Genomic DNA, 117,186 nt, shown 5'->3' on the forward strand with positions numbered 1-117,186 from the left:
TACCTTCCGAAATACCGAAGATCACCTGGGGGTTTGGAACCATCTGCACGCAGGAGCATCGACAAATAAGTTGCTGGTCGAAACGATCAAATACGGAAAATTTTGCATCAAACTGAAATTGCATCATTCTCAAAAATATCACTTTTTTGGAAAAAAAGTAAAGGGATCAGCAATGCACTCTGGGTGTCGTAATGAAGGACAATTCTAGGAAAATTTTCATTTCAAGCCATATCTCTTTAAAAGCTACCGCGTAGATGTACAACTCGAGGATCACCTCTTCATAGTCATGCGTGAGCAACCTCGTGCTAAACATGAAAATGACGTCGGCGCTCTGACGTCCGTCGGTCATTCGTTTCGGATTACTGCCCAAGGCGATACGTTGAACTTCTATATAACTCATTAGGTGAATCGTTAAGGTACTATAAAAAATTACATGATTGTATGAAAGGAAATTGTAAAAATGGCTTAAAAGGAGCGAATAACGATAAGCGAAGTCATTCGTACGTAACAGCTTGGCTGCAGACGGTGGCTCGTCTCACCTAGTTTAGTATGGAAAACATACTTTTTCACTAATAACTACTAAAAATATTGGTCGTGTTGCATAACTGAGAAGCAGGCTTTCTCACATTTTTTTTTTCAAAAGCAGTTAAATGACAGGTTAATAATGACACATAGTATATACCTCATTATCTACCTAGAAAGTTAATCCGCCACAACGTCGTCATCATTATCCCCATGGTGGTTTCGTATGGTTGCCATGGAAATTAATGACGAGTGAAACGACAATGTTGATGTTATGATTCAAGACGGTTTGCATTTTGTGTTTTGGATTTAATTTATGTTTAATCTAGGTATGTTCATAGAAACTTTGTATGAATCTAGTAGTGAAAAAACCGTATATACATCGCGCTTATAAAATATTTATGACCCTCACGTGTTAGATGTCTCAGCGTTGCGCGCTTCGAGATTTAAATCTAACCTTCGGGTAATAATAATGTTTTTTAGAGCCTTGGTGTCTAATGTACCTTCGTGGCATGAGGAAACTCCTGGAGAAAATTAACGAATTTGCCTCAGCTTTGTCCAATTTAAGTGATTTTAACGTTTAATCATGGGCCCATGAATCAAGAAGCTCATCATCTACTTATATGTGATGCATTTTTGATCAAATTCCACAATTATTGCAGAGTGAGTGAAACGAACATTCGACGTTTCTTCCATGAATTGCCCCACAAAAAATTCTACTTATTATTCTATAAATGTAATAAGCTCCAAATTTGAAGGAAAGTATTACCTATTATCCGGACCTTTTGATCACCAATAAAGCGATCAAAAAAATCCTGGATTGATTGTAGATCACGAAAATTTTGCACAATTTAGTCCATTAAGAATTTAGCAGCTATATCTAACCACTTGGAATTAATTCTTACGCTTATTATTGTTCTTTATGCGTATGGAAGTATGAAAAAAGTAAATTTATGATACCACTTAGTTATTATTCCACCTCTTATCGTCATTAATTAAAACTATTGATATACGCAATACGTAATTGCACAGCACTGTAATCGTTGCATTTTAATACATTAGTGAAGAATTAGTTATTAAGTCGACATATATAGAAATGCAATCTTGAGATTAGTTAGCAGATAAAATTTATATATGCCGAAAACCTTTGTGGAATTGTTCACGCAGTAGATTTTTCCGTATAGTAATCAGCTATAGAAGTACTTACATTCTTCAAAGTTCATTTAAGGAGGGCGATGCTCTTTCAACACTTCACGCATTATTATTATTTATCGCTATAAGTTTATACGTTTTTTCGATTGAGATATATGCATTGCGAGATGGAAGCAGTTTCATGCTTCTTTTTGTTGAGAAAGGGAGTGAAGTATTCAACCAGCGAGGCGAAAAACAATGTGAAGAAAAACTAGTAAGCACAGGCAAGAAAGGTTTTTTCCATTGACAAGAAAATGTACGTTTCAAAGACGCGAACAACTGCAAAGTGTCACCTTTAATGCCTAGCCGGTAAAATGGCACTTTCACTGCTTAGGCATGGAAAGTGACGCTTTAAAGTCCGTTTCGGGTCATTAATCACTTTTCCGCTCCGAATTTTTTTCGATAACTCCGATATCACAGAGCAGTAATTATCTTTTTAGGTAGTTCAAATCCAGCCGCATTTCGCATATAGTAAACGCGTGCATAAATCTGGAATAAGACAAAGCGCAACGTGTGTTCGTGCCAGTATCTTTTACCAGCAATTTAACATGACTTACGCTCTGTAAATGGTCCAGAGTCCAGAGTCTCGCCAGCCTGCGGCCTGGGAACTGCTCTAAATTGCTAAACAAAAATCGCGTCAAAAACAATAATTATTACTTAAATAAACAACATGGATAAAACGGACTAACACGATGTTCACGTGTTTATCCGCTTATCGCCATTCATTTGTTCCTGGCCATGGGCGACTGTGTCCGGTGGCGATTTTTGCCATAAAAACAGCTGAACTGGAAAATTAAATTTGGGAAAATGTTCGCACGCACATTAGTTTTTGTTTCTGTTTAGCGTTCGCCTAAAATGACGCCCCGGCACGGCTTATTCTCTCTCTAAATGTCTAATTGCTTTCAGGGGGTTTTGCGCTCAATTGACTCACTGTAGAACTATTAGTAAAATTAGCAATCGGTCCGGAGGGATGGACAGTCGCCATATTACGTTTAACGCTAAAAAGCTCTATGCAGACGGAAATAGCGAAACATCGAAAGAAAGCCCGGAAAATCGATCGCTCCAGACGGGAAACCTATGTTCCGGAGCATTTTCCTTCTTTTAATCCATACTTATTACTCTTTTGCTTTTCTCGTGCCGCGTTTTATTCTTTTCTACTCCTTGAGCCAATGATTAACGGTAATTGTGTTCGGAAAAACAGTATAGATAGAGCCATTTAGGAAAAGCTGCAGGAATACGCTCACGAATGGGGGAATTAGCTCGAGAATTATAGTTTTAATAGGAACAGCTCCAAACTTAAGACATTCATCTCGCAGCTATAGTTTTGAAAAATAAAATTAGTCTGACCCACGTATAGATTCGTCTAGCAGAAAGAAGACTGCGACAAGTGACTGTCGACTGACTTGCAGTGCTCAGACAATTGAAGGGCGCTCGGCCTGCCGCTATGAAGTATGTTCTAATGAGCAACGCTCCAGGCATACCATTCCAGATGGGCCTACTAAACTCGAGCCTGTTGGAGTAAAGAGTTCAATCATTTTTCGCACCACTGCCAAGATGGTTTTAATAGAAAAGTGCGGAAAACCGATCCTCGACATGCGAAGTTCCCGCGGTGGGGGGCTTGACGGCCGAGGTTCTCTCGGTTGGACCTCGGTGGCCTGGGTTCCTTCGGTGAATTTTCAACGGTTGGTTGTGCCTGCCAATAATGGGTAATGGGCCCCATATAAACGTTAAGTGGATCATTAATACGGCAGATCTCGGAAAGGAAGCATTTGCGGTAAATTTTATAAAACCTAGTATCTCCCTCATCACCTACAATTTGTTAAAATTTCTGTGTTGGACAATATATCGCCCTGTATTGCTCTGGCCTTTTCCTTATCTAACAAGCCTCTCTCAAGCTACAACGACTAATGGCAATCACAATAAAAACAATAATATTGCTGGCATCGAATTCCGGGACCCCCTGGCCGGATACGCAGATCACTCCAGTTGATTTGTTTTCGAGTTTTTCAGCAGCGACGAGCCTCTCTAGAAGCTCCTCTCGCGAAAGCTCTTTACCATCCGATTCAACATTTTGATATCTCAAGTATCGTTGCGAATATCCTTTGACATTTACGCTTTCCGGAAAATAATATAACACTTATAAATATCTGAGAAACGTATACCTCAAATCCCATAGCCGGCAATAAATAACTTTTGAAAAACGCATTTGTCGGATCCGCTTGAATTATTTTTGAGGGGCTTTCGAAAGGGGGGTACAGTAAATAACCCCCTGCGCATTAGCGGCGACACGCAATATTTCGTCCTCCAGTTTTCTCCCACCCTTTTCTAAGGGCAATTTTTGGCAAAAAATTTAACAGTGGCGTAACCACCCCTTCGAGAGGGTTGAACGTCGAAGTCTCAAGGACGCGCCGTCAATCCACGCTTGCTATTCTTCTAATTTGGGTTAGATTAGGGAAATCACTTGCGGACCTTTTTCTTACAATTTGCAAAAACAAAGTAATATAGACGTGTGTGATGGCGCCTCTGGTATTTTCCGTCATCGGGAAATGAAATATGTCCCTACTTAAGGTGATAGCTTTTCCTAAAATCGCGAACGCGCGAAACGCGGTGTCTCCGACGAAAACCTAAATAAATTATAAGCTTGTATGTGTTAGTATTTTTATTTTCGTTTTGTGGCAACTGCGAATTTATCTATCTAGTTTCAAAATTTATAGGGTTGGCCCAAAAGGTTTCTTCTTCCTTAATGGTAGGACATTAGAGACTTTTCGCTAGCTTTTCCCCCGAACGAACCCCTAAATTTCATCACTTTTCAGTTTCTTACTATCTTAACATCTTGACTAACATTCACTGGAAAGTTTTTTTCCCTCAGGGCCAATTTTATAGGTGAAGCTTAAACTCAAGGCATTTGACATCTTAAGTTAAACACCGGAGCAGTCCTCTCTCATTGGCTGATTTCTCAATTTAACTTTCAGATTTGGTTTACGTAAATCCATAAAATTCGCCGTTGGATTTAGCCATTAGTTAAGATGGTCAATTCGCAATAGTTTGAACAATTTATGTATAATTCAGGGGTGTGCAAGGCTTGTCCACTGCAATTACTTGGTCAGTGTCATCATTTGACACTTGTCATATCATATATGTCATATGACACTTGTCATATGATACCTGTCATATGATAGCTGTCATATGACATCTGTGACATGACACGTATCATATAACCCCAAAGCGTAAACCGAACCAAGGCGTACGCCTGAGCTTTTGTAGGTTTAAGTTCCCTTTCCTGGCGGTGTCAACGGCACATAATTCGCAGGCGCGTCTCACAGCGTACGTGAGGCAATATTCCCAACGTACGAAGTTGTAAGAAGTACATATTAGGTATCATCCAATGGACAGCAATCTTGAGTCTTTCTTTACGTCTAAGATTCACTCATTCTCTGAGCTCCTTTCGTTTCCTGACAATTCCCTTGTCTGTCTTGTTACTCGGTTATGTTATTGAGACATGACCCGCGGAAGTTGTGCCTTATCAATGTTTAAACTGCAACTCCAAGTACCTAATCATTAGATCGTTACGTGCCCTTCGAAAGCTCTACGCCAAATGACCCAAAAGAAACAAATCATTTATCACAAAGACAGCTTCATGCACGTTGAATAATGTGGCGAGGTACGTTCCGAAATTAGAAATCTTTGATTAGCTGGAAGATTATTAGCGGCGACCGGCAAGAGGATCGAACACGGTGATTCACTGAGAAGCAGGTGTAACTCCGACTTATTGAATCAGTTTTCGCATTCGACCCGTTAAGCCTTTCCAGGCCCCAACCACGCGTTCGGTTTCCTTAAACGACAATAAAAAATTGAATTCCGAAAAGAAAGGCCACGAATATACGAAATCGCATTAAAAAGACACCGGTTTAAAATTCTGAGAGTGCCATCTGTTGAGACTGCAGGGAAGACAAAAACTCTTCTTATTGGCGGGCAAAATAGCTCTCAGGTGTCGCAATGTGTGTGTGCCCGGCAAAATGGGATGGCTTTATTAACTTTAGAGATAGATTGGTTCTATGTTTATTCTTGGATCTGTTAGACTAGGTTCAATTTTGACACTGCGAGTAAATGTAGCGATTTGGCACCTCCCACGGTACACCGTGTATCATGTTTCTTTATCCAATTTAACTGCTGTCTCATGTGAATTTCATAGTGAGTTGCACTGGTTAGAGTTAATTGAATTTGAAGTCGCTGCTAAATGCCTAATGGGAACAGAAAAGTCCTATTCAATTATGCTTCATAAAATTAAACTCAAAACTCGTGTAGTCTTTGATCGATCAGAACGGTTGGGATGTGTCTGGTTCCTGTGGGGGCGACTTAAAGGATATACTCCAAAGAAAAAGTTTGACCTGGCACGACTACTTGGGACTTCACGGAAGACATCCACGTTTGATTTCTTCAAGAATTCGCACGTTTCCCTTTTTGCCTTTAATGTAAACGAAACCACCCGGACTGATTAGTTTGGTGAAACAGTGCCATCAAGTGCAACCCTGTGATTAAACTCCGCGCAGCACTTCACTCCTCATTGTTCCAAACTCTTTTCCTGCTTCGTTACATAGAGGATAATCACTTCCGCCTACAGAATAGAAGTGACCTCGACTACCTGGCCATTCTACAGAACTCGAGCGGTATGGCTTTAACGCCGATAACTTAATGGGAAGTAAGTAAGTAATAATTAATTTCCTAAAACCCCACAAGAAGCAAGAATTCAAAACCAAACACCGACCTCCGTGAAACGTTAATCTACCCCACAAACATCCCCGTGTAGTTTCGCCTTAAAACGCTTCGACTGGTGTACGAAACAAACATCCATTGTTCCAAAATAGATTTATAGGCCAATTTAGTTTTAGTTTATGCATGAAGTCAGCTACAGGTAATCAAGTACGGGGGGAATCGAAGACGGGGGTGTTACTTAGTCTTGTATATTAAGGGAAATTAGGAGTATTAGTTTTGGGTTTGTGAGGATTATTCAGTCTAGAGGATGTCAACATTATACAGGGTGTCGCTAAATGTGTTGCGCAAGACGCTGCATTTCGTTTCTGAGGTTGATCCGTGATAATTTAATCTGACTTAATTGCCTTGATCCAAAACTTGGCCGTTCCGAAGGCGCGGCAACTCAAGGGTTTTTTTCTGAATCTGAAATAATTTTATATAATTTAAAAAGAGAACTGCATGGTCCTGTACCTTTGAACAAACAAGGAATTTCCTTATACAACATTTTCAAAATTGCAAATGTCGGCAATAAAATGGCTCTGGATTTTGCGAAAGGAGGCGCTGTAACTTCATTGATGTAAGAACGTAGAGCGCATCGTGACGCTTTTCAGAGCCATTTTTTAAAGGAATTACGAATTCGAGAACTAGAATTCCCTTTTGGAAATTTTCAGAAAAAAATTCGAAATTTCGATCGTTTCCTGCGAGGTGGAGAGATGTGGGCACTATATCGATTCCGTATATCTCAGTTCACTTCTTAAAACCTGGAAAAGCAATTCTGATGCTTAAACAAGAAGCCCTATATTTATATATACGGGGTGATTCAAATTGTACGACAGGGGGTATTGTGACCAAAACTCAAAGCTTTCTAAAAGTTTTACGTTTGGGCTTTATGAAGGTCCATTACGGTTACTTTTTAAAATTATTTTCATATTACACAGGGTGTGCCGAAAGCCATAAAATTATGTTTCTTTTGAAGAAACCTCCTGTATATTATTGCATTTTTGGATTCTTCGATCAAAGCAAATGTCCATGGCAATAAGGTTTAGAAGATTTTTCAAATAATTTGAGTTATATCAAAATTTAACGTAATTATCATGTTTGAAAAGCCATATTTTTACCTTGCCAGGAAATGTAATTTTTACTTACCTATCGAATAGTGTTAGGGTGTTCCTGGCCGAGTCTTCGCGTTTTTACAGAACACTGTAAATGATTATTCTTTACGCCACTTGGTATTTTTTAATTAAAAGTTCTAAATCACATATCAACTATAACGTAAAACAAAAGCGAAATATTTATAACAGATATTCGAAATGTCGTTCATTTCCAGACATTTACAAATTCTTTTTGTAGAACTACTGCAACTCTGGACAACATTTGCGGGGTAACCGTTCCAAACGCGTCTCTTATGCGTATTTTCACATCGCGTGGAGTTGTCCGGGGCGCATTGTAGACAATTCCTTTTATGCATCCCCACATAAAGAAACCTAGCGGAGTTAAGTCTGGAGATCCGGGGGGCCAATTTTGAAATCCAGTTCATTCAATCCGCCTCTTTTGAAAGTTGCTTTTTGAAAATTGCCGATGATAATGAGCCGTCCGATTGGCCCCACATGGCGGTTCTGGTAACTAAAGGGGCTTCCTCAAATAATGCTGAGAGTTGGTAAAAAAGGAAATCTAGAGAGCCCCTACGATTTAGATGTCTTGCAAAAATACGGTCCATTTAAATATAGGCCCGGCATTCCACCTCACGCATTAAAAGGACACTTATTCTGACTCCTTACAACTCTGCATTCTTGCGGATTTGAATCAGAGCCGTAACGAAAGTTGCGTCCATTCCCGAGACCTTCGTTATAAAAAATATATTCATCGCTAAATCGTTGAAAGAGTTTTCATTTTCTGCAACTTTATCGAACACCCGCATGCTGAATACTCCATCGTCTCGAGGATCTGCGGCGTGAAGACCGTTTAGAGACGCCCTGTATACTTTTAAAAAATTACATGATTATGGTAAAAATCCCAAATTCCCAATGCGAGCGAAATCCGCAATAAAGGGGAGCGGGAATGGATTATTAATCGAATTTGACGGTTAAATACGTATTTTCAAATGCCTCCGGAACAGTATCATTTTAGTATCTTCCATGACATATCGATACTAAGTGGAGTGCATAACGCAGAAACAAATTTCTTCGGACATAATACGGCAATTAGCGGCATGTTGTGATCGTGAATCTAAATATATACCGAGTGTTATAAATGAGTGCGGAGGTGCAACTCGGTGTTATTGTCTCGGTGTCGATGCCAAGAATGCGCGCCCAGACAGGAATATATTGTGGGTGCAGTTGAGACCCCGGTTTTGTGCCAATGCATTTGTCGAGCTAGTTGATTTACTGAAAATTCATACTCCTTTATTTCCTATTTGTTTAAAGTGCGTTGACATTCACTGAAATATGGAGCCACGATTGTACGCAGCGGAAGTACTGCTGACTCGTCAACTGCGGAACCAAGCGAAGCTTCTCCTCGATAAGAGACAAATTCGTGAAAGTGTTGTTCTGGCCCACCGTGATGAGATTAATTCAGGCCATTTTCCTCTGTTTTGACAAGGTTAATTTAGCCCAACCTGAACTAACCCGAATCACCGAGCGCATAAGAGAGCGCTCCTCTCCAGAAAGTCATGTCAATTTTTGTGCCCGACCGTAATTTCAGCCGGAACCGAAATAAAATGAAAACTGAGTTAGTTTCGGTTATTCCTTCTGCTACTTATATTAGTCCAGAGCAAATTTAGTGAGGACCACGAATTGGCCTTGACACTTAAGGAGATCCAGTTGGAAAACGTTGTAGCAAGTTTTACTTTCCACCCCATTCATACCAAACCAGCGCCATCCTTGACCCCAAAACAGCGCGAGCAACCCTCTAACACAAAACAAAAGAAAGTCACCTTTAAAACAAAACTTTCCTTACACCCTTATACGGGCCCCACATTAGGTAAAACCACTTATTCTTAACTTGCGGCCGTTTCGGAGTTCCTTTTGGCTTTTCCTGCCACGACACCGAATCGCCCTTCCTTGTCTCGCATTTCGGCTTTATGGCAGCAAACAAGGACGGAATCCGTCCGCGTCGGGGGGAGATTCCATGGAAATACGGGGTAGTTGTCGGCAATTGTTTTGGCCACAAACGGGCTGTTGGAAAGTGGCAAGTACTGATTGTTGGAAAGGAGTTGTCGGCTGAAAATTTGAGAAGTTTCATTTTATTGTAAGTTAGATGCGGAGGGAGGCCGGAAGTTTCTCTGGTTGAATGGTGTGTGGATTTACAGATTATGTATTATTTTTAAGGGTGGATTTGCGTGTGGTTTCTCGGTCTAGGTCTCGTAATTACATCACGTCATCCCATTCCTTCTGCTATAGAATGCAAATAAATCCTCGGTGTATCGGAAAACAGAGCCGACTGGAGCAGGAATTTGGTCCTGTCGCAGGCCGAGACCGATTTAGTGCCGGTGTTTATTTATCGCGGTCGGTGTTAATGATCAGCCATGGCCGCACCAGGATTCGATTCCGGCAGGATAATGGCAGGAAGGGGTCGCACCGACCGATAATAATTTATTTCTTTCAATAATCAAACGGCAATAATGAATTCGGAACTCTTGCAGCAAAGATAATGTTTTCTCCGATTTGTTTATGAAGATCAAACACGTCATTATGTCCCTTTAAATAGGAGCCCCGGAGAAAGGTGTAGACAGATTTTTTACATAGTTTCTCGACCAGGTAAAAACTTAACAAAGGACATTCGAGAATGGGACACCTGAGAGGCCTTGAGTCGTCTCATCTGCGGTCTGAGCAAACAATTTGAGGGATTATTAGACAAATCGGCTTCCGATTTTGGATCCCCACGTCAGATTAATCAATAAAGTGTATCGTTGTTTTTTCCGTTAGCGCCGCAAAAGGCAAATATATGGCCCGAATTTGAATACATGAATTGAAGAATTTTAATTAGGATTTCGTCTAGTTAAACTGGCAACACATATTCTGGGCATAATATTTTCATGTTGGCCCGCATAGTCCGAATGCATTCGTTAATTTTGAAATAGAAATTACAGAAGAATTTCCATCTTGCTGCAAAGATGCAAATTGTTCCCGGGCAGGCCCCGTGCCCACTCATTAGATCGGACGTCACTAATTACGACCGGCCACCGAGCAGGAATTTACATTTCTGTTTCTGTTGTTTAATCTAAGCCGGGACAGAAAAAGGATATTCGTCCCCTCCTCCCCCCCCCCCCTTCTCTTTCCACCCCGGTTCTGCTGCTGCTAATTTTTCGAGTGGGGAACCCCCACCCTCACGTTTGCAGTACATGGGTCCGTCCTGGGCTATTTTATGTTTAAACCTCATAATTAATGTTCTCAAAATCTGCAAGATCCACGTGCACTTCTGCAGGGGTGCTAGGTAATACCGGTGGGGAACTTAAGAATCTTCGGGTGAACCAAACGAAAGTAGCTGACTTTCGTCAGTTCGAATTTAACTCTATGCCTCTTTGCAGAAAGTGCTATCGACAACTCCTATTAATTATTTTTCTGCTAAGGTATTTCACCTATCTACTCACGAAAGCTGACTCACACCTCTTCACATAAGTTGTAGACGGGAACTCGCGTTAATTATTCTCCTGCTTTTGCCCTTTCGGCAAGCCCATCGATCGAATTTATTAAGACTCCTTTACGGACTTGACTGGACTGTGCCAAATATTAGTTAAATTACTTCCTCATTTTCGTTTCTTATTGTTTCTTATACGAGCAAAACCATCTTCCCGCAGTCATAAAACTTTACCACTCTAAAACAATTAAAATGCGCAGCGCTAAAACCTAAAACGCCGAAAACAGTTAAACATTGGGGAGGATCGGAAATCGAAAAAATCGGTTGATTTGTGATCTGAAAGGGGTGTAACTGAACGAAGAGAACTGGGGTGTTATTGCCGAACTAACGATGATGGTAACTGCTTGTCTATCGCATTTTTCGCTCCCAGGAAGTAAAACATCTGAGAAACTTGCTATCAGGCTCAAACTCACAGAAAAGACAAAATGTTTGCTATCAGGATGAACGATTTTCGAATGCTCTTCCCTTTATTTATCGAGCTTCCCGAATAGCGTTCCAATATTTCGAAGGGAGGTCCTACCCCTTTATGTTAAGAGAGAGCAGCAGAAAGTTTATGTCTTTTGATATTTTATACCATACCATCTTCGCTGCTGTATTCTGATGTTCGATATTAGGATTAAGGGGTTGGTTTATTAGGGTCTTTAGTTTTGTGGCGGCGCATCGAGCATCAGCCGTCCTCCAATTAAATCATAAACTTTCACAGATTTTCTTTAAGGACACAGCGAACATATGCAAGAGTGTTTTTACTTTGTGTAGTGACATTTTCGTGGCGCAAGAAATGCCGTGCGAGCGTGATAAAATGTGTATTCTCTCACGCTGCATTAGCAGTAAACGGGAAATAGCCCGCGCAAATATACAAGTTGTTAAATAATATATAATATCTCTTGAATCTATTGTTCCTAATACAAAAAAAATTGAACAGGCAAAAAGTTATTAAAAAATACGAGGGATTAAATGAAGTTAATGAATAAAATCTAAAAATGTCTTAAAAAAGAGTGTAAACGAAAAAAGTAACGCCCACTAAAGTATTGTAAATAACTGTTGTTTTTTGTTTTATTTTTTTCATTTCAGTTTTCGGTAGTGCTAAAATTATTGTTACTACCAATTTTACGTTAATAATTTTGATCAATTACTGGGAAATTAACAAAAATCGAAAAAAAAAGAAACTTCAACATCCTATAAATCAAAATGGAAACAGTTTGCGCCATGACTTTACACGAAGTTTTCACCTTTAAATAAACTCACTATTCGCCCATTTTATTTTTTGCCTTTCATTAAGAAATGCCCTGTACATACCTCACGACCAGCTCTAACCCGAAAGAACCTGAATTTCCCTAAACTAACGGCAATAGTAACTACTCGTCATAGTTTTCCCTTCAAAAAATTGAAAAATATCGTGAGGAAGTGTTTTTTTATTTCCCACCATCATACAGTTTTCACACTTTTTCCAATGGAGCATCGAAAAGTGCTAATTAAGGAAGCCTACACTAAAACGAAACAAAGAAATCCCCCACCATGGATGACCACGTGATCGAAATAGGCTACACACATACATCAGAATATAAAGTAGGGCGTTATCTCCCTCGATATCTGGTCGGTGTTAATTCCCGTCAGTTGCGGTCGCGGACTCCAATTTTTACCATTTGGAGATTTCGTGTAAGATAATCTAACGGACATCTATAAATATGGCGACCAATACCAGGGGGTCGTTGTAAAATTAATTAGATGGAATTGTGTTGGTCAGCGCGTCGTTGCCACATCTTCATTGACTGCTAGAGATTTCGTTGACGATTACAGAAATGGTGCTGATTGACTAATCTGTACCCCAGGCCAACGTGGCAACAGTGCTATTAAACTGGACCCGTGACAACCCGCTAAATTCGGACATATCGATACCTCGCGTGTCCAGACTTGATAAACGAAAAATATTGGCCCTCGGAGTCTTGCTTTTATGTGTTTGCACTCGTTTGACTTTTCAATGGCTTGGGGGGAGGACGTTGTATGTATCACTTTTCCAATAAAAATATTGTTACTTGTTGGATTGTGTCGTGATGTATATTTTTCCACGGTCTTCGTGGAGAATAAAATGAAAAAAATTACGTCCTTGGGAGGAAACGATCAATTTCACTCCTTTCTCGGAGGGAGTAAATTTGCTACTTTAGTCTTCGAAGCTAAAAATTAACTAATTTTTTATATGAGGGTTTACACACGCATGTTTTATAGCGTTCACAAGAAGCAGATGCAATGAAATAACACACCTATGCAGCTTTCTTAGGGTCGGCTTTTTACAGCGATTTGCATATGAAGTGTCATTTGGGGACTTTTGGGTTGATCTGATTGTGATTTACGATATAACAGATGTGCCTGGAGTGGGTATTAAGATTGTACACGTATGGTTTTGAAATTCTTTGTATTAAGTCGTAGGTTCCTTATCGGTTCAGAAAATGAGAACGACCCTATTTAAACAATGCTCGAATTAAATGGTGGCTTGAAGCGCATTGGAAAATGAGAATAATGAGTAAGTTCAGCGGACTTGAGAATAGTTATTGAGGATTAAGAAAGTCAAGAGGTTAATTGTTTGCTGTTAAACTTTAAATATAACATTTCAAATTCAACACGTGATAATCTCAACAGTGCAGCAGATGCTCTCGAGCGTGATAGAATGTCTGTTCTATCACGCTCCATTAGTAAAATTTTGGCGTTAAAATGTAAATTGCAATGGCTTCCTCTGACGAAATTATTTCAGGCGGATTTGACAGTTAACTTGCGGATGTTCAGCCATGGGCAAAGAATAATATTGGACTCGCAAGTAATGAGCATCATCCCCTCAGAAGAATTGCGCCACATGCATCGGTGGTGATGCAAACTTCTTATTAGGGCAAAGGGTGATTGTTATTGTGCATTCTATTTCCATTTAATATCCCTTGCGTAAATTGTTGCATAGAGAAATTTTCCAGTATGTACTGAAAGGAGACATGTCAATGACAGATTCGGAGCTTTGTTGTCTTGATAGCATGGAAATGACGAAGTAATAGTTATCAGTTTTATGTTTGGAATGGGTACATTGCGACATCGCATTAGAGAAATATAATGTTTCTCTTACGCTATTACGATAATCAATTAAATCGACTGTAAAACTTTTCACCGAATCCACTCATTTCAGCACACTGTTTCGGATAAAATGTGTTGCAATTACTTTTGATCACGTTAAATATCCCTTATCCGCGTAGCATTGAACTAACCAGGTAACACTCAATCCCATTGCTAAATAATTACAGCACCACTGTATTCTCATACCAATCGACACACATATTCTACAAACTTAGGTTATGGAATCATAGAATTTGATGTTTTTTTTCTTGGCTTAAGATCGTTTTTAATTTCGTTATACGCACAATAATTAGCGAAATAAAGGAAATTAGTCCTGTATAGACTTTGAAATTTTTACCTTTCTTATTGGCATGTGACAACGGGATATAGATAGAGCGAACAATGAAGACGTCAGTGCTACCGAGATTCGTTTAAAACGTGAACAGCAAATACTTCGAACAAGTAATTTCAATTTCACACAGTTTTCCCGCTGCGTTAAGGCGATGATTAATATAATAACAATTTAAAGGGTACTCAATCTTGGTCGGCACTCTCTGTAGGGAGGAAATGAGTATTGAAAAGAAAATTTCTGCGGTAGAATTTGTGGTGTTGGAAGTGTAGCTCTATGTAAAGGTGAAAGAAGGGCCTATTGAGGAAACACTGCGTCTGAGGAGACAATTGAGGCGGTCCTAGCAGGAGTGTTCAGGACTGCAATGATTTTGAACTCGGTTTCACTTGAGCTTGTGCTGATTAAAACAAAATCTGACGCTCGTTTCATTATGCGATTTCTGATCAGGAAATGAACAGATTTCTTAACGCATTATATAAATGCTTATAAAACTCGGGATTTCCCTAGTCGCTTAGCCCGCGATCATAAAAAAGACATCAACCCACAATATGAACAGAACACAATAACATCACTTTCTTATTAATAACGACATAATTGCCTTCAATTGTTTTTCCTCGCGCATTGCAGATCGACAAAATCATAAACAATAAATGTTGCTCAAAAGAATTGCCGCTAAACAATTGAAACTGCTAATTGCTGCCCTGCCTGCTTATTTCAAATCGGTTTATCTCTTTTTAATGCGCCGCTGTTACCACACATCCTTTCAAACAGGGGAGTCCCCAAAAACATTTTTTTAATCCACTATTTTCGTTACCTATAGCGGAATATTTCCTGGATACGGTCCTGCTCCCAAAATTCACTCGTCAAAGACGACTTTTACGTAATTTTTTGAATTATATATTTAATAATAATCGTTATTGTCGGTGTGTCGGTGTTCGCTATTGTTTACAAGAAACGTGGGTATTCTCAAGTATACAAACGGTCATTAAGTGATTTTCGTATTTTGCAACCGAAAAATTAGGACTAAATCGTGTTCGTCTCAAATCAACTAAATATCACGATTAATAATAATTAACTGAAAAATCGTTTCGAAAGAGGCGATCAGCCGTTGAGACTTGCCTACCTAATTCCCACCAAACAGGCTAGGGCCTCAATTTTTTTCTCATGAGGAGCTTCAATCAATCCATAGCACATTGACTATCAAAACCCCCATAATTAAAATCCTGACATTGAGGGGCCCAAATTAAAATACCTTGCTCTCACATATCAGCCCTCCTCCTGTCTTTCAGTTTCATTATGTTGTATTTCGCACTATGCCTCCGCACTGACCCGATCTAGGTCCGGGCAGAATAATTTTCCAAACCCTTATTAGCGTGGCGTATTGTCAGAAATTTAATCAGATGCAAGGGCATGCAAATAACCGGTTCTAGGTAGTAGAGCTGATTGGATAGGTCTTATTTTCTTCATAGATTTATTTTAATAAATTCGTGCTTGATGTTCTTAAAAGGTATTGATCGGGGTGTAATTTATGTCAAAACTTTAGAGCGCTGATTATAGATCTTATTGTGTTAGTTACGAGAGACTTCTTTGCTACCTGCCTCTTCGGTCTTCCACGGGGAGCTACCGGAAACATGCAAATCTACCCTTAAGGCTCTTTTGCATACCATACCACGAAGTGCATCTGAAGGACATTAAACTCTTTAAATATATCATCGAAGCATTGTGCTTGGGGTATTTGCATACCGAAAATATGTGAGAGCTAACTTCGATCGGATCGGAAATTTAAATAATGTATTTGCTTAAGGTATTACTCGAATGGAAAAGACGGGTGGAGTGATATTATTTGACTAAAAGGGGTATAGAACTATGGACGGTTGTGATTTATTATATGGATGGGTTTGTGGAGTCATTTCCATATCTAATCCTTGTGAGACTGATCGGGTTATGGGAAATTTCTGGTTGGGTTTATTGCTCCTCTTTGATATGCAATGATGATGCGCGGTCTTATTTCCGGACCTCTGGGGGAATTGACAAATTACTTCTCATTTTCGAACATTTAAGACCACTTCACAATCCTGATAAGTTTTATTTTGTCATTGATATTTTGTCTCCCATTTATTCAATCTCTTACACTCGGTATCTTTGTTATTATGTTTCAGTTCTCATTACAACCTACGCAGGAGGGTTAAAAACATCTAATGATATCACTGTCTCAACAGTTGCCCGTCCTTTAAGATTTTTCATACATGTGACCGGATTTTAACTTGAAGCTGACTTTTTTTAAGCATGGGGTAAATTAGAGTTGGCCACAGTGCTACGCATCTAATTTAACCGCCCTCGTAGCTTTTCAAAAAACGGTTACTCGGCATGCACTCATTGTTCAACCAATCTCAATTACTTATGGAAAGGAAACATTTTTCCCTTATGCAAATAATGGACAATGACGTCGGCCGAATTTGCCAAACGACTGAGGAACTAAATTAAATTAGATGCGAGTTAAATTTTTGAGTGCGAGGCTGAATGAGTGAGGTCACAAGGTCAATTATTTATCAAATTCGTTTACTGCCACTGCCTATTATTTTGAGAAAAAAACACTTCTTTTCCATGGTAAATGGAGATTTTTATACGCCGAATTAGCATACATATGCTTGGCTCATTTTACCAAACTGCATAACGAAAAGTATACAGGGTCATCCAAAACCAACAAAGGATACAGATGGCACAGAGATAGGGAAGGAAGCTCGAAGATCTTATTAAATCGGATCGTTTCCCTCGGCCATTAATAAGATCGCATCACGCAAGCTCGGTATTTGTCGATCTAGTGCCTATTGCTGTTAATTTTCGTGAAATCCATGAAAATTTTGGAATTTCGAAAAATAATTCAAAAAGGTTCACTTGAAACACTAAAGAGGCATGATGTGTATGTACGTACATGGTGGCTTCACCGTTACACCTGACCAAACTTACGGTTAGGGCAACGTGCTTCCTCCCTTTTAAAAACGTACTAAAAGGCATTTATTTTATCTTTATCTGAGCGTACGAATGCAACTGCTCGAATCGAAGGGCCCCTTATTTTTCATTATTGATTACACCCCTCGAACGGAAGTCGAAGACGTTAAGAATACGGAATTATAGAAATTGTTTTCTGTTAATGGACACATTCAAATGCACCTTAGCCCTTTTTAATCGCTACAAATATATAGTGCGTCCAAGCTTAGTGAAATTTCGCAAACGGTAATTGGCACAGGCTGCGTTTAATGGAAGAAAAGTTGCGCATTCACCGGAGTAGTTTCACGGCACCGACAGTTCCATAAAATTATTTTTTGTTTTTCTGTTATTCAAACGAAGGAAAAAATCAAATTTATTTTTAACTTTTTTTCCGAATTATGTCAAGAGAGAGAGATAAAACCCAAGACCACTTTTCCATTTTAGTTTTTTACAAGCTTCAACACGAGAGTCTTGGTTCCATTCCATCGCATTTTGTTTGCCAAGAATCGTTATCATTTTTTCCCTAAATACGGCCTGGGCAAGCTTTTTGCCAAAGTTAGGGCAATTTTGTATTAAAAATTCTTGGATGTGTGCAGGTCATAATTCACGCGACGTTTTCGTTTCGATTGCTTTTTTATTATTTTCGTAAAAAATGTTTAAATAAATCTTAAACACCTGCGAAATGTTGCGGTTTTTCTGAGGTACGTAAAATGCGCCACTGAAACGAACCGAGATGTAAAACCCAAGATAGCGCGGTGGTTGTCTATACAACACACAGGAACAAATAGTTATGGCGATAGGCCCACCGAACTGCCGAACAGGTGCACACACACACTCCGATGGTTTGTCAGAGAAGTTCGCGTGTTTCATGTCCGTTCATTCGTTACCAGGTCTAATTTTCAATAAATGCCCTGCGTTAAAAACTCTTTCGAAACGCGTAAATCAGTTATAATAGAGCACAGCTCTGGCTGTAGATCTCCATGAGAGCGAACACATAAACGTACTTTTTAATGGCAAAATGAAGATTTCCCTGACCAATGAGGCAACCATATGAACCTGCGAACCATCAGTTAGCAGTGAGTTAATAGTTATTTTCCTACGAGCCTGTTTCACCCCACGCATTTGCAGATCGAATGCAGCGGCTGTTTGGAAAAAAGCAGCATTTGTAAAATTTATAATGAACTAAATTTAAAATCATTGTTATTTACTTCACGCTAATTGCAGTTGCAGTGACGCGAAACGAAGTTCGGTCAGCAATCGAGTGCGAGTATTTTCTGCGAGCGCATGTGCGTTAACTTTGTGCTGTTTTGCGAGTTCAATTAAATGTAAAATCTTTACACTCACCGGTGCAGCAAAAATTTTTTCCGCGCACACGTCAATGTCAACGTCAAAAAAGAACTCTGACACGAGCACATGCCACTTTTATTTGCGATTGACAAGTCCTGTGTGTCCCAAAACAGCAAAAAGTTATTAATTTCGAAAGTCCTTTAACAGGGTCGCGTGTTTGGCGCCGCGATCCTCGGTTCGTGCGCAATATTTCACGCTCGTGTGTTAAAAGTTACGTTTTTCGTTTCTTACAAAATAAACTATGGCAAGTGCGAAAAGTGGTGCTTTTTCGGATGCTGCCGAAAAAATAATGAAGCGAAGCGCAGTTTGGTCGATACTCAATCGAGTGCGGGATAGGCATTTGTTATACACTATTATTCCCTCGTCCGCATGCGTGATGAATTTATGTTGTCTTCTGTAAGTAAAATCAAAAGTTAACTTGGAGGACAAAACTTTAGTACTATATGTGGCATAAACAGTTTACGACTAAGTAACGTGAGGCGCATTGAATTGAGTACGCATTTGTGCGTAATTTACCTAGTGCTACCTACAAGTCCCTAAATCTACCACTTAACTGTGGATGTACATCATGTCATTATAATGATTTCTGAGGATCAGTAATCTTAACCCCCCCCCCCCTATTTTATTGGAAATCAATGATGCCACATATATAAAATTATACACATTTTTTTAAAAAGTTTTTTTAACTTCACCTAGCTCTATCGAGCGGTGCTAAAATATACCGGGTGAGTGAAATCGAATTTACATTCTTCAATCTCAGTTATTATTAGGAATATTTTGGAACATAAATATATTATAATATAACAAAGATTTTGTGTTCATAATACATTTAGTTTATAAGACCTTTGAAGCATGCGCGGCACATTGCCAAATACGATGAACAGCGAAGATCATTGGCACAACGAGTTTAAATGCTCTTTTTTTGTCAAAGTGTGTTGACATGCTTGAGTTGTAATTTCTATAGTTTCATGCACGCTGCGATATGCATAAAACGTTGATTACAGTGCGTGGGTAATAAACAATGTATTATATAGTTTAACCGTGGAAAGGTAAAAATATTCCAATTCTGAAAGTGAGTCGGATATAACCATCAGTGCTGCAACAGACTTAGTATATACCTATGAATAGGTAATCAAAGCTGAGAATATATTGTTGTTCTTATCGTATTACTTAGTAAGTCAAAAGGGGGGCGTGGTGTGAACAAGTTTTGACTTCTTCGACTAGTATTAATACACTAAATATGATGTAGTAATGAATAATTTAGCATGAAGAAATCTATATTCTAGGTATGGACTGCAAAATTTCAAGACATGAGAATTTATTGCCTTCCGAAATTGATTCGATATCCACATACATATATAGGCCAAAGTATTATACACACATACGTACAGTTTTATGCGTCGAAATATCATTCGAAGAACATATTGGTCACCGCTAGGTAAATACTGGTTAAACAATATAGGTTTACCACCTGTTAGTTGCGGGCAAGATAGATATTAAGCACTAAGGTTATAAGGTACGTCATTATAACCCTAACGTTAAGGCGAAGCTCGAAGCGCGCCACGTGAAGGGAACTAGGACATAATGGCAGTGTATACATACGCAATTCTTTCCTCTAGTAGATTTGATAAGGTTCCAATAATTTTCGCCAAATTAAACCTGAGTGAAATCCGAAACACAAAAAAGACATTTCAATTGACCTTCACTTCCGTGGCAAGCATACATAAAGCAGCAGTGGGGATAATGCTATTGTGGTCGACATCTTCTTTAGCCCTCTAGGTAAATAATAAGCTATATACGAGTCATTATTAACCTGTTATTCAACTGTCTTAGGAACAAGAGGTAGATACATAATCAACGTATTTTAGACCTATTTATTACCTGATAAGACTTTGCAATACCTATTGCTACTAACTGATTGTTTGTAGCTCACATTCGTGTCCGATGTGATATAATATCGCTTGTGACGTTTCCTGCGACAGACGTTGATCAGTGGGTATATCTGGTGTAAATACAATGCAAACCAAAGTAATCATAATTATTCTCAGTTGAATAAAAAAAAGAAATGAATAGAATCTATTCATCAAATTCATGAAAAACGAAGGAAATTGCGCCATAGCGAGAATAGAGGGATAGAGAACGGGCAGAAGCCGAACATTAATTCCTATTGAAGCATCTCCTCCAGTTTCATAGACTCGATAAAAAGGCAAAAAAATTATCGAAAAAAATAGGAATATGCGCACCTCACCCCACACACATCGCGAAGAAAAAAACACAATACATATAAAATAAGAGGGAAGGGGTAAAAGATATACGCGCACACTTCGATTTCTAGGAAAAAAGAAAATATATCCGAAGCAAAGCAATCCACTATTGGCCCAGCCGGCTCGAGACGGACCAAAAACCTTTCAATCCCGTCTTGCCGTGCATCAGACAAGGACCGACGTATGTTGCTCTGCCTCCAGATGGCAGCATCTACCAATAGAAGGGGCGGAGCGAGTCCAGCGCGAGAGAGAGCGCGAATAAGAGTGTGTAAAGTTGCACTGAGGAGTTGAGGATGTCATTCAGTACGGGGAAGTCTTTTCTCCGATGAACACGTGACTGTTTCGGAGTATACGCGCCCGAGGTGCAACAAATCGTGAGGTGCACGCGCGTGTCATCAATTACCGTTCCAACTCGAAACTTTCAAGTTGATGTGACTAATGATTAATGTGAATCGAGTGACTCTGATTGCGTCAAAGACTGTTGTTATTGGGCTTATCTGTGGGTTTTGTTGATGATGAGAGTACAAGAGACCAAGAAACATGAAAGAGACTTGAGACTTGTCCAGTGGATTTGTTGAGCGCTCGCCGTTCCTCAACTCATCCAAACTGGCTGAATTGGAGGAAAGACTGGTCTTGATGCAGCCTACCACGGCTGCCAATGTTCCTCCAAGCGGTGGAGAAATGGACCTTCAGACGATGCAAAGCATGGAGTGGCTGTTCAAGAAGGAGCGGATTTATTTGTTAGCGCAATTTTGGCAACAGGTTAGTGACTTTCAGGTTTTGCCCCGTTTCCTGCTTCCCCAATTTCGGTAACTAATATGAGGATGAAACTGCGGTTGAGTCTCCATTTGGAGGAAGGCCTGACGTATGAAAGAAAATAATCGGAGAAATGTTAAATTAAAAAAGTAATTTAGGGGCCGAATTAAAATTGGTATTATTAGCGACTTTTAGTTGCTCCGTTCCTCATTCTCCTTCAGTAACTTAACGTTACGAAGGGACATTCGTTAAGTCTTGGACAAAAATATAACACATGAATTAGTGTACTGACGTTAGAGAAAAGAATGGGAGAAATGTCGACTTAAATAAAAATTACTGGTTCAGTCCAAATTGGAGTTATGCCTGAAATTTTCAGAAATATAAACTTTTTGTCAAAAGTTTATTAACACTGATTGATTGATTTTACCCTTTACGACAACGTTATTGTCTTAGAAGATTAATAATTCTTAACTCCTGGCCAAGTTCCTAACCCCTCAGATGAGTGTAATTTACCCAGACGTAGGTAAATAGGTAACTTGCGCTCAATGAAAGGTTTCATGCTTCCTGGCTTACACCGACCAAAAGTGAAGTAATGTCAAATTTTAAAGGTTCAACCAATCTAATGATTTAGCCTCTCCGTCAAATAAAAATATTATTCCAATATCGAGTTCGCAAATTCTCAAGTAAAAGCTAAGGGATGGGTACCTACCAATAATATGGGCTTCGTTCTAGCGATTGTTTCAAGTTAGTTTATCTTGAACACCTAATGCAACATGGGACAACTTAGTAACAGTTACACGCTACACCTTGATAGCATTTGGCATGGTAATAAGTAAATTAAGGTTATTCAATATTATGATCTTTAAAAATAATATAACTTGCTTTATTTATTCACTAAGCTTCTTCTCAATTTGTTAGAGAAGTTGGACATTGTGTAAGTTCCAAAGTAAATCGCTGTAAGGCTTCTAACAATCCAAGTAATATATAATATAACAATTTTTTTTTAACAAGAGCCATGAAGGAGACTATAGTGCAATATATTTCGCTATTTATTTTTGAAATGTGCCGTAGGCAAAGTTACCCAACACGTATGGTAATTATTTATGAAGGTTATTCAGCTGATATTCCCCATGGGGTTGTGACAGGAACGTTCAATAAAAACGCAGACTTTAACCGAAAAGAAATTCACGTTGCCTTTGTCTACCTCAGGATGGAGTAGCAGGGGACTTCTAACATAGAATTTTGTCACTGAAAGTTCTGAAAAATACCACCTGAACCGTCTCCATAAATAATTACTTGCTAGCTATTATTGAGTATGGCTCATTTGAAAAAACTGGCAAAAAAAGTAGAAAAGTAAAAAAACGAATCCGCATGGAGTTTACACACTTTTTTCTATTTTCCACAATTGATTGCGTTTCAAAAACAAGAGAACTTCTATGAATTTTATATTTAAAAATTCTGTATGTTATAGGATTTTGTGAAAATAACTTTACGTCAGTCCGGAGTTTCTGGGATTTCAATTTGCTCAAATTATATCAAACATGTTTTAAGAAAACATTTATTTTGTCAATATTTCAGGAAATCTCTAGTACACCTCCGATCTCAATATATTCGACTCGATATGGTTGCAAATTAAAGGAAAGGTTTAGAGGTTGCACCCTGTATAGAAAACCATACGCGTCCCTATCATTTTTTGAACAAATCAAATATTTTTGTTTTGATTAAGTTACACTTTAGAATGTGTTCAAGACGCATCAGATTTCATTCAATCCGAGATGCTTTGCGTGGACATTGTATAAATATGGTTAGCATGTATCGGAATTGCAGAAAGTGCATCTATGATGTGAAAAATATAATAAACATGCAGAAAATGTGTAATAAAGTTCATATAAGTGAATATTTTGGCGCTCATTATGGAAATGCACGGTGAAAAATTTTTAATCGTTTATTTCCTTATAGCTGGTGTCCTGGGTGAAAAATTTTAATAAAATATTTAGCGTATGGATGGTCAATTTTATAATCTGTGTTTTTGAGTTTTTCAAATCATCGGAAAAATATACAGAGTGATGAAATTTCTGGTGTCGGGGATAGCATTGTACTACCCCAAAATTTTTCGTGAATTTAATCTACAGGATGATCTCCGGCGAGAGACAACCATTTTTTTTTGTTCGTTGCTCATGGGAATGCAACAAGGGCATCTCTAAAGTAGAGCTAATTAGAGTCAAAAAAGTAATATTTTCTTTGCGATTAAATAACGGCTATTTAATTTTATGGGTACGTGTAGTATGAGAAAGTAAATTGTCTCGTTTGTCATATCTAAAAAATCTAAATATGTAGTTTGCAGATGGTGCCCGATTGTTATTTGAAGGCGTCTAATAAGAGGGATTCTTAGGAATCAGTATTTAACAACACTTACTTAAGAAGAGTACGCTAATGTGGTTTAAATGTACAGCTTTTTTTTGGTTACGTTTAATGCGAGCATCATTTCTGAGATTGGCAAATTCCCATCGACAGAGCGATTGTCAGAGTTTACTGCCCATAAGGGGAAGACCCGCCATTTTTAATTATTAAAAGTGCGAATCATGAGGAAAACTTCGTAGGAAAACCACCAGCACACATAAGGTGGCAGGAAGTTCGTGAAAATCTTTCAGTGTACAGTATATGAAATGAAAATCGTGCTCAATAGAAAAAATGGCATTACTGTGAAGTATACGAGTCATAAGGTTTACATCGCACACGCCCATAGGACATGAAAAAGGTTAGTGACTTGAGTAAAGTTAATAAGAAAATTTCATGCATTATTTCCTCGTTACTTTCTTAGATAGCCCCCAAACGGCGTATAGATGCAAAAGAAATGCAAGAATTAAAAAAGTTTCTTAGCGGAATAAGAATTTGAAATCTAAAGAAATAGTCGGTTGGTGTGGTGCCACAAAATGATTGGGATGATAATAAGGTTCCTCAAAAAATGATCACTTCTCATATTCGCGGCATGATTTGGAGAACCTTGTTACGCACCACCCAAAGTCACAAGCATGCGCTTGTAATTTGACTTATCTAAATATCTTACAAACTGTAAGAGCTATAACCAGAAAACAAATAGAATTAATTTATTTTCTCTTATTTCCCTGGTTTTATCGCCTGCAGGCTTTAAGCTGCATGTAAATTTTCGTCTTTGTTAATAGTTTCGACTGAGCTTTTCATATACTTAGTAACGCCTGATGATCGATTAACTATACTCTTTAAGACGGTGATTGTACATTGAAAATTAACATTTAGTTTCAATTTACTGGTTTGCAAAAATGCGAACTCTGCCACTAGATTGGAAGTTGGTACATTAAAGACTAAATAGACGCAAGAAATCATCACTAAATTAAAAAATATTTCGTCCTGCGTCTGAAATTGTTGACGTTTAACTCATCCTGCGCTGCTTTAAGTGCCTCAGATGTCCGTGTCGGATCAGGATCACTATAAGCCCAAGACTAGGACCAACAATCTGCCACAGTTGCCGTTGCGATAGCCATTTTCAAGCATCAAACTTTCGTTTTCATACGTTATTTTACGTAATTAGATCTTTTGCCAATGACTATTTTGCTACATTGACGTTGCTACATTACATGGTATCTTCAGTATGAAATTTCCAAAAGGACTTGCTTTGTTAGAACGGCGATTCTGTCAAACCTGCGTTCAAGTATTGACAGTCGTTATCCGGGCCTTGTCAAAATCTGCAGTGTAAGACTTTGACAGATTGCAAAACTCCGGTCTGACATGCGCCCGACAAATCCCCGCGGATCCCGAACGTACCTCGGGCGAGTTTCGAAATGAAAATATAGCCAGCCCGCCATCCTCTCCAATTCACTTAATTAGCGTAAGCGCAACTTTGAATTTCACCGTGAATATATTATTGTGGATACATTGAGGCATCTATTTTCAACCGAGTGACAAACGATCGCTCAGGAATCCATTTTACATCGTTCAATAAACACGATATTTAATCCTGGAAAATTTACGGGGCACGACAAAAGTGTCTGCAAAGGAAATTTACAAGGAAAACAACCGGATTAGAAGAAAATCCCACCGTTTCCAAAAAACCTTGATGTTTGTCGTGAGGATTTTTATGTCGATGTTGGTTTTCGATTCCGCGGTTTCGGGACGGAAAATAGAAAAAAGATTTAAAACGCTTTTGAAAAGAATTTAGAGAAGAATTTATTAAGTTGGCTCGACACGTCATTAAGACAAATTGGGATCAGGTCCCCGAGTTCGTCGGGCTATATGTTTGATGCCGACTGCGTGTGTGTCGAAACTGTGTTGATTTCTTTTTCGATATAAATAGTCAGAGTGTTAATTCACCGAAGAAAATGATGAATGACGGTAGAACCGTTAGAAATGAAAATAAAAACGACACGAATTAAAAAACACGAAAAATCATTACTAGCAACATCAAAACACCGGTAGGAACATTCATTAATAATATTTTTACACCTGTCCGTAGTATCTCAAAACAAGTCGCCTTTCGAACTTTAAAAATAAACTTCCACCAACGGACTAAAAATAAACTGGTTTTTTGACGGGAAAATAAAAATACTTTCTGAATCCAATAACGATTGCGTTTTCAAGACAACCAACACGAGAAATTTGTTACTCGTATAATAAAATAACATAATAAAAATGCGGACCGCCATTAAAATGAAATACCAAAGATCCCTATCACCTAAATCGAAAGAGAGATATTGCCTTTTTCAAATGAAATAAATGTCTTTCCCCGACCTGAAATATCGAGGAATGTTCGTCATATAAAGGTGGGTTACACCAGGTAAAACACAAAATGCGATTTCCCTTGGCTCCCGAGCCTGACGTAGGTTCACCACTTGCCAAGTAACAATAATAAACATTTAACATACGAAATACACACATAATTTCATTTTTCAGTATTGACTCGATCCGCTCATATAAATAATACAATAAAGCAGCTAAACATCATTGAAAACGTGACTAATAACGTTAATTCATTCGACGCGTAGGTGTCTCGAAGTTTTGAAGATAAATTCGAATTTATTATAAATGAAAAAAATTGATAGTTGGTGTCAACACCTCAGAAAGATCAGGATTTATTGAAGTTAAATGCCCTTGAAAATGTTTACGCTGCCTTATCTGAGACTCGCCACACAAATAATTGGGCACTTATTACACACCGAGTTTGCAGGCTCCATTCCTCCACCGTGCTACAATTACCAAAACTATTGTTAGGAGAAAAATTAGAAGACAACGACACCGAAGAAGTTGAAACGATTTCGACTTCGTCCGAGGCCGTGGTGATCGCACTGCCGTGATGTCCCGCGTGTAGAAAAGAAGCTTTTCCCGCGTCCCGCTAGAAGTCGCTTTAATAATTAATTAATATGAAAACAGACAACATCAACATTAACCCGTCTGCGTGTGGAAAGTGTCCTTTACGCACTCGTTTAAGTGTGTAACGTGCGCGCACGCGCACGTAGTCTGTTTTTGTTGAGAATGTGCAAACGGCGATTTTCAGGTTACCTCCTGCGTTTTTGCTTATTTCCAAAGCAGCCGTAGGAGTTTTTCAGTTCAAATGCCCGCAATTCAAGTTAATAATTTAGTTCATACCGGACCTGAAGCACGATACTGTAATGCTAAACATTGATATTCAGAATAAGTGCATACTCCTATTTGTCGTCTACGTCTACGATCTGCCATATACGAAGGTCGCCGCCAATCCAAAACCAATAAATTTTGAAGGAAAGGTTACTAATGTAAGCGATACTTTAAAGGTGTAGAATGCCAACATATTATAAATTACCCCAACTTGGTACTACTTTATTTTATTGGCACATTTTACCATATCGGTACACTCCGTACATTCGAGGCTGTTAATAAAATTGATTGGTCTTATATTGCAATAGCAATGCAGATTTCGCATTGTTGCCATCGCGGTGTGGTTTCACTTTCCAACGAGACGGAGAAACTTTAAGTATTTGCTGAGCATCAGGGGCAAGATTCTCGGATTGCGAGAGGCACAACGCTCCAGAGGCCCGGGCCCCCCATAATGACGTGTACGGGAACGTCAGTTTAACGTTCATTTAACTGGTGTTAGTTCGCCTTCTACTCCCGACCAACCTTGGAAATCCTCGAAAGAGCCCGGATAAAATTTTACCAGGAACAAAAACGTACGTTCTCTTCATTTCGATTTACGCCTAGTTACGTTTTAACGAAACGTTGAAAATTTACGTTACGGCTAACAGAGTGAACCCTTCTGCCACGATGCGTGCAACAAACATCATAGGCAATATATAAGTCGTTGGGGTGAAAATCCCAGCGGGCGAGTATTTTTCTGGAAAGCAGGCAACAGCGCGAACAAGAAAATGGTGTAAACAGCGTAAACACGCATAGTAAACCCGGTTTTTACTTATTAAAACAATATTTTTATTGGTATAGTGGCTGGGTTGGGTTTCAATAATAACAATAATAAACGTTACAAACTCATGTGCATGCCACGCGAAATTTATGCGCTTAAATAGTTTTCATCGAGCCAATGGGTGTGTAATTCACCTATACTTGGAAATTCATTCGGATTTTTTAGGACCGCTGATGGGTTTATTACGCAGTTTTTATATGAATTATTTAACTTAAGAAATTATCGCTATTGCAGTTTTGATCTTGGACGAGAGCCCGCTTTCGCGGTTAGCAAGAGGCCTGCACGTCGACCGAGCCGAGATTTAGAAATCGTCGAATCCACAATATCAAAACGAATTATTCACAATTTTTCGAGTTTAAGACACAGGACTGAGACTAAACGAATTTGCGTTGCTCGCGCGAACCTGAACTAACCTGAACTAACCCGAACGCAAACTAACCGGTGTTTTATTTTTTTCGCAATTCTCGACACCGAAAGTGCACGATTTATTCCATGATTTGAAAGGCAAACGCACAAAATCGGCCTCGTTCGGGCTTAAAACCTCCATTTCCATCAGCGACACATTACTTGAACCCACCAACACGCGGGGAGAGATTTAAGAGACATGTGTTTTCGATATTTCAAATTCAAATACCACCCCAGACAGACATCGAAAAGCACATGTTCGGAAGTTTATTAAAGCGATTTTTCAAGCCTTTTGCGTCTATTCGTTTTATTTCTTTGGACATTAGCGCACCAAATCTGAGAGTCGTAAAATACTAAATTTCGACACGTTATCCTAAACCGCCTTTTCTGACCCTCTCACACCACCTAACGCGTCCTTATCCCTTAGGTAGTTTTCTGCACGGAAATGCATAGAATCGCGGAATGATTATGGATTTATCAGCTGTTCAATGAATCGATGCCACGGCTCTGTAAGGGCCGCACTAGGTGGCGCCAGCGTTGTTTCAGTGTTGGGCCGGCCAAATTACCCACATCGCACGCCACTGCGATTGTGCTCACCAAAGCTGAAACTCAAGTTTTTTAATACGGGAACGACGTTCATTAATTTTCAGAAGCATTAATTATTATACGAGGAGTGTCTTTTATTGGGAATCTTTACCCAGACATGTGTCATTTTAATATTTGTGTCTGGTGAACCGCAGAGCGCAGTAGGGATATGAGTTCTAAAAATAAACTTATCGAGAGCGTTGCGAACAATGATTTCTTTAAAAGTTTATTTGTATGAAATTGCAGGAAAAGTGCCCGGGAAAATGACTGGACAGAAGTCACAAATAAACGAAGAGCTTCAGCTGAGGTTCTTTAATGACGCCCGGGTCAAGACGAGGTGATCCCTCACCTCCATGGCGCAACGTCTCTCTAATTGAGAATAAATTACATGGTTCTCAGGTCCGAAGTTCGGGGAATACGTTAAACGTCTCAGGCCAACGTTAAACCTGGACCATAATAGAGGCGGATTATAGGCGTGGCATGGGGCGAAATATATAAGAGAATGGCGATAATTTATCAATTCTCTTCGGAAAATTTGATTATAAAATAATTAATCCTAAAACCGCTGTCTAAAAGTTTCTCGGCGAATTAAAATATATCGACTGCCACCGGAAAATTTTCGAACTTCCCGATGATATATTGAATTATAAATACTCGCCGATGAAAATGCGATATCGGCTCTCATTTTCGCAAAGTTTTTAATTAATCACATGCGATTTTTGACGATTTGTTGTTTCGAAATTAATTAAGTTTCCTACACATGTATCGCAAACTACATATTACTAAAAAAAATTTATCGTGGAGTTTTCCTCAGCTGCCATACAGCCGAGCTGAATCTCTGATGAGCCGCATTAAAACAAGGAAAAATTACTTTGAGTCGATCCTGGCCAGTGCTTGGCTGATGATACCAATCGGGAAGAAAATTGTGTTATCTACCATTCAAAAACGCACATATTTTGCCTTAATTTATTTCATTTATTGACTTAATTTACTTGTGTATTAATGATTGTTGAATGAATATGCTCGCGGCAATGAGTTCGCTACTTTTTCTCCAAACACCTAAAGCGCAAACAAATGACGATCGTTTCACAAGGCAAAAAAGTAGAAAATTTACTGCAACGGCGATATTGATGCCCGAGTTGGAAAGGGGCCACGAAGGAAGCCAAACCATTTCAGCTCAACGTTATTTCCCCGATTGGTACCAATCAAACCTCTTTTCCATCTGGCTTTCCTATGTTTCCAGTATATACACTTTATACACAGTATATACATACTTTCTTGGCATTTCCAGTCATTAAAAAACTTTTAATGCCTTAGCAATAAAAGGATTAGTTTACAGTCTGGGCACTAAAAGTGACACATTGCAGCCTGTTTAGTGTCATTAAAAGGTCGCTTTTTTGGATATCGCAGAGAGGTAACACCAGTTTCATATATTGACACCTAATTTGCTATTCCAGTTTCGCTGAAAGCGATATTTGGTGTTCATATGCAATTCTTCAATGATGATCTCTGAATCGATGTTAATTTGGTAAAAAAAAGCACATTTCTTGGATCTCGGAAGCCGCAAGAGGTACAGAGATGGTTAAACGAGCTAAGTTTTAAAGGTCTTTATAAGAAATTCATATCTAGTATAAAAATTGCTTCAGCTTTTACCGTATTCCCGAGAAATGGGAAAATGGCAAACATTGCATTTTGAACTTTGCCCAATACGAGCTTCCGAGTTAGGGATGCTTAATTTACGGGCGCTTTTTAAATTCTTATGGACATCATGCGGATGTTTTGCATTTTCGGACAGAACCCCAAAAACCTGTTTGAGTTAAAAAAAAACCTCCAAAACGGGAAAAGCTAAAGCAATTTTAAAACCAGATGTCAGTATAACAATTCACTATTTTCACCTTAAACGAAGTGATTCCTGTGCCACCACGTACCAATTTCTCTACACTTTCCATGTGATTCCTCCTTTGAACTACAAAATTAAATAAAATGAAGTGTGAAGCTCATTAGGAGATTCTATTTTCTGTCAGTCATGTCATATATTGTGAAGCCACGCTTGACTCGTTACACTAAATCCCACTTATTTCGCAAAACTATATACACTGTGCCCCACATAGAAAAATCTTTTCGCTTCGACTAAATCCGTTTTAAATTTACTGCCTCGGAAACATCGAAAAGTCGTATTTGGAATGTCAATATTTCAGAAACGGTTAAAAACTTGAATAGAATATGCTACGTAAAGTCCGCGAAAAGTTACGAGGGAAGTCAAAAAAATCGGTAACATACAAGGTGTTAAGTTTAAAATTAAAATACATAGGCTACCGAACAAGGGCCTATTTCAAACTGGTAAAAAAAGCTCATTTGAGAGTTTTTTGCGGTTGCGATGAAGAATGCTGTGTGCCATTTTTAATATCCAAAGAAGTCGTTGATACGTGGCGGCTTTCTCATCATCGTCGTCTTCGCGGAGGACCAGACCCGAATGTGCAGACGCGGCGATATTTCCAGGACCTTAAAAATCTTAGAGTCGAAATAACAAAAATAAAAGAAAGAAAGGGCAAAACTTCCATTAACAACTTGAAGCTTCTTAACAGTTGGCAAACCCTCCGAAAATAAATTTTTCATCGTTTTCACCCTCGATTTATAAGCAAGTTGCATTCTTGGGTGTACGTCAGACCGGAAATCGATGAAACGTGAAAGCGTTTCGGAAATCATTGAGACATAAAAGCGTTTTTTGGGGGATTTTTCGGGATCTGAGAACCGTCTGCAGGTTAATGCAGGTTAGAGAAGGAAAAGATGGATTCCGTTGCCAAATCCCGGAAGCAAATCTATAAAAAAAACTTGTCGTATTAACGTTGAAAGATTCCATTTTCGTATATCCTAATCAAAAATAAAAAGGCATTAGTTACTTTTATAATCCGGCTATTTTCTGATTCGCCGATACCCAACCGGGCTCCATATAGCTTATGTGATTTATACGAAAAGCCTCGGACGCAAAAATCCGTAAAAATCTTTCATAACCCTTCATTCTGGCTCTAATATCGCCACTTCCCTATCCCGTTCGTTTTTTTTTTTGGTAAAATCTCCCTTAAAAATCTCTATAGTCGGCATTTCGATATGAGAGAGTTGCCGGCCAAATTTATATTTCTCTCCGTCCCCGATAATGCCTTTACGTATTAGTAATTTTCACTGGCCCTTAGTTACCCCTTTTTTTATTCCAGAGATGGGCTCAGACTATAGCAGCTTTATGGCTGGAATACTTAAATTTAGCCAGTAATACATTACTGTCTAAGTGATAACAACGTGGCAATATTGTATTGGGAAGAGTGACGTGGTTCCATCACAGACCGAATATGTGATTTTCTTAAGATGTAGTCGTAAAGCTTCTTCCTACAATTCAGAATTCAATCAGTCGCTTAAACGTCGTCTATAGGGGAATAGCCGCACGAGAATCATCAGCCCTTTACCTCGGCAAAACCCGGAAAATCACGGAAGTGGGCCAGAAAGTCGTCAATTTCCGATGATTGCCGGAAAGCAATTATTGAGACACCAGTGATACACGAGGGACGACTTACCAAGATAGAACAGCCTACTGCTGACTAAACAACCCTGCAGCTTAATTTAACAATATGGGGAGAGCCTGAGAACCACCCTTTCAGTAGAGTCTGTTACGAAGTACGAAAGCCGGTTTTTTTGGCAAAAAAAAAAAAACAAATGGGTAAAGTACAACCCTGTCCAGACGTCCTCTCCTCATTCCAGTCCGAATTTCAAGGGGTGGTGGATTTATTGACCCCGGCATTTTGAGATATGCCATTGAATATATCAGATTTTTATATGAATTCATTTTTGACGACTGGACGAATGTATTTTTTGTTTTCGCGTATAGCAAGGATGGCGAGGGAGCAAAGAGGGATATCGAAACGACTTTTGGTGGAAAATTAATTGCTGGGGGGGTTTTATTGTCTTCCGCTCTCTGTTCCAGAAAATTGAAAAAATCGTGTGAGTGTATAATTCGCGCAAAAGAGGTGGAAAAATTTAAGATCAAAGAGTGAGCAGCTCAAGTTGCCTCTCTATTTACGACTACGGCAAGAACTTCAATTAAAATAGTTATTTACCCGACGAGCACGTAAAATGATGCTTTACCATACGATGATTGGAATTGACCGAAACGATGCAAACCGGAATTCGGTCAGCATCCGAGTGCGGTGAAGACAATTTTATTACCCTCCGGAAATTTATTGAAATATTAACGTGCGGTTACACGAAAAATTACAGGTAAACTTTTTACCGAACGCACGCCAATGTCAAATATCCATCAAACATTTTTAAACTGATATGTCCTACGTTGACTGGAGTGTTAGTTTTTGTCGCGTACGTGCGGCAAGCCACTTTACTGCACGCTCGTCGGAAGAGCGCCTTCCGTACTCAGTACGTTGCAGTTTGGTTGGATAGCCGATGTCGCGCAATCAGGGTGGTCTGAACTAAGCCACATAAAACGTTCGATCAAAACCAGATGCATTTGAATTGTTAATAAACAAACTTTTAGAACAAACGCAGCTCCCATCAAAAAGCGACAATAAAACTTCATCGGGAACATTGTTTATTGATGACATCAAAAATCGGGACCACTCTTGTAAACGACTTTATCTACTCGGGAGAGAACTATGCAATAAAATCATTAAAAACATAAAATTTTAACGATTGCCTTCATAAAAGATCAACAGCATCTGCGGATATTTGGTTTCGACTTCGTTCGAATGTCTTGTTTGTTTCTTCGTTTTTTAATTAGTGTCGTTGGCAGCTGTTTTATAACCGCCTGAATATTCCCAAAACGAATAATTTTAATTAGCTTACTGAAAAAAAGTAACTGATTTTAATGGGTTTATCTTTAATATACCTCGGGAACAGCATCCTTGATTTCGTTACGGCACGAGGGGTGGCAAAATCCGTTCCTTATAGCACGACGCGTTAATTCTATTTTCCCTGCTCAATGTAAGAATTCCACATGAATTATTTTCATTTGTCATTTTCCAAGAGGCCTGAGTTTCCAACCCCTGGTTTTACCCCAATTTCACCCCTTCTAGGTCTTACTTATGCAACGCTGCTCCTTACAATATGCTTATTATTAAGTTATTTTTAAGTATTTTCGCGTCTTTAAAAAGCTTGTTGCAACAACGAGAAGTGGCTATGTACGAACCCTGGTGTCTCGGTTTATCGCACTCCATTATTCCATTTCGTTCGAAATTTCACGTAGTACAGGGGTAAATTAAAAAAGCTACGAGGAGACCCCGGACCAGAGCCCTATTTAGCCGGTTCTAATGTTGTCCAGCTAATGAATACGTCCACTTGCGTTTAATCCGTAATGTGTAGGCAGTCAATCGATCGATAATAAATCACGCGATCAGCAGCCAATTAAATTGATGCGTTTTTGATTAGCCCTAATTGAGTAAAGGTTCGTCCAGTTAGCTTAGGCGATCTATCGTCAATTAAACAAATGCTCGATAAACAATCGGTGATCGGAAATCAAAGGAGCTGCTGAATTGCTGGAAACAACTGACCATCATTGTTCCGGCTCTCCGTTTTTCCCACGCCTGCTGCGATAAAAAGTGGGTTAAAATTCGTTCCTGCGGGAAAAAGTTCGGCAGCGGCTCTACAAGAATTCCGGGGGAATTCGGAGATCGTTTATTGGCAGGTACTCATCAGCTTTTTGTCTCGAATTTGGCGGTGAGAAAGCTTTAAAGTTGTTCGATTCAATTGGATTAGTTTTAAACGAAGTAGTTAAAACCTCAGGAGATCTGTTAAAAATTCATCTCATCGCATGTAGTACCTACCTACTATCGAAGTTGTGTCGAAGGCAAGGAGCACGTGGTATTCGCATTCTTCCGCAGGCATTTACCAACGACTTACGACCGCTAATAGTGGAAGAATTTCGCGAAAAAATCAAACGCTGAAGTACAGGTGTGTCGAAGGATGAAAAGAACTTAGAAAACGTCCTAGAGCGATTCAAATGACTGAGAGCAAAAAAGGCACAGATCACGATTTCGTAGAAGATAATAATAATTATGAGGAATTTTTAATTATCCTTCATCTGCGTCTAGGAAACGCATAGTAGAAATGCAGTAGTACCTACTCAACACAATTAACTGGTAGGCAGGCAAAGAATAATGCCCCAATAAGGCGAATAAATCCTTTAGAGAATTGTCGAGGATTAATACGGCCCATGTTGCACGGACATTGGGCGTCCCATGGCGAGCCCCATGGGTCGATAATGACCGAAAACAAATATATTGCGGACTTTGCAAGCAACGAGGTGTCAGATAACCTTGTTTTCCGATATGCAGGTCCATTCTTCATACGAAATACGGATTAGATCACCAGTACTCATAATAAATGACATTCGATTCGATTAAACCGTGTTTAAAACAAATATGGTTAATCTCGTAATAATTTTCGCCGCAATCGCCACAGCTTAAATCCATGACTCATAGTCAATTAAACGTTAAGTCATCGATAGTTGGGTGTTATTGAAGTCATTAAAATAAATGCATAAAACCATTTTATTGTTTGAATTTCCAAGAGAGGATTAATGGGCAACATCGATAGAAGAGATTTTTAAAAAAAGACGTAGGACTGTGGGAGTGGATTTTGCAAGGCTAAATACAGGGTGTTCCGCGTTTTGAAGAGGAACCACGATGCAATAGCTTTTGATGTGGGACCCATCTCCGGAAACGCAACATTCCCATGGTCATGGGCTTCCATAAATCTTTTGAAAGCGCACCATCAAGAGAAACAAAGAGTTATAGAAAATTTGAATGCGCTCTGGTGCCACGACTGCTACGAGCTTCGCCGTAAATTTGTATCACACCGGTAAACTCGATACTCTTCAGCCGTGGTCATGATGGCTACACCCTGAAACTGACAAATTAACTATGTTAAATTATGCTAATGTACTTTCCCACTACTTTAACCGGATTTTTGGCTTCGCTAAAGTAACAGTCTGGATCTGATCGACAGCTTCACCATCGAAAATTGTGCCATTTTCACTTCTCTACGAAGCCTATAGGGCTGCGATGCACTAATTCAGGAACATCTTGTCGATGCGTGAACATCGACATGCAAAGAGAAAATCGATCTGTCCATTAATAGAAAATTACCGGGTTAGGCCGGGTTTCGTGCTTGTTGGCCCTCATCAAACCTCAGATCCCATCAGACGGCCCCAGACTCATATAAGACATCGCTGAGTAGGAGATGAATTATTAGAAAACCTTGTAGATACGTGGACATCGACTTGCAAAGGCAAAATTGATCTACAGATTAATTGCTGTCACAAATGGATTGTCTGAAATAAACATATAGGATTGTTGCGCTGGCTAGCTGGTCTAATTATATGAAATGGAATTGCTATGGCACGGAATTCGAATAGAAACGGAGGCTGCGACATTCAACGTTTCAGTGAGCTGAGAACTCCAACCCAGATCGTTACAGAGTTTCGTGCTTGTCAAAACTCATCAGACATCGGGAGGTCGTAGACAAATAGCCTCGTGTGCGACAACAGAAAGAGACAAACATCAAATAAATTGAACAGTCGGTCGTTTGATATGAGAACGGTGACTCGAATTCTCTGCATAGGTCCACTAAAGAATTCGTAGCCTTGCGGTTCACCTCGGTCCTGAGAAGCCATATTTTTGATAATAATTGAGCATTCTACAAGGTCCTGACGAATGTCCGTGCTCTATAGCGTTTCTAAAATTAGGGTTTCACATCGTTTAACATTAATTAGGTCTCTCTTTAATTAACTACTAGCTTAGTGATGAATTCATGAACAGCCACCTGCATCGGTAACTAATTATTAGAAGGAAGATCTACAGCAATAAATTCAGCTAAGTGCATCAATTTCCCAGCAAACAAAGCTATCATTTGAGACCCGAAAAGCAAAAGGAGTAATGCTAATCGACTACAAAACAAATACATTCTTCAATACTACTGGGATTGTGTTTAATCGCAGATCAAATTATCGAGGAAAATGGATTTATCCAAGCGTCTACAGTCAAACAAAGGCATTACAAAATCAAACATTTTTCGAGCCAGGATTTTCCTTCTTACACCAGCAGTATTCCCAGTCCCTTTGTTTAAAATGTTTTTCCGTTAATTTTCTTGGAAACTCGCCTTCCGATTCCTTCAGCGACTCGAAAAGAAAACAAACTTCGAAAGTTCTTTCCGCCGCTATTAAGATACTTAAACCGGACCCCCTGTACACAAGCATAGTTAATATTGTCCGAGATTAACCTATTCTATTGAGTTAATAAAAAAATTAATACCCAACAAACAGAAAAAGGATATGAGCAATAATATCGAATGCCCTTTAGAAAGAGATAACTTCCTGTTTGGTAGCAATTAAACGGTATGAAAAGAGACACACACAATGGCCAGCGAACAACAATCAATTGGTCCAATAAAGCAAATCGGAATTATTCACTTATACCCATAAGTTTATGATTGATGGGAATTAGTAAATTGTTACTCCGTCATGTCCGGTCGTGCACGTCAGGAGCGCACCATTTTTTTTTTCAATTTTTCAACATTACATGGAGAAACTGGACATCCCGCTGTGCGATTTCGAATTATTTAGACGAACGGGTGCCATTCAAAACACCAAATCATAGATCACTTGTATGATGCTAGTGGAAGCATAACAAAGGCCTATTAGATAATGTAAAGGCTCGTGGGAGTTATACAATGAGACATTCAGCCAGAACAAAATCAAATCTTCTATAATTCGAAAACATTCGCTCGAATATGCACGCATTGAACACAGAGGCGTATCCATTAAGGGATTAACCAAATTAAATTATTCATAGTTGCCGCTACTTTAGTTTTAAGGTTAGATCGAATTTCCTCGTAGGTAGTCCTAACTAATGGCGAACATCTATGTTTTGAAATAAGCTGTTTTTATAGTTATAATCGAACTTATACAGGGTGATATTATTGTTGTCCTCTTGTTTTTCATATTTAGCGCAGAGGCACCGAAGTTCAGTAATTTAATATTTAGAGGCAACCTAGTTAGGGATGCAAATTCCAAAAAGTTTCCCTGTACGTCATTGCTCCGAATACCTCCTTGACTATCGTCAGGAATCATCATCAATCAACAAGGTTTTTAATTGTGCGGGAAATTTGACATGTTTTTAGTGAATGTCAGCGACATCCCACAAAAAAACTTTTGGGTGGAAAAGCTGCAATTATGAGAAATTTTACATCCCACATTTGAACTAAATATTTCAAAAACTGGAAGAGCGGCAAAGGAAAATAGAAAACAATCTGAAACTTTAACGTCCTGTATGTTTGTTAATATGCTTTTTTCGAATAATGTCAGCTTATTTTGCGAGATTTTTCCGAAACGTTGAAAAGACGTAAGATGAATCTGGAGTGCTCATGGCCCTTATATACGGGGCCCCAGGAAAACTGGCATAAGTTTGTGCAAAATACTGAGGAGCCAAAAAGTAAAACCACCACAGGAAGTGAAAGGATATTTTTAGTTATTTTCATTTTTTTTATAAATTGAAAATATTTGTATCTCACAAGGGAGTTTTGGCAGAAGAAAAGTACAAAGTTGCAAAAATGGTAAAATTTTTTTTTAATTTTAAGAATTTCGGGAAATATTAAAATGACGTTGGAATTTTGCTGTGACAATGAAAAATGCAATACAATGTAATTTCATGGCTATTTAATTGTTTCTGTTGCACAACTACTTTAGTAAGTAATGTGCGTACGCAGATTTGACTTTTACAGCTGAATTTTTTGTGCTATCTAGAATTTTGACTGAACTGTTCACATAACGCATTAGTGTGATTATGTTGTTCTACAAGGTTTCGAGATAGGGCAGCCATTTCATGTCAACATTCTCAAGAACGTGTATTAAGGCCGTAGTGTTTTGATCCATCATCCATTCTTTCATCTAAATTTTATCTTGGAAGATCCACATGCCTTTAAAAATGAATTTCTAACACTGTAAAGGAAAGTGCACTCCTGAATGCATAAGTTACCGTGACAATTGTGCACAAGTTAAAAATTCTATATTCTCTATCCCAGTAGTGCACTAAGTGTCAGAAAAGAAAAACGACTTTTATTTCGTAAACTACCGTACGATACTGTAAATCTGGTCCATTGTTAAAAAACTAACAGTTCACACTAAGCTTTTTTCTGCCATTTTCTGTCGGCTGGCAAAAACTGAAAAGCAATAAAATTGCAAATTTTCACGTCACTCTGCTTAGTCCAGGTGCTAGGTCCAGGTTTGAGCATCAGTTTAACATTAAAAACTCCTATGTCAAAAATTGAAACCATCGTATGTGACAGTTATCACGCATAGGTGTCGTGATTGGTAAACGCAAGCAGTCATGCTCGTATTAGACCCAATCACGACGAGCTCATAATCATGCATTAATGACACAGTGGCATGTTAATGGGTGCCATTAATGAATGATTTTGTATACATGCAGCAAACCCACTAATAATCAGTTGACGGAAAGTAAATAATTTATGAGTTTCTTAAAGAATCACGGGAATTATTCTTAGAACACTCCGCGTAGAAGCTTGTAGGTATAGTTAAAAATGTATAAAAATTTAGAAATAGTTTTTGTTACCTTCGAGTGGATTTTGTAAAATGTTAACAATTTGTTTATAAGGTATGCTCAATCGAAATTGTACCGATGTTCTTAGGACACCTGTAAATTCCCCCTTCATTTCTACGAAAAATAAACAAACTTTTACTCAGAGTGTGTATATGTTCATGCTTTCTCGTCAGTTCTTTGTAATATCACTGAAATTAACCCACAAGTACTATATGTAATAAATAATATTTCAACTAAAAACGAACATTTTCCTGAGTATGTCAAGGGACCTGTGGCGTGTCCCAATAATCTTCTTGATGCCTTACGAGTTGTGACTACCTCACGAGTTTCTGGAATTTTGTATTCCTTCTTTTTCCACCCAAAATTATCCCATAAGGGCTTTCAGTTGGCCTCCCCAGTATTTTGGAAATACTCCCAGCAAATTGAGATATTGCGTACTTCAAGAATATTAATACAGACAAAGAGACGTTCCCCCAAAGGCCAAGAAAGTGAAACAAGCCAATAACGAGCGCCGAGATGATAAACCGTCACTCATCTTATCTCATGTCTAGGCCGCCGTAGCAAATCAAAAAATAAAACAAAAGTAAATCATGTACGTCTCTCTATCAATTTTTCTGGAGTACATAAAAATGCCCCACTCCCCCCACGGGGGCCTGGCTTCTCGGTCGTATCCCCGCCCATCCGCGTCTTTTTCCCCCGTGCCGCCCCCCGCCCCCCCTCCTGAACCGATCGCCGCCGCAATTTCCAATTTTATCGCGGCAGCGCGTCGCGTTAGCCTTGGCGATCGGCGAATGTTCCGTCCACGATCGCCGTTTGTTTTTTATACCCATAGCATTTGCCGCCAGTTGCCTGATTATCTCTTCTCTTACTCTTATTCTTCTAGTACTCTACTTTGTCGGGTGGGTCACTTCTTTTTTATTGCCGCTGGCGTGTCAAATGGAATTAGCTGGAAATTTTTAACATTAAATTTTTTTTTTTTTTTTGTTAAGAGATCGTTGCTTCCATAGGTCACTGGAATTGAGGATATCGTGGATAATAATAGCGTATTAGCTGTTAAGCTGTCTGCTTGCTTGGTTGCCGCTCAGGCTCAGCCTTAGACCAGTCATTGTTTTTTTGTTTATCATCAACGATCGAACAAGGCGAACGAGCGCATGCGGTGGCCTTCACTTGTTTCTGTACACTTGTAAAAAATAATCCTTCAAACATAGCCCTCTTGACAGTTCTATTTCTCCGATGTTGTTGTCAATTTTTCAGGAAAATGATTCATTTTTTTGAGGAACGCTTAAAAGAAAATACACCGCCTTAAAGTTATGCGTTTATTAAACCCGTTAAAATCGAAGGAGGCACGCAAATGATTTAGGTTTCCTGTCAAGAATCCGACTTATTAAAGAGACAGACTCTGCCAGATGTCACCTACAAAAAAACCGAAAATCGATGGGTGTCTATAGGAATAAAAAGCTTTAACATGTGTGTTGGAGTGTTCGATGGGGCCCATTTATCCTCCTGAGACTCGGTTTTAAACAGTCGGGCAATAAACATAAAATGCCAAGCACTGATGAAATCGAAAAGAAGAGATCGTCCACCCTATCTCGTCGAGAATTTTGTCACTCTTTGATAGCTAATTAGTCTTCTAGGGGTTAGCGTCCCCAATTCTGCGATTTTGAACCCTTTGCCGGCCGCCCCTTCCGCCTTTCGAGTCCTCTCGAAACGTCTATATTAAGCCTCCCTTTATTTTACATCTTTGGGGTATATTTTAATATTGAGAAATTGTAATGTGATTTCTCTGACGTGAAACAAAATCGATACGTCCGTCTAGATAAAGGGGGGAGGCACAATGTGCAGCCCCTAAATTTACTTCGGTTGGGAACTAACAGATTCTTACATATCCCAAGTACTCCGCTCTCGTATGGACCCAAATACAGTCCTCCAAAAAGTTTCACACATTATATCCAGAAAACTGGAGGACTGCTAATTCCCCCGCTTAAGCGGATTAAGGTCCTCTGGATGTGTCCATTAAAGACAATTGAATTTCCAGATAATAAAGTTAACAGTTAATAGTTAAAACCCTATTGAAAATTGGACTATACGTACTATACGTCTCATATTAGGCTGCAAAGCGAAAGTCGTTGTCAGTGGTGTAGACGCAATGTTTTTTAGAGGTAAATCTATTGCATATTACATTATGTGATGCCGGAAAAAGACAAACCAATTTGAGGAGACTAAAAGTCAGTAAAAAAAAATTATTAAAAAAGGGGCACTGGTGAATCAGACGCACTTTCAAAAGTGATTTCGCTGTTCAATAAATTGATAATTTTTTTGTCCATTTATTCGATAATTTGGCTCAATTTCAAAACCAAATCACATTTTTTGCTCAAGTTCCTCGATTATCCTCTACATTTTGTGTCCATTTATGCTCAATTTTATTCCTTTCCTATCCTTCTATTTTCAAATTTTATTACTTACCTCACATACATTGCCACCACTCCTGCGCAAACACTAAAAACTCCAAAACGAAATCTAATTGAAGGCAAAACATTTATTCGGTCCGCATATACATTTAGGCTTATTATCTAAAAAACACGACGTCAGGAAGAAATCGTTAATAAGTACGCCAATGGGTTTTGGTATTCTTCGGCATAATTCCGACAAAATCCTTAACAAAATTAAAGTTCCCATCACTTCCACTTGTACGGGTGCGAAAAGGAGGGACGAAAAACGGTCCAATTGCGGCGAATGGGCGAAAAAGAGATGAAGGAACGAGACACATGACTCGCAGACTGGATGGAGAGTAACTCTAAACTCTATCTGTTAATTTCATTAATCCCTTCAGTAAAGTTGCAGGAATTTCGGAGACATCAGTTTTCTGAATTCGCTCTTTGGATTTCCTGATGCGGATTTTGTTACGGATTGCCGAATGACTGATAATATTATTTTAAGATTTAAAATCGTGGGGAACCCTAGAGAATTAGGGCTGAATTTCTGATGGTGGTTAAGAGACATGTGAGGGTTTTGATTATCTACAAAACTTGCACGGATGGAATAAGTTCTCCTAATTAAGCCTTTGGATTTGCCGGAGCTGTTGAGGATTCTAACACGAATTGCAAAAACACTGACGTAGACATATTATAACACATTATTTCAATGTTTTCTCAACTTAACCACGAGTCTTCATTATCAAGTTAATGAATTAATTACTGAGGGCAAGATCAGCGTCCTGGCTGATGTACGTTGTTATTGGTCAAGTTTTGCACATGGGTGACTGATCAGTGGGTATCATCTGTATTTCATTCTGTAAAATGATTTCCAGAGTGAAGTGAGGACTAGGACTAAATGGTGCTTGGTCGTAAATCTAGCCTTTCTAATTGTTCCCAGGTCCTTCATTTACAACCATTATATGGGTCATAATGTTATTTCTCAGGTCCAAACTATTCGATTTTTAAGTGGCTCTACTTACTTATAACAAATAGAACTTCAAACATGGAACTAATTCTCTTAGATCTCTTATACCATTTTACCCATAACTTCTGGAACAAACCCAACAAAAGCCGTTATGTTCGATATCTCACAGGTTTTCTTTAAATTTGCTTTCACAGATATCCGAATAAAAAATGTTTCTATATCATACGTATTAAACATATCCACATGCTGGATCTTATTATCTTTTTGTCAATCGTCTTGTCCCGTATATAATATCAAAGAAATGCCATCCCTTTGAGGTGGTATTTACATCGCTTAAAGGGTTATCGTTTCCGAGTGCATAGTCGGTAGAATAGCAAAAAAGTTAAATTTAATAAGGTAGACAATAAAAAATAAAACTCTTAACAGAAAACACGAGTGCATCCGTCATTTAATTGTTTAATTCTTTTCCAGTTCCGAATAAGAAATGTTGCACCTATATAGTGCTGACCAAACAAAGCAACCACCCAGTGCATAACGACAATACCGCACGTGTTAGGTACCTAAACTATTTTCCTTACGAGCACATGTGTGTTACATTTGTTCCCGTCTGTGAACTAAATTAAATATTAGCGTGCGGTAGCAAGTTTACACACACACACACACACACACACACATGCGGTAAAAAGTTTCAGCTTATGTATGTCAATATTAACTGCCTGATTGCTCATAAAGACTTTTGACATTGACACATGTCAGTTTAATCTGAGTGCGTTAAAAACTATTAACGGTGCAGTACATTCACTCGCAAACGCGAGCGTAAAAAATGTGACATAACGTCTTCCTAATCCGAAAGAGGCGCTAATAATTGTTCATTTCCTTTATCAGTCGCAGTATTGCGTTTAATAAAAAAAGGTGAGCTAAAGTAAATGGCATTTGAAGCATCTTGTAGAGTACAGTACCTTACGTCTTGTGTGAAGAGGCAGGGAAAAAAATTAAGATTTTATTCAGGAATTCCATGGTAGAATTACAGAGCCCTGTTTTCAGGTCAAACAATGTGTTTTTCCGAATTTTAAAATGGCGGATTTGACAAAAAAGCTAATTTAAGATTACTAACACACGAGCGTGGAATATTGTGTACGAGCCGTAGGCGAGGACCCCAAAACTTTATTTTATATAAAAAGTATTTGTTTATATTTTAGTTTCCATAGTAGGAACAATGAGTGTACTAACAACCAGCGGGTGTTGTTTTATTTTTACAGTCCGTCGCTCCCGGCAACGGGCCGTAAAGTTACAAATAATATCTGCCGCTCTTGGTAACAAGTCGCGAAGTGCAAATATCGTCTATAAATTTTTTTAATATTTTTTAATTTTTGTCTCCCTTCGTTTTTTGCAAGATGTTGATGATATGACATCTTTTAATATACAGGGTGGTACCTAATGGTGTTTAAGAAACGGATACTCTGGACTGTCCTAAGACGAACATGTTATATAAACGCATGTCCTAAAACGAGCTGTTTTCGAGATACGGGGTGTTAAATATTAAAAAACACAAATTATTTTTCTTCGTATTTTCAAAATGGCGCAAGTTGTTTTGTTGAAACTCGGTATACCTACACAGCAATCTAAACGCGACAGTTCGTTGCATGGAAAAAAGGTAAGTAGCTACAGGCCCTTGCAGGAATTAGGAAATGAGTTATGATTTCTCGGCCCGAAAAGCTCCTTCATTGCGATATTTTGTTTAAGTAGTACCATTAAAAATGGAGCAATATATCTTTCCCTTTCTTTAATTTCCACTTTGTCATCCTGTACTTTTAAAACCCTTCATTTTTAAACTGGAGTAATTTAGGATAAATCGTTTCATTGTGTCCTCCGACCTTTCGTACGCATCCTGAACATCTCCTTAACTATCGGAACCGGCTGTACAGGGTGGTCCATTTAAATAATTACGATTACAGGGGATTGCGACGAACCATATCGCGAAGAAGACGCAATTTGCCACTGGGTTCTTGCCGAAGACCCCTCGAGAATCAATTTTTTCTTTCTGGATGTCTTGCTGGATAGATGAAAATTTATTACGTGGCATTTCTCGTGCGTTGTCAATAGAAAATTCCGTGTCGAAGTTCTATTTTAGTATTTTTATTGATTGGGACTGTCAAACGATCCCGCATGCAAGTAGGAGATTTTACTCTTCGGGCTTGTGATTCCGTCGGTTTCCAACAAAAACACCAGACGCTTTTAAGATACACCACATGGCCTCTTGGTGACAATAAGAGATCGAAATCTAAACAAACTTTTGTCAACAGCATTCGGGCGTTTTCCTAATACATTTCCATTCGAGTGGTGTCTAAGGCAGTGCAATAGAGTGTACCTTATTGGAATCTAAAAGTCGTGTCAAACAGGCTATTGACGGCAAAACAAGACATTTGATATACTTGCGTTTCTATTTTTCTAAGAAATTTTGCGTTTGTAGCTTGCAAACCATACAAGTTGATACTTTAATTCCACTTTACAATGTAGCAATACACGAATTGATAAAATTTATTTCCCAGTAAGCTGATTTTGTGCCCAGTCAGACGCACTCTTATCGACTAGTATTATGTTGTTTAAGCTCAAGTGTAGAATGTCATGAGTTGCCATAGAAATCGTTATTTTCCCATTAAAAATAGTTCGTACAGGTTTAGTTAACAATAGATACTTATTAAGTCCACCGGGACGCATAACATAATGACACCACAGATGGGTCTTATCGGAAGTAAAAATTCCTGTCGATCAGCATTCAGAATTAACAACTAACTCGTTTTATTTGTAATTGGTTCACAATTTCACCAACACTGGCACCTCATTGTTACACTGATTAGCTCATTTGAATTTTAGTACAGCCCCCATTATTTGATAAAGTTTTCGTTATTTGCTTCGTCAAAAGGCAGGATACAGTTTCATCGGAATCAGGCCTCATCACAGTTTGAAGGAAAAAATAATCGTGAAAAACAAAGAGCCCTCTAAAATGTTATTGCAGCTGCAGACATGTCGAAATAATAATGCATTTAATATTGACATTAAAAAACGTTAATTGTTAAAACAGATTCCTATGTTGCAACAAAACCAGCCCGACAACAAAGAGCACTATTTTCGATCTGCGCTTGAATTCCCCGAAAAGTGTCAGCAGATGAATAATGTTTTTAATAAATAATTAACAACATGTTGCATTCTTCAAAGCTTGCTGAATTTCTTCCGCATTATTTTTGTTTTCTTAATGAGAAATGAAAATGCTTCAACGAGACTTTCCAGCAGTTCGGCCGACAATTTACCTTAAAAACGTCTGTTTTTGAGAGCTATTTTTGGTCGTGTGAGAACTTAAGGGCCTTGAAATTTCGGGGTCCACTTAGGAAGGTGGCAGGAAATCGAAAATAAACTGAAACATGTGGTAGGTGCCTCATGCTAAGCCCTAGTAAGCAAATATAAATATTTTTAATAAACCATCCCCTTTACAAATACAAAATTCTCCATACATTCGTCTCCGTATGACGAATGCGCATGAAACAGTGACGCTGGAGGTACTCGCAGACATTTCAATAGTCGAAAGCGTGTGCTTTTCCATCTCACAATTCAGCCACTTTTGTTATCGATAACTGACGAAGAACAGACATTTATTGCTTTTAGTTAAACCGTCACTCAGGGTAAAGCTCGTTCATGGATTGACTCCTTGAGGAATGTCAACGAAGTCTCTCGGTCGGCTCATTAAGAAGCGAAGCTTAATGGGAACAATATGGGAAATTTTTAATTTTTTTTTAATTTTAAAATTTCATTTAGAAATGCGTACCTACCGGGTGCTCCCGTTTACCAATAATACATCTTTAAAATTGTATCTCGCCGATAATAAGGACCTACATGCGCGTGTGCTAAAGTTAAGTCGCGCAAGGTAAGAAGGGAATTAATACCTTTTAAGTAATTCCGTTTAAGTTACTATAAAATGTATGAGTTAGGCAGGGTTACTAGTAATTCGACGTATTCCTTACGGGAAGTGATAAGATAAAGAGTAAATTGAACCCGTATGTGTATGTTGCGAAATTCACTTGATTTTGAGTTATTTCAATTTTGTTTTAATTCGTGGTCTTAATGAGTTCAGAAGGATTTTCCAAGAATTCCTTATTGGATTTTCCTACTTTTGCCAATCGATCAATTGTCCAGCTTTAAGGTCTTCAGTGTGCAACCAAATATGTCCGGAAGCATTTACATTATGTAAAGTAAAAACTTTCATAAAACAATTTTTGAAAATCAGTTATCCCAACTTCTTCTGAGTAGTTTAAAAAAAAATATGTTCAAAGCCACATGCGCACAAATTGCCCTAACGGTTACGTCACTTCAGTAGCTATCCAATAAGGTATCGTTTGCGGGCGCAAAAGTATGGCCGAACTGCTTTAGATGAACAATTTAATTTAAATGTGAGTAATAAAAAAATATTCATAGAATACAAATTTTTCTGGGCATATCTCACTTCATTTGGAAGACCACAATGTTAGCAAGTGATCAAGTAACGAAAGCAAACATATCCAAAAAGGATTTCTTGCAAAAAATTACTCTAAAATAATTAAAATCCCGAATTAAAAAAAAATTAAATAACTCAAAATTTAGTGAATTTTGGAATATGCATATATGAGTTCGATTTGCTCCTTAGCTCATGCCTTATCACCCCCTCCGGAGAACACGTCGAATTATCAGTAAGCCGGTATAACTAATATACAGAGTGTCCTATTAAGGTCTGCAAGATAAGGTATCCATCGACTATAGGAACACGCTAGGATGAATTAAAAAAAATTGACACCGTGTCAACGAGAGAGGCATTCAATTTAAAATTTTATAAATGGCGGCATTTCTAGATTAAAATTTTTTAATTTTGATTTTGAGATGGCGACATTTTCTGTTGCATTCTTCAATTAGGCTCAAAACTTGGTGTCACACGTAGAATACCTTAGTCCCAGTAACTTTCAAAAGTATCAGTCAAGGAATTTAAATTTGGTCCTCTAAAGGAGATTGACCGCTTTTATAAATTGTGCTGATTTTCCCTACTCGACATAAAGAAAACCGCCCCATCGCCATTCCTCATCCCTCGGTTTTTAAAAGATCCAATATACTACACACCCCAATTTCACCGTATACACCTTATTATTAATAAAGCCCGAATCGCGCCTACATAACGCGGAGCTATATATTTTGATTTTTAATTCAAAAACCCCCCAACACAAGGTGTTTTATGGCCCTGATGTACTCACCAATAATAATGATCTTATATCTTTTTTCCCTTAGCTCGTTTTTGTTTCATCTGTTTTACGATCGGCCCTTATCGGTTTCGTTGGTGAAATTTTCCTTCTCCGTTCCATTGTGAAGTAAAAACACTTATTAATTTAGGCATTGTTTTCGTTCCTACAAAGTGTCAAAAAAGCGAAAATATTTCCCTAAATGACTCGTTCTTGTCAAAATGCCAAAACACGTACTTTCAGTGCGACACTTTGATGATAGTAACGTTTGCTTTTTGACACCTGTCAAAGTTGTGGCGTCAAGATCAGTTTCCTAAATGAGCAGATAGAGGGCGTAATGCCTTCAATAAAAAGCTGTTCGACACTGATTATGCATGCGAAATAGTACCGAATTTAGTTGGAACCGACATACAGCGTTGTTTTCTGTAGACGGGGAAGTTGACTATTGCTATCATGATGAATTCGAAATATTTCATGTGTTCAAAAAATGATCGGGAGTCAAAATTTGACAGACGTCCTGGACGACAACCTGGAGCCCTCTGATTGAGGCAAAATATACAAGGTGATCTCTTTAGAATATGCAAGAAATTTGATTTCGAAAATTGTTTTTTTCACAAAAAAAAAACATTGTTGAATTTGGAAAACTGGCAACAGCGGTACGAAAACTTGGAACAATTATAGGACATAGGGCCGCAACCGCACCCTGACATAACTTTCATTGTTTGAGGCATTGTAAAGCCCGCAAGCGTGGTGTTTGTCAATGGAACACCCTGTATGCTTACAATTTTTTTAGCTTTTAGTTTTAATAGATTGACTTGTTATCTTTAGGCGTTGCCAATAGACGTTTTAATTAAAGATGGCGCCACCAGCGTGAGAAGTCACTCGTACTTTTCTATTTTTTCTTTTTTTTTTCTTTCCTCGGCGTTCAATATTTTGCGTGCAATCGCAAAGCTAGTTTCTTTAGAATTTTAGCCCGATTTATTTTTACTCCTTACTACCAGACTGCGCCACTGTAATTTGAATACAAGCTTCCGTGCGAGAGACAAAGAGAGACATACTCTAGACAGGTCGTAGGCGAGAGCTTCTCAATGGAAATTACGTTATGATTCAGAGCGATCGGGTAGGGTGCGGTACCCTAACAGACTGATTCTTAATTTTTGAATAATCTGAATAAACATTAATAAATATGAAAATCAATTAAGCGACCGTATTGTTTACGTTTTGTTTTTATAATTTCGAGAGGTCATTGTTTCGGATGTTGTGGGTTTTCTGGGGCTTTTAATATTTATCTGCCGATAATATTTTCGAGTCTCACTCGTCGAACTTGTATTGAGAACAATGATGCACTCCCTGCTGCAACTGTTTAAATATGGATTGGGTGGATTTGGATAATATAGCGAATATAACTGAGTACATAGGCGTTCGTTCGTCGATTTCGTAATAAAAATTAAACATGCCGGAAGGTGTACAGCGTGTCCGAGATAAACCGGAAATAATATTAAAATAAATAAAGTAATTAGCTAAAAAAACAAAAATTAATGCAGAGAAAATAAGGCCCAAAATAACTTTATGGATTTTTTACGCTCTGAAATAATTTCACTGAACCATTATCGTTTACGAGAGCTGCATACTGAACGTCCATATTTGAGATACCCTGTAGAGATGGGAGGTTTGCATAGTCTCTGCGCTAAGTTTCCTATTGGAGAGCTTAAGGGAAAATATGCGGTGATAGTAATAATGCACCAACCATATTTCATATGTAGTTTCATGTTAGAAGAACTGACAAATCAGTGTTAACAATTCGTTTAACCGATTAAAACTGTAGTTTTAATGCACACCATACGCGTGTTGATACGCCAATCAGTTGGAATTAATGATAATTATAATAATAGTCTAAATTACCCCATATTCTTTAATTTTCAATAGCACATCTTTTGAATCTGTGCAGTCTGAGGAAATTTTTCTTCTTCAGTTCAGATGTGTAAGTCTTGGGTGAGAGATTTTTGCTCTAAAAAGTACTTATTTTACTATGCTCTTTTAGCGCGGGTGCTTTGCACTAGGATAGTCCCAGAAATCCCCGATCTGCCATATATACAGGGTTGCTAATTAGGGTGTGTAAAATGCTCGGTAAACGTCAGATTTACCAGCAAATATTTCATATCAAAGTTCTTGGTCATTAAGGGGTGTGTATTTTAAAATGATTTTTAACAGGGTCCGTCATAAAAGTGTGATAGGGCCAACTGAGGTGTTTCAACCCCTCTAATTTTTTCGCCATTCTCGTCAAATTTTAAGGTCAGTCTATGCAAAAAGTCTAATAGAGCTCCAAGCTGAGATTAAGATTCGAAGATAAGCCCGAAAATCGCGAAAACATTGGGGATTCCAATGAAGAAATATATAATTTCGTGTTACCGCACTTATACGCCGCACCCCGTACATTTGACAATAATTTTGCCATGCGCACCTCTTAACGACCAAAAACTTTGACACGAAACACATCGTTGTAGAACGGAGGTTTACCGAGATGCCGCCCTGTGACGCGCTATTGAGCAACTCTGTATATGTCGATAGGTGAATCACTGTAGACTTAGAGCGGAGTTAGATTCTAGTTTGAGGGAATCTCGTCCTTCGCGAATAACTGGATACATTTAATTTCGAACTTTTTCCTCATCAGATCTACTCCCCTCAGATTATTTTCTATTTCCAAACGTGGAAAAATGGCTCGGTGAAAAGAGATTTGCCATTAATGAAGAGGCGCAGTCCGAGGTTGACGCTTGTTTTGTAACAGTTGAAGCTTGTTACCATGCCACAGGATATCGCTGGGGAAAGTGTATCAATTTCAATGGAGATTATGTTGAGAAGTGATACAATATTTTTTAATTTTTTTTCTTTAAGGGTTAAATCGGGAACTTCCGGGACTATCCGCACGTTTGCGTGCGTATTTTCAGCAAACTATGCTTTACTGTCAAACACAGAAAGAAATAATGTTCCAACTTGATGTTTCCGGAATGCCTAATATTGAAATATTCCAGACCACTTTGTTAATTGCAACTTGGAATACCTGCTAGTTTATTATTAGATTTTCCTGCGAACTCTGTTCCTGCTTCTTTAAGCCCGGTCCCCCCTCTCCATTTACGCCCTTCAATCCAAACTAATTTCATCAAATTAGTCATTATTACGAGCAGAAACTAGCCGTGATATTTATTTGAGGCGGAGGCATAATAAATTAAACCGTAGTCAAAGACTTTTCATCTAATGAGTTTTCCATAATCGATACTTCAAAAACTCTTTAATTCTCGTTAATTAAAGATTACTTTCGCGGTTTTTTCCCTCCGAAAAATCCCTTTTTACGCGACGAAATTAAGACCACTTCATTTTAATTTGATTGGGCCCTCGAAGTCGCGGATTCTCAAAGTAAATCTGTCGATATCCCGGCTATATTTCCAAAGTATCTTTCTGACTGTTTAATTACGAAAAGTTTCCAGAGTCGATCCCTTTTTAGAGAACCAATAAGTCCACGTCGCTAATTATAACTTAATTAACTTAAGTGACGGCTTTGGCTGAACTTTATTTTAAAGCACCACTCATAAAGACAGATGGCAAGTCAGCGATTGTAAAGTCGATACTGGGCCACCTAAGTTATACTTGTTGTCATCAAGCAACGGAGGTGCTTCGGTAAACTCTTCTGGCCGTTATAAAGATGGAAATCACTCAAAAACTCAAACATCACGGTGTTGTTTTACTGGATGCACCGACACCCCTGCTCCCCTTTAATGGGGCTATAAAACCGAAGATATATAATGCCGATATGTCATATAGTCAAATTTGCATATTGACCATGAGAAACCCATTAAACAAGTTTCTCTCACTCATTTTAGTACATGCAAATAAGCGAGAGGCTCAGCACTCGATCGAAGGGGATGATAAGTTTGCCTTTATATCTAGTTACTATTGGCTTTTGTACAGTATTTTTTTATATGCAGCTTTTTGAAACCCTAGGGTGAGTCACACAACTGGTTTTATTGGTTAACGTCGAAGAGGGTAGCAGTAGTGCCCTGTCTCAAGGCAAAAACCGATTTTGAAGTTATTAAATATTCCATCTATGCAAACCAGGCTTATAGTATCTTTCACACCCCAGTCTAAAAACACCCCTCGGCGACCTCATATAACGCGTATATGAAAGTAGGTCTATAAATCACTATCAAATATTCAAATCTAACTTCGAATTGCCTTTTGTCTTATTATAAGGGCGGTTTTTTGCTGGCGGTTTATTGGCATAAGGCGCAATGATGTATAACTTCCAAATGCTGGGGGATCTAAAATTTTTGCCCTGGGTCGCCGAAAGGCTCGACAAAGGGTTTTGGGTGGTTTGCATACAGCGATGTATGATACCGGAACATTCAAAGTGTTTTCAATGTACTGAATCTTTCACATCATTTAAACCCGCTCTTTCGAAAAAAAATCTTTTCCCACTGGCATATAATGGATACCATTATACGCATCTCGGGTTGTAAATGCACATAATATGATCCGGTGATTGCTTTTTATTTAAATAACGAGTAATTTTTTGTGAAAATATAGAGATTCAAAGGCTGAACTTTTTATACATTGTCAAATTCCGCGAAGCAGGATCAATTTCATATTTGATGTACGGTGTGCATACAACGTATACTAAATCTATAAGGAATTCGTCCTATCATCGATTGAGCTATTTGCACAGATTCTATACACTGTGAGCGTTTTATAATGGTAACCGTTAACCCGAGCAGCCCCTTAAGTCAGAAACTTTGGCTTTGCATGCGCGTTTTTCATAACTAGCGCTGTTCCCGCATTAAAAAAACAATAAGGAAGAAAACACTTCAACACAGATGTCGATAATTTAAATAAAGTGACAGAAAATGAGTAGAAGAACGAAGAACGGGGAAGGAAAGAGTTTCAAAATTATAAAGTAAATTGACACCTCATCATGGAGGTACGTCACTCAATATACCAGGTAGTGGAACTGGAAACGTGAAACTTTTAGACCTCTTCGAAATTTTTTTTTAAGTAAACAGCCCTTAAACCAGTTAGTGCCGAACAAAAAAGTTTGGAACAGTAGAAGGGGACCCCGGAAAAAATACCACCCCGTAGGTTTTCACAATAATTTCACGCAGTTATTGAGGCAGGACATTGACAAGACAGAAGCAGAAGTTAGAATTTGTCAATCAATAGTTAGGTAAAAGTTTTATTATGAGAGTCAGAAACAAGTAGTGTAACCTCTGGTCAAACTCCTGTTGAATAAATGAATAAAAGATTTATATTTGGAATATGGAAATTACAGCGCAAATCTGCTGTGTGGATATTCAATTGATTTTAATTACAGATAGAGAGAAAACAATTGAGCGTAAATGATCACAAAATAAAGCAGGTTATTGAACAAATTAGACAAAAAACGGAATTTAGTCCTAGAGGATGTGTGGATAATGTGGATTAAAAAAAAAATGATAATAAACCCATTTTTGGGCCAGACGACCGATATCGCTATCCTCGACGAGGCCCATCGTGGGTCAGACTCACTGCATCGAATAAAAAGTTGGCAAATTGATTCGGTTTTTCAAAGTTTTACCGACCACATTCCCAATCGTCATCATTTCAACTTCAATTCCTGCCGATTGAACTCCCAAACCGGAAACCCGAAAAACAATGAAATGATTGAAATTTGGGGGGGGGAGGGTGTTCGTTCCAACACCTTTCAAGGAACTTCTTAGCTCCCGATTGTTTTGACGGACTTTTCAATTAAAAAATTGTCCATTAGAAATAATACGACCTCCCCGTTAAACCGATCTGGGTTCTAGTTAGCAATAAAGGCCTAAAATACCGGAAGCCTGGTCAAGTCGGCTGTTTCGCGTGGGAGTGATTGACGTACGCGCACAGACTTGAGGCGCAACCCTTTCTTTTGTTTTTAAATAGGAATAATGAAACAAAGGTCGCTCGAACCTCTTTTGTTTCTGAGTCAATCATTTGCATGTTAGGTTTTGGAATGGTACTATGGGTTGACATTTAATACTTTCGGGAATAATGAGGAAGTCCCATTTAAATGTTCAGAGGTGAGGTACATTGAGAAAAATCCTCGCACTGACGATTGGTCTCTAACGGATATTCTTTTGATTGCTTATGCCGGTGTGGGCTGACAATAAGGCGGCAAAGAAATAAATCATTTAAAGCCTTTAAATGGAGGACACATACACGTATATGGCATATATATTTTTTTTAATATCGCGCCTCCCCACGCATCTATATCTGTATTCGTATATTCCCGTCTGCATAAGATTTATACGATTTCTAATCAAAACCAGGGGATTTAGATTTAGATTATTAAAAACCGCCGATTTCTATACGCAAAAATTCGACCTCCTAAATCAAACATCCTAGCGGAAGCCCCGAGGGGAAGCAAAGTGTTTTAAGCGGATTATCGTCCTGTTTCGTCAACCATTTTAAATATTAAAATATTGATATTAAGGTGAGACTTTGTTTCATTTCAGCGGGCAACTTTGGCAGAAAAAGAAGTGACGACATTAAAAGAGCAACTATCTGGCAACAATGGAACGAACAATTGCGAAAACAAAGACACGTCGAATATGGATAGACAGAGTTTCGAGTCTGAGATTGCAACAAAAGACAAAGAGGTAAGAGAATATTAAGGAAATAATAAAGAAAAGTGGAAAGGTCCCTCCTCTAATCTTCAATATTGCAACGCAAAATGCAAAGTTGATTGATTAGAGGTGGAGTAGAGGTATGCGGCGTCCGCGGGGCAAAAGCTTTCGTTTGTACAATAGATGTGGAACAAAAATTTATTTTTCACTGGAACAACAGCATATCTGAAAGCCACGATTTGAGACTGCGCACTGTCGATTATCATATTGCGAACATCAAAAGTTACATTTGAAATCAATTTACATGTATGTTCCTGAATTTAATGCTCCGACTTCAGGGCTAGATTCTCGGCCTAAACATAATATAAAAATGATGCACCAACTTGGGTTGGAAAACGCCTCGGCTAAAGACAAGTGGTATTAAAATATGGAATTTTTTAAATTTAGCATTAGCACACCCGGTACATTTTTGCGATATTTAGTTTAACGTGATGCTGGAGTTCACGGTTTGCATGGTTGGACTCGCGCAGCCATCCTTGATGGCTCCAGACTGTTGGTTGTGCTCTGATCAGGCATTTGGAGCTGCAGGGATAACTAAGGACTTTACCGGGCTTCCTACTAACTTCGAATGCAACTCTGAAACTTTCTCTTAACGAAATTCTCGATGGATCTAAAGTGAGTTATTGAGAATTTTCTTCTTTCAGCCCCTTTCCCATCGTGTCCTTAGATATTTCGTTTAAACGTCCGTTTTGCCACCGTGGTCCTGCCTTGGCCCACTTTTTTTTCCAACTCGCAATCCAGCACTTCCAGAACTTCCCCGTCAGCCGTGCCTGCTCCCCCTCCTTCGAGCAATTGTTAGGTGACTTGTCAGTCCGCCGACCGCTGTACGCGGCTCGCTCCTCGGACGTTGTCCACGTTCGTCGAAGACTGGGGTAATTCACGGTTCAAACTGGAATAAAGTTCCCATAACGTAATTTTTGATCAAAGTTCGATATGCGGAAAGTGGCCCTTACGGAAAATAGCGATGCAAATAGATAAGAAGGAACTATAATTCTCTAATAAAAACATGTCGTGTTCATTCCCAACTCTAAAATCACTTTAAACCTGTTTTAGACATGCAAGTGGTGCGGCCATTAAAGCAAACAAATCGACTTTTCGACTAATCTAAAGCATTCAAATAAATAAAGCATTCGCGTACGCGTTACACGTCGCATCGAAACACAAACCCTTTTGCTACGTAATTTATAACAAACCGAAAGTATTTTGCCTATCCGCTTCGAATATTTGCCCCTATCTTGTGGAAAATCGCTCGTACTAAATTATTCGAAATATAGTGCAAGTTTATAATATCCTCGCATGCAATACCGAATAAAACCTTCACGAAAATAAATAAAATGGCTCGGATTTAAGTATGTTTGGAATCGCCAACTCAAATACCTCTTATTGCATAACCACAAGTAAGGCGATACCTAATTTTCTTTTGCCCTTGTTCGGATTTGGGTATATATATTTTGCCACAGTAAGAGAGAAAGGAGAATTTTTCACACGCGTGTCTTACGGCCTCCGGGCCGAACAGAAAATACCACAATTCATTTTTGCGCAATCAATCGGCTTAAGCCATTGAACTTCGATAGGACAGAAATTATCGCCCGATGGGAGGAAACGGAAGTTTCAAATCGGCCATAGTTTTATCGAAATTCCAACACAGGGGGAACCTTATCGACTGTTTTCTTATAATTTATAACAATACATCAGCTCGTTATAAATCGGGCGAATAATTCCACACACTAAAGTGCTGCATACCACGTTGCCATTAGCCACGAATCGGACGAGATTCTCAGAGAAGGAAACCCTTGCGTCCTACGTTTGACGATCGGTGGAGAGCATCTAGATCATCGCAACCGAAATTGACGCTTACGAGCTTAAGCAAGCTTCCGTCGATTCGTTTGCTCCCAGTGCCCTTAAAGTTAAGCCGAAGAGAACCTTAATATTTCTCATGTAAAACGTATTGCTGCCGCCGTCAAAACGCTAAGTGACATTATTTGGCAGCGATATGTTCCGTATGTAAAATTTTAAGGTCCGCAGCTTACCTTTAAGGGTGGAGGAGACCGAAAACGTCACTTGGTATTTTGCCGTGCTGTAAATGCGCACATAAATGAATTGATGTTAAGTGCAACTTTGCCGCCTCCGATTTAACGGAACAGTCCAGGAACTGCGACCTTTAGGAGTCTGAGTTCCCATACCCCGTTTTGCCACCTTTAAGGACGTTTAGAGCTGTGCTTAACCACACAACGTAAATTCTCAAAGGAAATAAACGGTTCGATTTTCAGACCTGATTAGTGTTAGTTTCCCATACAAAATGCGTGATTAACGCCCCAAATAACTTCGAACTAATAGAATTTATGCCTGCTGATCACGTGATAATTTCCAATTTCGTTGACCCTCAGGGTAGCTGATACAATCAATTACCAATAAAAAATTGTGTTTTTCATATCTTGCCCAGGTCACGTGACTGTGTCCGCTAAGGCGATATCGACGTATAAATCTACGTCTAGTTCCCATTAATCCAGCGGGGTCGACAGTTTTTAATCCGACATATGCTTTTGTTTAAAACTACAATACACGTATTTTCATCTACATTAACAAATAAAAAACATAAAAATAAATACTAAGTATAGAAACATAATGAAAGGCACGTTTCGATGGAATTTTACACGTCTCCGGATCCCAACCAGGGATTTTATTATTTTTGATTTGCGTGTTTCGTTCCCCCCTTTTATAGCGTTCCTTTTGTTTTTCGATACGTCCCGATGCCGTTTAATGCCTTTTGACAACAATATTCAATATAACTTGTTATATTCGATGTGAAAAAAAAATGGATTTCGTGCTGGAATATGGGTATTTAGCCTCGTTTGTTGCGAACCGAATCACGACAAATTCGATTTTGATAGAAATTTGATGATGACGTGAGGGGCGATTAAAGTAACATTGTGTAGCTTGGAAACGCTGGAAGGCGACTTTTCGGGTGGTTACAACTATGGGTCGCTTTATTGTGACCCTTTTTCTTCATTGGCAAAATGGTAAGCGATCAAGATTCGGCTTTGATGATGGCACGATTGAAAACAAGAAAAACACATCGAACTCTTCTAACAAAGTATTCCCCTGCCGCTGCCCCTGTATAGATTATGTTTAGAGATTTGAAATTTATGTTGAGTTGCAGAAAAAAATGGTGTGCGCACGTCGTAGGAAAATCATATTCTCGGTCGCTGATGATGGATAGCCTCGGCTATCAATTTACATTGTTGGCTGGGAGTATATTACATTGTTTCATACCATTCGAGCAGATCTCTTTCACCTGCACCGATTTGCGGCCGGTAAATCGAACATTACAGTATCTGGTAGTTTAACGTTGGTAAGTAAGCTTATCGGACTTTAATTAGGGATCTAGCGTTTGAAAAATTACAGTGGTTTCAATTAATCATTTTTTCCTTCACTCTCACGATAGTGGACACCAGTTTTAACCTAACGATAATAAGAAACGTTGCAATATTTACCTGTTTGCATGCAATGTAATTGAGTTAAACTACGCTAGTGTGACAAATGCAGAAGAAATTGTTATCGCCATATTGTCAAGAAACGTAATTTGTAGTGACCTATTAATTATATACAGGGTGTCGCGTCGCCAGACCGAGCGTAGAGAAACGGATGAGGCGATCTTGAAAGCCTCGTCTAGAAAATATCGACGAGTGATGAAAAACACATAATGGAATTCCTGTATTATTGCAATTTATACTGTCGAATTTACAAACGATTTGGATTTTATAATATACGATTCACGTTAATTAGGCGTTTTTCAGTACTCTTTGATATGTTCCAGACGAGGCTCTTAACGTCGCCTCGTCCGTAAAATCTCGTACTCGTAAATAATTGGTTGACAATTATTGTACGCCAGTGGAAATGGCATATTAATTCAGACTTAAGTTAATTTAGGCTAAACCTTAATTATCTGGGTATAGTGTGAGGTCTGACTCAATTGTTAATGAATTTAATAGCTATTTATTATTTGTTTATTCTTAAAGCGGGCTAATTATATTATAGATTAATCGTCGATTTACCATCTCATTTCTACAAACAGGATTTTTCCTGTGTAACGATTCGCGAAATTTTTCACGTCCGCTCAAGTTTTTAATGAAAGATACGATAAAAGTCAATCCCAGAGTATGCATTATGCATTTTTCACATAAAAAGGCATTTTCCCTTTCAATTTTTTTTTGCATATCTCTCTCCTCCCGAAGATTTCATCATTTTTAATAACGTAGGTATAGGACTCGCGATGGGACCAAGACAAAGAGGACCTATTTATTATTTCTAAAAATAGCAGAAAGGATCAGAAAACATGTGCTTTTCGATTTTTATCTGTTAGCGATTGCATTAGAAAACGCTTTTTAATAGATTTTTTCGAAGTATTTATGAGTTCATCGCTTAATAAATTTGTCTATTTCCACTGCTAATGTGACGTTTAACAGCAGTTTCTAAATTGATATAATTTAGATAAGGGGGAGCGAAAATAACATGCGCCTCTTATTTTTCCAATCTACGGGAACTAAAATACCTTTTTTTTTATTTTTACACAAGACAGGCATTTATTTTGTTTTCAGGCAGTTTCCTATTTTTAAAATGCCGTAAAACCATCTAAAAACATTGATCAATCAATCTCTCTTTGATTTTCACTCACTAATGAAAGTCTCCACACGGTTTTATGGAATTTTATGGGTCGTAACGCGATTAAATTGTTCCTAGATTACCCGGGTTCTTGACAAATACGTTAATAGTGTTTTTTTTTTACTATAGTGTCCTCCTTTAAAGAAAATGTTACTTCTATAAATGTTACACAAAGCGAAGCGTGCTTTCAGGCTGTACGTCAAACCCTATAGAACCCCAATACTCATAAAGAGAGCCAGTCAACCCTTTATGTACATATTATTTTTTAAAAGGTAAAGTAAAGGGGTAGCGGCAGATATTTTGCCCTCCATTTAATTAAATTGTCATAATCAAGAAAAGGTTAACATGATGACCAGTCCACTGCCCAGGAATAATACAAAAAAACTTCTCCTTCGTACTACCTAATGTCGCTTTTTAATATTGTTTTTATTTTTTTTGCCGCAAAATATCTATACACAGAAGCGCACACTTACACTCTACGTGATCTAAAACAAAGTAAAATCGAAAGGGTATTAGAAATTTGATACTAATATGGGAGAAAGAGGAACATAATATATTTTCGCCATACGTCTGAACCTGTATATTTGGGTCGTTATTTTAGGGTTAATGTCATTATTTTAGGGTGAAGTGGGGTTTTTAATGAAGGTTGAAGTCTTTTAAACGTTATTAATGATCATTTTTAAGTGATTTATGCAATTTCGGAGACTCCCCGTATCTACAAAAATTAAAGGAATTGTGTAGTTTAAAGACATCCTAAACGGAACCGCAACGGAAAACGGGAACACCCCGTCGCAGGTTTACTCTTTCATGCACAAATTTGACCTGTGGACTGTTTATACGAGTCAAAATTACGATTTTTTTATGGGTAATATTGAACGTTATGTTGCTTCCGGTTGAACGCTCTGTATCTTTTTTTCCATTTTTGAATTCAGTTGATCGTTCTATCTGCGCCGGGGCCATTTTAGAAATACGTTATTGTATTTAATTTAAGAAATGTGTGTTTTTGACTGAGTATTTTGGTGTAAAAGGTGTTTTAAAAAAATTACTAAAAACTACTATAAAACAGAGGCAATAAAAAAGGGTTAATTCCTTTAAAATATGTGAAACTTCGTAAATAAAATGGTCTACTTAAACTAAAAGCATCAAGGAATACAGGGTGAGCTTTTAGGAAATCAAAAATTAAAATCAGTTCCCTGCAAACCGGAGGAACCATAACGTTCAAAATTATCCAGAAAAATTTGTCGTTTTGTTTTTTACGGGCTAAATTTCCAAATTCTTATATCAAATAGAAAAAATTGTAAAGTGTACCCACTTTCTACTGTCACTCGGTATAAAACAAACTAAATTCCCATTCTTACGTAATAATAGTATCGGGCAGTTTAGACTCAAACCCGATAAAAATTCGGTTCCTCTTTGTAGTTGACATTTAAATATCGGTTCACGCTGATACCAATTTTCTTCATCATACAATAATTAATAGATTCTTATAATACAGGGAGATTAAGTTAATATGACTTAAACTACAGTGGCGTAAAAATTGACAATGTTTTTTCCCTTTTTCCGTTGCAAACCGTCTAAAATCACAGAAAAAAAAATAGTTTTCGTGGTTTTAAAACAATTGCGTAAAACACATTTATTAAATATTCATGATTCTTAATGACTCTGTAACACATCATCGCTCCAGGTCCGTTTTGCCTTCAAAACGTTATTTTTAACGTTACGACATGACCGTCTTTGCCTTATATCGATTTAACACCTATAACTCTTTTTGATCCAAAATCTCCCTACAACAAGTTAACTCATCCATTTTAGGTAAAAAAAACTACACCATTTCCTGTTCGAGTCATTTGTTATTGCGGAATATTCAATGGCTTCACGCATGTGTGACTTGCAGTCAGGTCTAGCCGGTCAAAATGGCTCCCGCTATCATGTTAATTCCTGCAAGTACGTTAACTACCTGACTAATGCCTATAAGCCTTGAAATCCATAGTGTTGGTAATCATAAAACGAGGCTTATTTTGTAATTAGTCGATTAATAGCTGATGGGAAAACAAACAGCTGTCTAGGTCTATAAAGAAGTGTTAAGTGATGTGGAATAAATATTGGTAGTGAAGTGAAGTTTTATGTGTAGGCCTATCCTATACAACTCCTTTGCTAAGACCATGTCGTTTTCATATACAGGGTGTCTCGTTTTCGCTGCCTTTGCCGCATATCTAATTTTTTAAGTTAGGGAAAAAGAAGGTTTGCCGGTTTTTGTTGTGTTCGAAAGAGGGCGCAAACAGATTTGTGACATCCCTCTTAGTTTTTATGAGATAAGGTGATGTTCAAAAATTATCATTTTGGACCTCCTCATTAGTCAATTGCCGTTTCTAATTTCAAAAAAGTGTACAGGGTGTTTCATGGGTTTCTTCACGTAGAATCTAATGGCGCGTTTCGTTTTTTACAACATATGGTTTGCTTACGACACCCTAGCACACAGGGAGCGTTCAATGTGGCGCTCAACATCTGCAATGTATCATGCCATCATGAGTATTGAAAAGCTCGGACGCCGTTTTAAATACATGCTGTATGTGTTCAGATATCTTGAATCCTTTCATATTGTATTTATTTCGTTTATTGGGGTTAAATCGTACGATTTTTTAGAAACCGTGTTCCAAATCTCAGTTGTCAAAATCCTTTCAGATAAAATACCAAAAAAGCCTGAGAAAAACGGCCATGACAAATCTATTTAAACCATGGGTGTATTGTACAGAAAAGCGAAAACCTCATTTCCCTCTCTTCATTAATAACTAAGTTCTGGTGAACAATATTGGGACACGATGTACATATAGGAAATGATGTATATTTGAGTTTTTTCTTCAAATTTAGAGTTTTTCAATTTTTTGAAGAGAACGGAGAAAAACATGATTTAATTCTTAATATATTCTATAGGTGTCCAGTTTCTGTTTATACTCAATTTTTGAGAGCACATAAATCCAATAAATAAGGTAGGTATTAAAAACCGAAATAGGGGAAAATCAATCTGAGAAAAGTTTCTCTCGGAGCCTTCTCTTGTTACTTCCGATAAACCGATTAACAGGGTATCATCCTTTATAAGAAGTATTTTGAGGAGATTTTACAATGTTGTTCAGTGGTATTAACCGGCAACTTTGGCTTTGATTTTTTTTGGAGGATAAATCGCAGGAAAATTGTTTTTATCGTCGTGAGGAAATCGCGTCAAAACAAGCGAGATAACATTGGAAACCAACCAAAAGACGTTTCGTAACTAACTGCATAGAGAATTTTTTTATTTGCTTGAACGTTTTCTTTTGGCAAAAGAAACTTCGCACTTCAGACTTACGAATGCATGCAGATTTATGCACTTTTCAATTTGGCTTAGGGATGGAGCGTATGATCGATGAAGCTATGAAGACGTCATTCGTCCACATAGTTGTATTATGGTTAATTGGCAACGAAACGGTTTTATTAAATAATACAATCAAATTAAGAAAGATCAGTCCACATTTGACCACCCTGTACATTGATAACGGGTAGCGATCAACACACCTCCAGTCTGTGGGCCTTCACTGGGTTAAAGCGGTAACCAACTGGTTTATTAAATTTCTCGTTAAATAATTCTAAATCTCATTAAAAAATTTAATACAAAACGGCTCTGATCATTTAATGTATTCGCTATTTCCTCCACTTGTAAAGAATATTTTAGACAGTCCCTTAAAGCCCTGATTAAATCCCATTAAATCAGTTTAAAACTATTTGAATTCCAGTAACAGAAAGATAAATCACAGCACCAATGCCCACTTATAGGTTTTTAACGATTGAATAACCACTTGACTTGTACTTCATCCTTCACACAAGTCTCGAATTCTAAATGTGCTAGAACTATACCGTAAATCACGCGTTGGTACGAAATTTGAACCACTCCGTATAGAATTCGGCAATCGACTGTTACGACATCGAAGATGGACCATTGAAATTTTATAAACTTTATCGAAGCATTAAAAATAATGGTAACGCATTAGAAAAAATCGAGATCGAAGAGTTGCAAAGGTTATCACAAATCTTTAGCCGAAATTTTCGATAATTATTGCAAAAATATTGATTTTTTAGTTGGTTCAGTTGTGTGTTTTGAATGTGTTGTTGACAGTAAGTTGCCTTAGAACATTCATAGTAAAGTAGCAAATGATCTAACACCGAATATTGGCCTAATCGTACATTGAAAAATTCCAGAGGAAGCGATTAAAACTAATATTTCATTCCAAGAATAATTTATAGCCATCAAGGCCGATTCTCGATTCGATGAATCCGGTTTTTGTTAAGTGATTTTTGTTACACTTGTCTACCGCTGTTTGATTACACATAGAGACCTTTTTTAATGGAGTCTAGAATTATTCTTTCATCTAACACATATGTTGCATGTTAATATATGTATAATTGCCCGCCAGTGGAAGTTTTTGGTTTGGTGAAATTGCCCACTGTTCTCTAAAATAAAAAGAATAACATTTAACCTGCACCAAGAACCTGGACGAACGTCCTCGATCCGCCACTGAATATTTCCACGACGACATTTCAGATCATAGTTGAGGGCAAATTTACATTAGCAGCATGCGATAACTGTCAATTGTTTCTGACGACTGCGTTCGAAATTCTACCTTTGTGACAACTCTTTTAAGAAAAATTATTTTTCTTTTTGTTATTTGATGTCTATTTCAGTTAAAATCTAGAGCCAATAATTAATGCAAGGCAGCAAAATAATTTAACGATCTTGCCTGTTATCAATTATTAAAAAAGTGCGTGAGGCACAAAAGTCAATTTGCACCAACGTGTTGTGAATAGTTATCGGCTGGAAGGTCCCTTTTTTGGCCTTACAAGGCCAAAAGGCCCGAAATTCCGTTTCTCGATCGTTAACAATTTTTCTGACATTTGACAGTTTTTCTGGCATTTGTCACGTCAGAAATTCTATTATTTCAAAAGGTCGATTTGAGGAAAGTAATTGCTGTTCGAGTACTCTCCCTAATCAAACCTCTTTTTTTTTTTAATTCCATTTTCTCATGAAATTTTGTACTATTAATACAGTTTCCACGTTCTCCATGTTATCCTTTACGTTACCTAATTTTAAAACTACTTTTGCCCGCCACTGGCACCAGAAAGAAATCCTATCGCGAGATACACGTTATTATCAATCCGCGTCGCCCTTGGCATCCCCGCCTTTTGCAACCCCTTGTCTTTTAAAGCTTGTGATATTTAGAATAGGTGGAAATAAATGATTTCTGCACACGTCGAAGAGAGATAGCTGCGGTTTTAATTGGACATGCTGAACAAGGACGACCAATAATCAATCGATATAATACTTCAGTCTTCGTGGCATAGAAGACTAATTGTCGAATGTAAGGGGGGATGATCATTGAGGCTAGTTCGTGGGGGTTGATTTCACATTTGTTTCGATTTTGTTTTGGCTGAAATGCAAATAGCAAAATGTCGGGTGCAAGTAGGGAGTCAATAAATCGATATCGGTGGTTGAAAACACAATCTCAATCTACAAGAAATTGCGGAATATCTGTCGGTTATTAGTTATTTAGAGGATCCACTTCAGTCAGTTCCAGGAACGAGTGCCTAAAATTGACGTTACGTTTTCCATTCCCCTTGAGAAAACTGTTCAATATTCCGGATATCATTTTCTGAATAAACGTCAATCTTTAATACAGAATTAATTGTAAAGATAAGCACATTTAAGTTATTTGGATTGGCAGGTCGGTTTCGACCTAGATACGAACCAAAACGATAATATGCTACGTTTCTAATTGAGATATATTTTTTTTCTTAATGTATATGTTCTTCCTATTTATCAAAAATCTCGGTTCGCCATGGGACACAAGTGTTTTTGTTTCTCATGACGCACCAATGGTCAAGGGCTTTTAGCACAATTTCACAAATGAAATTAAACAAACCTCAAATTTTATTCGTCAATTTTTACACTTTTACTTTTTTGATGACATCAACAGCACGTAAACCACCCGATTTAAGGCGATATTGAAGTTCACACGATCGTTGAATAGCTGACACTACCCTTCGCCTGATTAAAAATTGGTTACCAAAACCTACGCAAATTCTACTAGGTTTTACCCAACCAAACTCCGTTTTGCTGACCGCTGGTCATAAGAGTAGAGCTGCAGGAGAAATGGGCAGAGAAGGTTGTGGGAATACCAGGTGCTGGTTGTCATTAAATTAATAATCTACATGGAAAATTGGAATCGCCACTTGAAATGTTTCGTGAAACACTCCAGTTGTTCCACAACCTATTATTTTTTCCACACCTGCATGCCATTGCTTGTCGTTTAAACCTAATCTAATTCGTCGATTCACAGATTGTTACGCAACCAACTCGGAAAATAACAACAAATTAAAAGTCTTATTGATCGGTAACTGAATATTTTGCAAAACAGGATATGGAATAACAAAATATAAATTAACAATCATTAGAACCAATTAAGTTATTATTAAGGATGTATCAATACGAATATCTGCGAAATGTCTATTTAGCAATATCTAGCACCGTTTATTTCGATGCTATTTGAACATAATTCGAGTACGAGTGAATCTAGTGCGTACTTTCACGATTTCGACTATTAATTTCAGAGAGAGAACTAGCATTTTTCGTGAAAGGCTTCTTAGCCATGAGTATAATGATTACCTTTTTTCTTAGTGCTCGAGTGAGTTTTATTAATATTTTATAGAACAAGTAATGTCAGAATCACAGCTATTTCCTGATGCTCCAACAGAGTGAAAATTGAGCAACGATGGGGAGAAATACACGAAAACCAATAATTTTTTTCAAAATTTTTCCAACTATCCGCAAAGCACGACTTGCGGGACATCCTGTATAATGAGGGTGGTGCCCTAAGGGCTGTCCCGGAAGACACACTTTAGGCTACGGTCACATTCTTTGTCGGGCCCGACCGTAGACTCGATGCTCAGCTACCATCTCTGGGACGCCACTGGGCGATTCTCCCTTCGAGATGCAGGAAAAGGGTTTTAAAACAGCGCCGCCACATATTTATAATCAATTATGGAAATGAGTCACTCTAGCAACGCCTCGCTGATGCTGCCGTGTGTACACGTACGAAAATTTCATTAAGATAAACCCAAAAATGTTTGATTTCGGCCGCCCGCTAAAATCGAGCTATGAAAGGGTTTATGTTTATTCCCGCTGCTTTCTGAATCCATAATTCCTCAACCCCCAGGTCCATTTTGAATATTTCCATTTTTAGAACGTTACGTGGCGGACGACACTGCCTTTTTCAATTCCTTGATCTCCTATGTTAATTATCAGTATTTAAGCCCACTTCCGCCAGAGGCGTATCACCTCAAAACAGTAACAAAGGCAAAATAGTCGAGTAGGTACGAAGATCGTCCAAGAAGTGCCCCAATTTCGTATATACAGAGTGTTCCTTAATGATGTGCGGATATTTTCAGGTGGGATTCTACATGAAGAAATAATGGTAGTTTGTATTGTTACATACTACTACGTATTGAAATTTTAATGCGTAACGTAAACTTAATACTTAACTTACGTAAAAAAAGTTTTGAACGAGCTTGCATTGAAACGCATATTTTTATTGCCTTTATGCCCCTTTATAAGCTGTCTTTACATACCAAATTTTATTGAAATATCTCAAGCTGTCGCGGAAATATATATCAAGTTCCATTTTTTTCTAAAACTTTGCAGCCCTGTATTTTCGCAACGGAGCATGTTTGGAATATGGTTTATATAACAAACTATCGTTATTTTTTCATGTCGAACCGCTTAAACTTAAAATACTAATCATTAAGGAACATCCTGTAGATAGCGACGTTTTTGTTAAGAATTAGCTCATATTAGATCGACGTAAACCTATAAAAGCTTAGGTGTAAAGTCGATTTGCGTTTGTTTCGGTGGTTTTTGGTGAACACTTTTAGAAATTTTGTGAACATTTAAAAAATTGGTCGTCGATACGTGATTGAATACTTTCATTTCAAAGGTTTTAGTCCATCCAATACCAAAACAGAGTTAGATTCTACTCTGGGGAATTCGGTTCGTCGTTAGCAACTGTGAAATATTGGGTGACAGAGTTTAAACCCGCTCGCACGAGCTGCCAAGACAAACTCCGCAGTGGTCGACCCGCTGACGCTCCAGATTTGACCACTCCAGAAATCGTGGTGAAAATCTTCAAAACTGTATTGGAAGATAGGCATTTGAAAAAGTACTGGACATCGCTTTTTGACCGAACCATTGGATATGAGAAAGCTGTTCGAAAGATGAATGCCGTGACTACTCACAATCGAACAAAATCGGCGCCGTGAGAATATTTCAAAGGACTGTTTGGCAAAGTTTTGAAGCAATAAAGTCGAGTTTTGCGTCGGTTGATAACCACGGATGAAATATGGGTTCATCATTTCACATCTGAGACGAAAAACCAGTGAAAATATTGAACTCGAAGGGGAGAATCGGCTCCAAAGAAGGCGAAAATTATCTGCGGAAAATGTGATAGTGTCATTTTTCGGAATGCACATGGGATAATTTTTATTGACTGTCACCGTAAAGGAAAAAACAAGAAATGGAGAATATCATACAAATTTATTGCAGCGTTTGAGTTCAAAAATTAGGAAAAAGTGACCGCATCTGAAGAAAAAGAAAGTTTTGTTTCACCAAGACAACGCCCCAGTCTACACTTCTGCAATCGCAATGGCCAGAGTCAATCATCTTAGTTTTGAACCTTCTCCTCACCCACCCTATTCGACAGATTTGGCCCCTTCAGATTATTTTCCATTTCCAAACTTAAAAAAATGGCTCGGTGGAAAGAGACGTGCCAATAACGAACAGGCAGAGTCCGATGTCCCAGAAAGGGGAAATATTCGAAGCTTCTTACTGCAAACAAGATATCGAAGCCATAAATTATCGCTGGGAAAAGTTAATCTCCATAGAGACTATGTTGATAAATAATGCAATATTTTCCAATTTTTTTATTCCTTAAATGTCGTCTCGGGTACTTTGGGGACCGTCCTCGTAGGTACTGACATAGTCGTCTGCATTCAAATGTCGCCATGAGCTAACAAAGCAGATAATTAATTCAATTCGGAAAAATAATAAACTGATCATTCTGATTGTCAGTGAAAAGATACCTAAAAAAGGCAATTTGCGCCAATGTGGTGCGAACCTTTGAGGCCCGAAAAGCCCCTTAACGTTTCGCCAACAAATCGGTCGCCATCTTCAGAGCTTAGCAAAAAGGAACCGAAAATGAAAAAAAAACAGCACAAAGGCGGGGAAAGTAAACAAACAAGCAAGTGGATGTAGGACGTCTCTTTGATAGTGATTTCTTGTTAGCGATGAACAGAAAAACGTCTAGAACATACGTTAAAAACCGAGGCAGTAAGACCTCGTTGTTCCATCCTCAAATTTCAACGGTTACAAGTTCATAAGTTGAAACAACGTCTATGTAGGTATAGTTCCATTGTTCCTTTGGAATGTCTTTGGGTTTAGGTTTATGTGCAGAAAATTTATCGAAAACCGTAAAACCTTTATAGTAGAGAAATAGAACGGAATGTTTCTTATAATTACTGGCCGTTAAAATTAACGACAGCCTTGCTTGATCCCGATTGGTGTGTCGCCATATACAAGACGTTCGCGTTAGCACGCAAGACGTTTTCGCTATTTTATTTATTAAATCCGGGAGGTCTCGTGCTGGCAATACTTCAGGACCCCCAATCGACGCAATTCGTTATTATTATTATTCATTTAAATCGGCAAACTTTCGGCACTGGAACCCCGTCTCATCCGGAAGCTGCAACCAATAAAATTTTTCTCCCTCATTTCGCCGGCATACTTAAAACTCGCCCAATCACCATAAATTTCACTTTCGAAATTAAAATCGCCTCGAAAGAATAAGGCATAAAGCCTAGTAGGCCATATAATCAGATTAGATAGCATTTGTTTTGTTTTCTGTTTTTTTTTTGTTTCACATGATACCACCCTCTCTCGCGTTTGAAGGAATTAATTATGACGGATCGCTTGAACGGGGAGGAAAAACAAAAGAATTAAGATTTGAAAGAGATAGAGGGGAGAGAGGCTCGGAGGCACTCGAAGTAGTCCAAGAAACAATAAAAGCGGAACATATACACGCGGAAACACGGGCATCAATTAATCCGGCCCCCCCTAAAAATGGAAATCACGTGTCGGTTCAGAAGTGAGAGATATGAAAAATTCAGCATCGCGATTGAAAAAACACCCTTTCAGACCGAGGCTACAATCAATCAGGCGAGGGTGCGGGGCCTCGAAGTTGGAGATCGGAAATTTTTACTAATTAAGGCCCTTCGAAAGGGGTAGAAAAGGTAAAAACGAATACACACGGGCACACGCATCACAGCGGATCCGAATAAGGGTTGCCAACGGGGAAAGAAGAGGCCTACGTCTAATTTAAATATTAGATCTCTGCCCGTATTTGGCTCCCTGGAACGACAGGGGCGTAGACGCCGCAGATCACAAGCGGATTTTCGTGTTAACGGGGCAGAGGTACATTTTATTAAACAAATTAATGCATCAGCCAGGATAAGAAAAATCATTATTATGAACCGACAAAGAGCTGACGACACCGTTGGTAAGTTACTCTTATTCAGACGATGCCCCCCTTTCCCGCCCCCATCCCGACTTCTCTGACGCTTTTGGTGTTTAACTTACTTCTTTTAACTTACTAAAGGGGGCCGAATGAGAAAGAACGGTAGGTGCCCGATACGTAACAAAATATACGGTGATCCATTCAGAATATTCCTCTAAACTACGCTCTTTTGGGCCACCCTGTAGTGTGCGTGTGTGTGTGTGTGTGCGAAATTATTTTCTGAAGTGTTGGCAATGTCGTGACGGAATTCCTAGCTTTCGAGGTTTCCGAGATATCAAAGGTTGCATTGCAGGACTCGCTGGCGAGCCCGCGGATGGCCAATGCAGTGCCTGAAAGCGGAGGACACGTGACCCCAAGATATTCTCTAATTCTTAAAAAGCGACAATAAAACAAATATTCAGTTTCGTGGCGAGGCATCAGGCCGTTCAGTCAGGTCCCACGTAGTCCAAAAGTCGAGGAATTAGTAACACCATATTACCGAATTCAGCTCCAACCTATCAAAATTTACCCCATAACACGGAACCATTCCCGAGCAAATTTGGCTTACAATAGCGGAGTTGGAGACGGGAGGGATGGAAATTGGAACGCGTTTTATATCCTTCAATAAGACAAATTCCGCCATCCACGTATCAAATAAAGTAATCAGGCAAGAAGAGTCGATATAACCCTTCCGGAACACCTCAGCTACAGCATATTAATTTGGATTTCAATTTTGCCTGGATGCCAGATTTACGTTAAGACCTTCGGGCCCTCGGCGGTCTAATTAGGTGGAAAATCCCCATATTGCTACACTACCAGATTCCTTTTATTTTAATTGCAAATCCTGAAACTAACCATCGAAAAATACGATTTCGCCATAATTGATGGTGGAGGCAACACAAGATTTTTTTAATCAGAATCGTGTCGGCAAGAACAACGACCGTTTAAGAAAAACGACACATCAGGGACACATTGTAATTAGTAAAATGGGTAAGCATAGGGGGGTTTTAATGTAAAAGTCAATCGCAATCGGGGGTCCAGAGGGGGGGAGGGGGAGGCACGAAGGGCGTTAAGAAATTGTCCTGGGGCTTTGCAAACCGTGCAAGGACTGTTTGGTTGCAACTCCTTGTTGTAATCTTCAATTAAAAGTTAAGGTCACCCATATCCACCAGCATGTAATCTGTGTGTCGTAAAACATGCATGACTAATACAAAATCACTGCGGATTCCTGATGGAAACCGAGTTCTACCCTCTTTCTCTGTTTCTCATCCCCCATTGCATCTTTGTCTCATTCATTAGCGACTTCGAATCAGCAGGCTCTTTTCTCTTTATATTTGAGGGTATAATTATTGATTATCGAGTCTATCTAGATATATGCAGGGGTCAGAGGGGTGAGGGGTCTCACTGATTAAGCTATATGGAAATCTCACCCCTTTCGGAGTATCTGAAAGCTGACTGATTGGGGAAAGGCGTGCCGATTAATATTTTTATGGGAAATCGATAAATTCGCTATTGGGTTGCAAGTCGACAAGGGGAAATTTTGTTGAATAGTAAAATAAGACGCCGACGGTGATTTTCCGAGACGATTATCTTGAGACCACATGGAGCGAAGTCGCCAACTCAGAAGGCCTTGTCAAGATCCACATGGACAAAGCTCTGCGCTACAGTGCAGTAGCGTGAACCAATTTGCACGTTGCCGAGGGTTTATGCCACAAATCTACAGTATCATCCGAACCAAAGCGAAGGAAAGCTTTCGATTCAAGGAAAATCTTTTGCAATATGAACCTTGAATAAATATTTTTTCGCATGTTAAGCACAGGTATGACAGAGGGTGTTCTTTAAGCACGTGGCTAAACTTTCAGTGGTGATTTTTTAGGTCGTTCTGAGACGAAAAATTTATGTGAACATAGATCCGGCAAAGGCTCATTTTCCAGATACACAATTTTTTAAAAATCTTTACATATTAAAAAAAACTACTAAATAACGAAAAAAACAAACAAACTAATATAATGTTGAAACTTGATAAGTTTTTAATGTAGTGCAAAGGATACAAGAGGATCTTTTAAGCCAGATATTGTTCGCCTCCTTTTACTAGTGGCGTGCACAGGTGTAACGCCGGAAATTTAAGAAAAACGATTTATTAAACCTACACTTAAACAAATGGTAAACATTCAACAATAAGTAACACGAAACTCATAATAGTTGCTGAAAATGTCCTCCTTCAACTTCGATGCAAGCATTAGCTCGTTTTAACATCAATTGCCGAACACGTTGAATTATGCCCGGCGTATATCTATCTTATCTGATTACACGAATTCTTTATCCGCTGGATTAATTCTTCTTCAGTGTTAACCGGAATTCTATAAACGAAATACTTTACACGCCACCAAAAAAAAATCTGACGGGTTTAAATCCGGAGATCTGGGTGGCCACGCTGTGAAACCGTGAGACCGATCCAGTTTTCTCGATAAATTGCATCCAGAACTTCACGTGCTACTGTGCTAAAGTGAGGTTTTATCTTTGCGACAAGGCGATTTTTTACTAAAAATTTGACGCCCCGTATCTTGAAAACGAACCATTGCCGAGCAGACGTTTATATAAACTTATCGTCTTAAAATCACTCAAAGAATCGCTCCTGGAGGTTGAGTCACGTACGTAAGCAACACCCTGTATTGCTCTAGCAAGTAGCCGTCGCCGTCGTTGCTCAGGCAAGAAGTCGTAGAATAACCAGACTCAGCTATGTTTGTCCAGTTGACACAAAATATAACTAGAGAATAGTCTGCATCGGCAAGTAAATGATACTTCCATCGTGTGTATGTTAGACGTTGGATATATAGCCCTGGCAAGCAGTCCTCGGTGTTGTTGTAAAGACAATTTGGCGTAGAATAACCAGAGGAAAATCTGATTCTACGTTAGATTTTGGTTGATTTGCTACGGAAAATAGTTTTCACCATCATGGAAAAAGATTGCGCTGATTTACTGCTATACTCGGTTTATACTTACAAATTTCCGCCTGGATGTGCGGAAGGAATTCAACACGTGGCAAAAACAAGTATATTCCGAAAAGAACCTTTCGAGTTAAAGGATATCTACTACCTAGGTATTAAAAGTGACACTTTAACACACTGTTTTGTGGAGCTAATGAATTTTTCACTCCGTCGGCGAAAACGCAAATTTACTGACTCAGCTTTAATGAGATGTTAAGTTATACAGGGTGATTCATTTTCGAGAGTCAGGTCGCCTCAGAGGTTTTTATAGTGCGTCCCTGACCGTTCGGTTTCTGACACTCTAGTTGCTTTGTCAATTTGGTTTTCGGTCTTTTTCGTTTTTTTTTTCTAACTTTTTTCGAACTATTTGAGAAAATTGCAAGCGACGCGCAATTGTTTCCATTGATTGGGGTCAAGTCTTCGAGCTTTTCGTGAAGGTTTTTGAATGCTGCAAAATAAAAGTTGAATTCTGGTGTGGTTTTCGGAGTTATTTTCACACGTAGGTAAAAAACAGTTACCAAACGGGGAACAATGCAAGAGAATGCAGATGTTCCTGCACTACACGTGGATTCCGATTTTCGAGACCTGAGCGGCCAGTGGGACACCACAAATGTGGTGGAGATGGAAGTCGGACCTGACCACGAAAATTTGCCACGCCCCTTAGCGTTTAGACTCGAAGACTCCACAGGGTGTTCATTTCATAAAAGATCATTTTATAAAAAAGTAAAAGCATAAAAAATTATTGAATACCAGGTACGTGAACGACGATGCGACTTTACGTTTAAATGCGGAATGATATTATTTCGACCCGCGCAATTTCCAGACGCCCTGTGTATTATCGGGCTGCGTCGAGAATTCAGCGTCAACGTATCAAACCTTGAAACTAAGCACAAACCAATGCAAAATGAAACGACTTGAAATGACAATAACGATTACCGCAATGAGAATTTTGGTTTGAGACGAAGCTACAACCAGAACTTACATGAGTTACTCTACGTACCCGAACAATGGGCAATAAAAGAAAAAATAAAACACTCAGTAAGTTATTGAAGCGCATCGATGCGTAGGAAAACATTGTTAATCACTTTAGGGGAAGAACAACCTGTTATAAATTATGCGAATGATATTTTTAACTCTTGGGCTACTCACAAGGACTAACAAATAAATGTGCAGGGTAAGTTGGTAGTTTCACAGCAAAATGTTGATGATCCTTTAACAGACTCATCACCTCGTGAACGGCTGAACATAACTGCAGTCGTCAGTTCCATACGACGAAGCCTTGCTTGGTGTCACTCACTTAATTTTTTTTTTTTTTTAAATCTGTGATCTCCACACTCAGTAAATCTGCTTCAAAAGCTGATCAAACAGAGAGAAGTGGAAGTCGCCCGATTGGCTGCAAATATACACAAAGGTGTGGAAATCATCAGCTTTATCAGTAAACATATTTGCCATAATTACAAAACGATTTCGAACGAAAGGCAAAAGGCAGTAAAGTTAAGCCACCTTATTTGCGCAATGATATATTTATTCCTCCAATAAGGGCGTTACACGACGGGCGCCATATTTTATTGTGCGGCTTTATCTCTTCGGATTGTTAATTTTTGTTATCTCTCCGGTTAGATTATTATGAATTCCTCGATTTTTTACTGATTTACGGTTATCTTGTGTACAAGTCTTGCGTATACCAGACAACGAGCTGGTTTCAACAGAAGCATTAGCCGTTCGGCCCCCCGTACTTTTTTATTTGCCTTTTCCGAACGACCAAGTGCACCATCATCAGTCTTACAAGATCTGGAGATATTTTTCATAATTCACGATTTTTTCTCAAATAATATTTACAGGGACTGTTAAACTCTATAACAAACCGTACCACCATATTTATACCAAGCTAAATCAATGTTTACCACTTCAACATGAATTTTTCATTCTCCGCTTTATCAGGGATTAAGTCCTGGCTCATTTACTTTGAGCGCAATAAATTTATTAAGTTAAATTTATTTATAATATCATTTACCTGATATACCAGAGATTGTTCTGTTACTAATAGGCAATTATCAGTTATCAAGGCAGTCATTTTGATATCGCTTTTCGATTCAGTCGACAAAATGGCGAACTCTTCCACAGGCTCGAGTGATGTAAGTTTTTGCTTTTGAAGAACACAATGTTTTTATTTGCCATTTAGATTATTTACCTATTTGCAAGGTAGCTTAAGTTTAAGCCGATAATTAACTAAGGCTAATGTTGGTCCTCGAAAGAGTGCTCACAGGGGGATTTCAGGCCTAAACCTGAAAACGTTCAGGATGTTTTATTTAAATTTCTATGTCCCTAATTCAGTTAACGAGTTTAGTGTAACATACTTCCAGATCTCGGAGTTAATTAGGTAATAGTAGCTCCCTGACGGTGTACCAGTCCATTCTTACAAAGCTAAGAGATACCTACTGCGATATGGCGACTCCCCCCCTTGGTGCTCAATCTAAAATAAGTGTTTTTATTTGATTGATTAATCGATTTGTCTCTGATTTTGTTGATACTGAAATCGCTGTGTAACGTGACCGAAATCCATATGAAGTGCTTCGAGGCTGACTCCTTGGTCTTGAAGGCGGGACCTACACACCCTTGTTGCTGTTCGGTATTTTTGCAATTTTACAAGGTGTCCGAAAACTAGTGGACCAAAAAGGGATGGTGGATTATAAGGCCGAAAATATGGAAAAAAAATGTTTGTGAATATATGTCCAAAAATACCTTGCAGACGAGCTCTTTAAAGAGCTATGGCAAAGGTTTTTTTTGCAATAGCAGCAAAACAGAAGCGATGATATAACGCGTCTTGCAAACTGTCAAGCATAAGCGTGCATTTGGGGTAGGGGGGGTTTAATGGCTTATTACGACAAATGAAATCGCAACAATTTCTACAGCATATAGTCGATGGAAAGATTAGATTTGTTTAAATAAATGAATTTATTTAACGTTCGCCTTCAGTGTTTTTGTCAATATCAAAAATATTTAACGTATCGATAGTTTAAGTCAAAACTATCGGGCATCAAATTAAGTATGAAATTTTCAAATCGTGCGCGTTCGCTCGGAAGCGATGCATCCGAAGGATGTGAATCAGGAGTACCTTTTACACGAAAAGTAGTTGGACATTCCATGGTGTGTCTTTTTGCTACTGAAGAAATGCTGTGAAAAAAGTTACAGCAAAACCTTCCTCAGGCACGCCAATGATTGGCATTTTCCAAAACTGGATATATCAACTTCTTTACCTTAATACTACAAAATGTGGATGATTGTAACTGCCACCGTTGTGCCGTTATTGCACACAAACTTTTGCCACAGCTCTTTCTTTAAAGAGTTCCAGCCCCTCCGGAAGGTATTTTTAGGCGTATGTTCAAAAGCATATTTTTCTTATCTTCGACTACTTAATCCGCCATTTCTTTTTGGCGCACTAGCCCCCGGACGCCCTGTATGGAAGCGATAAAAAGTTGTTTTTAAATCAGCTCCAGTAGGAGTCGAAAATTTGATATTTTAATTCAATGATCAAACACAGAAATTCTGTCCAGAACCGAGGCATAATGCACCGTTTGGAGGCGTTGGGTGGTTGTTTTTAAAGCAAAATAAACCAAAAGTATGCCCTGGCGTGAGCGGTTTTTGTCCCCAACTTCCGAAAACTTCCTAATGAGCCAATCGATGCGCTAAATCCAGACTAACGTTTCCCGCAGAAGGCCACTTTGCATACGCCAAATTTTATTGAAAGTCACGTCGCTGATTAACTATCAAAAACCTGAGTTAATCTATTGTTTCAGATATTTCTCAGATCGAAGGGGCCGGATTCGTTTTGTCGCAATCAGTGGGGAATAAAATATTGGGTGCCATTGGGACCGAAATTTAGAAAATCCGGGTATCGATTCGCGAAATAATAATGTTATTAATGCAAGCAGCCATCACGCCAAAGTGCAATCAATAACTTTAAATTCGCCATCGGGATATCCCCTAGCACACAATCAAATTTCCTTCGATTTATACCTCCCGCCGCCCCGATTAAATACACCCCTTTTCCTGCTTATTAATACTCACGTAATAGACAAGGATAGGAGGATAATAAATCCAGGGCCGTATAGGTAGCCATGTAGCACCGAGTTTTAAATTCAAGGACAAATGGATTTTTTCTATTAAAGCTGCGACGTAGTGATTTCTCTGTGGCTGAGATTGATGAGGTTGAATAAATGTTGTGTCATCACGTATTCGACAATCTGAAAGTCGCTTATTAAAAGCGATATTTTAGTTTTTCTAACTGCTTGACAGTATGCCAAGAAACGTGGAAATGCGTGATATATCAATTAAGTTTAGTCAATGTATTTACGGTGTCTTTTTGTGCTTTGATGATTCGGGAATTTTAGATGATTTTTTAGAGGTGAACACCGTAGAACCGAAGGACACGTGGTGGCCGCGCGACATCATTCCCTGACAAGCGGGGCGAATGGATGTGTCTCAGGCGTCAGAGCTTGAGGAACTGCGGAGGACGGAAGACGTTTTGCTCGACACCTAATGTGAGCGAACGAGTTTCTTCGTCTCCATCCGGAGGCAGCATTAGTAGTCATCGGTCCGGCCCTGATTTAGAAACCAGATCAATCAATTACTTATATCGAAAATAAAGACATCTCAATCTCTCTTCTGCCCTATTTTGAAGGCATTGATTAATTGGAGGGGTGCAGAAAGGGTTTCCAAGTCTGACAAGGATGCTACTTCTACCTCCGTTGAAAAACACCATGCCCGAATGGAATTCTTACTGCTAACTATTATTCCACCCAGTTCCATACTAAAACTATAAATCTTATCGCGGCCCGTCAAGAATAAAGAACGAAACACGTATGTTAATAAAAAATCCTTGATCCAAATTAAAACTGAAACAACGAATTTTATTGTTTTATTCTAGAAATAACGTTGATGACGAGATATGCAGATAATTCCAAATCGAGATGATAATAAAGCTTAAAATGATCCGAATTAACATACATACAGTTCTCGAAAGGCACATAATTTGTAATATTCCCATTATAGGAAATGAAAATTTGGGCAATAAAAGTTTCTTAATTTGTTTATTGTTTTAACAATTCGTGCCAATTAAGGCGTTTATTGAATTCTTAAAGCGGTCGAACAATCCATGAAACCTCCCACGATCTATTTTAAATTTATACCCGCAATCGCAGCCTCTGGATTTCATCAAGGGGATTATCACCCACCATAAACGTTATCCACTTGCGTAGTTTCAACCTACTAAAACGTAATCCGCACCACTTAAGCCATAACTGTAATCAAACACGTTCCTCACATATCTCTGTTTGCTTCCAGATCAATCAGCTATTGGAGGAAGTCCAAAGACTACAGGGCTGTATCACCAAAATCCAAGAGTCTTCCATAACTCAGATCAGCAGATTGGAAGACCAGCTTGAACAAAAAAGGCAACACATAGTGAGACTGGAAACGAAGCTGGACTTACAGAAAGACTATGAAGAGCTGAGGCGACAAGTTACGATACTTAGGTCAAACCTGGTGAATGACCCTCAAGGGAAGGACATTGAATTGCTTTTGGAGAAGACCAGGGTTCAGGTGCAAGAGCAACGCGACAAGAGCCCTTCCAGAGAGAGCGATGGTGAGTCGATTGGTTTAGGTCACGTGCATCTGTAGATCCCAATCTTCTGACTAATAGTTTCCGTTTTTAACGCACCACTGCTCCTAATTTATTAGAGTTTTTATTTCTCTAATTAGAACCCGAAATAAATTTCATATAATTGTTTTCGAGCTCATGAATACTGAACGCAGATAAGGTTGGTTCGCTCTCATTTTCGGGGATTTTAATTAGCTATAGTTATTGTTTGCTCTCAGGCGGATTATTAGGTATATTTCTCACGTAATTATGATTCTCCGAAGATATTACATTCCTAAATTAATAAATATTCCCCGACAGGGTCGTTAATTTTTTTTTTTTTAAGAAAACGGTTGTAGCGATTGTAGATCTTCAGTAAGTAGAGCGCGTCATATTCATATGTGAAGTAGATATCATACGCGTAGAGAGTATGTGTTTGAACACCACAATTACCTGATGGAACTTGAACTCTCGTCCAGTGCGGTACTAAATTCCATATTCGAAATTCCAAGAGAATTAGTTTTGTTAATGGCAAGCACATGTCCTGGAAAACTCTTCGGAATTGCCCTATAAGGACAGTAAGGTTGATTTCTCGAGGTACGTTCGTATATCCTGAATACTCATTTCGAAACAGGATTCAAAATTTCTGAAGCAAAATGATATTCGACTCTTCGGTTAGTCGGGAAAATGTTCACGAATGGATCTTAAAAAAACGGCAACTTGAGCTAAACCAAACCATATGGCTGGACATGTTACAATAATTCGATTAAAATTGCGCATTCTCAGTTGTGTCTGAAGCCAGTTAAAACTGTCCTTTCCGTACGATTCTTCGCACTCCTTATCACTATCAGAAAACATCCGATTATCAGCTTAAGGAAATGATTGAAATCGACATAATTAGACATTGTGCACCTACAGTTTCTTGCACGGTTTTTTTCCAAACGAAAAATTAAAAATCACCGAACTCGAATACATCAACTAACTACCCGAAACTAGAACAGATTTCATAAAATAAGTTCCCACGTATGACGACATGGCCGAAGAACAATCGCTCTCCAAACTGGTAACAATATACTTAAATGACTTGTTTCACAAAACCGCGGTAATAAAAATAATAAAACTGTTGCCCAAGCAGTTGAAGAAATTGAAAGTAGCTGTGGAGGCCACCCCGCTGACCCGAAACGGTTTCTATTGATTTTTCTCGGTCGGGTCGTCGCGTGACCCGTGATCCTAATCTTTGGTTTTATTAAAAACTATATTATATGTATGTGTGTAACAAATTGCTCAACGTAACTAACAATCCTGAACGAGTACTGACTTCTTTCCAGGGGTGGCGGATCATCAGTCAGCACTCCAACTCCCCACTTTACCAGTATCCCCACCCTCTTCGCTCCCCCACCCCTTTCAAAATGTAGACGCTTTCGGCAGTCTATTGGGCGAGGAGATAGTGTCCTCGTGGAGAAAAAACATTGAGTCTCATCAAAAATCACCTTCTGTAGATGGGGTAGTCAAAAGTACCACGCCTCTATTGGAAAGCAAGGTTGAGAAGAGCAGCACCGCTTCGACTCCCCAGCCTATTGAGCACAGTCCAGTGGAAAATTTAGTGAACGGGAATCCAAAGAGTCCTCACGAGGACAACAACAACCACAATAACCATAACAACAACATTCCCTTGCCTGCCACTTTTGTGAACAACTTCCTGAGGTCCGAAGACTCACTGAAAAGTCCCTATCGTTTCGAGGAGCATCGGTCACCGTTCAAGTTTGCCGAGGATTTGGGGATGGCCCCAGGATCTATGGTAGGAAGACTAGGTGAAAGTCTTATTCCTAAAGGAGATCCCATGGAGGCGAAGCTTCAGGAGATGCTCCGTTACAACATGGACAAGTACGCTTCACAAAACTTAGGTTAGCATGTCCTGGTGACGATCAAAGGGAGGTCCAGTAATTTTATGTTTATTGCAGATACCCTTAACATATCTCGAAGAGTAAGGGAGTTGCTGTCGATTCACAACATTGGCCAAAGGCTGTTTGCCAAATACGTCTTGGGACTCTCGCAAGGCACCGTGTCCGAGCTCTTGTCCAAGCCTAAACCCTGGGATAAGCTGACCGAAAAAGGAAGGGACAGCTACAGGAAAATGCACGCGTGGGCCTGCGACGAGGCTGCGATAATGCTGCTGAAGAGCTTGATACCAAAGAAAGGTATTTTTTATTTGTCTTAATAGTTATTAAATTGATCAAGTTTCATCACGCATGATTTCTCAGATTAAGTTGCCGACAGGAAATACAGTGAATCATTCAAAATTCTTTATAACACGAAATATTGAGAATTCACACAATGCAAATGATGGTTATTTAGTTGAATTTATTATTGTTTCGGGAAGGAAAATTCGCGGTAAAAACATGATAATCAGAGATGTTACTTATTCACGTGGTCTTCCTATATACTGCGGACCAACATTTATTTTCCAATTGGTCTAAAACATCCAAACAAAACAACGCGGACAGTGAAGCTGTCAATCCATTTTTATTCCGAGGGTCGACCGATCGGCAGTGGGCAATCATCCCGATGGAAAATATCGTGGAAATATGGAAAATGAGTCCGTCATTTGCATTGATACTAATGTGAACCGGATATTGTTTTTGCGGAAGAATGGCCAGCACACAAAAACGCATTCTTTCGATTCAGTTGCGGATTGTGCATTCCAAATGAATGTGTCCATGGAAATTGGAAAAATCCAGATGACACATGCCAATTGCGATTGAATCTCCCCGATGTTGCGAGGCGTGTAAAGTGTAAATTTGAATTATGTAATTGGAAAAAAGGACTTAATTGTTCATGAATGCGTGTTATGCGGCAAAATCGCATCTAACTTTGCAAATACTTATTTATGGGCACAAAGGTCTGGGCGCTGGCCGCTCCCCCTATTTTGGCACGTACCTTAGTAGTTTGAGGTAAAGGTGAAGGCGCAAGAGTTTCCCTAGAGAAATAGGTATTTACGCGACAAACGAAGTCTTACGGCACGAGCGCGAAATGTTGCGCACCAGTCGCAGCCGAGGGCGGCAGTCACGGGAGTGCGCTAAGAAATTTTTATGCGACTGTGATGTACGCTACTTACGTAACATCTATAATATAATAATATCTATAAAAAATATAAGAAGTTTACTCGACCGGGGCTCATCGCGGCAGAAATCCGATGCTGCCGCAACCCCATCAATCTGCGCATGTTTCATGATGGCTGACAGAATGCCGAAAAGCGCCGCCTAGCTTTGATGTTTAGTGATATTCTGTTAAATATTTTTATACAAATTAGCATCTTTTTGCTATTTTGGAGACACATCGGATGTAGCCTAGTTATTGGTAGACTGCCTAATTGACTAGTACAATCTCGTTATAAAACATGCTTTTACCGAGAGTAGTTCATTGCGTTCTGTCTCTTACTCGTTTGTTTTTTTTCTAACACGCGCGTGTGTTAGCGTTTGTTTGCGCGACTTGCGCCTCGGTTTGTTATGTCTACTTTTGTAGAGAGTCGCGGATAAATTGGTTTTACGAGATTTTCGTTAAGTTAAATTTGGTAAATTACTATCAGCTCTCTAGATTGAGTGTGTGCAATTTACTTCAGCAACAACAGCATGTTGGTTGAGTTCAGAACATGAAGATTTCTAATTTCGAAAATCTTCATAATCATTCAATTTCTTTCGGCGATATAGAAATTTTTTAATAAAAGCAGGATCAAATATTGTATACATTGTGATTCATTATATTCATTTGTGTTCGGCTCCGTTTTATTATAATTCCTGTCTGCGGTTCGCTAACCCGGCTTCCTGTGAAAATCCTGAATTATATTTAACAAAATGTGCGTTATCTCCCTGGTACTATCACGTAGTTATTGATGCAAATCGGTGCCAAATGAATTATTATGATGTGAATCAGCTTGATTTTTATTTTGCTTTAAAAACTTTCTGACCCAGTCTAATCTCATTCGGAACGAGATAACGTCAAAGATATTGCTAATGAATCATGATATTCAGTAGTACTCAAAAGTGCAATTAAACGAATAATCGTTATAGGCCAATTATTTTGCAATAATGTCAATAAGGAAATTATGGTCAGCCCAGAACAATGTCAGTTTCGGACTGAATAGTCCTTTTAGAAGTTACCTTCTGACGACCTCAGCTCAGGTACAATTAGAATTGGTCGCTGAAATCCTGATGAAAATAAGAAAGCCGCTGCTTGAAAGTTGGCAAATTACTTCATGACAACTGCTTTGAAGATGTCATATTTCGTCGTGACAACCCATTCGAATTTGAGATATTATTTCATAACAATTTCTTGGAACGTGGTGGAAACGTTACGGGGATCTCACTCAGATATAAGGCGAAAAACTTGTACTGTTCGATACTACAGTGAGGCGGCAATAGCAAAGAGGAGCGATTACACTGCATGGAATAATCACAAACAAAGGACTAATCACATCTGATGGTCATCGTCTAATCATCGATGATGAAGGAAACACAACGAGGTTAATAGTTCTAGAGAGGACAAAGATCTAACAAACCAGACGCCTCACGAGTGCTCCTTTGTCATAAGACTTGGGTGCGATTACCTAAATGCTAAGAGAATAGTCCCGGAAGTACCCGGCTTAACATTTAAAGAAAAAAAATTGAAATATTAAATTATTTCTTAACACAGTCTCCTTCGCAGTGATTTGTTCTATCACATTTTTGGTAAGAAGCCCCGAATGTTTCAAAATAGGCATCAATCTCGGACTCCAGCTCAGTATCATTGGCAAATCTCTTTCTACCGAGCCATTTTTCCAAATTTGGAAATAGAAAACGATCTTAGGAGGCTCAATCTGGCGAACAGGGTGGACGAGAAAAGAGCTCGAAACCAAGTTGATTGATTTTGGCCATCGCGATGATGAAAGTGCAGACTGGTGCGTTGTCTCGGTGAAGCAAGACATTTTTTATCTCCAAATGCGGTCGGTTTTCCTAATTTCTTCGCTAAAGCGCCGAAATAAACTTTTACAACGTTCATCCGTTTATTGTTTTTCGTTTAGGGACAGAGTCAATAAAAATTATCCCACGTGAATCGCAAAAAGGTGACGCCATCACTCTCCTGCAAATGGAACGGTTTTCGCCTTCTTTGGAACCGATTCTCTCATTTGAGTCCGTCGTTTTGACCGCTTTTTCGTTTCAGACATGAAATGACGGACCTATCTTTCATCCGTGCCTATGAATCGACGTTAAAACTCGGCTTTATTGCTTCGAAATTTTACCAAACGCCCCCTTGAAATATTCTCACGGCGCTGGTTTTGTTCAATTGTGAGTAACCGCGGCACCCATCTTGCCCACAGCTTTCTCATGTCCAATTGTTCGGTCGAAAAGCGGTGTCCAGCACGTTTTTAACTGCCTCTTATGGCTGCTAAGTCGCGCAATTTTAGCCGACGGTCTTCCAGGACACAATGTCTGGAGTGGTCAAATCTGGAGCGTCAGCGGGTCGACCACTGCGAACTTCGTCTTCGCAGCTCGTGCGAGCGGGTTTAAACTCGGTCACCCAATATTTCACAGTTGCTAACGAAGAACCGGATTCCCCAGAGTAGAATCTAACTCTGTTTTGATATTGGATGGACTAAAACCTTTGAAATGGAAGTATTCAATCACGTGTCGACGAACAATTTTTGACATGTTTAAAAAATCTCTAAAAGCGTCCACTGAAAACGGCTCCAAACCGCGCAAATCAACTTTAGGCATAAGCTTTTGAAGGTCTAATATTTAACAAAAAAAAATATTGCCGTCTACACGTCAGGTCGGGTACTTCTGGGGCTGCCCCCGTATGTACGTACATAAATTCAAGAGAAACTTTAATGTAGTGACGCTAAATGCCAATCTCGTGGCTTCATGAAATTTCTTAAACAATGGATATTGTCGGTTTTAATGGAAAAATCCACGAAATGAACGTCGTCGATGCTTTAACAATGATGAGATATAAATTATAAGTCCACCGTTGGTTTTTGCGTTATAAAATTGATTATAGGTAATACGGGCGATGATTTTTAAAGCCAATTATAAGCTCGTTAGGGCCAATTCCGATGTTTACGAGATTTTAATTGTGGATTCCTATAGATCGTAAATTTCTCTCTCCATCGTCGTCCGCATGAAATCGCCCAAATCCCTTGGGTCATCGCATTAGCACATCATAAATGTCTCAATAATGCAGGAAACATCCAAAATGCTTTTCTATTATCGCATGTCGCGTAAATTTATTTTCAACACTTTAATTCCTTTGCTACCTATCCAGAAATCGAAAATATCATTCGAAAAAGCGCTTCGATGTTTCATCTTTCGCTAGACAATGTATCAAGCGTCGATCCGGTGCCAAGTTATTTTGTTCATTAAAATTGTTGCGACGATTGTTTTTGTTGGGCGTGAGTGTATCTTTTCGATATGTCTCATTAATTTTCGCTGTACATAAATTTCGGCCAATAGACAGGTTTAATTCTAATTGCAATGAACGGGAGCTATTTCGCGTGTTAAGGGGGTACTCTAGTGTGAACACCTAAAAATAAGCACGTTTTCGACTTTTTTTCGAAAAACATTACACAATCGGGCAAACTGTTTTATTTCCGGAAAGGCACGATTTAGGACGTCAGAAAATTTTTTTAATTTTTTTTTTTTTTTTTTTTTTTTTATTTATTAGCGAGAAGCTGCTTCCACGTCGATAAAAGAAGTACCAGTTCTGCTGGATCGGGCAATTCCGGTCCTCTTAAATATCTGAAACCGATAATCGAAAGATATTCCGAATCCGTATCGCCGCCGCTATCGCCCGTACCATTTTTTTTAAGTTTCACTGAAAACTAACAAAACAGTGACATTTTTGCAAAAGTCTGAAAAAAAAAACGTTTTCTTACGCTACACACGAGGGAAAATTGTTCGTTTAAAGCAAAATTTTGGCACGTTCGAGATGCGATCGATGGCCATAAATACGTTGAACATTGGGCTAGATTTTGAGACCGATACGTTCAGTCGTCTCCGCGTAACCAGCTGCGCCAAGTGTAAAATTGTCGTTTTGAGAAAAACGCGCTTAAAGTTCTCAAATGAAAAACTCATGCGAAAATTTACCTTCGTGACTAATCGGCAATACCAGAACCATACAAAAGTCCGTCCTCCGTACCGTAGACATCGTCTTCAGCTGCTCGGGTCTCTTATCTGGCGATGTGAGATTCTTTCAAGGCGTCGGAGGTGCGCTGTTCTGCTCGGTGAAGTCGTGCCCACAGACGAAATGGACGCTTTCTGAACCAAGGTCACATCCCGTTGTCTCGGAAATCTTCAAAATGGATGCGTAACCTTCGTTAAATATACATGTACCAGAACGAGTGGCAATTTTCGAAAATTTCATGCTGCAAAATACGTTTTTAAGTGCCAAACGCCAGAGTAAAACTCTCTTCATTGTTTCACACGGTGGAATCTAAACGTCACTCGAGAAGATCGTGCCGGCTCAAATCTTCATATAATGACATTAAAACCTGTCGAATTTCTTCATCGAAAGCGGATGGATGAGACCACATAGTTCTGTCCTTTATGCCGTTGCTACTTACACCAGCAGTCTTCGCCTTCAGAACGAAGATGATGCTGAGGCTTTTTGTCCGTACATATTTTATGATAATAAGTACCCCATATTGCTCTGCCCATGTTCGCCTCTAAATCAGAATGTCGTTCAATTGCTAATCCGTAATGAAAAGGCACTTCTTCATTGATTAAAGTCGCAGTTTTCGATTCAGATTTTGATCATGCGACACGGTTTGTCCGAAATTCGAACGACATTCGTTTGCGACTACATTTGTATAAATAATTGAAAAATATAAAATTCTGCACGATCATACCGCAGAAGGATACTCAAATAAACATATACAAGAAAAACCTCAATGTAAACCCTATCCATCCACTCTGGACCGCTAGCGCGCGCTCTACATGACTCTGCTTTGAAGCATTATTATTAGTCGAAAAGCGAGGGAATCGCCTAAATCGAGTATGGGATGGTAATTCTATGACCATAAACTATCGAAAAACGAAAAAAAAAAACAAAAATTCTGTTCGTCTACAATGTTTAACGCAAGTTGGAATTCTAGAGTGATAGACAAATCTACTGGTGTTGCAACCGTGTTCCTCGTAACCGAACCGCTTTACAAAAAAAACTCGTGCGTTAATCAGACGTCACCTTTGCGTGCTCAAGATGAGGGTAATTATTGTTCCTCTTTCACCATAAAATTTCTCGATAATTCGACGATCAACAGCACTCACTACACGGCTCTAATCCGCAGGTCAAACAATTAAATAAAAATAGCCGAGGACCTCAGTGTGGAGAACGGTACTTATAACAAAGTAGAAAAACTTCCCTAAACCTTAAAACAAACGATGTCGTTTTTATACCTATTTGTCTCCACCGCCATTGTGCATGCACCCGGAGGTCTATATTTACCACAAAGAATCAACGACAATTCTTTACATTCATCACGCAATTAGTCGGTCATGGGAATTTGCACAAAAGATCTTGAAATCTGTCTTTAAACGTACCTATGATTATCTTTGCGTCGTCCAAAGCTGCTTTTACTTTACAGTTATGTGTCTTGAATCAAGGACGGGATGGGTTTAGGCCACTTGCCGATGGAGCTAACCCAGGGCGTATTGATCTGCAATAATACCAAAATACCATAGAGAAACAGTCAAGAGGCTTGATAGAAACGGTTGCAGTTCGCGTGTCTAGAGTTTCCTTGCATGAGTAAAAACATGTAAAAAAGTTTATATAATTTTCGGGATATACACCGATAAAAAACATTAAAATCCTTTACAAAGTTAGTTGATCCAAGAACTACAAGGCAAATTGCTACCTTGCTGAAAACGCAATCGATAACATGCCGAAGGCTCTAATTAGCTTTTACTTCACATTTCACTAATTACCCATTAAGCTTTAAAAAAATTTTGATACAGTATTTTTGAAGACAATCCAACTGAAATGTTTTTTCCCAAATTATCCTTACAGATAATTTTTCATCCTCAGGAAAAGAAGGATCGCTACCCTTCGGTCGCCCAGAACCAGATTTAACCGATGACCGACTGGCGCACATTCTGAATGAAGCCAACCAGTTTTCCTCGCATATCAAAACCGAGTCGGACACTCACAGCAATGAGGACTCGAAATCGCCACACGGCTGTAGCAGCCCCTTCTCCAAAGAGTCGTCTCTGAGCAAAAGGCTCAAGAAGTACGAAAATGACGATATTTCTCAGGAGAAGGTGGTCAGAATCTACCAGGAAGAACTGGCCAAGCTGATGGGCAGGAGAATGGAGGACATGCGCAGTCCCAGAGAAGGGTTTCCTCCTGGGTGAGTCTATTTCTTCATTAACTTATGAGCACCCGATTTTGAGCAGCACTAAACCTAATGTTCAGTATGTTCCTCCCCCAATTCTTCAGCAACAACCCCATGGATCGCTCCGAGGAAATTCGCATGGCTTTAGATGCTTATCATCGGGAAATTGCCAAGCTCAATCAAAACCAACCTGCGCAGATGCCTCTTGGACTTTTGGCCCTTCAACAGCAGGCTCTCGCCCAACACCAGCAAAGCCAGCAACAAGGCCAGCAAATGACTCCCCATCAGGTACCTTTTCTGACCTATAGCGAATACAAAAAGTAATTAAAAAGTTTCTCAGAGTTCGAATGGTGGTGTCCAAGATCTCTCCCTGCCGAAAGAGAAAGCCAAGACGGTGAACGGGCTGGACGATGGCAAGGAAAAAGAAGACGATTCGATGTCTAGACATTCCGCAAGCGCCTTTACTTTGGTCAGACCCAAACTGGAGCCTGGGACTGCGGCCAGTGGCAATAGCACAGCTTCCAGCCCCTTGGGAAATGCCATATTGCCTCCCATGACCCCTAGCAGTGAAGACTTTAGTGGTAAGTCCAGACAATACGTACAACTGAATAACCTATTTTAATACAAATATGTTCGTAGTTTCAGCGACAGCGTCTCCTCTACAGCGCATGGCCTCAATTACAAACTCCCTGATCTCACAGCCGCCATCTCAGCCACATCACTCAAGTAGCCAACGCCCCCTCAAGGCAGTATTGCCTCCTATCACCCAGCAGCAGTTTGATCTCTACAACAATTTAAATACCGAAGATATAGTCAAAAAAGTGAAGGAACAGCTTAGTCAATACTCAATATCACAACGGTTATTTGGGGAGAGCGTGTTAGGCCTCAGCCAAGGGTCAGTAAGCGATCTATTAGCCAGACCAAAACCATGGCATATGTTGACTCAGAAAGGTCGGGAGCCCTTTATAAGAATGAAGATGTTCTTAGAAGATGGGGACGCTGTGCATAAATTAGTTGCCAGTCAGTACAAGATTGCCCCTGAGAAGTTGATGAGGACTGGGGGATATGGAAACAGTGAGTGCCTCTCAGGCGCATCATGTTTGAGAGGTACAAATTTGTTTTCTGCAGGTTGTGCCACGCCATTATCGAAACCAAATCTCCCTCCAAACCAAAAAATGCTGTCAGAGGCTGCAGGCTTATTGAGTAAAATACAGCAAGATTCACAAGGTCTTTTACCAACTTCTATGCAGTTAGGTAAGTGATATTAGAGTTTTGGAGATGTACATAATATTAAATTCGGATTTTTCGATCGACCCACGTAAACGACTATTTAGTCCTTTCCATTTACGTTTTACACAGCTCTCCACCTTATCATTTTTACTTTCTATGTCTTATTCCCTTTGCTATCTCCCACCTCCAGTTATCTATCCTTGGTACGGTGTCTCAATTTTGGGAAATGTTCTAAAGGAGACTCGTACTTTGTGTGCCCGATCAACACAGGGTAACCAACATTTTCGATCTTTTAACTCCGAAATTTCTTATGTTTCATCAAATCGTCCTTCTCGTTAAAAATGCTGTTCTCGCAGCTTCACGGAAAGCTAAGCAATATCACTGTTTTCAGGCCCTCCTCAAGTGGCTCCACCCCAACCACCTCCATTAGGCCCCCCAGGCGCTCAAATACCTCAAAACCAACTTCTAAACCACCTCGGTCTTCCACCTCACCACGCTCTGGCACTTCAAAACCAGGAGATGTTAAAGAAGCAGCAGACCATGCAGAGCCTTTCTGCTCATTCACCGATGAGTCATCAGGGTATGAGAAACATGCACCAACATATGAGTCCGAGTGTTTACGAGATGGCTGCTTTAACCCAAGATTTAGATACGCAAGTGATTACTACGAAAATTAAAGAAGCGCTATTGGCAAACAATATAGGACAGAAGGTATTGAGGAGCTTTAGGTGTTTGAGTAAAATAAACCAAACGTTTGATTGTTTCCAGATTTTTGGTGAAGCTGTCTTAGGGTTATCTCAAGGTTCAGTAAGTGAGTTGCTCTCCAAGCCTAAGCCATGGCATATGCTGTCAATTAAGGGGCGAGAACCATTTATCCGAATGCAGCTGTGGCTGCAAGACACCCATAACATAGATAGGTAACATTGACAGTAAAATAAGAATAATATTGACACCAGTAACTAATTTTGTCTTTCAATGAAATCTGTAGGTTGCAAGCATTGAAAAATGAACGCAGAGAGGCGAATAAACGTCGACGAAGTTCTGGTCCGGGTCACGATAACTCCAGTGATACTTCCAGCAATGACACTTCGGAATTCTACCACTCAAATAGCCCTGGACCACAAGGCCCAGCCAGCGCAAAGAAACAAAGAGTCCTCTTCAGTGAAGAGCAGAAAGAAGCACTACGTCTTGCTTTCGCACTGGATCCCTACCCCAACGTAGCAACTATAGAATTCTTGGCTCAAGAACTGACTTTGAGCAGTAGAACTATTACCAATTGGTTCCACAACCATCGAATGCGACTGAAGCAGCAGGTGCCCCATGGCATGCCTTCCGATCTTCCCCCACGCGACCAAAACTCCTCACAGCAGCCCTTCGACCCTGTGCATTTTAGAGTATTGCTGAACCAAAGACTTATGGAGCTCAGTAAGGAAAGAATGGGGCTAGCAGGAGTTCCACTGCCTTACCCTCCTTACCTTGCGGCCAACACAAGTTTGGCGGCGTTGATATCGAGAGGTTTGCTGCCCACCGGTAAGTTGTGAAATCAATGGCAGTCTACTTTTAGGAATATGAAAATATGTTTTTGCAGGAGATATGAGTGACCTCTCAGCATTGAACAACGCAGTCAAAGAACAAATGAGCGGTTTAGACTTAAGTATGACATCATTGAAGCGAGAACCTACAGAATTTGAAGACGAAGATGATGTCGAATCAAACGCAGGCTCTGAAGACTCCAATAATTCTGGCAGTTTACAAGACGACCCCAAAAATGTCAGCAAGGAGGCGAACATTTCCAGGTAATATTTATGAAATGTTGATGAATAAAGCAGGAACGTCAAGAGCATGTTTATTTTTCAGTGCAAACCCGCACCAAGGTAGATCCTCGCGACGGAAACCTGCCGCCCCCATGTGGGTAAACCCACATTGGGAAGAAGAAAAGAACTCCCACCAAGGCCAGGAAAAAGCCACGACCAACCAAGATGAAGTCATAATCAATGGTGTGTGTGTAATGCAGACAGATGACAATTACACTCCTCGAAGGACTTCTACAGAAGAAACCATTCGAGTGGAACCTCAGGCGGTCTTGGACCGGTACGAAGATGATAGGAGCGACACCAGCAGCGTGAGCAATGAGGGTATCCATGAACAAACGCATGAGTGTGAGAGAGACAACAGACATGAGGCTGACTCGGAGATTACCGAAGTGAGAACGGAAGAGGCCGAGGTTGACAGAGATAGTGACAGTGATAGGAAACAAATGAAGACGGAAACTGAGGAGGAAAGATGGGGTGATTTGATGTGAATTAGAAGGAGGTAAATTCAGGAATTTTAACCGAATTTGTGTTGGTGAAATAAACTCCAAAGAAATCGCGTAAATTAAGTACTGCCAATAGATGAAGACGAAAGTTGTGGACGTTTCAGAAGTATTAAAACAGCCCTTTACGCGAGGGTGAACTATGTATATGACGGGATGAAGACGTTGTCTGAAGGCGCAAAGTATGTATAAAAGTTGAACCAGTGCAATCATCCGAAATAATGAGGATTCAAAACATTGTTAAGTAATTTTTTGGTACGGCTAGGGGGTATGTATCTAATCTACAAAAATCATTTCTTAAGGTGCTGCTATCGGAACTTCCAACAGTTTTTATGCTTTAGAACAGTTTTTATTAGCACTGCATATAATATGTGACTTGGAATGTTATTGAAATTTCTCATAAGTGGCTGAGAGTCAAAGATATCTGTTCACTAATTTTTCTATGGAACTTATCACCAAAGGTCCATGTGACATAATTTTTATTAAGACAATGTACAACGCTTGAATATAGACCCGAAACAAAAATAATGTTTCATTTTTACCACTTTTTACAAATTGCTTCTACTGTGTTGTCTCATTTCATGGCCCTGTTGGTGCCCCATAAAAGGAACTTGGCATTCAACATTTGGTGAACTGATTAGTTCGAAACCTTTTAACAGCAGTCTTAACATAAGCAACGACTTCTAATGGCTGAACCTTGCCAGCTGATTAATCAACAGAAAAAAAAGCGTCTGAAAAAATTCATAAACATACCAATAGTATAAAGGCATAAACAGTGAGGAAACCATACTGGGAAGACAAGCTTTTGAAGGTAAAAGCAGCGAAACCTTCAATTCGTCTGAGATTAGCAAATTCTAAGATTTCATTTACTGTCATTGGATGGCAGGACATCACTTTTTTACAACGGACTAGAAAGTATTGGCTACTTTCTTTCGCATTTGTCTACCTGAAAGTAATTTTTGCCTGTAAGAAATGAAAAGTTTCCCTAAAGTATTCACAAAACCTTTCGATCCCTGTTTTCTGTTTTTCCAATCTCTGTCTGAAAAAATTTCCAAGAGCAGTCACCTTTCTGTCACTTACAGTAAAAAAAAACATCTTGTATTATTGCCCTATCATATGTACTCCACTTTCACATAAGTTAGCCTCGAGAATGTTACTTTACTTAAGACTAATTAGTATAGAGGAAAACAATGTACTTACGTACTCTCTAGCGAGAGATGTCCCAGAGCACATGCAATATATATAGGGGAGTTCTAAGAAGTGGGGTATCAAATATAATATTTTTGGATAACTTCTCGAAATATCTGTACGAATTGAAACCAAAGAATCATGGACATGTTTTGACAGAAAAGTCCTTGGTTTTCCTCATCTGTTTTTCTTGTAGCCAAACTTTCACTGCTTGTCTTAACTGAATTTAAAAAGAAAATTTATGTGGGCCATTAATAAGTTAATAAATAAAATTTAGAAAGCAGATACTTTTCACCTACAGAAGCAATAACTTCGTTTTCGTACGTGGTTGTAAACAAAAGCTGTTTTATGGTAGTATAAATAGTCACCTCTGTAAAACTGCACTAAGGTTCTAAATCTTACAATGCTAATTTTGGTATTTACCCTCTAACCGGAACAAACAAATCGAATATTTATACAACAAATGTGATGTTTTATTTAATTTAATTAGCGTAAGGTTTTTATTAGAATAATGTAATTGGTGTAAACTACTATATTTTCACACCCCACAACGCCCACTATGCTGATTAAAAAACAACTAAATATGTGTTTTAGGTCAACCATCGCTTGAGTTTCCTTACAAATAATGAATATATTTCTATAGCATGAGGCAATGGAAAAGACTACATTTCACTTACTTTTTATTTGCAGGACGGTAACACCTTGGAATTTTCAAATTCTTTTTGCTTCGCCATTAGGTCAGGAAGACAGGCAAACAATGTTAAAATTCAATTTTTATGGCCTAATTCTCTGTAATTAATAAGAAATTGGGATAAAGGTGTTAAACAGTACTTTCTTTCATGGTACTTACGTCAGATATCAATTTCATTTGCAAGAAAATTGTTAAACCGTTAGGAAACTTTCTAAAAAATGTATTTAAAATAAACAAAGCTGAGACTATTAAAAGACTGTAGGGGACGTGAAAATATAATTGTTTATTCGGTACGTATCATGTAAAAATAAAACTGGAAAAATCTATGTCTTGCCAAATTTTCCCCATTGTGTTTTAGTGCCTATGAGTATTGTGCCTAAGTTCCATATAGTCAAACACGGGCTTAACTGGCGGTTCCGATTATCTAGCAACTGAAGATTCAACTTAAAGTTTGGAATATTTTCATTGCTTTTAATACGTGACCAGTTCTAAATAAACCGCAAGATAACTGAGGCAGCATTTAACATAGGGCATGCATTTATAATATAATATGGTAATAAAAAGGTGTATTGCACTGTTTCCATTTCTACACATTTTGTCAGTATCTATATTTTCTGATTCGATTCATATCATTAGTGATTTATGGACCTGCCAAATAAGACCCTGTTCAACTATAGTTGTCACCATAACAACAAGGTAGCAACATGACTGTCACATATATAGAATGGCCCAGATTTTAAGCCACAGCAATGATCTCAAGATCGATCGTAGAGATAGAAGACAGGTTTAAATATAAAACTGTACGATGAAGGCAGGGAGATAGTGTGGACATAACTGATGATACGGTGTGGTTTAAATTTGCATTAGGATTTTTTTTCTTTTAAATGAAACTCCCTGTATATTTTCACATTTTCTGTTGTTCGTATTTAAAACATGAAAATATACTGGAGGTTCCGCTTAAAATAAAGAAGTTAAAGTCTAATGCACTTTATTGAGCTACCCCTGTGTCCATTGTATTTAAACCGTTCTTTTGTCTTTTCTAGGTTTTAAAATAATTGCTACTACATAAAATCTGGGACATCCAGTATATAGACACGAATAGTTGGGTGAGTAACTGTAGATTTGTGACAAAAAAGAACAGCTGCATTACAAACGAAACAGGCCGATATACACAGAACACGATCATTAAGTATTAGTTCTCATTTTTATAAACTATGTATTATATACATAATTATGATAGCAATTTTAGTAGTTAAAAAAGACTGTTACCCGTTATATTGAAAAATGTTTTAGTCCGTACTTTAACGTAAAAAGGTAGCATGTATGATTGAGAAAATGTTTAAAACATTTTGTGATATATTGTCTAAATAATGGCTACTTTCCTTTTAATTTTACTAATTTTAAAATCTCTTTTAATGTTATTGTGAAAGGTTTTCGTGCTTCGCTTATGATCAAAGGAACGTTTAAGATGATCTAAATGCATCCCCAAAACAACCTTTGGCGTTCATAAGTTTATGAGTTTTCCAAAGTTCATTGCGCAAACAAGTGCATACAAAATAAACAACAAATAATTATAAATACGTACTAAAATACCTATATAAAGTAATAGTTATAATAATAAGTTATTTTTAGATGTAAAAAAGCTACTTTCTACTGTTGTCCCAAAGTTTTGTACATAATGTCGCAATCAAAATGCAGATAATAGGCGCACCCTATATTTGTTAAGCAGATAATTTTAATTCTGAAATGTTTTCTATATAATAAATAAAATAATAGTCTAGTCTGTGCGATGCGTTAAGGTTTAGCCGAGAAAAGCCGTCTGTTGATATTTTTTCATTATTGTTGATCAAGGCTAAAACCTTAACGTCCGTAAAATAGGAGCAAACGAGTAAAATTATAGCAGATACATACCCACACAAAGGCCAGTACCTTCCCGACATCAACAAAAAAAAACAACACAAATTTTTGTTTTTTCCAGATCTCATGTTTAATTACTAATTATTTTTCGAATGAACATAAGCTTTAATTTTTCCAAATACTGTAAAATAGATAATATCTTTCCCTGAACATATCGTTAAATTTAGGCTTATTGGTCCACCTTTATACCTTAGCTATAAAATAAGATGCCTTTTCTTTTTTTTGCAATGGAAAAAGGATATTGTGCAATATACAAAAAATATTCGGTATATCCTCTGTAATGTCTCCATACATATTCATCTGTGTACCAAAATTGTAAAAAAAGAAATTTCAAAAATACGTAAACTTTGGTCTTGACCGAGACAAATTAATTCATTATATTTAGCAAGGAAACCCTGTATAAAATGCACATTTTTAAAAGAATTTCTTGTAGAGCTTTAGCGGAAAGTATAGTTATTTCCTTCTTTTGTTGTTAAAGGCAGATTTTATTTTTGTCATTAACAAGGCAAGTAAAACGCGGATGGGGAAATTTAGTTGACTCCTATTTATTGAAGCTTAATTATGGAGGTGTTTGTACCTAAATGATGTCTGTCTCTGTTCACCCAGTATGCAGTTTTTGATACAAACACGTTCATTTCTACTGCTTGTTTCAGTTACTTATCTAAAAATTGTTTCACCTGTGTTAAATACCTTTTAAATATATCCTGTTTTTATTATCGGTTTTATCCTTGTACATAATTATACCATATCAACATTGAAAATTTCTAAATTAAAATTTTTCTCTGTATTTTTAGTATGTTTTATTTTCCTCGCACAAATCTTGATGTTATGTTTACCGTATATGTAAGGAGCTGGTAAGTAGGCTAGTAAAAACAGTAACAAAATATGTAACATTTTATAAAAAACAAACAAACAAAACAGGTAATAATCATATACACCCGATACCCTTCGTTTATTCTACTCACATATAAATATAACAACAATTTCCTAATCATCAAAGATGCGAACTATATCCGAGAGCATCGCTGGTAAATTTGTCACTGGGCATGTTTTTGTCTCATTTATATGCTTCGCAATGCAGCGGAAGCAAAATATGTACCTGAGGAGTTCAGTCATATTCGATAATCATTTGATCAATAGGTAGACGTAACTGAATCATGAATCTTTTCAAAAATCATGATTCAGTTATACATCAATTCTAACTTTTCATGTTGCGGCATATTGACATTCCAAATTTCAAAACTACATCAGTAAAAATACCTGAGATCTGGCTATGTATACTCCGATTTAGGTCATCTGATATTTTATAAAAATATAAGGATTTAAAAAATACAATAAAATACAGGGTGTTCAATTTAAAAAAATATTAACTTGGTACTTTTTAGCTGTTTTGCAATGTTTGCTTGTTTGTTGATGTTTTTAATAATCGCTCAAAAATATAATGTAAAACTCTATACTCTATTCCATTTAGGATAGAAAAAAAATAATACAAAAAACTAATAATCGGACTAGGAATCAAACCAGAGACACGAAACCCCCAAAGAGAATTAATACAGTTACTGCTGGGGTCTGCTACTGAATAACTAGTGCTGCATGATTATTTATATATATATATATAAGTAATATATATATATATTATATATATATTTTTTATTTATAGGGTCACTGGACAATAAATTAATGTCTCCAATAAAAGCTACTTGTAACATTAACATCTTTTTGTGGTTTGCAAATAAGTTAAACATAAGTAACTTATTGGTTTTTATTTATATATTTTGTCTGCAGGTAAATACAGCAAAATTTTCACCTTGCAAATGCATACATGCAAGAAACTTTTTTCTCGCAATGTTAATCAAAAATAAAAACTGTGACCCTTAGAGAACAAAGCGTCAGTCAAAATTATATTTATATGACCTTTTTTGCTTAAATACACGTTTCTTATTCCTAGTTAATTCGCGATATTGGCAAGCCGGAAACACCCTGTATTTTGTGCGTTACTTTCAGCTAATCTTCTATAGATCTATAGAAATTTACAAATATCTTCTTACCCTGATACTGGAAGAATCGTGGGATTAACCCAAGTCTGATAGCAAATCTTGCATTTGCCTTTATAGTGCTTAGCTAGGATATTGTACTGGAATACCACACAATGACGATAGCACTTAACTTTATACTAATACTTACTGAAGGAGGTTCAACTTTTGGTAAATATGTGAATGCAAAATTGGGTTTCTGAGAATTCCAAACTTGCAAAAACTGCATGAAGAAAGCAGCAGTTTCTAATACAGTACTCACTGCGTTTCGGGCTAATCCAAAATTTATGTCTGAAAGCCTAGAAATTACAATTGCTGCCCACTATTCACTTGGTAAATCTAATCAGTACCAAAATTACCTACTTTAAGTTGCCACGAAATAGTGCGCTCCAAAAACTCAGACTTGGTTCTTCATTAGAATAAGCAAACTTCAAACCGAGAATATTCAACAGCGGAATTTGAATATCTGTCTGTTCAGACATGTACTTAAGATAACTATTTAGAGTAGCTAAACTCCATAAAACTTCAAATGTGGAATGCGCATAGATAAGAAGTTTTTTGCTCCTACTTTCAAAATTCTAAAAAGTAAGTAACATAAAACAATTTATTTTTAAGGCACTTTAAAACTTATTGTAAATATAGTAGATAATCAAAATCGTATAATTTTATCCTTGAAAATTATAATATCCGTTTGAACTGGTAACTGTGCCTACCCCCGATGCCGTAATAAGATGATACAACAATGACAGTCATATTTTGGTTTACAAAACTACCTGTTTCATAATTAGATAAAACGATCCTTCGAATCCAAAAACACAGGTTTTTCTATTTAAAAATAAAACAAATCGTAAATTTTCTATTGCTTGTGTAACCCAAATTTCAAATTAGCAAATGAAACAACAAAAACTTTAAGAGTTTATGCACTTCCTATGGTCACAGAACGCTTTCTGTTGAAAGTTAATATATACATAAAATGACAATTAGGAACTTTCAATTCTTTTAAGACATAGGGGGTAGGCAGTAAGTCACGTCGAGCTTTTTCTAAAGTTATTGTAATTGTAATGAAGAAACTAAATGTCTCAAAGAAAATATTATCTGGGCAAAAATCGCTACTTTAAACCGTATCTTTCATCTTGAGTTTCATGTTGATCATGAGTTGGAATCCATTAATCTTGATGATTTTAAGAAGGGATCAATTATGTTGACTCTATATTTTGATATAGAGTCAATATAATATATTTCCTGAGGAATTTGGCAAAATTGAGGATTTGTGACTAAATTAAATGTCTCTCATTAAAAACATGAAAAGGCAAAGATTTAACCTGAACTTAGTGGGAAACTTAACAGAAACCCTACAAAACCGTTTACTTTCAATATTCTCTTAAATGAAAAATGAAATGAGCACTGAAATGTATTGAAACTCAATCAGCATTACTTTTGTCAACTGCCCCTCAGCATTTTCTATACGATATATTTGTATTTTTTCCTCAAGTTTTTTTTTTAAATATGGTACTGCAACTAAGAATAATAGAGAAATCTCCTTTTCTCTCTTAGTGAGTTGTGTTCCATTAGAAAGTAGCCTCTTCAACCCATAGAAGTTCTCAGAAAATGATGCATCTAAAAATTATGTTAATTTATCATGCAAGGTGTGCTATTAAGGTTTCAAGATAAGATATAGATGGACTGGGTTGAAATTATAAATAGAATATTAATTACAAGACAATTAAATGAGAAAGAGAACACATAATTAATTATGAATACCTAAGGTCAATAAGGTAGCCTAAAACTAATAGGTGAAACTTTGCTAAGAGTTTTGGGATTGTGGTGCACTCCTTAAATTACTATATTCTTACTCGATTTGCAATGAATATGTGGTCAAACATGGTATTTGCAAAATTCAGCTTTGTATTAAACTCTCTATTAATAAACCTTAAAAATCTATGAATGAATGTAGATTGTATTGAGATCTGAGGTACCAGTTATTAAAGAATGTAATGGCAGAACTATTAATGGAAAAAGGTGTATAAGAAAGTAATAAGCAGCTATTGAGGTACATAAATGCAGACACACTATTATACAGAGGTAATATGTCAGTATTCTATGGCCACCAGAGAGAAAATATGGGTGCGATAGGTTATAGATATTGATAGGTGCTTTGATTGATCGATCCTCAACAGAATTTGTACATTCCATGAAAATGTGATAGTTTTATGCTTATGACTGCCATTTCGCCTATTAGGTACAGACTTGGTGAGATTACAAAACTTACCATAATATTTCAGGTAATAAAACTGAAGCAAACCATTACATGCCAAAAATGCCTCATCATAGTATAAATTTAAAAATCCAAACTTTCTGGGAAAACTTGAGGACAGGAATAACGCTACTTTTTGTAAAGCTGGGTAAAGGGTATCATTCAAAGACTTCTGGGCTATGATCTCAAATATAGAAGGTCTGTTATGGATTGTGGTGGTAAAATTTGCTGCATTTTCAGCCATTTACGCTGATTGTGAAAGTTGAAAGGAGAATTTGATAGTGCCCGGTATCTACCACAAATAGAGATTTTTCTTTTAAAAGGTAAAAAGAAACTGTTTACTAACTTCAGTCTATTTTTTTGAATTCGTAGTTGATAAACAAATTAGGTTATGTATTAACGTAGTGTCATATATCACATAATCTTCTAATCAAATCCGCCATTCCTTTTAGACCATACATTCATTCGAGCGCCATCTTTAGCTATATAGCGTCTTCTAACATAACCTCAAATACATTTGGGTCCCCATTTCATCCTTTAAATACAATACTAATGCTGGTCCTGCCTATTATACGATAAGTGTCTTAATTTGATTACATTTTCATGTTTTTATCTAAGGTTTTACTTACAAAAAAAGCCAATCTTTAGTTTATGCACATCTAGTACTTCCCTCAGCTCTGTTCAAACCCACTGTTATTAATTCCGTCGAAAATATCCACTAATTGCACACATGATGTTATTTTTAACTTTTTATGTTTGTTCTTAAAAAAATGATAAGCGCACCTTGTTTATAAACAAAAGTAATGAGTCTTTTTCTACCATGGTGATTTTGGAAGCAGTCTGGGGTAAAGGTCTTGAAATTGAATTCTTTGTCTTTGATTCCATTTGAAATCAAAAACTTTCTTTTAGGAAACCGTTTGAGAAAGACTCCATATAAATGATAATAATTGAAGATTTTTCCATCAGGTAGAGTATAAGTACAAAAAATTACACAGAACTCATAAAATTGAAGTTAAATGTTCACTTAGCATTCAGTAAAATATCTTTATATAGGTGAATTACAAAACAATTCATAGTACTAAATATTCTGCTCATCACATTCTTGGGAAGGTTCACAAAATTTGAAGACAAATGCAGTCTGCATGCTTTATCTTGCATCAAAAACAATTACTATAAAAATTGTTAAGGAAATTAATACTGTAAGGGCAGTTGTTTTTCCCACTGAAATTTAATATTTAAGTCATTCAAAAGCAACACACTCCCTTATAAGGAAAATCCCTTTTCTAATATGAAACAGTTATGGCTACATAACTGCATTTAACTTAGTTTAGAGTAAAATTAACTGCAATAAAAAGGATACATCTTTTTGTTCTCTTCTTATACATAATACGGTACCCACATTCTCGGCAACGAATGGGATCTCTGGGTCTGATCTCATTTTCATTATGGCATTCTGAAAAAATTTAATTAGGTTTTGTCACATGAACTTTTGAACCAGTTCTATATCAGTATTTGCAAGGGAAAGAGTAGCAACTCTGACCAAATGACAACATGACCGTTAAAGTCGACGCATTTTGTGGTTTATAAGAAACTATGAAATTTTCTTATTTTATGCTTTTTGAAGAACTTTTATAGTTTCTAAAGTTTGAGAGAATGTCACATAACTAAGTGATCATCATCTCTTTGAGATGTCTACTTTTTAATATTTTTGCAGGATATTTCTATTATAATAAAATAGTGCATTTCCAGACAACCCCCATGCTCTCATTCAGGAATAATTTTTATGAGGGGCTCTGCTTTTTCATGTTTAGATTAGTATTACCTACCTCCACAAATGTAGACCATAGGCGTTTTCGTGGTGGTTGTATCTTTACTAGAACCTTCAGACATTCTTCGTAAATAACTCTAAAATATCTAATTTGAATTAATTTTTAAAAATTCAAGAAAACGTGTTAACACTGCGTTTGTAGTCGTTGTTTCCAGTAGCTTGTGTTTGCTTCTACTTTGCTTTTTGTAGGTTACGTCGATTAGAACTAGTGTTGGGCGTAGCGTGATCGACATTTTGAAGTATCAATTCTAAAAATTTCGACATTTGACAGTTTATATCGACACTTGATAAGAAGTTTCTAGCACGAATAGAAAAAAATGTCCATTAGAAATCGTACCAAAAATGTTTTGCATATATAAGAGAAAATTCTTAAATTTGCTCTATCATCAAATTGAGATATTCGAGGCCTTTGTTTGCTTTAACCGGAAGCAATCTAAACTTTTAAATGTAGAATTTAGGATATTTTAATATGTTCTTTATTAATTACCTTTTGGCTATTATTTCGCAAATACTCCGTAAGACCGTTGTAAGTAACACAGATCCTCTCAGAGATCGAAAAATATCTTAGTCTAATTACGAAAGCAATGAAACTTAATTGACATTTGACATCAAAACCAGATTTTGAGAATCGGGCTTCAAAGGCCCGATTTTATACAAAAGTGGGAGGGAGAAAATCAAAATTTTTTGACCAATCAATATTGAAAAAAATAACGTGGAGTAAACTTTCTTGATAATGAGAAATTCTTTATTTGTAAATTTTCAAAATCGTAACCCTATTTAAGTTATAGATATTATAGTTATTATTTTATATTTTACTGACAGGGGTACTTGTTATTTAAATTTAATTTTTAATGTATATTTTAACTTTTATCACAATGTTATTATTTGACATATTCCCCAACTTTTTTACCATTCCCCATCTTCTTAATATTTCCCTTTCCTGTTAATATTTCCGCGATCCCAATCCTCTGAATACTTCCCAGTCCTCTTAACATCCTAAAAGTGTAAAATACAGTCTTCGAAGCATCAAAATTTTTAACCATGAGCTATACTAACCGAATAATTTTACTTATTGACATGGACTGTTTTTTCTGTCAAGTAGAGGAAAATTTGAATCCAAATTTGAAAGGAAAACCCTTAGCCGTTGTCCAGTACAACCAATGGAGGGGTGGAGGGTAAGCAATACTATGCAAACATTAGTTTTTTTACTCCCTTGCTATGACATCCTGTTTGTTGTGTGGGTATATTTGACTGCTCTGATAAACAGGCAGTTCTGGCCCAAAGAAGCAATATATAGAGTTCATCTTCTGATTTGACTAGTCGGTTTAAAAGCAATCTATGGGTGTCTGAGATATGAAATCAATCAACAATAAATTCCACTTTTTTAACCTACCACTTCTTGCATAAACTTGTGTAGGCTATTTTAATAAGCATGTCATTATCCCAAAATATTCTGCAACATGTATCAAGCTTCTAGGGAAAAAAGTATAGCCCCATGAATGAAAATATACAAGGTAAAACATTTATCCTGACCCAAAGAGGCATATGTGCTTGATTTGTACTTAAATTTGAACTGAACATATGATTTAATAAGCATATGTTAGCATTTTCTTGCAAGGCTTCCTTACATTTAAGTAATGGAAAGGCAAGATTGAGCATTGGTAACATTTAAAACCTGAATTTGAGTTTAGTTTTGAGGCATTGGAGTAGATTAAAAGCTGTAAAACCATCCAACTTTTTTTGGTGCTAATATTATTAAATGAGCATATTATCAGTACAGATAATTCTGCCTTTAACATATGCCAATAAAAAACATAAAATAAAGTTTCCTTGCAAAGGGGTAAATAATGGTCCCCCTATATTATTCATCAGAATTATCGCAGTGAACTATCCAGCAAGGGATAAAGGAGTTCAGAGGCATATGAGGGGTGATGATGCAAAAGCACACTGTCCTGAAATTGTACTGGTTCAAGTGCCAGAAGTTCGGGGCAAAGCTGAACTTTCTAAGTATGTAAGCCACAACTTTGTATGTTTTATATACTTAAGCATCACTTTTGCATTCAAGATATCGTGATGCAGGTAAAAGGGTAGTAGAAGTCTTGCAGACTTTTTCAGCAAACCTACAAAGGGCTTCTGTAGATGAAGCTTATATGGACATTACTGCGATGGTAGAACAACGAATTCAAGCTGGCCTTGATATTGTTTCTGTTGACAAACTACAAAACACTTATGTTGTGGGTAGCACTATAGTTGATTTTGTCCAGAACGTTTGCGATCACAGATTATATGATGAGGCAAATTTTAAACTTGCCTTAGGAGGTGTAATTGCTGAGGAAGTGCGCGCTGAAATTTTCAAAGTTACAGGTAATAAGAAGTGAAATATTCGTTTCATTTTTGTCGCTAAAATGCACACTAGATAAAGTTGACTAGTTAAAAAATTACCTCATAGGAAGGTTCACAAAATCTAATTACATATCACTATCATAAAAATAAATTATTTCAGCCACAATTAGGGAAAATTTAAGAGCGAAATTAAATATTAAGCCAAGAAAATTGGTATTAAAGAATACAGGCGTTAATAATTCTGAAATTGTTCCGTTTGACGTCATTATGTTTTTTTCATACCAGGTTATAAATGTTCTGCTGGAATAGCCCACAACAAAATCTTAGCAAAGCTTGTATGTGGTCTTCATAAACCCAATAAACAAACCATTTTACCGCATGAAGCTGTACCTGAACTGTACAAAAATATGCCTATAAAAAAAATTACAAGTTTAGGTGGTAAATTTGGTGATGAAATAATGGAGAAGTTGAACATTAAATTAATGAGTGAACTCTCAACATTTAGTCATAAAGATCTGACTAAAAAATTTGATGAAAAGTCGGCCTCGTGGCTTTATAATATAGCAAAGGGTATCGATTATGAGCCGGTGAATACGAGATTGATTTCAAAGTCTATAGGCTGTTGTAAAAAATTTCCTGGCAAGGGCATGTTATGCATCAAAGAAGATCTTGAACATTGGCTGAATGATCTGTGTGAGGAGTTAGCCGAAAGATTGAGCAAAGGTAAATGTTAAAAAAATGTATTTATTTTTTTAAAACGTACAAATGTCGCCATTAACACTTTAAGTTCTGGAGTGAATTTTGCAGTTCACCGAATCTCCATATACAGGGTGGTTCTTTGGTAACTCCCTTGGTCGATTCTCGGTATCACAAATGTATATGTATGGTGTATTGACAGAGCAAAAAAACACCGTTAAAGCATTTTCGCGCATGACAAATTTTTTATTGAGCTAATATGGTTTACCGTCAGAGCATTGAGTAAAAGTATCAATTGTCATTCGCGAAATTGATCAAAATAGAAAAAAGATATAAAGTTTGTATATGTGAGTTTCTCAAGTCTTACTTTTCATTTTGTCCATTGATTTGTTTTAAGATTTCGAGGAAAACAATCGGAAAGCAAAGCAAATGGTGGTCAGTTTTGCACAAGAAATTGAAAATAACGAAATTCATAGCACCAAAAGCCATCCACTGAACTCTTATGAACAGTGCCGAATATTTGAGAATGCCATGAAAGTAATACAAAAGAATTGTATGCAGGATGACGGAACGTACCGAATAACATATTTGGGTAAGAACTTCTATTGCATTTAACTATTCCCAATTGGTCGTAAACTGTGCAACAGATATATAAACATGGTATAGGCTAATGTGTCCATTTCAGTAACACAGTGCCATTTATAATTAATTAAACCATTAATGTTTTAGTTACTTTTTAACTAAATATTGCATTAAAATAAATATTTGTATTACGTATGTAAAATTTTTAAAAATAGGTAGTAAAACTGCAGCGTCATTCGAGGTTAAAGGTATATGTGACCGCGATACTTCTATACTATTCGCAGGGGTAATGGTAGTTCAAGAGAATAAATTATTTAAGGTGTCAGCGCAGGAAATTTTCAAGATTTCAAGAAGAACAGGGAAATCACTTCGTTTTTTGAACAAATGAGAATGAACAGCAATAACAGTATCCAGAAATTTGATAATTCCAAACAGAAGCACTTCTTCAGCGAGGTAGATACTCTAACGAGGGAAGATCGAAAGGGTGATGCCGATGATGATAAAACTTCAATTTATTCGGCTGACACTGAAGAGGACGAAGATAATGTGAATTCAGACGATTTAATTTACTTTGAACAAATCAATCCGGAATCATTATTAGACGAGAACTTTGAATTTAATAGCGTGATTTCCACTAAATCTGGAAACTCCTTGGATTTTTGTAGGGAACATTCTGACACTCATATCAGTAATAGTTCTTCACCCATAATTAGATTGGACCCAGATTTAGATATATCTCAGGATTCAATAAGTAATGAATTCAATAAACCAGTATGTGATAGTACAAATAATGGCGACCATTCTCCAGTAACCAATTCGTTTTTTACGCGATACTTTAGTCAAAGCCTTAAAAGGAATTTTGACACTTCTAAAATATTTGAAGAAGATACTGATTATGACTCTCCAGAAAGCGATCAACCCGCTGACCAATGTTCCAAAGTGGTCAAAAGTACTATTGAAGAAACTATTGAAAATCAGCGTTGTCCAGAGTGTGGAAAATACGTCGATCAAGATAACTTTCAGTCACATAATGACTATCATGTCGCTTTGAGAATTGTTAAAAGTGAAACACATTTATACAAGAACGATCCTCCTATGGCTTCCACTTCAACAGAAAATCAAGTTGTTCCAAAATACGGTCCAAAAAACACTAAAAAGAGAAAGATAGAAGATGTTGCAAGTTCTCAAAAACCAATAAGTAAATATTTCTCTACAAATGAAAATGCAGAAGGGCCTTGGGAAATTTGCGAAGAATGTAATAAACCGGTTTTAGTTAGCGAGTGGAATGTGCATAAAGACTTTCACACGGCTAAACGGATACATCTGGAACTTAATTCAGTTCCTGATCAGCCGATAATTCAGAAAGTTGTTGCTGCTAAACCTAAGTCTTTCGGACAGCTGAATATATTAGGGTTTTTTAAATCTGCCGAATCTTAAGGATATTTTTAGATTTTTATAACTTTTTATTATCAAATGCCATCAAAGTTGGTTGTAACTTTTTAGGTTTGTACTGTTTTTATTAAAATATTTAAACTTAAAAATCTAGTTTTCTTCCGTTTGTGTTAGCGTGTCATTATTATCCACCAAAATATCGAGAATGCAAAAAGGAGATTTGGTTTTCCTCAATTTTATATAATGTTTAATAGGAAATTGAACATTTCGATCTAACTTCCCAATTATGAATCTGTAATGTTATCTCAAAGTTCGGATAACGTTGCCTTGATCTGAATATTAAATACCAGTAATGTCTCTTACGTAATAGTACCTTAATTTTGAGCCATAGTAGTATAAAAAAAATACTATAAATATGTTAAGGTGATATGGCGTGTTTACGTAAAATAACCATTAGTTTTAAATAGCAGTGTAATATTACTCAAATATTAGGTTAGAAAGTTGCTAACCATTATTAACACGAGATATGTTATGGGCATCGTTATTAGGTTTCTGTTGTATATCATTTAGTGATATAATCCAAACCAAGATTTTATTGACACGTAATATCAGGTAGCATGTTCAAATATAATGCAATACAATGATCATGCAATCATTGTTATCTCGCAAGTTATGTGGTAATAAAAATCGAAGAAACTGCTAAGTTATACCATAATAAAATTAATCAGTTTTAAAAATGAAGCACTGCAATATATTTTTCTTAAGTTGACCTCACAATATTCATGATCCAATCTAAATATTTACTGGCATCTGTAAACACTACGTATTCTTGCAAATTACAAGATTTGCGCGTGACGTCTGATAAGGCTGTTGACACGATACCTCTGAGATAAAATACATCGTTTTTTCTTAAAAGAAAGGCGGATCCGCTGTCTCCATTACAAGGGCCTGATCCATTTCTGAAACCTAAAAACACGTTCCAATGTTTTGAAAACAAAAGAAAATGAAAAGTTAATTATTACCTGCGCAAAATGTGTTTCTCGAAATTATCTCCACCAAAGCCTGTCCTACTGTTGAGGTACTGCCTTTTAGACACTCTAATTGGTCTACAACGGGCATCTTGACTTGCCGGGGTTCTGCCGAGCTGAGGTCTCCATTTTCGTTCCGACCCCAACTGCAAATTTACGTTCTAATTGTTTTTATCTTACTACTTAAATGTAATGATTCATTTACCCTACAACAGTCCCAATATTTCCAACAATTTGTTTCAAGTCGGTATTGCCTTCCCACAAGCATAATGGTATTATGGTTTTACTGAATGGTATCGGGTCCTGGAAAGTGATTATAGCGATGTCTGCGTCGGCTTTACCTTGTTGGTACTCTGCGAATAGAGAAAAAATGTGCGCAAAAAACGTTTATATATTGAGACTATGCTATATATCTATTATTCTAACAAGAACAAAAATTCTATTTCTGCTCTTTGTTAAATATTATTGGAGTAAAAAAAATAATTCGGTTAAAACGAGTTAATACACCTGTTTATGAATTAATTTGAGCGAAAAATTACTTACCAGGATGAACAGTGACAGTTTCAGGTTCCAACATGGTCTCTCCAGGGGCCACAACCCATTTCCTTATATTTAGCTTGCCAAAAATGCAAACAATCTCGTTGGGTTTTACTCGCCTGTATTCCAACTTAACGCAGTGCGCAGCTGAAAAATATGTAAAATTATTTAGTGTTTGAATAAAAAAGTTCTAATATGTTTAGCGCGGGACGAATACATAGGATTCTCGCTAAAGTGGCGAAAGCGACCTACTGGATTGTTAAAAAAAATGATAGAATATTTGCAAGTTTTAACAAAAAACCATTAGAGCTAAAAATATTACCTGTGACTACATGTCGATTAGATATCAGAGATCCACTGCAAATGTAACTAAGACTAAGATTTTCTAGTTGTCTGAAGATGGCAACCAGCCAAGGATAAGCCCCTCTTGGAACTGTTTCTCCGTTAACAATGAGCTGATTGGTTGCTATAGGTTTTCCACATATGTCTTTTGCATCGGTGGCAGTACTGCAAAATTTTACACTTATTCTATAGGTCGATTCAAAATACGTTGACAAATTTCATGGAGACAAAATTCAGGAAAGTTTAACTTAATTCTTTGGGACTGTGATGAATTTTACATTGAAGGAGCCTCTAGATTCTTAAGAAAGAGAATTAATGACATTAAAATTATATTGAAAACAGAGAGTTTTGTAAGTCAAATATATATTAGGGCGTCTTTAGTAATGATCACGGGAACGGGTTCGTATAAATTAATAAATTTGTTTTTTTTTTATATAAATTTTAACTTCCTATATTTTTGTACCAGAGCCCGTTATTTGTTAGAACTTTTTCTCTGCAATGCCAGCAATCACCTTTTGAAGATTGTCAAAGAATTTGTGAATCATCCTGTATTTTAGTCCTGATTTTACGGTCTTATTACATTATCTAATAGTAGTTAAATCTCAAAAAATATTAGGGCATTGTACCTATATATACGGCAGTACGTTATATTACCCACTTACCTTATTACCGTAGGATCGCGTATGTGAGATATTTCAGTCGTAGGCCTGATTGCAATAGGAGATTCTTCATCCCTCTGATTGAAGAAGACATTTTCGTCAACTGAAACATTATTTGCTACGTACATACTACACATCGTATAAACTCAGCATTACGTACTTCCTATATCTTCTGCTCCACTCCTTGAAGGCTGAGGAGTTGACAGCCCAGTCAAAAATGGATTATTAGGGTTGATTTTACCGAGATTAGCATCAGACAGAGGGGGAGGAATATGAGGGCGTCTCCGAGGGGGAGTTCCTGCAGGTTTAAACTGGTAGGGATTCTTCACATTGATGGGTTGAATGCCTCCCGGTGGAGGAGTTCCTGCAGGATTAAAGTGGTAGGGATTTTTCGAATTAATGGGTTGAAAGCCCCTCGGAGGAGGAGCTCCGGCAGGTTTAAATTCGTAGGGATTTTTCACATTGAGAAAAGGATTCGAGGAGCTTTCTTGTCCACGGTTTATATCTGTGAAGTAAACATTGACGGAAGAACTAAATGGGTCGTTGTCCCCTCTGATATCAAAGGGAAAATCTGAATAATAAATGTTTGTAAATTTGCCAAAATTTAATAATTGCTTAGTCCTTACCTGATGTTTGAGAATTTGATGATGAGGAGGGTAGGTTGTTGAAATTCGGTGAGCCGTCTATTGTGGGGTCTGAAGACGAAGTGAGCGGGGTAACGTCTAAGCTAAGTTTGTGATGGAGGTTTATTATCGTCAGGATAGGTACCATTTGAACTGTAACGATAAGAATTAACATATAAGGCATCATTTGGAAAAATTTCAATCCAAATATTCTTAAAAGGCAATTTTTTGTAAACGCAAACGTTTACGAAGCTTCAATTTATGGAAGAAGGGTATCCCGTAAGACGGTAGTATCAGGTACTTTAATATATCATTTACCGCCGACAAATCAGTACAGGATACCTGAACACCGTGAAATAATTGCTGTATTAGCAATTTTTGGTAAGTTTGATTAAATATTAAGCGGCGGAAGAATTTTTATGTGTGAAAAAGTGCAGTCAAGTAGTGCTAAATCAGGAAGGTATAACGATTTGCCAAACTATTGCGCCAAAGTTGACAGTCAGACTTAATCTAGTACTTACTAGGGATGCTAGGACCACTACATATTAAATTTCCATTAACGGCGATCTTAGTTATTCTAGGAGCAATGTTTTGCCAAGCCGGAAATAGTATTTTGTAGTAAATAGTCTGCCTATTCATAATGTCGTTTATCACTTTCTGTCGATTCTCCGCCAGCACTATCTTGCCATTGTAGCCCTGCAGAGTAAAATGTATTATTATCCATTGACAAAACAGAAATACTTGTTAATATTGTTATTATGTATCGGGGTTAATCGATCTATTTTTAAAAGAAAGTTGTAAATAAAAAGATCTGGAAGGGAATTTCAATTAAAACGGAGCACCCAGTATTGGAGTCAAGCTGTCTCCATTTAATCGTTCAACTTAAAAAATGGATTTAGCCTACTTAAGTTCAGTGTGATCCACCTTGTATATTTCAAAGCATTAGTAAAAAATTACTTGTAAATTTATATAAACTTTTTCCTCGGTCTCTACTTGTTTGCGATTTGAAGCGGGGTGTCGCTTCGCTGATTAAGCCCATATGAAATACAGAAAACTGGATCTCTCTGTGTAGGTACGTCTCTAGCAATAGAATTCTCATTTGCCCAAATACTTCGTAATCTAATTATCAGCTACTACTAATTAATTTAATTAGAAATTAATGGTGCCTGCCTGAACGCTGTTGCCAACCGATAGCTCAATATCCAGTTGAATCCTTCCTCCAGTATCTGCCTGATCTACCCTAACCGAACCAATCAAATTCCCATTTGCATCGTTTTGGTATTGGAACACCGACGGACAGGGGCTTTGAAGGGGCCCCTGGTTAATGTTGACAAAGGCATTTGGATTTGAGTTTCTTGCTTCACGTGGTGAGTAAATGACGTATTTAAATTCTCCTAACACTGGAATTCCCAGAGAAGTTAATAATAGTAATATCACAGAAAAGGTCAACATTGTTAGGTCACTTAACGCACTTAACATAATCATAAATAAATTTAACAAAGTCCAGGTCTAATGACCGTTCTCTTGCTTCACTTAATTTTATGTAACTTTACACTGATGTTGCACTTATTATCACTCATTGATCTCTTGAAGGAAGAAGGTTTTCCAGTGAAGTGTTTTGGTTTCTGTAACATAAAAGAACATAAAATAAGCCTCAGTAAATGGTACTTTGTGTTTTTTTGTGGGAAGGATATCACAAGCTACATTAGTCGTACTAGGCAAGGTACTGCAAAGCGAGGCTTAAAAGTACGACAATGTGCCTACCTAAGAGCGCAGTGTTAAAAGAGTTTATGATGACTAATAAACCCCTTTGGATATTGTAAATTCTCTCAGGTAGGAACCAGCTACCTTTATTAATCAAGTGAAATTTTCATGAGCAGATTGCTCGATGGTACTAGAAGATATTCATTTTGGATCTCAAATTTGTTAAATTTCATCCCATTTGGTAGTTCTTTAATTTAACCCTATGCTGGAACAACGTTGTAACCGTCAATATTTGTTAGTACGGTATTTCCATGGAATAGCGTTGTGTGTACCTTAAATACCCGCTCGCTGGAAAGGTATATCAAAAAGGTATAAGGTATAGAATATTATTTCCCATACCTTTCCTATATCCTACCGACGAGTTATTTAAGGCGTCTAAAACGCTATTCCATGGAGATACCGCACTTACAAATATTGACGGTTACAACTTTGCTCCAGTATAGGGTTCAGTCATAATCCAAGTATCATATAAAACTCTCTAGGAAAGATTTAACAAGAAAACAGAAACTTTAATGAGCAAAAAATAGCAACGCCGCGTTTAGCATTTATCTTTAAAGATTAACGTCAAACTATAAGAGAACTGATGTGATGTTTTCGCGCACAATGCTGCCAAATCCAGCAAGAAATCTGAATTTTTCACAAACTTATGTTCAATACTATAGCCGCGGGCGACTTCTAGCGCATCATTCCTTTGTTATACAGGATATTTCACATTACCTGTTCGGTAGAAAATTGGGGAATTGAAAAAGACAACATTGTCCAATGTTGTATACGGCCATAGTAGACCATATTCTTTCTCATAGAGTAGTTTCACTAGTGCAGAGTTGTCAATTGTATCTGAAACTAATGGCAACATGTAAATTTAAAATGGAAAGTCCTGTAAATCCCCAAATTTTTCCAATCTCGAAATTTTTTAAAAATATTTCGAACAGCTTACTGTACGTCGATTTTTAACCGCTTGGGAGGTAATGACGTTTAAAATATGACATTATTGCACTAAAATATAGATCTAGTGTTTTCTAGAATCAGTAACTTGTGAACGGTATTAAGTAGGCCAGAATGATTTCCACATTGCCATCTTTTCGAGGCAGGTGTAAACTTCAAATTTGACATACATTAATTTGTTTAACATGTGTCAAATTATTTGACAGATTTCAAATCTTGTAGTTCTATTCATCTTGAAAGGTTAAGATAAGAATGTCAAACTCATTTTGCGCATAGGTCAGATTGTTTGTATGATGACTCTCGCAAGTGCAAAGTAGGTCACATCATGAAGGTCTTTATCTCGAAAACAGTCGAAAATCAGAACAAGATATGCTAGACATTGCATTTGAACACGGTTCTGGATGTTTCATTTGAAATTTTGATGTCGTCATTGATTGCACCAGCTGTGCCCTAGTAAAAAACTATTTTTTATCCGAAATTTTCTAACAAACGGGCTACCTGAATCACCCTTATGCCTGATAGGAAAGTTTTTGTCAAGAGTTAAAGACCCGTAATTATAGGAAAATACTCTAAAAATAACTCGTTTCCTAGTATATCAAAGCAAGGTATCGAAAAAACCCGAACATGTTTCGAGGTAGGCATGACGTCTTTCTACGTAGTCCACACGAACAACCTCTGTTGAGATTTTTGAAAGTATTTAAGTCAACTGAGAATTTAAACATTACATCACCTCATTATCTCCCCTGTATTAGAGGATATACATATATGACCCTAATGGTCACAGTCACTCAGCCACATATTTTTGCTTGTTAGTTATTCAGACTTCAGTCTCGTAAAAACGTTTTAAATGTTTAAACTTTAACTTACCATTATGATGAAAAAAAAAACCTTCACCCGCCTGAATTGTAGTCCAGAAGGGTCACTTATGGATTACCCATCACTAACAATAACTATAGCAAACTTGTATTTTGGTACAGCGCAAAATGACTAACCGATCAGACAACTCTTGATCAATTTGATTCATCAATTATTCAGATATCATTATTATTTCGTTATGGCATCGGTAAATGCTAATCATTAGTTTTAACTCTCCGACATCCGACGGAGTACTGGTCGTACTACTTGTTTGTGTATGTATATTCTGATACTTGTTTAAAAAAAAGCCGCAAATTGTTTATTTTATGGTCAATGCTGAGTATAGTTCTCTCTTTTCGGTACAGTTTTTGTGGACAGAAGCGTGAAGTTGCAATTAACACTGCCTGCACCTACTGCTCGAGGACAAGATTTTTTTTTGTGATAACTGGGTATCTGGGATTTCCCGACCAGCTGGGTTTCGAATACAAGAATGGTTGAATAACCGTAATAGTAGTTGGTGCTCAAAGAACATGTTGAATGATTGGGTACAGTTCAAGACTATTGCGAAGGCGTGGTAAGGATCGTCTATTGTACCATACTAGAAGCGGTGTATCTATTACCGACATCAGTATAGTCCGGGTTGGTTCGCTCCCCTAGAGCCCCAGACAGAATTCTTTAACAGCTTTAATGCGCGGAGAGCCTCACCAAGAGCATAATTTTAAAATACTTGATGGCATAAAACAACTTTCGGCGCATGCATTTATGGTAAGATGTATGTTAAGGTAATTCCCAAACTTAACGGAACTAATACTGCTCCCTGAAAAATGTTGCTGCTAAAATATGTATGAATATTCGGAGAGTACCTACTGCCGCCGCGTGATTCAATTTTAAATGATTATCCGGGTGTCTGGGAAATCCATATACTTTTTTTGCAATGGATACCATTGGCGAATTCAATCGTCACAACAATGGCGCAGAGAACAATCCGCATTGTTCGTATTTTATTTGCATTATTATGTGCTGTTCATAATATTCTTATTAACGATTGTTCAAAATGCGTCATTTCGATATCAGGCAAAAGCGGAATTGCTTGAAGCGCATCTCAACAGGAGATAACAATAGGCTGTTAGTGTGCCATTAGCTTTTGTAACAAATTGGAATGTCATATTTGGTATTTGTCAAAATGACAATTATCATCTTATGTCAAACGTCGTTCACGTTTGACAGGTGTCAAATTTGTCGTTCCAATTTTTTAAAAACGACTAAGCTGAAGTGTGAACGCCACTTTACCTTAATTCGAGCTGTTGAGAAGCTACAACTGTTGAAAACGCCATAAGTACCAAATTTCAAATGCCAAACATCTTACGTAAAATAATATTTGTTTATTTATTTATTACATATTATTTATTATATATTATATATTTATATTATTTAGCCGATTTCATGGCGCCTCGAGGAATGAAACAAATTGGAACAGCATATAATAGTGTAATGTTGAAATCAAACTCATGCAAAGGTGGGAAATGTTTCTTTTGTTTTAATAAGTTGAGCATGCGCTGGGTTAAAGTCAAAAACTACCTAGTTGACAAACTTGGAATTTATTTCAAAATCTTAGTTATTACTATTTTTTTACAAGAATTGCTGCTTACATTTACTTACATGACAATAATTGGACTCGCACAACGACACTAAAGAGTAAGATTTGCAGTCATCCCTTAAATATATGTATAGGCAATAAAGTTTTATTCCAGTATTACTTACCAATCTTACCATTTTATATAAATAGAAGGTAACAGTTATAGACCTTATGAGACAGTATTTATATACATTTCATTACAACGCGCACGTACTTACCCTTACTTTTCGAATTAAACATTTAATAAAGTTGTAACACAAACATGACGCAATCAATTAGTGTTTTTTCTTTTAAGATGAAAAAAATATTTTTACAACAAGGAATAATGCTTGAAAAATTGCCTAAAAGTTAATTCCGAGTTTTGCACGCTTAGGAATTCTCATTAGTTCAATCCTCGATTTCACAAATTCACAAATACACTTGAAGCTATTATTATTTCCAGAGAAAGGCAGTGGCGTAGCCAAGGCATTGCCAAAAACTTTCAAATTTTAAAAGGGTGGCATTAATAGATTACGAAAAACTGTCAAAGTTTATTCCTAGCCCTGCACGCCCATGACTTTCCATTAATTCGAACTCTCAATGTCACGAAATCAAGCATCGAGTTCGATAGTTCTTAGGACTATTTTACACTAACGAACTTAAATTGTCTTTCGGTACGGCCTGCTATATTTGGGGTATTAACCGTGTTTCTTAGGCGCTTTTTACAGGTGATTAGACTAACAAAACGGTAAGTGACTTGCTTACCGTTTGCTACAAAGGTAAGTAAAATGTACGGTAAACCATGAAATGTTCGGAAAAAGAAGCAACAAAAAACAGGCGTCATGCGTGAAAACAGATCTGAATGCATAAATCATAAAATTTTAAACGCCACTTCAACATTATGAATATGCGACAGAGGTCATATGAGAAACTGCAGGTATGAGCTCTACGGGCATTCAGGGTTCTACCGATCTCAGACATAGAAGATTTTGTGATTTTTTTGTCTTTGATCTGGAAAACTTACTGCTTTTGATATATGAATCGCCATGGCAGGTACTTGAAATGATGTCACGTAATAGGTACCACGTAGTAATAAAACCTCGAGAAGTACTTTATGACGTTGTCGAACATTTCTGGAAGTTTGGAAAGTTTAACTATTCATAATAATCGGTTACTAGAAGTAACTAGTATATTACATTAAACTAATAATTAGTTTGTTATATGTTACTACTAGTAACATATTAACTTATTTGTATAATAATATGTAAAGCGCACTTACAATAGAAGAAACTACACAGGTGCTATACGGGGTAAATTTTTTCGATGTCCAATATGTTGAGTTTCTTGGAGAGTAGGAAAAGTAGAACGTCGATTAAACTGGCAAAAATTTCAGGTTTTAGGGGAGGAATGTAAATTAAAAAAAATCAACGAACGTTTTGTTTAATTCATGGCTCTGTAAATATTTAAAAAAATATATTTTTTTGTGACGTTTTAACCAAATTAGCCGTATTCAAATTTCGTTTAAGGAGCAAGCATATAAGGAATTTGAAGAAAAGCTATCTTAATAGATTAATTCGACCGATCCTGTCAGTTGTCATTTATGACATGACGTAAACTTTTTTTTTAATGGCGGACCTACATCTACTTTTCAATTTTGATTTTAATTAACGTTAAACCTAGCTCGCTGTGGATTTATGCATGTCGATTTATTATCGCATTAGATCAACCATGAAATTTCCACGAAAACGTATAATCAACTTATATTTACAAGTACCCTTTTTAGCTTACATAAAGCATTTTTGCAGTT

General features: G+C 37.7%; 5 protein-coding genes across 19 annotated transcripts; 2 read left to right on the forward strand and 3 right to left on the reverse strand.

Annotated features, from left to right (window-relative positions):
- The first annotated feature begins 21,376 nt into the window (after positions 1–21,376).
- Positions 21,377–96,670, forward strand: cut (homeobox protein, cut). Of its 6 annotated transcripts, XM_066297712.1 has the most exons (15): positions 21,380–21,900; positions 55,100–55,243; positions 78,888–79,188; positions 80,511–81,086; positions 81,144–81,380; positions 88,219–88,558; positions 88,624–88,831; positions 88,884–89,124; positions 89,183–89,617; positions 89,672–89,797; positions 90,165–90,484; positions 90,542–90,690; positions 90,762–91,303; positions 91,362–91,569; positions 91,631–96,670. In XM_066297712.1, exons 1-15 carry the CDS (start codon positions 21,775–21,777, stop codon positions 92,073–92,075), a joined length of 4,398 nt encoding a protein of 1,465 aa, XP_066153809.1. In that variant the 5' UTR covers positions 21,380–21,774; the 3' UTR covers positions 92,076–96,670. The 6 variants fall into 6 exon arrangements, with proteins under 6 accessions (XP_066153808.1, XP_066153806.1, XP_066153807.1 ...); XM_066297711.1 differs by having other exon boundaries at positions 21,377–21,900; positions 88,648–88,831; positions 89,183–89,797; XM_066297709.1 differs by having other exon boundaries at positions 21,379–21,900; positions 89,183–89,797.
- A 94-nt stretch (positions 96,671–96,764) lies between these two features.
- Positions 96,765–100,959, reverse strand: Pex12 (peroxin 12). Its single transcript, XM_066297753.1, has 6 exons — positions 100,186–100,959; positions 99,352–99,533; positions 98,280–98,494; positions 98,068–98,215; positions 97,932–98,017; positions 96,765–96,982 (listed from the first exon to the last, which is right to left on the reverse strand). The coding sequence occupies exons 1-6, from the start codon at positions 100,412–100,414 to the stop codon at positions 96,871–96,873; spliced, it is 972 nt and encodes a 323-aa protein (XP_066153850.1). The 5' UTR covers positions 100,415–100,959; the 3' UTR covers positions 96,765–96,870.
- Positions 100,960–101,200: 241 nt separating this feature from the next.
- Rpb12 (DNA-directed RNA polymerases I, II, and III subunit Rpb12) lies at positions 101,201–102,193 on the reverse strand. Its single transcript, XM_066297764.1, has 3 exons — positions 101,997–102,193; positions 101,531–101,623; positions 101,201–101,340 (listed from the first exon to the last, which is right to left on the reverse strand). Exons 1-3 carry the CDS (start codon positions 102,058–102,060, stop codon positions 101,318–101,320), a joined length of 180 nt encoding a protein of 59 aa, XP_066153861.1. The 5' UTR covers positions 102,061–102,193; the 3' UTR covers positions 101,201–101,317.
- Positions 102,194–102,281: 88 nt separating this feature from the next.
- Positions 102,282–107,160, forward strand: DNApol-eta (DNA polymerase eta). Of its 7 annotated transcripts, none has more exons than XM_066297724.1 (6): positions 102,282–103,173; positions 103,871–104,005; positions 104,064–104,362; positions 104,627–105,064; positions 105,435–105,629; positions 105,939–107,160. In XM_066297724.1, the coding sequence occupies exons 1-6, from the start codon at positions 103,040–103,042 to the stop codon at positions 107,054–107,056; spliced, it is 2,319 nt and encodes a 772-aa protein (XP_066153821.1). In that variant the 5' UTR covers positions 102,282–103,039; the 3' UTR covers positions 107,057–107,160. The 7 variants fall into 7 exon arrangements, with proteins under 7 accessions (XP_066153821.1, XP_066153827.1, XP_066153824.1 ...); XM_066297727.1 differs by having other exon boundaries at positions 103,035–103,173; positions 104,078–104,362; XM_066297726.1 differs by having other exon boundaries at positions 103,044–103,173; positions 103,837–104,005.
- A 579-nt stretch (positions 107,161–107,739) lies between these two features.
- LOC136347680 (serine protease gd-like) lies at positions 107,740–114,053 on the reverse strand. Of its 4 annotated transcripts, none has more exons than XM_066297899.1 (12): positions 113,777–114,053; positions 112,682–112,807; positions 111,371–111,825; positions 110,722–110,896; positions 110,204–110,353; positions 109,738–110,082; positions 109,581–109,680; positions 108,899–109,083; positions 108,583–108,723; positions 108,245–108,392; positions 108,034–108,185; positions 107,740–107,977 (listed from the first exon to the last, which is right to left on the reverse strand). In XM_066297899.1, exons 3-12 carry the CDS (start codon positions 111,683–111,685, stop codon positions 107,772–107,774), a joined length of 1,917 nt encoding a protein of 638 aa, XP_066153996.1. In that variant the 5' UTR covers positions 111,686–111,825; positions 112,682–112,807; positions 113,777–114,053; the 3' UTR covers positions 107,740–107,771. The 4 variants fall into 4 exon arrangements, with proteins under 4 accessions (XP_066153996.1, XP_066153994.1, XP_066153998.1 ...); XM_066297897.1 differs by having other exon boundaries at positions 109,738–110,148; positions 113,777–114,052; XM_066297901.1 differs by having other exon boundaries at positions 109,738–109,941; positions 113,777–114,045.
- Between the last annotated feature and the right edge of the window lie 3,133 nt (positions 114,054–117,186).

The sequence above is a fragment of the Euwallacea fornicatus genome, chromosome 29 (genome assembly GCF_040115645.1).
Source record: "Euwallacea fornicatus isolate EFF26 chromosome 29, ASM4011564v1, whole genome shotgun sequence".
NCBI lineage: Eukaryota > Metazoa > Arthropoda > Insecta > Coleoptera > Curculionidae > Euwallacea > Euwallacea fornicatus.

Excerpts from the sequence above, each read along its gene's own strand:
- DNApol-eta (XM_066297724.1), top strand. The coding sequence starts at position 103,040 with ATGAGCTATACTAACCGAATAATTTTACTTATTGACATGGACTGTTTT. Across the intron at positions 104,363-104,626 it reads TGAAATTTTCAAAGTTACAG|GTTATAAATGTTCTGCTGGA; the intron begins GTAATAAGAAGT and ends TTTTCATACCAG. Across the intron at positions 105,630-105,938 it reads GTACCGAATAACATATTTGG|GTGTCAGCGCAGGAAATTTT; the intron begins GTAAGAACTTCT and ends AAATTATTTAAG.
- LOC136347680 (XM_066297898.1), bottom strand. The coding sequence starts at position 111,685 with ATGATTATGTTAAGTGCGTTAAGTGACCTAACAATGTTGACCTTTTCT. Across the intron at positions 109,084-109,580 it reads CGCGATCCTACGGTAATAAG|TACTGCCACCGATGCAAAAG; the intron begins GTAAGTGGGTAA and ends AAAATTTTGCAG. Across the intron at positions 108,724-108,898 it reads TAATCGACATGTAGTCACAG|CTGCGCACTGCGTTAAGTTG; the intron begins GTAATATTTTTA and ends CATATTTTTCAG.
- Rpb12 (XM_066297764.1), bottom strand. The coding sequence starts at position 102,060 with ATGTCTGAAGGTTCTAGTAAAGATACAACCACCACGAAAACGCCTATG. Across the intron at positions 101,624-101,996 it reads TATGGTCTACATTTGTGGAG|AATGCCATAATGAAAATGAG; the intron begins GTAGGTAATACT and ends AAATTTTTTCAG. Across the intron at positions 101,341-101,530 it reads TAAGAAGAGAACAAAAAGAT|TAATTGTTTTTGATGCAAGA; the intron begins GTATCCTTTTTA and ends CAATTTTTATAG.
- Pex12 (XM_066297753.1), bottom strand. The coding sequence starts at position 100,414 with ATGGCTGAAAATGCAGCAAATTTTACCACCACAATCCATAACAGACCT. Across the intron at positions 98,495-99,351 it reads CTGAGGGGCAGTTGACAAAA|AATTTTGAAAGTAGGAGCAA; the intron begins GTAATGCTGATT and ends CTTACTTTTTAG. Across the intron at positions 96,983-97,931 it reads ACGATTCTTCCAGTATCAGG|GTACATATTTTGCTTCCGCT; the intron begins GTAAGAAGATAT and ends TGAACTCCTCAG.
- cut (XM_066297709.1), top strand. The coding sequence starts at position 21,775 with ATGCAGCCTACCACGGCTGCCAATGTTCCTCCAAGCGGTGGAGAAATG. Across the intron at positions 55,244-78,887 it reads TTGCAACAAAAGACAAAGAG|ATCAATCAGCTATTGGAGGA; the intron begins GTAAGAGAATAT and ends GTTTGCTTCCAG. Across the intron at positions 79,189-80,510 it reads CCCTTCCAGAGAGAGCGATG|GGGTGGCGGATCATCAGTCA; the intron begins GTGAGTCGATTG and ends ACTTCTTTCCAG.